At 37.3% G+C, this 144,179-nt stretch overlaps 5 protein-coding genes, 1 non-coding gene and 1 pseudogene across 7 annotated transcripts; 5 read left to right on the forward strand and 2 right to left on the reverse strand.

Moving 5' to 3' along the window:
• The first annotated feature begins 14,049 nt into the window (after window positions 1-14,049).
• LOC122725375 (C-reactive protein-like) lies at window positions 14,050-17,488 on the forward strand. Its single transcript, XM_043962465.1, has 2 exons — window positions 14,050-14,245; window positions 14,445-17,488. Exons 1-2 carry the CDS (start codon window positions 14,176-14,178, stop codon window positions 15,050-15,052), a joined length of 678 nt encoding a protein of 225 aa, XP_043818400.1. The 5' UTR covers window positions 14,050-14,175; the 3' UTR covers window positions 15,053-17,488.
• A 4,195-nt stretch (window positions 17,489-21,683) lies between these two features.
• LOC122726336 (C-reactive protein-like) lies at window positions 21,684-22,732 on the forward strand. The gene is given in 3 exon segments (XM_043964006.1): window positions 21,684-21,768; window positions 21,961-22,252; window positions 22,254-22,732. Coding segments are annotated over 3 exon segments (669 nt in total). The 5' UTR covers window positions 21,684-21,704; the 3' UTR covers window positions 22,567-22,732.
• Window positions 22,733-28,477: 5,745 nt separating this feature from the next.
• Window positions 28,478-30,681, forward strand: LOC122754721 (annotated as a pseudogene).
• A 13,352-nt stretch (window positions 30,682-44,033) lies between these two features.
• On the forward strand, window positions 44,034-117,683 carry LOC122756039 (serum amyloid P-component-like). Of its 2 annotated transcripts, none has more exons than XM_044005094.1 (4): window positions 44,034-44,112; window positions 45,937-45,997; window positions 107,215-107,400; window positions 116,968-117,683. In XM_044005094.1, the coding sequence occupies exons 3-4, from the start codon at window positions 107,226-107,228 to the stop codon at window positions 117,579-117,581; spliced, it is 789 nt and encodes a 262-aa protein (XP_043861029.1). In that variant the 5' UTR covers window positions 44,034-44,112; window positions 45,937-45,997; window positions 107,215-107,225; the 3' UTR covers window positions 117,582-117,683. The 2 variants fall into 2 exon arrangements, with proteins under 2 accessions (XP_043861029.1, XP_043861028.1); XM_044005093.1 differs by lacking the exon at window positions 44,034-44,112 and adding an exon at window positions 44,276-44,446.
• LOC122754722 (olfactory receptor 10J5-like) lies at window positions 45,567-83,082 on the reverse strand. The gene is made up of 3 exons (XM_044003196.1): window positions 82,578-83,082; window positions 53,606-53,613; window positions 45,567-46,484 (listed from the first exon to the last, which is right to left on the reverse strand). The coding sequence occupies exons 1-3, from the start codon at window positions 83,080-83,082 to the stop codon at window positions 45,567-45,569; spliced, it is 1,431 nt and encodes a 476-aa protein (XP_043859131.1).
• Window positions 63,008-63,114, reverse strand: LOC122726847. Its single transcript, XR_006352840.1, has one exon. It is a non-coding gene; the product is annotated as a U6 spliceosomal RNA (small nuclear RNA).
• Window positions 117,684-129,828: 12,145 nt separating the features above from the next.
• Window positions 129,829-130,176, forward strand: LOC122726293 (60S acidic ribosomal protein P1-like). Its single transcript, XM_043963942.1, has one exon. It carries the CDS (start codon window positions 129,829-129,831, stop codon window positions 130,174-130,176), a length of 348 nt encoding a protein of 115 aa, XP_043819877.1.
• The last annotated feature ends 14,003 nt before the right edge of the window (window positions 130,177-144,179 follow it).

Below are 144,179 nucleotides of genomic sequence, written 5' to 3' on the forward strand. Positions count from 1 at the left end.
AGAGACAAGAAGAGAAGGAGCCAAGTGATCCAATTCTAAGCTAATCCCTCCCCCGCCCCCATAATGTAACCCTGACTACCATGTCCCCTTTTGCCTGAAGGCCAAGCATGTTATATTTGGCCCCGCTAACCTTATCCCCCACAGTTGCCTGGTACCCTTTAAAGGAATTTTGTGGGGTCTAGGTTCTTTGTAAATGGCTCCAATTCTGCTAATGGTGTTCCCCTAAGTATAGGGGTATGTCTTGCACCCCATTTCCATTTAGTCAATAATAGATTTACTTTTACGAAGAAATATTTCTTTCAAAGGCATAATTACAAATGTACAAACTTGCTCTTCAACACATGGGACGTATAATTCCCATCACTCTATACAACTTCAGTTTCTAGAGAGAGGATTAGTTTTACAATTTAGCTCAGCTCCTATGGAGTGCATAGTTCCAGTTCCAAGTTCAAACTGTGCCTCTAGTCTCAGCCTCCCTGGCCTGTCTGGGCTTCCTTGGCTAACTGTCTTCAACAACCTGCTTACAATACTGGCTCCAAGATCATCCAGACTCCTGGGACCAGTGAGGATTACCTCAGGCACCTGGAACTGAGAAGGACAAATGGAATGGAAAAGAAACACTCTCAGGCCCATTTCTTGGTGCCAGGGTAAAAGAGAAGGCCTTCCTCTCTCATCTGTTCAATTCATGGCCCCCTCGATGTGGTTGAACTGTGAACTCTACTCTCTGGAAACAGCAAGAAAGTTCATGAAGGAAAAAGCTTGAGGAAGCAAGAGCAGGTGATCCAGAAAGAGATTGATAGTCTCAGTAGATTTTTTTTTTAATTAATGAAGTATTTTATTTTTTTCCATTACATGTAAAGATAGTTCTCAACTTTTGTTTATACAAGCTTTACAATTTCAGATTTTTCTCCCTCTCTCCCTTCCCTCCCCCCTCCCCTAGACAGCAGGTAATCTGATATAGGTTATATATATATATATACATAATAACATTAATCCTATTTCTGCATTAGTCATGTTATAAGAGAAAAAATCAGAGCAATGATGAAAAACCTCAAAATAGAAAAAAACAACAGCACCAAAACCAAAAGAAACAGTATGGTTCATTCAGCATCTATACTCCGCAGTTTTTTTTTTTTTCCTTGGATTTGGAGATCCTGTTCTATCATGAGTTCCCTGGAACTCTTCTGTACCATTGCATTGGTGAGAAGAATATAGTCCATCACAGTAGATCAGCACTCAATGTTGATGATACTGTGTACAATGTTCTTCTGGTTCTGCTCATCTCACTCATCATCAGCTCACACAAGTCTCAGTAGATTTAAAGAAGCAGTCTTTCTGGCCTGTCCAGGCTACACAGAATGAAGAGGACCTGCATGTTAGGCAAACTCCTTTAGGGGTACTTCTATGTTAGGTGATCTAGGCCTACTCCAGAGGCAAGCCCCGTTGTAATAATAAAGACAATCATGGTGTTTCCTTGTCCCTTGTTTCTGTCTCTACAGAAGTGGGGGAGAAAGGGCAGGGCAGGGCTGGGCTAGGTTTCTGAGATTCTCAACTGGGATGTGCTTTCAAAATTCTCTAAATTCAAAGTCCCTGGATAAAATTTGACTATTGCAGGCTGAGCTATAACAGTAGGTGATTATGAAAGCTCTGTCCTGGGCTCGCTAGGGCCCTCTATACTATTTCACTTGGTGATTTCTTCAGCTTCTGTGCATCCAATTATCATCTTTATGAAGATAATGTTCAGATCTATTTGTCCAGGACTAATCTCTTAATCTCTACTCTCCCATATCCAACTGCCTATTATAGGTTTAGAACTTGTTGTTTTATAGTCATCTTAAACTGAATATATCCAAGACTGAACTCATATTCTTTTCTCCCAAACCCTCCCTTCTTCTTAATTTTTCTATTACTGTCCAGAGTACCATCTATATCTTTTCAGTTACTCAGATTGGTAATCTAGTTGGCATCCTTGAATCCTCATTCTTTCTTATTACTTCCTTATTGTGCCATCCCCCTTTCAATCACTTGTCAAGTCATTTTGATTTTATCTTCATAACAATTCTCCTATGTGTCTCCTTTCTTTCTTCTGACACTGTCACCACCTTGGTGCAGGCCCTGATCACATCATACCTGGTCTATTGCAGCTTCAGGTTTCTCCCCACTTAATAATACTCATAAAGATGACTAGCATTTATGGGTTTCCTCCTATATGCCAGACATATATGTGCTGAACATTTTACAAATATTATCTCATTTGATCCTTACTGTAACCTTGGGAGATAGGTACTATTATTATCCCCATTTTTCAGTTGAGGAAACTGAGGCAAACAGAGGTTAAATGATTTGCCAGTAAGTGTCTGAGGTCGTAATTGAACTTAGGTTTTCCTATATCCATATCTAGAATTCCATACCCACTATGCTGTCCCTTGCTTAGAGGTCAAATTGATCTTCCTAAGGTACAAGTATTACCATGTCACCCCATTCTCTCTCATTCAATATACTCCAGTGGCACCTTATTACCTTTAGGATCAAATATAAAATCTTCTGTTTGTCTTTTAAAGCTGGCCTCATTACCCCTTATTCTCTTCCTTGTACTCTATGATCCAGTGACACTGGTCTCCTTGCTATTCCTTATACAAGTCACTCCATCTCCCACTTTGAAGTCTTTATTCTTTTCTTCATTAGTTTCCCTCATAATTTCCTCCCTCCTTATTTCATCTCCTGACTTCCCTGACTTCTTTTTTGTCTTAGCTAAAGTCTACTCCCAGTACTCCTTAATGTTAGTGCCTCCTGTCTGAGTTTATGTCCAATCTATCCTATATAAGTCTTTATTCATATAGCTGCTTTGATGGTATTTCCCTCATCAGACTCTGGGTTCCTTGACAGTAGGGACTGTTCTTTTTCTTTGTATCCCCAGCTCTTGGCATGCTGCCTGGCATGTAGTAGGTACTTGTCGCTTCAAAAATGCTTGACTTGGGACAGCTAGGTGGTGCAGTGGATAAAGCACTGGCCCTGGATTCAAGAGGACCTGAGTTCAAATCTGGCCTCAGACACTTGACACTAGCTTTGTGACCCTAGGCCAGTCACTTAACCCTCATTGCCCCACAAAAAAGCAAAAAAACCAAAAACCAAACCAAAACCAAAAAACCCCCTCAAAACCCAACCACAACAAACAAACCCCCAAAATGCTTGACTTGATTTGACTTACAGTGATTAGAGTGAATCAATGAGAATAAAGTTATATCCTGTTTGAGAAGTTAGGAAATTGTATACCACTCTTTAGAATGATTTCTATCCAAAGTGGTTAAAGTAAGAATAAAAAAGTTTTTCGTGCTTAAAGAAACAGTTAAGCTCATAAGGTGCTGGAGAGCCTAGGTTTATTTATTTTTTTTCTGAACCATCTTTCTGTGATAGATCACTTATCCCCATGTGCTAGTCCTAGTTTGGCTGCATCCCACATTGGCTCCTGCCCCAGTGCAGAAGTATATGAGTCTTACTGTTGGAGGTAGAAGCTACTTCACTTAATTTTTTCCCAAAATTTTGATATTTTTTCCAATTAATACACATTTGTCTTTTCTTCCTCCTATTCCCTGCTCACCCCCATTAAGCAAATAAGGAAAGAAAAAGAAAAGCCTCATAAAAATATGAATCTCTAAACCAAGTAAATTCTTTCATTGGCAATGTCCAAAGATGTATATTTTATTCTGTATTTTGAATCCTGCACTTCTGTCAGGAGGCTGGAGCAACTTTACTTTCAAGATTTCTTTATTTGTGCCTCGTTTTTATTGTCCTGGGTGTTTTTCTGGTCTTTTGATCCTGAGCTTTGTCTTTGCTTCAGTGGGATCCTGTTAGGTTTCTTAGAGCTGGGTCTTTTTTTACTTAAATTAAATTAGATTCTGGTACTTCCTTGGGTCTCGCTCTTATATTGGATCTCCCGGGCTGATTTTCCACTTTATCTCCATCCCCTATCATTGCTTATGGCCCTAGCATTAGAAAAGGAGGTGCTAAGAACTATGAGAACTCATTTCCTAGTGTGGAAACAAGTAAGTCTTGAAGTGTGAATCCTTGATGAAGTTCACAACCTCATACATGCAGCCAAAATCTGCGAAAATTTTGTGGTGTTTTTGGGGAATAGGGAGATTAACATGAATTTTTGTGACTTGTGGAGGATTGGCTCCAAAAATATTGATGGCAGGAAATGTTTTGCAATCAAAGGACAGTCGTGCTATTCTTTTCAATGACTGAGTTAGCTCTGGCTCTCCCAGTAATAATACCTGCTCTGTTATTATTCTGAATTCTTATGATGGCTCCTGAGATAGGGTTTGAACAACCTATATCCATAGCAGGCTGGATATATTCCATGGTATTGGTCACTCAGTTGGGTTTCTGGGCCTGGACCCTGCTACTGTGCCTTCTTTGAAAGTCAAAGAGGATAACTCCTGCCACAGACTTTTGGATAGGGGCTCAATGGATGATGAGTAGCCACTTGGGTTGGTATGGGCTTACAGAGAGGAGGAGCAACAAAATTCTCATATTGAAATATTATCAACCCATCCCAACATCATAGGATGACACAAATAGGAAATAAACTTTTGCATACATTTTAGAGCAAACATAACTTGATGTCCTAAACTGGGAAAAGTCCATTGTCTGATTACAGCAAAGTTCAATGACTTTGTCTTGTGGATAGATAGGGAATGTTGAAATATTAGGAGTTTCTAGTGGAAAATGAGCCTTTCAACTCTTACCATATCCCTTGTCCCTGGAAAAGTAGAGAAACATATGAATCACACCATTATTCAGGGCTCAGATATCAATCTTAGAATTTACATTGTCTGCACTTATTTCTAGAATTGAATCTGAAGATAAGGGAGATAAAGGGATGAGTCAAAGTCATCTCTTTGAAACTCATGATGAATTTTCATTATGAAGACCATCCTTACACTCTTCAGCATTTTTGCTTATGAGGATGTTTGCTTTTTCAATTTTATTATTTTAAAAAATAATAAACATTTTAGTTTAAGGTTTTGAGTTCCAAATTTTCTCTCTCCCCCCACCCTAGGAAGTAAGCAATCACATATAGGTTATACATATGCAATTATGAAAAATATTACGACATTAGTCATTTTGTATAAGAAAACTTGAATAAAAGAAAAAATGAATGAAAGTAAAATGTAGCATGCTTCAGTCTGTGTTCAATCAATATCAGTTCTTTCTTTGGAGGTGGATACAATACTTCATCATTAGTCCTTTGGGATTGTCTTGGATCATTGTATTGCTGAGAATAGTTAAGTTATTCATAGTTCTTCATCAAACAGTATTGCTATCACTGTGCACAATGTTCTCCTGGTTCTGCTTACTTCACTATACATCAGTTCATACAGTTCCAGGCCTTTCTGAAATCATCCTGCTTGTCATGTCTTATAGCACAATAATATTCCATCACCATCATATACCACAGCTTGTTTAGCTTTTCCCCAGTTGATAAGCATTCCTTTGATTTCCAGTTCTTAGCCACCACAAAAAGAGTTGCTATAAATACTTTTATACAAATTAGACTTTGTCTCTTTTTTTGGGATGTCTTTGGGATACAAAGCTGGAAGTGGTATTGCGGGATCAAAGGGTACACATAGGTTTATAGCCTCATGAGGATATATGAATCAAGATAATTCATACAATCATGGGATTGGGAGCTAGAAGGTATCTATAGATATGATTTTGTCCAGACCTTTTGTTTTACAGAAAAGGAGAACCGATGTGATGTGCCCAAAGTCACAAAGGTATTAAGTCACAGAATCAGGATTTGACCCTAGATCCTTTAACTCCAGATCCATCTTGCCTCTTGGGAAGCTGATACCTTGCCTATCTTCATCTCATGCCTGCCAAAATGTTTGGTGCTGTCTTTTGAGAACTAGAACTTGGTGGAGATAGAAGGAGATGGCCTGAAGAATGATTAGGGGCAGGGCTGTGTCATTGATGGGAAAATATGCTCTTTTCCAGTCATAGATTTGGTTTTTCCTTTATAAACACACACACAGACACAGACACAGACACACACAGACACAGACACAGAAACAGACACACACAGACACAGACACAGACACACACAGACACACAGACACACACACACACACACCTCATTCATGGGTTATGTTGAAATCCTGTGTTGTCCCTGGAATGTTTTGTAAAGCTTTTCTCTTCTTGTGTAATCCAACAGAGTCCAATAAACCAACATACTTTGTAGTCAATTCCCAGAAACTTGATGTTTGAAGGCTTATTTTGGGAACTTTATTTATGACAGAAAGTAAATGATGAAATTGCAGAATTAGTAACTCCAGTCTAAGCCCAAATAACAAGAGAATACAACTGGAAAAGAAGAGAAGTAGCAGAGATAAGTGAGGGGCAAATTGAATCAGTATGTGGTTACAACATGAAGGACAAACAAACAACATAACCAGTGTTGAGGAGACTGAGGTCACTTGATAAAACAGAGCAATAATTGAAAGTTTTTCAGTTGGATCCTCAGGTCTTGGAGATGGTGGAGACAACCATTATGGGGAATTTGTTTGAAGTGTTGGTTTGGGGGTGATAATTTTAAACCTACTCAGTGTGGTGGACGTCAGCAGGATCATCTCCTTGCTTCAAGTCTGGAATTATTTCCAAGTATCGATAAACAATATGTGAGGGGACAGTCAAGATGGCAGAGTATAGGCAGGAGTACCAATCATGATCTCAAACAAAGAAAAGACCTAATTAAAAGAGACAACCATGGAAACTATATTTACAAAAAGGGACCATAGACAATGAAGTAACATCAAACATTTTTACAGCAAGTTTCTTTGATAAAAGTCACATTTCTCAAATATATAGAGATCTGAGCCAAATTTATAAAAGTAAGGGTAATTCTCTAATTGATAAATTGTCAAGGGATAAGAACAGGCAGTTTTCAAAAGAAGAAATCAAAGTTATCTGTATTCATATGAAAAATGCTCTAAATCATTATTGATTAAATAAATGCAAATTAAAACAACTCTGAGATACCACCTTACAACTATCAGAAATGAGCAATATTTGGAGGGGATGAAGGAAAATAGGTACACTGATAAAGGGTTGGTAAAGTTGTGAACTCTTCCACCCATTTTGGAGAACAATTTAGAAATATATCAAAAGGGCTATATAAAATTGTGCATACTCTTTGATCCAGCAATACTACTGCTAGGTTTATATCCCAAACACATCAAAAAAAGAGAAAAGGACCTACTTGTACAAAAATATTTATAGCAGCTCTTTTTGTGGTGGCTGAGAATTGGAAATCAAAGGAATACTCATTAATTGGGGAACGGCTAAACAAGCTGTTGTATATGATCATAATGGAATATTATTGTGCTGTAAGAAATGACAAGTAGGATGATTTCAGAAAGGCCTGGAAAGACTTGTATGAACTTATGCACAGTGAAGTGAGCAGAACTAGGAGAACATTGTGCACAGTGATAGCAATATTGTTTGAAGAACTACGAATTACAACTATTCTCAGCAATACAATGATCCAAGACAATCCCAAAGAACTAATGATGAATCATAGTATCCACATCCAAACAGAGAACTGATATTGATTGAACACAGACTGAAACATACTATTTTTCACTTTCTTTCATTTTTTCTTTTATTCGAGTCTTCTTGTACAAAATGAATAATATGGAAATGCTTTTACATAATCACACATTTATAATCTATATCTGATTTCTTATTACCTGGTAGGGGGGTGAAGGGAGAGAGAGAGGGGGATAGAATTTGGAACTCCAAACTTTAAATAAAAATGTTTATTAAAATGATTTAAAAATTTTTTCATATGACTATAGATAGTTTCTTTTTCTGAAAATTTCTTTTTCTGAAAACTGCCTCTTCACATACTTTGACCATTTATCATCTAGGGAATGACATGTATTCTTATAAATTTGACACAGCTCCCTATATATTTAATAAATGAAGCCTTTATCAAAGAAATGTCATTTTTTTTCTCCCAGCTTACTGCTTTCCTTCTAATTTTGGCTGTATTTGTTTTGTTTATGCAAAAGCCTTTTAATTTCATGTAATCAAAATTATCCATTTTACTTCCTGTGATCTTCTCTATTTCTTAATTAGTTATAAACTCTTCTCTTATTCATAGATTGGACAGTGTAAACATTCCTGTTATTTTTCTATGACATTACCCTTTATGTCTAAATCATGTACCCCTGATTTTGGGTACATATTGACCCTGTCTTGTTATATAGTATGAGATATTGGTATATGTTTAGTTTCAGCCAAACCACTTTCCCATGTTCACAGCAATTTTTACCAAATGGTGAGTTCTTGCCCCCAAAGCTTGGATCTTTGGGTTTATCATACATTAGATTACTATAGTCATTTACTTCTGTATGTTGTGTACCTAATGTATTCCAATGATTTACCACTCATTTTCTTAGTCAGCACCAAATGATTAACACTTGGTAACAGTTTGGTACTGCTGGGCCTCCTTTCTCCTTTCACATTTTTTCCTCAAGTGATTCCCTTGATATTCTTCATCTTTTGTTCTTCCAGATGAATTTTATTATTCTTTCTAGCACTATAATTTTTTGTTTTTTGATTGGTATGGCTTTGAATAAGTACATTAATTTAGATAGATAGATTTGTCATTTTAATTATATTGGCTCAACTTACCCATGAGCAATTAATATTTCTCCAATTGTTTAGATCTGTCTTTATTTGTGTGAAAAGTATTTTGCAATTGTGGTCACATAGTTCCTGTGTTTGTCTTGGCAGGAAGACTCCCAAATGTTTTATATTGTCTTCAGTTATTTTAAATGGAACTTCTTTTTCTATCTCTGTACTGTGTTTTGTTGGTAATATATAGAAATGCTGATGACTTATGTGGGTCTTTTTTATGTCCTGTTAGTTTGTTAAAGTTTTTAATTGTTTCAGCTAATTTTTTAGTTGATTCTCTAGGGTTCTTTAAATATACTATTATATCATCTGCAGAGTGATAGTTTTGTTTCCTCATTGAATATTTCTCCAATTATTTAGATGTCTCTTTATTTGTGTGAAAAGTATTTTGTAATTGTGGTCATATAGTTCCTGTGTTTGTTTTGATAGGTAGACTCCCAAATGTTTTATATTTTCTGTTATTTTAAATGGAATTTCTCTTTCTATATCTTTGTACTGTATTGTTGGTAATATATAGAAAAATTGATGACTTATGTGTGTTTGTTTTATTTTATTGCTGGGTAGTTTATCCTTGATTAAAATCCTATTTCCTTTGCCTTCTGGAGTATCTAATGCCAAACCCTCCATTCATTTAAAGTAGAAGCTGCTAAGTCTTATGCAATCCTGATTATGTTACCACTATTTTTGAATATTTTCTTTTTGGTTGCTTGCAATATTTTCTCTTTGACCTGGGAGCTCTGGAATTTAGGTATAATATTCCTTTGATTTTTCATTTTGTCATCTCTTTTTAGGAGGTGATTGGTGGATTCTTTCCATTTTTATTTTATCCTCTAGCTCTAAAATACCAGGGCAGTTTTCCTTTATAATTTTTTTTTTTGGTGAGGCAATTGGGGTTAAGTGACTCACCCAGGGTCACACACCTAGTAAATGTCAAGTGTCTGAGGCCAGATTTGAACTCAGGTACTCCTGACTCCAGGGCCAGTGCTCTATCCACTGCACCACCTAGCTGCTCCCCTTTATAATTTTTTGAAATACAATGTCTAAGCTATTTTTTTGATTATAGATTTCAGGTAGTCCAATAATTCTTATATTCCTCACCTTGATTTATTTTCTAGGTCAGTTGTTTTTCAAATGAAATTTTTCACATTTTCTTTTACTTTGTCATTCTTTTGACTTTGTTTTATTGTTTCTTGATATCTCATGGAGTCATTAGCTTTCATTTGCCCATTCTAGTTTCTAAGGAATTATTTCCTTCAGTGAGCTTTTGTATCTCTTTTTTTTCCATTTGTCTAATTCTGTTTTTTAAGGAGTTCTTTTCTCCAGTGATGTTTTGTGCCTCTTTTACTTTTAGGTGAATTTTTTTTAAGGTGTTATTTTCTTCAGTATTTTTTTGTGTGTGCCTATTTTTACCATGCTGTTAATTCTCTTTTCATAATTTTCTTGCATCATTATTATTTTTCCCCTAAATTTTCCTCTATCACTCTTATTTTTTCTTTAACTCTTTCAGGAATTCTTGATGGGTTTGTGTCCAATTTGCATTTTTCTTTGAAGATTTGCTTTAGCTACTTTTAAGACTTTATCTTCTGATTGTGTATTGATCTTCCCTATCACCATAGTACAGGGTTGTATGATCAGTTTCTCTTTTTTTTGTTGTTTGTTTATTTTCTCAGCCTTTTTATTTATCTTGAACTTTATGTTAAAGTTGAGCTCTGCTCACCTGGGAGACACTGTCCCAAACTTCACAGTTTTTTCATGCTTTTGTTTTTTCAGCTAGTTCTGTAAGTTTTTGATACTTCCAAAGTGGTATGATCTTAGGAAAGGTGTGTTCCCTACTTTTGTGGTCTGTGTTTTGTTTTTTACCCAGGAAGGAACCCTTCTACCCTTCAGCCCTTAGCACTAGTATTCCTCTCTTCCTTAGAACTACAACCAGGATCTCTGCTTCCTTGCAGCCCATCCTCTTCTCTCTGCCCTGGAACTGTGAGTCAGAACTGCATATAAACAACAGATTTGCCAAACAGCACCCAGTTCCATACTCAGTGCCAGCTCCTGGTCCCTGATAATATCTTTCTGACCACAGTACAATCACCTAACCATCTTGGGACTGAAAATTTCTTAAGTTGTTGCTGTTGCTGTTGCTGTTGCAGCCATCTCCATGGTCCATTGCTGATGTTGCTGATGCATGTGTTCTGGGCTGGCCCCACCCCATTGTCATACATCTCTCCTTCTGACCTTTTAAGTTGTCTTGGGCTGAAAAATCCTTTTTCTGTAACCTTTTGTTTGCTATGCCACTCAAGAAATGCATTTGGCATGTTATTTTAAAGTTATTTGGAGGGGACTGTTGGGAAAGTTTGGCTGGGTTGCTGCCTCTACTTTACCATCTTGGCTCTGCCTCCAACTATGCCACTTATTGGAGAAGAAGATGACCACTGAGAAAATCATCTTGGAATCTTAAAGCTCAAGCCATGACCTAAAAGGCTAAATAAATTGGACCCTGATTGGCTGCTTGGATAGAGAAGACCAAGGTGAAAGTGAAATCTACTGAAGAGTACCACAAATCTCTCAGCAGTTTTTTCTTACTGGGTAAGCATAATAGCAGTGCTGGGTTTCTGTATTGGTATTCTGTATTTGAGAGACTCATACTTTTTTTCCTTCCTGGGTCCTTTGCTTCCTTGAATCCAATGAGTCTTTCCTATATCCTTAACAAATATTTTAGGATTAGTGGGTTACTATTTCATAGTTTCAGAATTTGTTAACTCTTGCTTATGATTCTTTTGGTTTTAAGCATTCCTTTTATGGTGAAGGAAATAAATAATTGTCCTATACTTGATTTCTACTATTTTATACTCTATTTTAACTCACTGATCCCTTTTAGAGGAGACCCTAAAGATGAACCAAACTGAAGCTAAATTTTAAGAGGTTTTCATGAGTCTTCTGGACTACATAATGAACCAGAGTATACCAGAAAAAGTCAGACTTTTCTCTTTGTGGTGAGGAGGGCTCCCCCAGGACTCAATCTAGTTTAGATGACCTTAGAATGTCCAGAGGAGGGCAAACATAATGGTGAATGTCCTAAACTTCATTATGATGATCCATTAAAGAAGTGACAATGTTGAGTCTGAAGAAGACTGGTTGGAGTAGGGGTAGGGAATAGCTGGGTTTAAGTATTTAAAGAGGGATAAAATGTCAAATGGATAAATTTGGTGGATGGATATCTGTTGGATAAATCAGATGTATAAATGAAGAGGGATCAGAGTTTTTTCTTTCATCTCCCAGAGGGGTAAACTAGAAACAATTGGTAAAAGTTACAAAGAAGCAAACTTGGGTGTGATGACTGGAAAGAGCTCCCACAAGCACAATAGGTTACTTTAGGATATGGTGGGATCTTTATCATGCCAGGGCCTTAGACAAAAGTTGGATAAGTACTTCTCATGTGTGTTATAGAAGAGATTCATTTGTGCTTCTGGGTTGGATTAGATGGCTAATGAAGTCTTTTCCCACTTTGACCTTCTACAATTCTGCAACAATAACTTAGGCTAGCCTAGGGTACCACATGAGAGGCTCTGACATCTCCCTCATCTTATTTTTTATCTCTCTCAGGGTAAAATAAATACAATCTCCACTTTAGGACTACTTGCCTAATTCACAATACTACTTCGGTGTCCTTAATATGGTAGCTCCTAGATAGAAGTGTGGTAAAATATGAAAGTTTTTAAAAGTCGGTTAGGATAACTGAAAGACGCCAGTTTTTCAAGGACCACCCTTTTGGGGAGGAGATGAACAGTCCACCTGCTGCGCATGTAAGACTGCCTGCCGGGTTTTTGACTTCCGGGGTGGAGAGAACGTGTGGCCTAGCACAATCACTGGCTGTCTCAGAACCATGAGATATGGTATGATAACCTTTCCATAACATTTTCAGGTGTCATGAACACATACTAAATTTGGCTTTGATCCAGACACATGGTGGTAAAAAGTGTTACACATTGCATAACTACCTCAACCCTCTATTACAAGTCTAACCATATAAAGGAGGGAATGTAATGGAATTTATTAATTTGATCATTGACAATGCTATGCTAAGGTTTTAAAAATACAGCAATTCAAACAGTTAAAGAAGATAATCCAGCTTTCCAGACCAGAGTCCAGAGTCCAGAATCCAGACCAGAGTCCAGAATCCAGTTATTCCAGACCAGAATCCAGTTTCCTCCTGATGACATCTTACCACTTCAAGAAGACAAGAGAACTCAGAGACTTTATATGAACTGTTTTGCTTTATTAGCTTTTACTATCTCCTTTCTGTTATATACTATCTGTAACATGTACTCTCTGCAGAGGCTCTCCCTTTGCAAGACTAATGTCAAAGCGTTGGTTCATGAGGAAAGAAAAAAAAAAATCGCCCCTCTGGACAAAACTTTCCTCTCTTCCTTTTCTGTATTGTTGTTCGCATATTATTAGTCAGCAAAAGTTATTATATTCTTTTTACTGTTCCATCAAGGAAACATTCCGTTTCTTGAGGAAGCAAAGGGGGGAAATGTGGTAAAATATGAAAGTTTTTAACAGTCGGTTAGGATAACTGAAAGACGCCAGTTTTTCAAGGACCACCCTTTTGGGGAGGAGATGAACAGTCTGCCTGCTGCGCATGTCAGACTGCCTGCCGGGTACAGTCCGCCTGCTGCGCATGTCAGACTGCCTGCCGGGTTTTTGACTTCCGGGGTGGAGAGAACGAGAGGAGGCCCTTTTGCCTGCTTGGCGGGACTCCTGATGGCGCGGCACAGACTCTCTCTCTCCAAAGGTGGCCTTTTCGGTTTAGTGAGTTTTTATAAGGAATATAGACTAAGCTTAGACTTAAGACGATTTGTATTGTGTTTCTACTTTCCTATCCTTCTAATCAACATCACCTTGTGACTATCATAACTATAAATAAAAAGGTCTATCTAGAAAACCAAAAGCTTCTTCCATTTACTAGTTTGGGAGATAAATTAAGGGAAAGGTTAAGTAGGGGAGATTTATGATCTAATATCCAATTTTAAATCTCACAGAAGCAATGCTTATACTTCTAGAGGAACTATGTACTTTATTGTTCCTTATGACCTGTGATAAGACCTGAGCAGCCTGGTTTTCCTGTCTATATGTCAAACATATGGCCCTGAGACTATTCCCATCAGGACCCAATGCTATATTTATCCCTACTACTTCTATTTGTGTCTCCACCAAAGCTAAATTTCAACCACCCTCTAATAAATAACTTACATCGATTTCTCAGCACAGGGATGAACCTGCCTCTATAGCCCCTGACTCCTGGACCTCAAAGGTAGTTTTGGAAAATCATTTACACATTTTTACTGACAGCTTGACTGGTGTAGATATAAACTCTCACCAAGTATATTCTTACAAAGGAGAGCTCACTGAGCTGGGTGGGGGTCTCAGCCACAGATATTCTCTCCTCCTCAAGGCTTCATCAAACAGAAGTAGAGAATGAATATGGAGAAGCTGCCCCTGTGCTTTCTCATCATCATGAGTCTCTCAAATGCTCTAGCCCAGACAGGTAGGGACTGTCTACAGCTGTATTTGAGATTTGATATGGGGGAGGAGGCTTTACAAAGACAACTTAGAGGAGTTCTTTATATGGGATATGGGGAAGATGTTTGATTTTCTATTGTTGATTTTATATGTAAGTGAGGGAAACAATTTATCAATTGTCTGGAGCTTGACTTTCCTCTTCTGCCCTTCTGTCTTTTCCACAGACCTGAGTGGGAAAGCCTTTGTGTTCCCAAGAGAATCCATGGATTCCTACGTGACCCTAATACCACACCTAGAGAAACCACTGAAGGCCTTCACAGTGTGCCTAAAAGTCTACACTGACCTGAACAGAAGCTATAACCTTTTTTCTTTTGCTACTCAGGCACATGATAATGAGATTCTCCTCTTTCATGAAGGGGACAACAACTTCAGCTTGTCTGTGGGCAATGTTAGGGTAGTGTTCTCGGTGCCTGTGACCACTCCTGCTCCAACACACTTCTGTGCCACCTGGGAGTCAGAGTCAGGCATTGCTGAACTCTGGGTAGATGGGAAGCCCATGGTAAGGAAGGCCCTAAAGCGGGGGTATGTTGTGGAGAAACAATCAAAGATTATCCTTGGGCAAGAGCAGGATTCCTTTGGAGGAGGGTTTGATGAAAAGCAATCCCTGGTGGGGGACATTGGAGATGTGTTCATGTGGGACTTTGTGTTATCACCAAGAGATATTAATACTCTATACCTTGGGGGGACCTTTAGTCCTAAAATCCTAGACTGGAGGGGGCTGAACTTTGAGACAAAGGGCTATGTGGTCATTAAGCATCACCTGTGGGCATGAGCCCCTGTTAGCCTCTGAGATTCAGGCCCTTATGATTGTTCCTTTCCCTCAAGGAAATTAAGCTTCATTTTCCTTATGTCTTAGTTCCTTCCGTCTTTGTATTTCCAAACATACATAGCCGTCTTGTGGGGGCAGAACAACTATGGGGATGAGTTCTGGGCTCTACACTTTGTCCTTATCACAGAAAAGAGGAGGGGACAAGCAACAACTTGAGAGGAAATGAATCACTTTGGGGAATTTTGTTAATTTTCAAAGTCATCAATCATAGAATATTAGATCTGGGATGGACATGAAAGATCAACTAATTAAAATCTCCCATTTAATAAGTGAAGACTCTAAGACTAAGAGAGGGGAAGTCACTATCCCATCATCACACAGATAGTTTGTGTCAGATTTGGCTTGTAGGGTCATGGGATAATGGATAAAGATGAAACATCAGGGGTCATCTGGTTCAATTCCTTATTTTACAAAAGAGGATACTAAGCTCCAGAATTTAGTGACTTGTTCACCTTACCCAGTTAGTAAGTGGTGAAGATAGGTTTTAATCTAGGTCCTTTGAATCCAGATTCATCCCTCTTTCTAATTTTGGGTAAAGGGGAGACAGTGTCTAAAACCCAAATACCTGTCTCTCCTATCCAGTGTTTTTTTTTGTGTGTGTGTGTACAATATCACTTTTTCTTTACAATTTAATGACATCTTTTCTCCTAGAATATAAAAATCTCAACAGATATACAGTAGAGCTATCCTAGAACTCTAGAATTAAATGGAAGCCTAAGGATATCTAATCAGTGTTGTCAGTAGCCAAGACAATCTAGAATTTGAGGCCCATTGTTGCAGAATCTCAAAAGAACCAAAAGGTTACAAAATTGGTAAAGACATTTAAATGTAAGCTTGTAGTTTCCTCACTTGGTTTCCACTTAGATGTGTGCCATGTGAACAATGGTTTGTTCTAGAGCAGGGCTTCTTAAACTTTTTCCACTCACAACCCCTTTTCACCTGAGAAATTTTTATGTGCCACCATGACTACTGCACATGTTATATGTTCAAAACCAAGGCTGCAGTGACCCCCACATCCAGTTATGAGACTCCACATGGGGTCACGACCCACAGTTTAAGAAGCTTGGTTCTAGAGGTTGTGAGCATTTAATAATTTGAACTTGAAATTTAGTAACTGAATTCAGCTAAGGGTGAGAGGGACCCAAGAAAGTGCCAAGAGAGAAGGCACATTTTCTATTGGTGAAACAAATGGTCACAAGAAATAGTATTCTAAGCTATCTTTGCTACCAACCCTCCAAAAATAGTCTATAATGAGCCCAGTGACCAAATCACTATTAGATAATCCATTTAATACCTGATCACTCTATAACCTGAAGAGCACATCTTAAGTCTGACAATTGATACTGGTGGTGGGAGTAAGTTTCCTTTTAATACAGGAAGGGGGTTGACCTTAGGAATTGTTTGGTAAGTAGAATTGGTAGATACATAAGACTTGAATTGTAGGTGGACCTTCTTTGCCACTGACTGCAATGGAAGACTCAGTGTAGCCTCTCTGGAGAATGTGAAGACAGAAAGAAGCAACATCTATTTTTAGAACATATCTTTTTGACCATTGTGAGTGCTGTAAATTGATTTTTGTTTTTTTGTTTGTTTTTGTAAATTGATTTTTATGGATTGTTATAATCCATGAGTGTTTTATTGCATTCCATCCTGAGCCCAATTCATTGGATTGGCCTAAGATAGATCTGGTCCAGAATAATATCGAAAGCCAGATGTATGAAGATAGGATAGCCCTCAGGGTGTGCTGCAGGGAGAGTTTGGAACAGGGTAGCTTGAGGGTCCTAGTGCATGGAGAATTTGTGATGAAACACACCCCATGCAGACAGGATGAAGCACACCCCATGCAGACAGAAGGCTGGCTGAATGCAGGACTATTTACTTGAATTTATCTTCCTTTGTTCTACTTCATCTTAATGAATACCAGCCCAAAGGCTTTTTGTTCAGACTCCAGGTGATACCACCTGTGTTTCTCTATGGTTTTCCTGTGTGCTCACCAACTAGGCACCTTACTCATTTCTCCTTAGTGTGCTGCTGTCAGGGCATCATGGATTTAGCATAAGCATGTTCAAGAGACTAGAATATGGTTTTGAAGGTGTAGTGGGTGGTATAATTGTTGATCATTGCAATGATGAACCATGACACTAGAAGTCTGAAGATGAAGCATGCTACAAGTCTCCTACTAGAGAAATGATGGACTTAATAAGGAAAATGGGACATACATTTCTGAATACGGACAACGTGGGAATTTGTTTTGTTTTTACTATTCATATTTGTTATGAGGGTTTTCTTTTGTTATTGTTCAGTGGAGGGGAAGGGCATGAGAAGGAGAGAAAAACAATTGCTTGTTAACAAGAAATAAAAGGACACAATTGTTGCTGATCTTTTGCTTTAAAGTATGGTGTGGTAGGGTGAGAACTGGAGGGAGAGGTGGGATATCTGGGTTCACATATGGGCTCTGATACTAGCTATGTAAGGGCCGAATCACTTAACTTTTCCTAGCCTGAGTCTTCATTTATAAAATAGATATAATAATATTTGCATGACCTACAGTGCCTTGAGAATCCTAAAGTGAGTTTATAATGATTTCTTCAGTCTGATCATCATGAATAATCCACAAAATTCCTGTTTTCTCTGGCAAAGACTTTAAGTAGTTCATAGAACTGAAAATTCACATATAAAAAAGTAGAGAAAAACACCCAGGATCACTAGACTCTTCAGAATAAGCAGGAATGGAGAAGGGCAAATGTCATAAAAATTAAGAAAGGGAAGTACTTAGAATGAGAAAGGTTTAGTCCTGTGAGCTAATTTTCCAAGGAAATTTAGAAGGGCTCTTTAAAGAGATGATAAGGACTATCTAAAAGTGGAAGTGGGCAGCTGGTTGGCACAGTGGATAAAGGATTTGCCCTGGAGTTAGGAGGACCTGAATTCAAGTGTGGCCTCAGATACTAGCTGTGTGACCCTGGGAAAGTCACTTCACCCTGTTTGCCTCAGTTTCCTCATATGTAAAATGAGCTGGAGAAGAAAATGGCAAATCACTCCAAGAAAGCCCCAAATGGAGCCTGGGAGAGTCAGATTTGAGTGAAAAGACCTAACAATTAGAATGGAAGTGATAGTCTCAAAGAACTATCATAAATTACGTTATGAATGGGTCTCATGTCCGAATAACCTTATATGCTTTTTTGGACAGGGTTACTAAACTGATAAATCTGGGAAATGCTGTTGATGTCATTTATCTAAATTCTGGTAAAGCATTCAATAAAGCATCTTATTCTATTATCATCACAAAGATAGAGACAGATAGGTGAGGGTGATAGTACAATTAGAAGGCTTTGGAACCAGTTGAATGTCTGGATTCAAAGAGTAGTATTCCTGACTTTATATGAGGTCTCTAGTAGCATGTTACTTTAATTTACCAACGACTTAGATAAGGGCATGGACTGCATCCTCATAAGATTAGAAGATGACACCAAACTGAGAAGGATATAAAACAAAATACTTGACAGAATCAGGATATTAAAAAGACCAATATATATTTGAACACTGGATTGAATTTATTAGTAAGCAATTTCCTATTAAAATAGGTCCGAATAAGTCCTTAGTTTATTTATTAGATGAAAATAGATGATGCCACAAAGGAAAGTCTTGTGATTGGCTGAAAGAATCAGACTACCTCTCCTTCTAGCAAATCACTATCAGATTGCAGATTTTAGCAGCAGGTGTGTATTGGAAGGTGTTGAATCCCTAGGTGAAGGACTTCTGAGAAAGAATTGGGAGGGGAAGGAGGGGGTTTAGTTCCTTCAGTTTCCCTCTCCTTCTCCACTGATCAGGTGAAGACCTTGTGAATGTCAAAAGAAAATTTGGAATGACTATTAGCATTGTCCCCCAGAGCCAGTAGTAGTGCCCTTGGAGCAGCAGACACTGACAGCAGTGTTTGCACTGAGATTTGAGAGACACAGGTTTCTACAAGGGCACTGGAATCCAGCAAAGAACTACACCTGAGGAGACTTCATAAGGATTCCACAAAGGGAGAAAAGTATTTGAATTAACCAGCAGCTGTGAATTTACCATTTGATCATGTGTGCTCTTTAGTTTTGATCCCATTATCCCCATGGACCTTTTGTGTGTAAGGGGAGTTAGAGCCCCTGGTTTGGGGCTATGTTTCCATAAGAATTGTACTTTCTATATCTGCCTAGTAAATACCCCAACTAAAGCTAATTAACTCTGGCTAATAATCACTGGACAGCACACCAGTGGAGACTTAAATCCCAGCTACTCAGGGTTTCCCCTAGAACTTTGAAGGAAGAGTAGTGGGCTGGGGACTCCATGTGCCAGGGTAAGTGGGAGGTTTGAGAGTGGCGATAGAGGGAATTATATATATATATATATATATATATATATATATATATATATATATATATATGCATGAAATGGAAGCCAAAAAGATAGTGTGATCTTGGGGTAAGCAAAAATTCTCGAGTTTCCCCCAAAAAGTATGTCATAGTCCCATTGTACTCTGCCCCAGTTAGACTACATCTGGAGTATTATGTTTGATTTGGGGCACCACCTATTAGGAGGGACAGTAGTAAGCTGGAGAGTGTCCAGAAAAGGTAACTAGGCTATTCAGGGGTCTCAAGTTCCTATCATATGAGGATCATTCGGAAGATGTTCAATATAGAGTAGAGAAGTCTCAGTAGAAACATAACTTCTTTAAATTTTTGAAGGACTGGACCATGTAAGAGATATTAGAATTCTTTTGCTTGTTCCCAGATAGTTCTTGAAGAGATTCTAGAGTACAAACTCTGGCGGGTTCTCTCATGCTGGGGTACAATTCCTGCAGTAGGCTTTATGGGTTTTCTTAGGATTCGTTTAGTTAACTTTGCAGAAGTTCATCACCAGTAGGCTAGATGCTTGATGAATTCTTTGATTATGGGAAAGTATAAAACAAAAGGAAATGTAAATTGACCTTCTGGCTTGTGCAGTCCTTTCTACTTTTCAAAGCAAAGGTGTTAGAAAAAGGGCAAAGGAAGCTAATGATTATACAGTGTTAAAACTCTCTATAAATATCACCTTAGATTTTTTGTTTTTTTGTTTTGTTTTTGGTAATTGCTATGTGAGATCCTTGATAAAGGACCAATTCTAGTAGACATACTACTCAAGAAACTGAATCATCTCAATATTGTTGTTATTGCCTTAAAAATTGAGAAGATATCTTTGGATAAAAGAATTTGATGCCTCAAAGAATATCACCAACATTCCGAACTACAGAAATGTGACTTAAGCTCCCTTAGGCATTTTTTATACTGTTAGTATTCAAGACAAGGAAGGAAGAACACAATACGCTAGGCAATGTGCTAAATACCCTACAAATATTATCTCATTTGATTCTCAGAACAACAATTTAAAAAAACCTTTAAAATGTATTTTCTTTGCTTGAGTTCTAGTGGGTGGGGGGTGGGAATGGAGGAGGAAGAGAAATTGGAACACAATTTAAAAAAAATTGATGTTAAAATTTGTTTTTACATATATTTTGGAAAATAAAATTCTATTCAATAAAAATAAATTGAAAGATAAAAATGTATTTTCTTAGATATTTCCCAATTACTCTCACAACATCTTTTTTAAAAAATATTTAGAATTTTATTTTCCCAAATTACATATGAAATACAAATTTTGACATAATTTTTTTCAAATTTTTCATTCCAAATTCTCTTCCTCCCCCCTTCCCCTGCCAAGAACTCAAGCAATTCAATATAAGCTATACATGAACAGTCATGCAAAACGTTTCCGCATTAGCCAAGCACAGCATCTCTTAAAGGTAGGAGCTATTACTATCACCATTTTATAATAGAGTAAACTGAGGCAAACAGGGGTTAAATGACTTACCCAGAGTCACACAGCTAGTAATTATCTGAGACAGGATTTGGACTCAGATTTTCTGACTCTAGGCCCAGTGCACTGTCTCCTATCATTATCATTATCATTATGGAAATCTGTCTTGTGTAAACATCTCCGAGAAGAACAGGGAACATTTATAAAAATAGGGAACTTTAACAGATTAGTAATCCTCAAGGTATGGGCATTCCTAGTCTCATATGCCTATAATTGAAAGTGGAGTAATTATGATTTATCATCTATAACAAAGCTTTTAATGAGAATGAGGAAACTAGCTCATCTGCTGAGCTCTGCAGGAGGTCAGCTTTGCAAAAATAGGGAAGTTGGCTAATAAATTAGCTAGAATCAATGTCCTGTCAGCCTGCACAGGTTCATATATGTACTTCTTGGCCTACTATAATTTATAAGAGCAAAATGACATATGTGATTAAAAGAAAGTAATTAAAAGTTATTAATAGTTACAATTTCACAATTCCCCCCTTTGATTCTTGGGAGACACATCTTCCATGAATCACGTGATGTACAAACTTAGAAAATCATTTACACATTTTTTTCTGATTTCCTGACTGATGTGGCAATAAATCCTCACCAAGTATATCCTTATATAAGGAGAACTCAGAGAGTCAGTTGAAGATCCCAGCCACAACTGTTATCTCCAGGGCAACTTCTCCAATGACTGATTGAACAGAGGTAGAGAATAAAGATGGAGAAGCTGCCCCTGTGCTTTCTGGTCATCACGAGTCTCTCAAATGCTCTTGCTCAAACAAGTAGGGGCTGTCTACAGCTGTATCTGAGATTTGATATGGGGGAGGAGGCTTTGCAAAGATAAGCATTCTTAATATGGGATGTGGGAAAGGGGTTGAATTTTCTATTGTTGAGTTTATATGTAAGCAAGGGAATCTATTTAGCATTTGTCTGGAGCTTGACTTTCCATTTCTACCCACCTGCCTTTCCCACAGACCTGAGTGGGAAAGCATTTGTATTCCCACTAGAATCTGAAGATTACCATGTGACCCTGACACCACTTCTGGAGGAGCCCCTGAAGGCCTTCACTGTGTGCCTGAAAGTCTGCATGGACCTGAGAAGAAGCTGTAGCCTTTTCTCCTATGCCACTGAGTCATATTATAATGAGATCCTCCTGTTTAAGAGGCAGATTGGGTCATATGCCTTTGGAGTGGGTAATAGTGAGGTGGTATTCCAGGTTCCTGAGACCACTCCTGCTCCAATGCATTTCTGTGCCAGCTGGGAGTCAGTCAGGCATTGCTAAACTCTGGGTAGATGGGAAGGCCATGGTGAGGAAGGCCCTCAAGCAAGGATACTCTCTGGGGATTAAGTTAAAGATTATCCTTGGACAAGAGCAGGATTCTTTTGGGGGAGGATTTGATCAATCTCAGTCTCTGGTGGGGGACATTGGAGATGTGTTCACGTGGGACTTTGTGTTGTCACCAGGAGATATTAATACTGTATTCCTTGGGGGGACCTTTAGTCCTAATATCCTAGACTGGAGGAGGCTGAACTTTGAGACAAAGGGCTACATGGTCATTAAACCTCACCTGTGGACTTGAGCTCTTGCTACCCTCTGAGATCCTGGGCTTTTCTTTCTTTTTTTAATGGGCTTTTCTGATGGCTACTTCTCACCTAAGAAACTAAACTTCATCTCCACATGTTTAGACTGTCCTATGTTCTTTTCTTGCTTGCATGGATACTTCCTAATGCTGTATCACTTATGCTCATTCATCTCTTATTGCAAAGGCAGAGAGCACAAGTAATACCCTAAGAGCAAGTGGAAACACATGGAAATTTTACCCATTAGGCATGAGGTTCATAAATATTAGAACTGGGAGGGACATTCAAGACCATCTAGTACAAATCCTCCCATTTTATAGATGAAGAATTTAGGCTATTGGAGGGGAAACTTCACTGTTTGAAGGTCACATAGCTACTTTTGGACAAAAACTACAGGGAAAACTGGAAAACGGTATGGCAGAAACTTGTTTGTCCTTTGTTCTAGAAGAGGACCATGATACATGGATGATGTCATGTCTTGTAGTGAATTGGATTTAAGTGGGGAGGGCTGCACAAGGTCACCAACCTCACTCTCTTCTCCAGAGCCATCTGGGTCCAGTGGAATCAGGGCAACTGGAGATGGCCCCAGATGTTGTAAGGCAATTGGGGTTAAGTGACTTGGCCTGGGTCACACAGCAACTAAGTGTCTGAGGTGAGACTTGGACTTAGGTCCTCTTAACTCCAGGTCTAGTGCTTTATCCACTAAGCTACCTAGCTGCTTCATGGCAGAAACTAGGTATAAACTAGGTATGCTAAAATAAGGTCAAAATGGACACGTGATACCATAAGCAAATTAAGAGAGCATGGAATAGTTTATCTGTCAGATTTAGAGACAGAAGAAAAATTTAGGACCAAAGAAGTCGGAGAGCAATACAAAATGTAAAATAGATAATTGTGATTTTATAAAATTAAAAAAGGATTACACAAACAAAACTAATGTAACCAAGATTATAAGGGAAACAGAAAACTGGGAAAGAATTTTTGAAGCAATTATCTCTGATTAAGGCCTCATATACATACATACATACATACATACATACATACATACATACATACATACATACATACATATATATACACACACACACACACACACACACACACATATATATATATATATATATATATATATATATATATATATAGAGAGAGAGAGAGAGAGAGAGAGAGAGAGAACTGAGTCAAATTTATAAAAATATAGTTATTCCTGAATTGATAAATAGTCAAAGGATCTGAACAGGCAGTTTTCAGACAAAGAAATCAAAGCTATCTATAGTTGTATGAAAAAAATGCTCTAGATCACTATTGATCAGAGAAATGTAAATTAAAACAACTCTGAGGTATCATCTCACATCTATTAGAGTAGCAAATATAACAAAAAAGGAAAATATTGAATGTAGGAGGGGATGTGGGAAAACTGGGATTCCAATTCACTATTGGTGGGTTTGTAACGGATCCAACCATTCTGGAGATCAATTTGGAATTATTCCCAAAGGACTGGAAAACCGTGCATAACCTTTGATCCAGCAATACCACTACTAGGTTTATATCCCAAAGACACCCCCCCCCCCCCAAAAAAAGAGAAAAAGACCTCTTTGTACAAAAATACTTATAGCAGCTCTTTTTGTGGTGGCTAAGAATTGGAAATCAAAGGAATGCTCATCATTTGGGAAATGGCTAAAGAAACTGTGGCATGTGATGGTGATAGAATATTTTTTGTCATTGTTCAAACATTTATTTTATTTTCCATTTACATGTAAGGGTAGTTTTCAACATTCATTTTCATAAGATTTAGAGTTCCAAATTTTTCTCCCTTCCTCCTTCCCTTTCCTCCCCCCCTCCACAAGATGGCAATCAGGTTATATATGTACAATCCACAAGTGTTCTTTTTATCAGTTCTTTCTATAGGGGTGCATAGTATGTTTCCTCATTAGTTCCTTGGGATTGTCTTGGATCATTGTACTGATGAGAGTAGTTAAACCATTCACAATTACTCATTGAACAATACTGCTGTCACTACGCACAATGTCCTCTCAGCTCTGCTCACTTCACTTCATCAATGTTCATTAGTCTTTCAAGGTTTTTTGGGGATCATCCTGTTTGTCATTTCCTGTAGCACAAGTCCATTCCACTACAATCATATAACACAGCTTTTCCCATCATTCCTCAATTGATGGACATTCCCTTGATTCTCAATTCTTAGCCTCCACCAAGAGTTGCTATAAATATTTTTTTGTACAATTTCCCCCCCTTTTCTCTTTTTCATGATTACTATTGTTAACTGTTTCCCTTCCATCCTATTCCCTTCCCTATGATATTTATTCTATTATCCATCTTTTTTCATCCTATCACTCTTCAATAGGGATTTGCTTCTGTCTGTCCCCTCCCCTACTCTGCCCTTCCTTCTTTTGCCCCTTTCTCTTTATCCCTTTCCCCTCCTTTTTTCCTGCAGGGTTAGAGAGATTACTCCACACAACTGAGTGTGCACATTATTCCCTCCTTGAGCCAATTCTAATGAGAGTGAGGTCTTTGAGCCAATTTCATCAAAATTACACTCATCAAGTGTTAGGCTCAATTACTGCCCAGATTAAATAGATTACTCCACCCAGTTGGGTATGTCTATTAGTCACTCTTTGAGGCAGCTCTGATGAGTTTAAGATCTTTGAGCCTTTTCTGATGAGTGTAAAATTCATTTATTGCACTGCTCCTCTCCCATCTCTTCCCCCACTCCATAAGCCTTTTCCTGTTACTTTCATGTAGGATTTTGCTTCTGCCCTTCCCCCTCTCCCAATGAATTCCCTTCACCCCTCAATTTAAGCCTAAAGTTGTTATCATCTAGCTAAGTGAGACAGTGGATAAATCATCACCCCTGGACCCAGGGGGATCCCAGCCAAAACCCAACCTCAGACACAAGACGGTCACCCACTGTACGACCCCAGGTATGTCCCCCAGCTCCAATTTTTTTTTTTAGGGTTCTCTAAGGTCTTGTATTTGAAAGTCAGATTTACCATTCAGTTCAGGTCTTTTCATCACAAATATCTGAAAGTCTTTTTCATTAAAGTCCCATTTTTTCTGCTGAAAGATAATGCTGAGTTTTGCTGGGTAGGTGATTCTTGGTTGTAATCTCATTTCCTTTGCCCTTTGGAATATCATATTCCATGCCTTCTGGTCCTTTAATGTAGAAGCTGCTAGATCTTGTGCTATTCTGACTGGAGCTCCACAGTACTTGAAATCTTTCTTCTTGGCAGCTTGCAATATTTTCTCCTTGACCAGAGAGCTCTGGAATTTGGCTATAATATTCCTAGGAGTTTTCTTTTTGGGTTCTCTTTCTGGAGGTGATTGGTGGATTCTTTCAATTTCTATTTTAGCTTCTTCTTCTAGAATTCCAGGGCAATTTTCCCTGAGAATATCTTGGAAGATGGTGTCTAAGCTCTTTCCTTGATCATGGTTTTCAGGTAGACCAATAATTTTCAAATGATCTCTCCTGGACCTATTTTCCAGGTCAGCAGTTTTCCCCAGAAGATATTTCACATTGCCCTCTATTTTTTTATTCATTTGGATTTGCTTTATTGTGTCTTGGTTTCTCATAAAGTCACTGGCTTCCATTTGTTCAATCCTAATTCTTAGGCAATTATTTTCATCAGAGAGCTTTTGTACCTCCTTTTCCATTTAACTTTTCAAGCTGTTGACTTTTTTCTCATGCTTTTCCTGCATCATCCTCATTTCTCTTTCCATTTTTTCCTCTACCTCTCTAATTTTATCTTCAAAGTCCTTTTTGAGCACCTCTATGGCCTGAGACCAATTTGTATTTTTCTTGGAAGCTTTAGATATAGGGGCCCTGATGTTGACATCTTCCTATGAGGGTGCCTCTTGGTCTTCCTTGTTACTGAAGAAACTTTCTATGGTCCTCACTTTTCTCTGTCTGCTCATCTTGCCTTTGTTTTACTAGACTTTTAGCTCCTTAAAGTGGGGTACTGTTTCCAGGCTGCAGTATCCCAAGCTTCAGAAGTCCCAGGTGGTATGATTTAAGGAGAATCAGGTTCTTCCCTCACCTGGCCTGTTTCCTGGTCCTAGATGACCCAAGACCAACTTGCCAATCAACCAGCTTTGTGTGTTGTGGTTGTTAGCTCTGACGAGCCTGTGCCCCTCCCCCACCTGGGCCACTTCTACTCGAGCCTACCACCTGGTTCTCAGTAGGGGTGTAAAATCCAAGTTCTGCCTTAGCACCAGCATAGACCCCTGTAGTCTCTCCCCTGCCCAGGGCTCATCCCACTCACCAGACTGTGAGCTTAGTTCTGGACGACACTGGTGCTTCAGCTGATTCAGAGGCTCTGGGGGTCTCCTTCTCTGGTGAGGACTTCCTGAGACTGGATCTGTGTCAGGGTGACAGTGGGGTTGGGCCCAACTCCTGTATCAGCACAGCATCTCCCTCCTTCTGACCTTCCAAGCCGTTCTTGGTTAGAAGATGATTTCAGCACATTCTTCTGTGAGTTTTGCTGTTCCGGGCATTTTCCTATGACCTTATTTGGATGTTTTTTTTGGAACCATTGTGTCATGAATTCAGGAACTCACTGCCTTTCCTCTGCCATCTTGGCTCTGTCCCTGTGATAGAATATTATTGTGCTATAAGAAATGACAAGCAGGATGATTTCAGAAAGGCTTGGAAACACATGTATGAACTGATATATAGTGAAGTGAGCAGAACCAGAAGAATGTTGTGCACAGCGACAGCAATATTGTTTGGAGAAGAAGTGTGAATGACTTTATTTTCAGCAATACAATGATCTAAGACAATCCTATAGGACTAATGATGAAGCATACTATCCACCTCCAAAAGAAAGAACTGATATTGATTGAACACAGACTGAAGCATGCTATTTTCACTTTCATTTTTTTGAGTTTTCCTATACAAAATGACTAATATGGTAATGTTTTACATAATTGTAAATGTATAACCTGTATTTGACTGCTTGCCATCTCAGGGAGGGGGTAAGGAAGGGAGGGAATGAGGGATAAAATTTGGAACTAAAAATTTTAAATAAAAGTATTTTTTAAGAAATAGAAGTAAATTTGAACTCATGTACTTGGGTTTCACATCTAGCACTCTTTCTATTTCTGGGTAAGGGGGAGGACCATATCTAGAAACCCAAATCTCCTGGCTCTTCCATCCAGTGCTTTTTCCACTTTATCATCTTCCCTTTCTTGTTATGTGACATTAAAGACTGTACTAGAATTCTGGGATTGTACTGGACCCCAAAAGTTATTTATTGAATCCTATAGCCAACACAGGTCCTGATTAATATGAATAATGAATCCCATGAAGTGGCTGCATTATTTGAATTTTCATTGCTTGCTTCTATTGGCCTAGAACTAATTATTAGGATACTCAGACTTTGATTCCAGTGAAAAATATAAAGTGGATCATTAAAAAGTTATTTAGGGAACATCTGGAAAAGGACTTGGTGATTACAAAAAAAAACTAGCTTGGTTTCATTAAGAACAAGCTATTCCAGTCTAACCTTATATAATCTTTTTTTTTTTTTGCATAAGGTAATGAAATCCGTGGATCAGAGGGATGCTATAGATATAGTTCACCCAGGTTTTAGCAAAGTAATTGATAAATCATCTCATGCTATTGTTCTGAGGATGAAGATTAGAATATGGTACTGTAAGATGGATTCAGGACGGTTTTTAAACTGAACTCAAGAACAATCAGTATCAACTTGTCAGGAGGGCTGCACCAGAGTACCCAAGGGAACTGTCCTTGGTCCTGTACTGCTTGATATTTTTTCAGTGACTTGGATCAGGACATCAGGGAGGGATGGATAGTATACTAGATGACAGAATCAGAAGCTAAAAAGATCTTGACAGCCTAGAATGCTGAACTAAAGCTACAAAATTAAATTTAATATGGCTAAATATGAAGTTTTCCATGTGAGTTATAAGAAATATTTCACAAGCACAAAAAGTAAGAGGCATAGTTAGGTAGCAGCTTGTATGCAAGGGGCCTTATATTAATAGATGATGGAAAGCTCAATATAAGTCAACAGTAGGAAATAGCAACTACAAAAGTAGTATGATTTTGAACTCTATTATAGTATATCTCTATTAAAGTATAGTATAGTATAGTATAGTGAGGAAGTGATAGTTCCAATGTACTCTACCCTTGATCAGACCACATCTAGATTATAGTGTTCAGTCCTGAAGATCAAATTTTAGAAAGGAAATCAGTCAGCTGGAAAGCAGCTAAATAAGGGTAACCAGAATGGTGAAATGTCAAGAGTTCATGTAATGTGAGGATCACTTGAAGGAAAAGGCTATGTTTAGAACAAAGAAGACTCAAAGGAGACATAATAATCATCTTCAGGTATTTAAAGAGCTGATCCATGTAAAGGAGATCACATTTGTTGAGTTTATTGACAGAAGGTTCTTGAAGGCTATTTCAGTGCAATGCAAACTATGTCAGGATCTACCAAATTGCAAATCCTTTGAGTGCAGTCCCAGAAATAGACTTCACACACTTTCTGAGGACAAGAATGCCTAAATATGAGAAGGTCATCAATAGCAAATGGGTTGTTTTCTTTGACCATGGAAACCTGTGAAATAAAGAAAAATGTAAAAATGTTCCTTTGTCCTGTGTGTCACCCTCTTCAACTTCTGATATAATGGTGTCAGAGTGGTGTAAAATGGAATAGAGTATGCTAAGGATTACATAGTTGTTAGATTGTTTATAAACATCAACCAACCTATTGGTCCTTTAAATGTGAGATCCTTGTCCAATGACCAATGAGTATATACCACTAGAAAAACTGAATCATATCAGAAAAGAAAGAAGAGAGAACACCATTGAAGCAAAATGGAATAATAGCACTCAGGTTCTTAGAGAAGTAAATAAAGGAGTTTGGAAATAAAAAGAAGCAAATTTAGGTATAGGGTTAGGAAAAAATCCTAACAATTTGAACTTTACAAAAGTGTAACAGGCCTCCTTGTGTCATAGTTTTTCTTCATTGAAGGGATTTTGGTAAAGGCTGTATAACTACTTGTAGGAAATATTGTAGCAGGGATTCATTGGTGGATATTGGGTTGGATGCAATTAGCACTGAGGTCCTTCCAACCCTGACATTCTGTTATACTATGATTCTACAACAACAGGATAATGGGCCTACCTATGATGCCAACTGATGGACTCTGGCTTGACATGCATTTATCTTATGCCTCAGGTAGTTCAGAGTGGGAATAAAACTGGTGCCTTCAACAGGACTATTGATCATAGCTTCTGCTTACCAAACTCACAGTAACACTTCTGGTATCATTGCTATTGCAAGAGACTGAAGCAGGTGCTCTAGCTACCAGGGAGCTATATTTCCTCCCTGCTTGGATAACCTTCACTGGGTTCTTTAGGAGCCTGAATTTTCTGTCTATTCCTCAAAGTCATGTTCTGGAGTGTTCTCATATCCTTTCTAATAGTCTTTGTATTCTTTGCTCTTATATTTATTGATACCAAGGGTTGCAACTACAGCCATCCCTCTAATAAATAACATATCAACTTAGCAGATCAGAAACAATCCTATATCCTTTAATGCTACTATAGTCCTGATTCCTTCACTATGTGTCTACACAGACCTGACAGGGAGTTGTAGCTTTTTCTCCTATGCCAGTGAATGAAATTGTAATGAGATCCTCCTATTTAAGAGAGAGATTGGGTTATATGCCTTTGGAGTGTGTGATAGTGAGGTAGTGTCCCACGTTCCCGAGACTACTCCTGCTCTAATGCATGTCTGTGACAGTTGGGAGTCAGAGTCAGGCACTGCTGAACTCTGGGTAGATGGGAAGCCCATGGTGAGGAAGGCCCTCAAGCAAGGATGCTCTTTGGGGATTGAGTTAAATATTATCCTTGGGCAAAAGCAGGATTCTTTTTTGGGGGAGAGTTTGGTAAACTGAATTCCCTGGTGGAAGACATTGGAAATGTGTTCATGTGGGACTTTGTGTTGTCACCAGGAAAGATTAACACTGTGTACTTTGGCAGAACCTTTAGTCCTAATGCCCTAGACTGGAGGGAGCAGAACTTTGACACAAAGGGCTATGTGGTCATTAAACTCCACCTATGGGCATGAGCTCTTGCTACTTTTTGGAATCCAGGCTTTTCAGTTCACTCCTTCTTGCCTAAGAAATTAAATTGGAATGTGTATGTGTGTGTATGTTTGCATACATGCAAACATATATGTATATGTATGCAAGACACAAAATAGATTTGTATACACACATACATACACATACACACATGTATATCCACACACATACACATAAATAAGAATATTTTAAGTTATGCATAGCCAGGCAAAGCTCAGCACCTCTTTAGTCATCATATAGAAGGACTTTTCAAAGCATGGGTGATACCTTATCATAGCCAAGGCAGAATGTTGAAGCTGTCATGTGAGGGGAAGTAGGCCACTTTTGGCAGCTTTATCCACTGGCATCAAATAATAAAATTGTTGGAACTTAGGGTGGGAATGTTCAATGTCATCTAGTTCAAATCTCCCTTTTTATGGATAAAAACTAAGGCTCAGAGTGGGAAAGTCATTGGCCTTAGATCACATAGATTATTTTTGGCAGTATCATGTTATAGGATCATTTGGAAAATAGATAAATGTGGGACACCAGGGACCATCTAGTCAAATCCTCTCATTTTACCAAGGAGGAAATTGAGGCCTAGATAAGTTAAATGATTTGCTAAATGTCACCCAGGTAATAATTGGTAGAGGCAAATATAAACCCAGTCCATTAATTCCAAATCTATGACTCTTTCTATTTCTGTGTGGGTCTAGAACCCAAGCCTCCTGACTCCCCATCTTACAGTTTTCCTATAATACTATAATATTTTTCATTATGTAACACCTTTTATCCTATGAATTCAAAACCCTAAAACACTAAAAGCTCTCCTAGAAACTTAGTGTTGGAAGGGACTTCTGAGATTAGCTAACACAATCCAAAATCCCCTCTACCCTAAGGCTTTTCATAATGGGTTATCAAGAGAGCTAAAAAGGAAGAGAATAAAGGAGGACATTCTAGCTCCTTTACTTGCCTTCTCACTTGTTCTGTAGTGTGTGAACACAGCCTATAAATAGCAGTAGCTAGGTGGCACAAGATTCATCTTCCTGAGTTCAAATCTGGCTTCAAACTCTTATTAGCTGAGAAACCCTGGGCAAGTCACTTAACCCTGTTTGCCTTAGATCATTTGTAAAATGAGCTGGGAAAGAAAATGACCAATCACTCTAGTATTTTTGCCAAGAAAACCCCAAATGGGGTCATGAAGAGTCAGACATAACAGCAGAGGCCAGCTGAGGGCTACATGATTGGCTACATGAGGGCTACAGAGCTGAGGCACAGCGAACAATATCACAGGCTGGAAGTTTGGTAATGAAGGGCTAGCAACAACTTCCTCCTCTCCTGAGACTATGAATTGCTTATTGTCTGAATCCAGGTGCAAGACGGTGGTCTGCACTTTTGGACAGTGAACCAGATATTCTTGAAGCATAGGTTGGTGGTGTAAAGATATTAGGCCCAACTCCCTTGTGTTCACACACATTCCCCAAGGGCAGCTAATTCCTTGGGGCAGGAATAGAACACTGATTAGCAAGAGAGCTAGATTTTTAAACTTAATTATTACAAACCAGCTGAATCTCTGAACTAAGTTCAGAGACAAAGAACCATGACTCAAACAGTTACAGGACAAAAGCAGTTACTGGACAAAATCAATTGATTGTAACTAGGATCGATTAAAAATAACACTATTAATTTCAATCCTCTCAGTGGGGAGTATAGGGGTGTAAGAAGACTGGAAGAGGGTAAGTGTGAAGGGCTTTAAAAAACCAAACAGATTTTCTCTTTGATCTTAGAGATGATAAGGAGCCATTGGAGGGGTGTGTGTGTGTGTGTGTTTGTGGGCTGACATGGTCAGACCTGCACTTTAGGAAGATCATTTTGGCAGAAGTCGTGATGAAACAGACCCCAGGTAAGATGGAGCCCAGGCTGATCCAGTCCATCTGGGTTTGTCTCCCTTTGTTCTATTCTGTCTTCCTGTCTATTAATCCAAAGACTTCTTATGACTTTTCCATTACTTCTTTCAGTGTTCTCCTTTATTCAGTGCCATTCCCCTTTTCAGTTTCCCCTTAGTGTGTAGTGAACTTTGGCATAAGCAGGCCCAAGACAAGAGGAAAGGGCTCCAGTGTAGTCAAGGACACAACTGTTGTTGACCTTGTTCCATAAAGCAGTATAGTGTAGTAGAATGAGGATGACGGTGACCATATGGGTTCATATTTGTAGATGTGAGACCAGGGCCAAGTTATTTAATCTCTCTAAGTTGCAGATTCATCTATTATAAAATGGATATAATAATACTGGCAAGACTTGAACACTTTATAATACTTAAAGTGCCATGGAAAGTGTGACCTAAATAATAATAGCTAGCATTTATATAGGGCTTTAAAGTTTACAAAGCACTTCACAAATAGTATCTTATTTGATCCTCACAACATCCCTAAGAGGTAGGTGCTATTATTATCTTCATTTTATAGATAAGGAACCTGAGGCAAGTAGAGATTAAATGATTTGTCCAGGGTCATACAGCTAGTAAATCTGATACTACATTTGAACTCAGGTCTTCCTGACTGCAGGTTTGGTATTCTAGCCACTGAGTCACCTAACGTCCTAATAGTAATAACATTTAAATTTTTAAAAAATTGTTTATTTTTATTTCCAAATTCTCTTCTTCCCTTTACTCCCTTTCTCACCGATTAAAAAAGCAAGAAATATAATATCCATTATATATTTGAAGTCGTGCAAAAATATTTCCATATTAGCCACATTGGGGAAAAAATCAAGAAAAATCTGCTTTAATCTGTCCTTAAAGTCCAATAGCAATAACTAATTGAATTTCTAATAATAATAACCCAATAGCAATTTTTTTGCATTACTATTGTGACCAATCACTAAGCTCTTTTGTTTTTCTAACCTCTCCTAGCCCCAGTCTTAAGAACTATAAAATGAATGTACTAATATTTACATAAGCTACTTCACAGTATTGCTTTGAGGAAAGCACTTTGGAAATCCCCCCAAATCATTTGACTTAATCAAAATATTAGCAGAAGCATCCTGACTATTCCCAGAATCCTTTAGTATTTTCTTTACCCCAAATCTCATGTAGCTTACAACACAATCAGATGTACAAGAGTCATCCAGGGACATTGGAACATAAAGAAAGATGCCGAGGGGCCCCAGACTCCCAGTTCCGCACTGTTGTGTTACGAAGGGGTCCCATCTGGTTCTATTTCTCTTTCTTTCCAGCATATACAGCTCCACATCTCTGGTATGACAAGCTACCCCAATACCAACACAGGACCCTGGGCTCTTCCATTCCCCCCCTATCTGTAGGTAACCTCAGGGTGGGAGAGAGGGTATACCTTCCCCAGTGGTATTTGGAAGAGCTATAGGCTTCCTGTTCCTAATACTCAACTGATCTATTTCTCCTACTTGACTCATAACCAGACAAAAGTTGGGTTTCCCACTTTGCTAGTGACTAAAGAAAATAAGGTAAATGAAGAGAAGCTTATAGCAAAAAATCGATAGCATGTACGTACATCCCAGGAATTTTATCATTAATTTTACTTTTAATCCTTTATGTCCAGCATATCTTCCTAGAACAATAAACCCTTCCTTACATCTGAACAGCTCCTCAGTAGGGGACTGCCTGGTGGTAGTTAGTCCTAATCTGTCTCTTCTACTGGACTAATAACTAGACAGAAAAATTAGATTTTCCACATAGGACTTTGCTAGTGACTAAAGAAGATAAGTTAAATGAAAAGAAATTCATAGGACACAACTGACAAAAGTGTAGATCCCAGGAATTAAAAAAAACCCCAAAAGACCAAACCAGTATTATATAGTTTTTGTAGTTCTGTTAATTTCATTCTGCACAGAGATATTTTAAGCTATGTGGAATCACGCATGCCCATAGCTTAGTGCCCTCATAATGATCATATATGAAGGTGAGCTTTTCGGAGTCAGGGTGTTTAGTGAAAATAGCCCTGGTTTCAGAGGCAGGATATTTAAATTCAAATGGAGAATTTTAAATTAAAGTAAAAATAATTTTTGTTGTAATTATAATAGCTGACCCATACATGCGAGATTTATGTGTGGATAGCTGGATATGAGGGCAGCCTTGATCAGATGTGGCATGGCTAGATATCTGATCTGCGATCTGGCCCACCTCTTTCTAAGAAAGTCTTCCATTTTCAGCATTGTGGAGAACAGGGGGAAGTCGATGGCTGCGTGTTTCCTTTCTTCCCCTGTCTCCAAAAGGAGTGCTGAATTGGAATTATATAATTTGTCAGTAGCAGATAAAGCTAAAAGAACACAATTTTGTCTCAGTTCAATGAGAGAGAGAGAGAGAGAGAGAGAGAGAGAGAGAGAGAGAGAGAGAGAGAGAGGAAGAGACAGAGACAGAGAGATAGAGATACAGAGAGACAGAGACAGAGACAGAGAGACAGAGAGAGAAAATGGTCTCACCTAAGGGAATCTGCTTTAAGGAGTCTCTAAGGTTGCAACAAATGTGGAATTGAGGGATGTATTGGGGGTCAGCTCTCCATGTATCTGTAGCTCATGTCTCCCACATAAACATCTAAGCTTTTCCCTCTCAACCGCCCCTCTTGAAATCCTCCAGTCATATGACAAAGTCCTTTTCTCCACATGTAAGTACACAGAATTATGACTCAGCATTCACTCACTCACCAAGACCCATGTCTACTTCTATCTATGCAGGAAAACCACCTAATCTGTGTGAATGAAGGTGGGCCATACTAGACTTTAAGGTTCACAAAGTGTTTTCAGATATTCTTTCTTTCTTTCTTTCTTTCTTTCTTTCTTTCTTTCTTTCTTTCTTTCTTTCTTTCTTTCTTTCTTTCTTTCTTTCTTTCTTTCTTTCTTTCTTCCTTTTTAAGGGGCAATGAGGGTTAAGTGACTTGCCCAGGGTCACACAGCCAGTAAGTATCGAGTGTCTGAGGTTGGATTTGAACTCAGGTCCTCCTGAATCCAGGGCCAGTGCTTCATCCACTGCACCACCTAGCTGCCCCTCACATTGGTCTCTTAAGACAGATCCATATCCCTTTCCTTATCTAAATGATCTCTCTCTCTCTCTCTCTCTCTCTCTCTCTCTCTCTCTCTCTCTCTCTCTCTCTCTCTCTCCCTCTCCCTCTCCCTTTCCCTCCCCCCCACTCCCAAGAGATTACCTTCTGTCCTGTGCTGTCTTTTAGAGAATTTAGTTCATAGGCCACCTAGCTGCCCTACTTAGATATTATTTATGAGCCTGGTACTTTAGATATTATTAACCTAATTTTAGAGGTGAGGAAATGGAAACTTAGGGAGGTTAAATGACTTGTCCATTGTGAGAGACAGGATTACAACACAGGTCTTGAATCAAAGAGCAGCCCAACACTCTGTTGCTTTGTGAACTTGCCTGAATACCAGAGTTGGAAGAGTCCTCAGAATCAATTTGTCTAATTTGAATCTGTACTGGAATTCTCTGCATAATATTACTAAGAAGCAATCATTGAACTTCCCCTTGAAGAACTCCACTACTAACCAATGCAGCTTATTGTTGGGAAGTATTTTTTCCTCCATTGAGTCTATATCTCCCTCTTTACAATTCTATCTATTCCATTTTGGGCCAAGTAGAACAATTCCAATAAAAGACATTGGAATGTGAGTCAGAGGGTGTAAACCTGGGTAAGTCCTCATTTTCTCTGAGTCTTTGTTTCTGCTTCTGTAAAATGAGAGGGTTAGACTAGACAATCTCTATGGTCTTTTCTATTGATATAACTTCAATTTATTATCTTAAATCTGACTTAAAATAATTAAAAACTGAAATGATGCTCTTCCCCAGATTCCAGTCTTTTCTTTTATAAGGCTAAAGATTCTCAACCCTTCAAGGGATCTACTACAATCTTCTCACCGTTCAAGATATCCCTTTTGAATATATGCTCTCTTTGCCAATATTTTTTCCTAAAATGATTGCCCCAAACGCAAAATATTTTTGATCTAGCCTGGCTGTGATTGAGACTAGTTGGAATATCACTTCCCTCCTTCGAGATGCTTTGGTTCTTATTTTGGCTCAAATTCACACTAACCTTTTTTGTTTGTGTAAGAAGGAAAGCAATCTGGGTTGCTTTGAACATTTCAGGGCAGAGGCTGCCACTCCTCCAAGATTGCTACGTGAAGGTCCAAGAGAATTCACCTGGGCTTGGTGCTAGTTGTCAGCACACAATGAGAACTGAAAAAAAAAATCATTCTAAAGTCAATATCAGTCAGTTCTGTGGTAATTTCTGTGATAGGAAAATGAAATTGACAAAAAGAAGTTCCTTTCCTTTGTGAGAATGGCTATGAGTATGACTAACAAAAGAACTTACATAGAACATATAAAGTCTTGTGAGGGGGAAAGGATTCCCTTTGAGGAAGAAGAAACTCCCTTTGAGAGGGCATCAGCTCAGAGGAGAATCAGTCAGGCAGTAAATGCTAGCAGCTTCTCAGTGGGGAAGAACTCTGGAAACAGGTGACAGCAGTAGCTCTATAGAGAAGCAGCAAGCATCAGATTCAGATGTGTAATAAGTAAGGTATGGCAGGATGCTGAAAAGTTAAGCTTGTAGAATCCTGGGATATGTTTCATTTGGTATAAACCCTAGGAATGTGATTCTGGCAACATGGGAATCTGAGTGTGGTTGTGCTACTTTGTGTATAGAGGATTAAAAAATGTTACCTGTTTTGCCATTCTATTCTGTTAAGTGTCTGAGGTCGGATTTGAACTCAGGTCCTCCTGACTCCAGGGCCAGTGTTCTATCCATTGCACCACCTAACTGCCCCCCTGTCATTCTATGCTAACAAAATGCCTCTTCCATTGAACTAAGGTGTTATTTGGTCTCGTCTAGACAGTGAGCCTTGCTAGGGAATCGTGGCTATAGGTCTGGATAGATGCTGACACAAACATTACCTGGAATCTAGGAAGTAATGAAAGATTCCAAAATCACTTCTAAGGTGTTGTGATTTGTGGGGTCTTTAAACAATTACTAATGGAATATCATTTTGAGTCGGATCAAACTATAAGGCTACATGCTTACTACAGGAATCTGTTGAAGATAATTTCCTTTTCTTTTTATTTTTTTTCAAAGTTACAAATTTAATAGTGAACTTTTAAAATGATATTCACTAGCTAGAACAATTGATTTATGATAACCATGATACTGTTGTGTGTCAAAATGTCAATGAAGTTTTGTTGTTTATTGCTGGAGTGATATTGTAAAACTTATGCATTTAGAAAACTTTCTTAGTCATTAGTCAATCTTTAATTTTATTGGTTTGGGAGTACCAGAATCAAATACAAAATCTTCTGTTTGGTGTACAAATAATGAAATAATGATGGGTTAGGGTACAGATTATATCTCAGGTCCTAAATATTTTAATATATGCCTCACCAACCTTTTTAGGTTCTTTCTCCCTGGAATAATGGTCAGCCAGTAAACGTTTATTGAACACTTGCTATGTGCCAGGCACGGTGATCAATACTGGTTATAAAAATGTAAAAAAAGAAAGATAATTCCTGCCCTCAAGGAGTTTATAATCTAATGGGGGATGATAGCCCCCCAAAGGAAGCTGAAAAACAGGAGTTGGGATCTAGGGAAGGTATCCAACACAGGACATGGTGGAAAAGACAGAGAAGTTCCCAAAGTAGTAAAGCCAGCTGAGAATTGAGATGTTCTGATCTGGGATCTCTCCTTAAATGAGGGTTCTGGAGTTCGTGGCTCATATAGCAGTGCTAGTGAGAATTAAAGATGAAGAATGCCCTGCTTTGTTTGGAAGTAGATATCAAATGACAACTGTATTATTTTACAATGGACACTTGTATTTTATAACCTTTACAGCAGAGGTTGAAGCCCAATACACCTGAGGCAACCAGATTAAAATGTAATTGGAAAATATTTGACAAAATTAGTAAAAATGCAACATAGACCCCCAAAAGAAGTCATGAAGAAGCAGACATGACTGAAAAATGATGAAAGGGAAAAAAGCTAATATGCTGCTAAAAGAGACTTGTTTCTATTTGATTTTGACATCACTGCTCATCAGCCTATTAGGGAATGGGTCCCCTCCAGACAAAATGAGAAAGCATACTCATATTTTCTTTGTGTCAGGGGAACTTAGAATTCTCTAGGGAATATCAAAATGTCAGCAGGGTGGTGGCCTCCTTGCCCCTGGTGATCTAGACCTGGCAAACATCTCAGGAGTGTCAGTGTTGCATGGGACCAACTTTATTTTATTCAAAATTCTGGAAGAACATCAAAAGCCATAAACTGGGGTATATTACCAGAATACCAAGGCAATCCAGAATTCCTGTCCTTGTACTTCCTCATAAGAAGACAGATGCCAGTGTTGTCAAAGGGCATAACAGAAGCAATGAACTCTTCATCCAAAGGTGAATTCAGAACAGATGATTCTTCAGTGCCTTAAGAATAGTTATATCATCTGAGGAAGAAATGGCACATCTGGGCTGCCCTGTTTTGACTGTATGAATGATATGGGAAGGAAGTGTTCCTGAGGAACAAAATACATAGTCCATCTCAACTACATCTCACCCTTTGTTGTTGTTGTTTTTGGTGAGGTAATTGGGGTTAAGTGACTTGCCCAGGGTCACACAGCTAGTAAGTGTTAAGTGTCAGAGGCCGGATTTGAACTCAGGTCCTCCTGACTCCAAGGCCGGTGCTCTATCCACTGTGCCACCTAGCTGCCCCCTCACCTCACCCTTTTGAGAGTGATCTCAGAAAATGTCCTTCTCTGAACCGTACAACCTCAGGGACCACCTGATAGAACTCTTAGTCAACTACTTCATTTCAAAGTCATATTTTTTAGGCATTATCCATAGTAGTGACACTGATGGACAAAGAAAGTATAGATTCATATGTGTGAGCCTTTTAAGACTTTGAATATGAGAGCTAAGGTGGATGAGGACAGCATAGCTCAAGATAAGATAAATGCTCAGGCTGCCAATCAATCTACTGGGAGGATTTGAGATATGTGGGCTGTGGAGAGATGGAGAAACAAGAGGATATGAGGAATGGAGATCCAGGCATTGGGATGGTGGAATTGAGCAGAACAAAGCTGGACAATATAGGTCTGCTTGGTCAGCATCTTTGCCACTCCCCCTGCCCTCTACTCTGTGGTATGTGTTTCAGAGCATTGGCTCTGAATCTATTGAGATTATAATCCTTGGGAAATTTGTGGAATTGTGTATCTTGATTCCTCTGCTAAGTGACAATTCAGTATGAAAGTTTGGCTTTAAAAATGTATTTTCTTGACTGGTCTGCTAGTAAAGATTCAAACTGAGTACAGCTGATTTATGTTTCCAGCTGAGTTGGGGAGTCAAGCCAAATGAGTTCTTTCAATATTTCCTTTAGGGAAGTTAATTGTTCATATGAGTTCAGAGTTGAGTAAACCACTTGGATTCAAAACAATTAACTTTACAAGTATAATGTGGGGGAGATGTGGCTGAGATAGCAATGCATCTGAAAAAAAAAAAGATCTAGTGGTTTTAGTGGACCATAAGCTCAACATGAGTTAACAGTAATGCATGGTAGCAAATAAAGCTAGTAGAATTTTAAGTAGTGTACAAGATTAGATGGATAATAGTTCTATTGTATCCTACTTTGACCATATATATATATATATATATATATATATTTTAGGTAGGACATTAATAAATTAGGCAGTATCCAGAGGAAGGCAATCAAGACAGTGAAAGGACTTGAGATCATGCCATTTGAGGGTTGATTGAAAAACCTGGAGATGTTTTCTGCTTATGGTAAGAGGACTCTTAAGGGGGGAAGGAATGTATTATTTTGGCCCCTGAAAGCAGATGTGGGAGCAATGATCAGACATTGAAAAGGGGAATTTATTTTTTTGAGGGGGAGGCAATTGGGGTTAAGTGACTTGTCAGCTTTTAAGTGTTAAGTGTCTGGGGCAGGATTTGAACTCAGGTCCTCCTGACTCCAGAGCTGGTACTCTATCCACTGTGCCACCTAGCTGCCCCCAGGCATTGCAAAGAGGAAAATTTAAGTTTGATGTAAGGAAAATTCAAGCTTTTAAAAAGTGGAATAGGCTGTTTAAGGAGGTAGTTTGCTTCTTAGTGGTTTTCTTTAAGCCAAGGTTGGATGATCATTTATAAGGTGTGATGTAAAGTTTAGTATTTTTGTTCAAGTAAGATTTGGACCTGATAATCTTAGAGGCCCTTTCAACTCTAAAGGTTCTGTGATTTTGTGAGTGATGATTCCGATCCTTGAATATTGAATTTTGGGTAACTTGGAAGATGGTTGATACCATTGACACAAGTAGTGAAATGGATAAATTAGGAAAAGGAGCAGGGTTTGGGGGAAGAGGATGGGCTTGGTCATAAGGGATCTTCTTCCTCATGCTTTTACTCCATATCCTCATTTTTTAGGCTGATTTTTGGAAACTTGAATTTTGGTGTATCCTTTTTCCTTTGAATTACTATCAGCTGCCAGGGCTGATGAGACAAAAGCCTGAGATAGTAGAAAGGCTTTCTGTTTTGGATGCAAAAGAATTACTATCAACTTGATGGTATAACTATACATGTTATAGGAATATTTACAATGGGAAAAGGCAGCAAAATAGACATTCTTGAATTAGTTTCTCAAAGAACAATTCAGAATCTTTGAGTTTCCCCAAATATCTCTCCAAACATACTTGAGAAAACCTCCTTTTTCTGAATTCCAAGACTTTCTAAAAATTGTTCTTTCTTCCTTGTTTGGGGACAATAAAAATAAGATTAGACATGGAAAAGTAAGAAAAATTTTGAATGAGTCAAGGGTGGAACAGGTGTTGCAATATGTTGTATGGAGACAATAAAATAATTTGATAATTTCTTGGTAGGCAGCAAATGTATTTTGAGCAAAGGGTTATCAACATTAGTTCCTGTCTGACACATACTGGTTGTGTGATCCTGGACAAGTCATTTAATCTTTCAGTGCTCTTGGCAACACTTTAAAACCATGAGTTAGAAAGAAGGTGCCAACCTGCTATGGTATGAAGAGTTTCCTCATCCAGAAATTTCTTAGAGCAGTGAAATTATTATTCTAGTCCTGATCCCTATAGCAAGATCACTTCAGTGCATAAAAATTATTTTGATACTCCACAATCCTAACTCTATTTCTGCCACTAAATTGCTGTATGGCTTTGGGTAAATCACTTAAAACCTCTAGTTTTCTCATCAATATTATTTTACATTCTATGATATGTTATCTTCTATACTGTATCAAATTATATATAATTTATTGCAATTAGGTCCTCTCTTAATCCATTTATGGGCATGTTAGAAATCCTATACTGTGCAGAAATATTGAAGCTGAATGAATATGGTGCTTGTAGTAACTTCTATTAAAAGTGGCACATGAAATCATGGGTCAAGAATGCAGGTACCTGAAAAAGAGAAAAAGACCTATGTGTACAAAAATATTTATAACAGCTCTTTTTTTTGTAGTGGCTAAGAATTGGAAATCAAAGTAATGCTCATCAATTGGGGAATGGCTAAACAGGCTGTACTATATGATGCTGATGGAATATTATTTTGCTATAAGAAATGACAAGCTGGATGATTTCAGAAGGGCCTGGAAAGACTTGTATGAACTGATGTATAATGATTTGAACAGAATCAAGAGAACATTGTGCACAGTGACAGCAATATTGTTTGATGAAGAACTGTGAATGACTTAACTATTCTCAGTAGTACAATGATCCAAGACAATCCCAAAGGATTAATGATGAAGCATAGTATCCACCTCCAAAGAAAGAACTGATATTTATGGAACACAGATTGAAGCAAGCTATTTTTCACTTTCTTTCCTTGTTTCCTTTTATTTGAGTTTTCTTATACAAAATGACTGATATGGAAATGTTTTTCATAATTGCATATGTATAACCTATATCTGATTGCTTACTGCCTCAGGGAGGGGGTCCAGGAGGGAGGAAAGGAGGGATAAAATTTGGAATTGAAAACTTTAAATAAAAATGTTTATTATTTTTAAAAAAAGAATGAGGGCACCTGTTATATTAACTCCATATTGGTCAGATTCAGTTTACAACATTTTAAATTTTAGTGCCTTCCTTAGGAATTCCAGTTCCCCCATTTCAGCCAGTGAGTTGAGAGGAATGAATGAAAGAGCAGCCTTGATAGCTTCCAGGGCTAACTAGATTCAGTTCCTTAGGAGAGTAGAAGCATGGCTAGAGGCAGCTGGCCTATGGAGTAAGGTCAGTACTCTGGGAGTGAGCCTATGTACACTCATCAAGGATGAGAAGATGTCAAGACAGATTCTCCCTTATGGGAGCCTGATGCCTTTTCCTCTGGACACAGAAAAGTCTTTTAATATTTAATTTATCTTTGTAAACCATATGTCTGGGTTTACTTTTTGGGAATCTAGTTGAGAAGAGTCAGCTGAAGAGGGAGCATCTCTGGAGAAGACAGATAGATTTTACACTGATGTGTTTTGCCAGAACATTATCCCTAGTGGAAGGGAGGAAGTAAAGGTATATTAAAACTCTTTTTAGTTCAACTGAAAATATTAAGAAAGAATATTTTTTCCAGATCAAAAATATTTTTAGACTTTTCCCTTTAGGAAACTGGATAGAAAAAAAGTTAAGGCCTTTCCTCAGGAAAATGGACTTTAAAGATGATAACAAAACTTATTTTTTTGTCCTCTTTAGATATGTCTTTCCCATCCCCTGAACCTATAGGCCTGTTGTTACCAATTTCAGAGAAGGGTAATCTTCTCTAATTCAGAAAGAATTGTGAAATATTTTTAAATTGAGTAGCCTAATTTGGGGGGCTAATCTGACTGGGGTGACTAATCTGGTATTTTTGACTAACTGGCTGACTGCTATTAATTTAATGTGGGTCGTTTATGAAGTTCCACCACACTGTTCCACTCCCAAATTGATAAGCAAAATATTAAGAAGCCTCTTAACTAAATAATCAAAGCAGAGTTTATTTATGAAATACTATTTAAAATTAGGAATACAGGGAAATAAAATGTACAACCTGACTGCATTGCAGCGCTTCTCTTTCCACTGCCTCTCTTTGGAACTTCTTGAATACAATAAGGGCCTTAGCCGCTGCTTGCTTTAGGGCACTCAGGTACTTTATTTTAACTCTGAGCCCCTTTCACTTTGTAAATGCCCCTGCTTCTAACTTTCTTCTCCTTACTGCCACCGCTGAATCCTTGTGTTTCTCTCTCACCGACCTTCTGTCTGTCTGTCCCATCAGTCTGCCCTTCGGCCTCTCTTTTCCCTGCTCCTAGTCCTTCTCGTCTTCTCCTGTGTCCTTGTAGCCCCGTCTCTAGTCTGCCGCGGTCCAACCTTTCTAAACTCGTCAGCCGCTGCTTGACCTCTTCTCCGCCTCGACTCGTTCCCCGAACCCCTTGATGTCTAACTCCCAGGTCTATATATACCTTTTCTTCTCTCCACTCAAATCTAGGGACTTCCTGTGCCCCCACAGACCAAGCTAATCCTCCAGCCAGGGCTGCGGCTGGTGGTGGTGGGGGCGGTGCACTCCAGCCTTACATGCCTCAGCACAGGCTATCCGGATCTTTCGGATAGCTCCACTCAGGTCAGAGGGAGCTGGGGGCTTTTTTTTCCCCCAGCTGTCTGACCTGGCATCTTGTACAGCCCATGGGGCTTTTTGGCTCAGCTGAAGCAGAGGGGGCAGGACACCAGCACCTCCCACGCTGAGGAGACCCTGAGAGCCTAAGGCTTTCTGATCTCAGCCTAAAGGTAGGGTCCCCAAATCAAAATAAATTTCCACAGAATTATGATATTGATTGCCAGAAGGAGGCCTTTTCATTTCTTGAGGGGAGTGGCCAAGGAATAAATTAAGTAGTGATAATTTTTTTGAAATGTTAATCTCAAACTCTATTTTAATAATGTACTCTATCTTTTTATATAACATGATCTTTTCCTTGTTCAAGCTTATAAACATTACAAATGTTACTTCAATTTGTCTTAGGGTAGAAAGACATGTCTGAGCACATGGAATGAAATGGAATGAGATTAGGCCAGTTTGGACATTCTCTCTGTCTGTCTCTGTCTCTCTGTCTCTGCTTCCCTCCTTCCCTCCTTCCTTCCCTCCCTCCTACCAGTGCTTGAATATTCAATTAGTGTTATATTTAACAAACTTATTTCTGGAAGACTTTTGCCAAAAAACAAAAAGGATAACATATTTTTTCTTTGACAAGGACTTGGAGAGGATAAGAGAGACGGACAGACAATCAGAGACAGAATGACAGAGATTTGAACAGAAAAAAAACAGAAAGAAAAAGAGAGAAAAGAGAGACAATTATGAATCCTTTTGTTACAACTTCCTAGCTTAAAGAAAGAACATTTAGATTAGACTTATATAGGCAATGAGTCAGTAGTAGGGTGAGGGGAGCAAATAGGAGTAGTTGAACAATTCACCTCACCATTCCATCTCAACACTGGTTATACTTTCATATAATTGTTCAAGTAATATTTGATGGTTGATTCATATTTGCTTATCCATTGGAGAAAACCCACCCTCTATCTCCAGGTGAACTAGGGAGGGAGAATGGGCATTTCTGCTTAAGTCAAATGAATCTGTGTGGGAATTAATTAACCATTCAATTCAATCAATAAAACCCACAGATCCCCAGAGAGCAGGCAAGTAGAGACACAGTACCCACTTCATCTTTCATTCTTGTTTGCCCTGCTCAGTCTCTAGTTTCTCAATCCCATACTACTTATAGGTAGTAGAGAAGTATGAGGTTTGCTTCAAATTCAGGAACAATTATACTAGTACACTTGATCTGTTTGTAATATGTATGGTCAGCACATAAGCTTTATGGGCTCAAAGACTGCTTGAGAAACACACAATTGCTTAGGGCAGCTTTTTGCCTGTGGCTCGCCTTAAGGCATCCTTGACTTCCTTATTTCTCAGGCTGTACACAACAGGGTTCAAGAGTGGTGTGATAAGAGTGTAAGTAATGGAGAGTAATCTGTCCTGTTCTATTGAATTCTCTGATTTAGGCTTGAGATAGGCAATGGAGGCACAGCCATAGTGGACAATGACCACTGTGAGGTGGGAAGCACAAGTGGCAAAGGTCTTTTTCCGTCCCTCAGCGGAGGCGATTTTGAGGATGGCAGAGATAATCAGGATGTAGGAGATACAGACTAAGCCCATAGGCACCAGGATCACTACTGTGCTGATGACAAAGCTGACAATCTCATTGACTGTTGTATCTGTACAGGCAAGTTTCATCATGGGGCGTATGTCACAGTAGAAATGGGCCACCTCTGTACCACAGAAAGGTAAGTTGAATATAGATATCACAAGAATAAATGCCATAATCAGACCAATGGCACATGCCCCACTAACTAAGTAGGCACATACCTTTTTATTCATGACAATCATATATCTCAGGGGGTTGCAAATGGCTACATAGCGGTCATATCCCATGGCTGTGAGCAGGAAGCAGTTGTTGATGGCCAAAGTGACAAAGAAGAACATTTGAGTGGCACAGCCTTCCAGTGAGATGGGCTGGTTCCATCCTATAAGGCTGCACAACATTCGTGGGATGATGACCAGTGTGTACAAGGTTTCAGAAGTGGACAAGATGCTCAGGAAGAAGTACATGGGGGTGTGGAGATGGCGGTCAATGCAGATGATGGTCACAATGATGATGTTGCTGGCCAAGGTTAAGATGTATACAGTGAGGAACACTGCAAAGAGTGTGATCTGGTGCTCATGGAAGCTGGAGAATCCCTGGAAGGTGAACATGGTCACCACAGTGTAGTTCTGTTTCTGCATTGGGTAGTCCTAGGATCTGAAAGCAATGAAGGGAGTCGGCATGGGGAAGTTTTCATTCTTTTTTTTTTTTTTTTTGGATGAGGCAATTGGGGTTAAGTGACTTGCCCAGGGTCACACAGCTAGTACATGTCAAGTGTCTGAGGCTGGATTTGAACTCAGGTCCTCCTGAATCCAGGGCCAGTGCTCTATCCACTGCACCATCTAGCTGCCCTGGAAGTTTTCATTCTTAAGTGAACTTTAGCATATGGAGAAAAAATAAGGACAGTGTCATCCAAAATATACTCAGTCATCTTCTTATGACCAGGAAATTTCTTGCAAAGTGAATGAGATCATTCACCTAATCTCTGCCTATTCTTCTTATTGGCCTCTGATTTAAGAATGAGCCGCATCAGAGATGCAGCAAATTCCTTTTAAAAGTTAATCATGGGGGCAGCTAGGTGGCGCAGTGGATAGAGAACTGGCCTTGGAGTCAGGAGGACCTGAGTTCAAATCTGGCCTCAGACACTTAACACTTACTAGCTGTGTGACCCTGGGCAAGTCACTTACCCCCAATTGCCTCACCAAAAAAAAAAAAAAAAGTTAATCATGGGGGCAGCTAGGTGGTGCAGTGGATAGAGCACTGGCCCTGGATTCAAGAGGACCTGAGTTCAAATGTGGCCTCAGACACTTGATACTTACTTAGCTGTGTGACCCTGGGCAAGTCACTTAACCCCAATTGCCTCACCAAAAAAAAAAAAAAGTTAATCATGGATAGCAACAACAATAACAATTCCTCCATCTGATTGTAAGCTCCTTGAAGGCCCAAACTATCTTTTGCTTCTTTTTGTATCTCCAGTGCTTAGCACAGTGTGTGCCGTACAGTAGGAATTTAATAAAGGTTTATTGATTGATCAATATTGAATAATAATAGCTATCATTCATATACTGCTTTAAGGTTTGCAAAGCATCTTATACAAGTTATCTCATTTGATCTTCACAACCTTTTAAGGTAGGTGTTATTACATTCATTTTATGGATAAAGTAACTGAGTCCCAGAGAGGACAAGTGGTCACACAACCAGTAAGTATCTGAGGCAAGATTTTAACCCAGGTCTTTCTGATTCCAAGTCTAGCGCTCTCTCCACTGTACTGCTGAGCTGCTTGGATGAAGTATTACTATTTTGTTGGCATATTCTCTGAGCATTTCTGGGAATGCCCTTCTTCTTGCCACTCATCCCATTTATATTAAGGGTAGTCCTGAAGAGAGGTAATCAGATTAGATGTGTTTCAACACAATAATTTAATCTCTCACTTAAGAAAAAATTATTTAATTTGTAAAGTTTAAATCTACAAACATAATACTTTAAAGAACTGTAGCATTTTATTCACTGTCTTGTTCTTGTTATTTCATCTTGTCTGAGGGAGAGATCCAGTACCTTAAACTCGACATCCCACAGTGATTGGCCATTTTCCAGGCTCAGAAAATGCCATTTCCATGCCCCCTCTCCACCAAACAGTTTCAATGTAGGTTATCAATCAATCAACCAAACATTTATCAAGTAACTATTTGCACATTTTTTTGTTCTATGCTAAGTGTTGTGTATTGGGGATACAAAGAAAAGAAAAACCTATATGATTCCCAGCATCAAGGAACTTGTAATTCTATTGGGGTTGGGGGTTGGGGTGGGAAAGATATGTAAATTTAAAAGTGTAGATAAAATCTACACCAAAACATCTGAAGATGACTCCTGGAGGTGTACTATCAGTTTAGGCATTAGCAGGCTTGCTGTTTATGGATTGACTTATAGAGAGGAGAAATAATTAATGCATTGGAGTAGCCTTCCAGAGCTTGTTGTACAAATGGACACTGCCTCTTCAACTCAAGCCTTCCCCCATTATTCCAACACACCTTGATTATTTTTCTCTGGTGTAGGCTCCTATAAGACTTGGACTCAAGGCCAGCCACAGGCTTGGCATTAATTCTATTCTGTATTGTGTTAGTTCTCTTTGTCGCATGCATACATCTTGTCATTGCAAGCAGATTCTAAGTGCCTTCAGGGTCAAGATTGTATCTTAGATTTTACATATATTTTCTATAGTGGCTAGAACAGTTCTGGGCACATAGTATTTTGATTGATGAACAAATCATGCATATGATAAACAGATGCTGCTGCAAATCTTTCCCAGCTGGACCCATAAACAACAAAACATGCTGAAGACAGAGTAGCAACTTCAATGTGAGATTTATTTATTTCTTTAGTGTTTTTTTATTAAAAAAACATTATGGGGATTTTTGCACATTTGTTTTATATCATGGTGGCTATTTGCTGTTCTTTGAGTGTAGCAGGAAGAGTTAGAGCTTTATCTCATGGAGCTTTTGTAGCTAATGAGATGGATTCTCACAACAGGCAGCTTCGGGGGGGGGGGCACTCCAGGCTTTCCCTATATGGCTCATATTCATAGCAATCAGACATGAGTGATTTTTCCTTTGCATTATCTTTTGACAGGAGATCAAAGCAAGGTAACAACTTATTTTTATTTTCCTAAGTTTTTGTAATACCTTCAAGGAATATGCCTTTTTTTTTTCTTTCCTGTAGGCATGAACATAATGGGAAAATCCTAGGTACTTTGGCTAATAATAGTAACTGTTAACTGTATACACTGACATATATGATTCCCCAAGCTTCTCACAGTACAAACCTAGGCCTAGCACTGGGGAGTTAAGCAGCTCAAACACTTGATCCACACAAGTTTTTGTGTAAATCTGCTGTATCTAAATGTTATTGGCATTCTCTGAAATCGTGATTGGCTTATCTACTGTTGCTAGAGGCTATCATCACCAGCCTGCCAAGAAAATGTCCTGCACTCATTGAGTTTGGCACAAAATAGGTGCCTAATCAATAATTGTAGATTGGTTGGATAGCTCACACTGTAATATGCCTTATTCTTGTAGTAATATCTGGGGAAAGGGGCAAAATCATAGGATCTTAGATTTACAGTGGAAAGGGATTTAAGAGATCACTCACTCATTATATACCTGAGGAAACTGAGACTTAGGTTGTGACTTGCCCAAGGTCACATAGCTACTACCATAGGTGAGATTATATTGCAAGATCCTATAATTACAAGTCCAACACTCCTTCCACTATGAATTAGGTTTAAATATGAATGCTCATTCCATAGTGGATAGTGACCAGAAAGGGTCTCTTCACATGATGGGCAGAAAAGTACTAATGATGATAAAGATGTTGATAACTGTTGTCATTTAGATAGTGATTTAGATTTTACAAAGACCTTTGTTTATATTATCATATTTGAGATCTACAATGATCCTATGAGGTTAGGATTATAATCATTTTTATCCCCATTTCATAGCTGAGGAAATTGAAACTCAGAATAGACAGGAAGTATAGATGCTTCATCTTCATCTGGGTAGATTTAAACCAAATATTAGGCCATAGGAGATCTTTTAGCTCTGTAGCTAGAAGAATGTTTCTTTCTGGAATTTGTGAAGCAGCAAGATGATAAGGGATTTCATGAAAGGAGACTCTCATCTGGGAATCTGTAGTACAAAAAAAATATCTGAGAGCCATATTGTCTTTCTAATTTAGGGAAATAAAGACCCTGTAAGCTACAGAGTGAATTTATTAGAAGTATGGTGCTTATATGGCAATGTTCTGATTAGAAGCCAGGATTCTGTTAATAATAGAGTAATTTTGAGAATAACCTTAAGGTAAATCACAACTTGAGACCATTTACATGTGACAGTCATGGTGGGGGATGAGAACTGTGGTTAAGAGATTTTGTATTGTATAAATGAGCTCAGGTAACAAAACTGTGCCAAGCAATTTTGTCAACTGGATCAAGCCACAGAATAAGACACTTTTGTAGGATCAAAGAGTTAGGGTTGGAAGGGATTTTAGAGGTCATTTAGTCCAACATCTGGTTTTACAGATAAGAAAACTGAGTCCCCCAAAATGAAGTGACTTACTTATTGTCACATAGTTAGTGGCAAAGCCATATTAAAATCCATGGCTTCTGACTCCAACATTTAGTATAGTGTTTGGCAAATAGTAGGTGCTTAATAAGTGTTTACTGACTGACTGAAACAAACCATGATGGCTCCCTAGACAAAGGCAGGGAAATTGGTTCATGGTGTTTCTATTTATCTATCTATCTATTTGTTTGTTTGTTTATTTATTTATGTATTTATTTATTCATTCATTTACTTATTAATCTATCTATTTATTTATATATTAATTCATTTATTTGTTTATTCATTCATTCATTCACCTATTTATTCATTTATTTATTGATTTATCGATTTTCAGGGCAGTGAGGGTTAAGTGACTTGCCCAGGGTCACACAGTGAGTGTCAAGTGTCTGAGGCCAGATTTGAACTCAGGTACTCCTGAATCCAGGGCCTGTCTTTTATCCACTACACCACCTAGCTTGTCCCTGTTCTTTTATTTTTAATTTATGGAATTAAATAAGCATTTTTATAACAGTAGAATAAAAAAGATGATTTCACATGAAACTACAAATCTGCTTTTCCTTTTAAATATATAATAAAGCCATCATGTAAATTTCTTTGTTTTTCCTTTTTTTCTTCCCTTCCTCCCTTCCCCTGCCCTACCCTAGAGATGGCTACCATTAGGTGGTGACTATAGGCACCCTGAGCCCATTGTTGGAAATACTAATGTTGGAGTTAGGAACAGGGTAGGGCCAGACTAGACAAGAGCTTGGGCTACAGCATCTAATGGGATGAAGTCAACAATCTACTATTTTCCTATTTTTACTAATTATTCTCACAAACTAGCTCTTAACTGAGAGGTACTGTGGTGTCAGACTCAAATAGAAACAGATCCCTTTTTGCCACATATTCACCTAGAAGATCACAAATTAACATTATCTATGTTGTGTTGTATTTTAAAATTTTTGTTAAGAATTTCCCAATTACATTTTAATCTAGTTTGGTCCCCACTCAGGAGTTTTGCACCCAAGTTTGATACTTCAGTTGTAATGGTTGACTCGAGTCAGAAAGACCTCTGTTCAAGTATTACCTCTGATTGTGTGACCATGGGAAAGTCACTTAACTTCTCATTTCTCCCCAACAACTCTCTAAGACTGTAAGTTGTAGATGAATTGATATTATACATTAGTGGAAAGAAATTCTGGGAAAGGAGTTTATTGACACTGATGAAATCATAGGACCAGACATAGAAAATCAATGCCTCCCTCCTCTAGAGGTATAAAACAGTCTTGAGTAGCAGAAAAACCCCCATGTTTGTTCTATGAAAGAGCAAGTCATCAATTGGGGAATGGCTGGACAAGTTGTGGTATATGAATACAATGGAATACTATTGTGCTGTAAGAAATGATGAGCAGGAAGAGTTCAGAGAAACCTGGAGGGTCTTATGTGAGCTGATGATGAGTGAGATGAGCAGAACCAGAAGAACATTGTACACAGTATCATCAACATTGAGTGTTGACCTACTGTGATGGACTATATTCTTCTCACCAATGCAATGGTACAGAAGAGTTCCAGGGAACTCGTGATAGAAGAGGATCTCCAAATCCAAGAAAAAAAAAAAGAACTGTGGAGTATAGATGCTGAATTAACCATACTATTTCTTTTGTTTTTGGTGCTGTTGGTTTTTTTTTTTCTATTTTGAGGTTTTGCATCATTGCTCTGATTCTTTCTCTTGTAACAGGACTAATGCAGAAATAGGATTAATGTTATGTGTATATATATGTGTGTGTATAGATATATGTATATGTATATGTATATGTATATGTATATGTATATGTATATGTATATGTATATAGATATATAGATATAACCTATATCAGATTACCTGCTGTCTAGGGGAGGGGGGAGGGAGGGAAGGGAGGGAGAAAAATCTGAAATTGTAAAGCTTGTATAAACAAAAGTTGAGAATTATCTTTATATGTAACGGAAAAAATAAAATACCTTGTATGTAAAAAAAAAAAGAAAAGAGCAAGTCAGAGTAAAGAGGGAGTGAAGCCTATGGAACTCAGATTTTAGGTGAAGTAAGAATTCTATACAGAACTAGTCTCTACTTGATTGGGCAGTAACCCTTAAGAATATCTCAAAGGAGAGGGGAGGCAGAAAAGAGGTTTGTAGGTGGCACAGTGGATAGAGCATTAGGCTTGGAGTCAGGAAGACTCATCTTTATGAGTGCAAATCTGGCCACAGACACTAATTAGCTGTGTGACCCTGGGCAAGTCACTTAATCCTGTTTGCCTCAGTTCCTGGAAAATGAGTTGGAGAAGGAAATGGTAAAAACCACTCTGGTATTTCTGCCAAGAAAACCCCAAATAGGGTCACAAAGAGTTGGATATGACTGAAAATGACTGAACAACAGCAACAAATAATCACAATGATAACAATAACATGTTAAAGGTTTCAAAGGGCTTTATAAATATTATTTCATTTGATCCTACCTATTAAAATAATAATAGCTAGCATTTATGGAGTGCTTTAAGGTTTGTAAGGAAATTTTCAAATATTACCTTATTTGATCCCCACAACATCCCCATTTTACAGATGAGGAAATAGAGTCTGAGAAAGGTGATATTGTCCAGGGCCACACAGTTAGCAAGTATCTAAACAGGATTTGATCTCAGTTCTTCCTGAGTCCAGTATTCTACCCATTGTTTGTAAGGAGTGGAGGAAGAAGGAAGTGAGGAAAATTTCAGCTATAGTGGGCAAAGATGAGAAAAGCAGAGTAAAAGATGGAAATGTCCTAAAGATGGTTCCAAATGCAGTTCTGGAATTCAGAAGAGCAGTCAGTACTAGAGAAAGAGATTTGGGAATTCTATACGCAAGGGACGATAGTCCACATCATGAGATTAAATATACTTTCCCACTTTGGATTTTAATTTCTTCATCTGCATAATGAAGGAATTACACTAGCTCATCTCAAAATATATGGGAGGTTAATAAATGCTTATGGTAGGCATCGCAACAGGTCATAGAGTTTAGGGCTTGGCAACAGGAAGACAAGTTCAAACTGAGCCTCAGGCACTTACTAGGTATGTGACCCTGGGAAAGTCACTTAACCTCTGTTTACCTCAGTTTCCTCATCTGTAAGTAAGAGCACCTACTTTCCTGTCTTTTTGTGAGGATCAAATGAAATAATAATTGTAAAGCTCTTAGCACAGTGCCTAGCATATAATAGATACTATATAAATATTATCTATTATAGTGATGAGATGGAGGGTCCAAGACTGTCTCTGTTATGTTATTTTATCTTATTTAGGGTTATGTATTTATCAGTCTCGATGTCGTACTTTTCATTCATATGCCTTAAAGAAAACATCTGCTTTTCCTTATAGACTGACATTTTCCTTTCACAGGCAGAACTGGGCAACTAGAGCTCTTCTCACATGGCACACTGCCAGCCAGCATATATAGTTCAGGCCATTTTATCTTCTGGCCTCTTCTCTGTCTAAGCTATGCTTCTGCTGAGACTGAGATAAACCCTTGCCAAGACATCCTCCATCTCAGGGCTGCCTATGGAAGCTCATGTTCCTGGTGTTTGTCACTCACTTCCTTCAGTCAAGATTCTTTTCTAAGCTGGTACACTGAAGCAGCCATAGAACTGCTTGTGAGCTTTTAGATGGTGTTTGGAAACAAAAAACCCCACAGTTGTCTCTGAAATAGCCCATGGGAGGTGTTGGCATCTATCTCTTTTGCATTTCTAGTCAAAGACTGGACAATGTGTAAGAGGTAGCTTTGGCTAATTTTGGGGTAGATGTATTCTCCTAGTTTGGCTTGATTAGTGACATTGAGGCAAGGCCAGTGTCTGAGCAGAACTAGAGAAGGGCTCACCAAGCTAGTTTGAAGGATTATAGAGGGTCAGCATTTTCAATGGATTTTTAAGAAATTGGTATAGTGAGTGTAGTGCTGGACTTAGAGTCAGGAATGTCTGAGTTAAAATTCTACTTCATACATTTACTAGCTGTGTGATCCTGGGCAGGCCACTTACCTCTGACTACCTCAGTTTCTTCATCTGTAAAATGAAGAAAATATTAGCAACCTGGGGCTGTTGTGATAATAAAATTACTTAATCTGTACAAAGCACTTCGCAAATCTTGAAGTACTGTATAAATATCAGCTACTATTATTAAATGATTTGCCCTAAAGTTATGGGTATATGCACTTATTTTTTAGGAAATTAAGAAACAATAGATATCTAACAAAAACTAAAGAAAATGAGAGTGGGATGGTACAACTGATGATATTTCCATACTTTTAAAAGAATTCAGGGGGGCAGCTAGGTGGCGCAGAGGATAAAGCACCGGCCCTGGATTCAGGAGTTCCTGAGTTCAAATCCGGCCTCAGACACTTGACACTTACTAGTTGTGTGACCCTGGGCAAGTCACTTAACCCCCATTGCCCCGCAAAAAAAAAAAAAAAGAATTCAGGAGGTAGCTAGGTGGCACAGTGGATAAAACACTGGCCCTGGATTTAGGAGGGCGCGAGTTCAAAACCAGCCTCAGACACTTGACATTTACTAGCTGTGTGACCCTGGGCAAGTCACTTTACCCTCATTGCCCCACAAAAAAGAGTTTAAAACTGAAATAGGAGTAGTACGTGGAAGGCAAATATATTTTGCCTACAGCAGGATGATAAGAACCCAATGGGGATGATAAGCAGTTGAAATAACACCTTACTCTTCAGGATCTGTGGAAGATATGCACATAATATGAAAAGAACAAAAAGGACCCTGGACCATTGGAAGGATCCCCTTTGTATGATTTGTGAGAGGACATGGAAAAGAGGGGCAAAGTAAGCATAGGTGTATTACCATCTGCATTGTGGAAAGTGTGGTCACATCAATGAGGTTGTGCATCTAATGAAATACCAAACCAAGGAAGGATCAGCCAAGGTTTTTAACCTGTGGTCCAAGAATTGCCAAAGGCTCTGGGGATAGATTTCTGGGGATCTTGATCTTGAAAGGGGAGGAAAATTACATCTTGATTTTCACTGACTTCTAACTAAAATCTAGCTTCTCCGATTATTTAAATTAAATTATTGTGAAAAGCAGATTCTTGGGCTCCACCAGCCTGCTAAAGGGATGTATGATACAAAACAAGTTAAAGAACCCTCCCTGTAAAGGAATGATTGCTTGTGTGAAGAATGAGCTATTGATTTTTCATTAGAGAACTACACAGATCAGGGAGTCCAAGGAAAGATTACTAAGACAAAAGCACAGACAAAGAAAGGCATATAGAAGACTGGTATTGAGTCACTGAAGAGGAGAGAATACAGACCCTGCAAATGATTATCCCTGTTTTTCCCCCTCCTTCCAGTTACTAATGACCTCTCTAAACCAGTATTTCACCTAATATTTTGTTTACTTTCTTCATGCATTTTAGTGTATTTTGTATTATTGCTTTCTGCTTACCTGTGGTATTCCCTAAGCATACTTTAGGCTTTATGAGAGAAGTATCATGTCTTATCTGAACTTGGTGTCTCCCTTGGCACCTTACATAGTGTTCTGAGATACTTAAGGAAGGCTAATTGAATTGGGTTTCAGGGCAATTAGGGAACCAGTCAGGCAAAAGCATAGGGATAAAGATGAACTGTTTAGGGGATGAGAAATATAAGAAAAGATCTCATACAAAGTTTCTAAAATGATAGGGGGGAGAAAGGCATTTTTCTATAAATATTTATATGAAAATAGCTTAGAGTAAACCTGTGGCACATTTACATGAGGCATGTAAAAAACAAGACCATGTCATTATGCCAAGGATAGATACAATGGTCCCCTGAGGAGTCTGTGATTACCTAAAACTGCTGAAGGGGCAAAGAGAGGAAATACTAGCAGTATTGGACTTGGAATCAGGAAGACTCACTTTCAAATCTGAACTCTGCCATTTAGTAGCTATGTTTTTGTCCACAACCAAGTTACAACCTCTCTATTTTCTCATTTTCAAAGTGGGGAGCAGTTGTACTATATCTCTAAGGTCTCTAAGATCCTTCCTAGCTCTAGGTCTATGATCTTATGGACTCTGGATGTTGAAAAAGAAATCTATAAACAGATTGGCATTTGAAAGTTTCACATTTCACAAAAGGTTCTTGAGCTGCTTTCATCCTCTCCATCTCTAGCTCCTGAGCAGGGATAGAGCAACAGCTTATGAGGATGGATCAATTAGTAGTGATGCCAATCATGACTGAACACGAGCGATATACAGAAGTGTTTGCAGGTGTTCAATGGGGCCCCATCTATTGAGAGAACATGGTTCTGAGAACTACTGCTATAAATTAGAAACTTAGTTTCCTTCCAGTCTTGTTATGAATGATTATGTTTTGAAGATCACTTACATCTCACTTTGAAGAACTGGATCTGACACTGTGAGAGATTCGCACCAAGCTCCTCTGAGCCCAGAATATCCACCTGTTGAAAGAGATGATCATTTTAGTCCCTAGGAAAAGGAAGTGTGGCAGTGATGGCCCTGAAAGGTAGAGCCATCTTGTCTGGCCCTGGTCTCCTGGGTTCTTCACTTGAAGACTTACTGGAGGCTCAGAGGAGTTAGAATATAAACAGCAAGTTCCTTGGGGACCTTGTTATAGATGGGGCTCATTTCTGGGGAATTCAAGGAGTATAACAAAAAAAATTAGAACTTTGTGGCAAAAAGCTGTGTTTCTTTAGAAACAAAGGTAATTGAGCTTGTATTCACTTTCACTGAGGGTACTTCATACAACACTTTGTGAAGTTGGCATAAAGGGTCACATATGGGGTTCACAATCATGAAAAGAATAACTTGAAAAAGTTGGAGCTCAGTATAAAAACTATGTGAAAATTACCAGTCAATTAAAGGTTAAAGATGTTTCAGATTTGGAGCCATTTCTTTTCTTCCTATACTGAAACCTGAGTACCAATAAGATGTTCATTTACTCCCAATATATGTATACATACATAAGAAGCAGCAATGGGTAATGGACAGTATATATGGAAAGACCTTGGTTCAAGTCCTGCCTTTGACACATACTAGCTGTGTGACCTTGGACAAGTCACTTAGCCTCTTAGTGTCCTAGGTAATGCTCTAAGATGATTAATTTCAGAGAAGGTGATGATTTGTATTAAGAGAAGTATCTCACTGGAAACATCTGATAGAAATGAAATCACAAGACTGTCAAGAAAGAACAAACAACCATCATCCTTTCCTAATTAAAAGCTTTGCTAATTTGATGCATGGGTCCTCATCTGTTGGTAGAAAATGCATTGGATAAGGACTTCAGCTATATTCATATAATTATACTTAAATGTGCCATCCTGACCCTGCTTGTGAGATGTTTCAGAGTTGTGGAACCTGTGCTACATTCATACTACATTTGTGCTATGTTTGTTAGAGGTGGTGGTGGTGTTGGGTACTCAGAGTTTAGGACACCTCATGCACATAAGGGTGTGTCTTGGCTGGCACAACTCTCATGGCTTCATCTCTTAATATCTGGCTATGTCTTTCACTTGCTTCATGCTACCTCAGTTGTGTCTGTCTCAAAATCTGTCATTTGCAATTTGTCAGCTGCTGGATTTGTTCTCTGATGAGCTGGCTTCTTCTGGTTGTGTTATCATGCTTGTGTGAGGTTGCCCAGCCAAAATGTGCCTATGATTCTTCGATGATCTTTCAGCCCACAATTAAGCAGACTGCAAGGAACCCCAAAGTCAAGAGCATTTTAATTTTTTAAAAAATTCTTTTATTTATTCTATTAAGTATTTCCCAACTACATTTTTCTTTTTTGACTTTTCTCAATTGCATGTAATTAAATAACTTAAAACTTTTTCGGGGAAAATTTTGAGTTCCAAATTCTCTTCCTCCCTCATGCCCCACCCCTTCTTGAGAAGACAAGTGAATTGATATACATTATACATGTGAGATCATGCAAAACATATTTCCATATTAGTCATGTTGCAAAAGAAAAGACAAGCAAAAAAACCCCAAGAAGGATAAATAAAGTTTATAAAGTATGCTTTGATCTGAATTCAGACTTCATTAGTTCTTTCTCTGGAAGTGTTTAGCAGTTTTTATCATAAGTCTTTTGGAATTACCTTAGATCATTGTATTAATGAGAATAATAAAATCATTCACAGTTTATCCTCATACAATATGACTGTTACTGTGTACAAGGTTCTCCTGGCTCTGCTTAATTCATTTTGCATCAGTTCATACAAGTGTTCCTAGGTTTTTCTCAAAGCATCCTGCTCATAATTTTTATAGCACAATAGTATTCTATCACAATCCTACATTGAAACTTCTTCAGCCATTCCCTAATTGATGGGTGTCCCTTCAATTTCCAATTTGTTATTACCACAAAATGAGCTGCTATAAATATTTTTGTTCACATAGGTTCTTTTCCTTTTTCTTTTATCTCTTTGGTATACAAACTTAGTATTGGATAAAGGATATGAACAGTTTTATAACCCTTTGGGCATAGTTCCAAATTATTCTCCAGAAGATTTTACCAGTTAATGGCTCTACCAAGAGTTCATTACTGTCCCATTTCCCCCCACATTCCTTCCAACATTTGTAATTTTCCTTTTCTGTTATATTAATCAATTTCATGAATGTAAGGTGGTACCTCAGAGTTGTTGTGATATGAATTTTTCCAATCAGTAGTAATGTAGGGCTTTTTCACATGACTATCTATAAGTTTGATTTCTTCATCTGAAAACAGCTTATTTCTACCATTTGACCATTTATCAATTGGGGAATGACTCATATTCTTATAAATTCGACTCAGTCCCCTATATGTTTGAGAAATGAAGCCTTTCTCAGAGGAACTTGCTGAAAAATTCCCTCCTTCACTCCAGTTTCCTGCTTTGTTTATGCAAAGCCTTTTAAATTTAATATAATCAAAATTATCCATTTTACATCCCATTATACTCTCTATTTCTTCTTTGGTCAAAATATTTCTCTTATCCATAATGCCAGGTAAAATTTTCTATACCACCCATAATTTCTGTGCTCCTCTTTATGACTAAATTAAGTATTCATTTGACTTTATATTGGTACGTGGTGTGAGATGTTGGTCTATGCCTAGTTTCTGCCAGACTGCTTTGCAGTTTTCTAAACAATTTTTGTATAATAGTGTGTTCTTGTCCCAAAAGTTTGGATCTTTGGGTTTATCAAAGACTAGATTACTGGATAACATTTACTACAATGTATTGTGTACCTAATGTAGTCCACTAATCCACCACATCATTTCTTGGACAGTACCAGATTGTTTTGATGATTACCTTTTTGTAATACAGTTTGAGATTTGGTACTGCTAGGCCACCTTCCTTTATTTTTAATGGATTCCCTTGATATTCTTCACTTTTTGTTCTTCCAGAAGAAATTTGTTATTTTTATCTAGCTTTATAAAATAATTTTTGGTAGTTTGATTGGTATGATACTGAATAATGAATTAATTTAGATAGAATTGTCATTTTTATGATATTGGCTCAACTTACCCATAAGCAGTTAATATTTCTCCAGTTGTTTGATTCTGACTATTTGTGTGGAAAGCGTTTTGTAATTGTGTCTATATAGGTCCTGGTTTTGTCTTGGCAAGTAGACACTCAAATATTCAATATTGTCTTCACTTATTTTAAATGGAATTTCTTTTTCTATTGCTTCCTGCTGGACTTTGTTGATAATATATAGAAATGCTAATGGTTTATGTGTGTTTACTTTAGATCCTGAAACTTTGCTGAAGTTGTTAATTATTATTTATCATTTATTTATTTATTCATTCATCCATTTATTTATTTTTTGTTTATTTATTTATACTTAGCTTTTTATTGACAAACCTAGAGGGAGAGGTGAGAGGCAGTAAAAGCAAACAAGGCCACTTCTCAGATGAATGGACACTACCTTCCACCTGAGTAGATGATGTCCTCTTCTCAAATTTCAGCTCCCCTGAGTACATCATGGCTCTGACTTCTATTAGACTCTTGGCACCAATATCTTGTCAGGAGTGCTGGATGCCAGCAATCAAGTAGGGAACAAATTTGTGGATGGACCCTTTGTCCTGCATGGCCCAGGACACCCCTTGAGCCACCTTGATTTTGTCTGCTTCACTGAAGTAACAGTTCTGGCTGCCAAGGTTCTCGTCCATGGCATCAAGGGAGCTCATCCCCCAGTATTTCTTTAGTTGTATCCCATCAGAGAAGTACTCACCTGGGGCCTCTGTGGTGGCTTCCAACAGAGAGCCCATCATCACTGTGGAAGCTCCAAGGGCAAGTGCTTTGGCAATGTGGCCTACCTTTTGGATGCCACCATCAGCAATGATGGGGACACCAAAGCGCCATGCATATTCTGAAACCTTGTAGACAGCTGTCACCTGAGGCAGCCCACAGTTGTTAATTATTTTAAATAGTTTTTATTTGATTCTCTAGGATATTCTAAGTATACAATCATATTATCTGCAAAGTGATAATTTTATTTCTACTTTGCTATTCTAATTACTTCAATTTCCTTTTTCTCTTATTGCTATAGCTAGTATTTTAGTACAATATTGAATAATAGTGGTGATAATGAGTATACTTGCTGCACTCCTAATATTATTGAGATTTCCATCTTATCCCCATTATGAAGAATAATTGCTGATGTTTTTAGAAAGATACTACTTATCAATTTAAAGAAAGCTCCACTTATTCCTATCCTTTCTAGCATTTAAAAAAATAGGAATGGGCATTTTCTTTTGTCAAAAGTTTTTTTCTGCATTTATTGAGATAACCATATGATTTTTTTTTGTTTTTGTTATTGATATGGTCAACGATGCTGATAGTTTTCTTAAAATTGAACAAGCCCTGCATTCCTGGTATAACTCCCACCTGGTCATATTGTATGATCCTGGTGATATATTGCTATAATCTTTTTGTTAGTGTATATTTACTATATAACTATTTCCCCAAATAGTTTATATAGTATTGGAATTAATTGTTCTTTAAATGTTTGGTAGAACCCACTTGTGAATCCATCTGGTCCTGAGGATTTTTTCTTAGGGAGATCATTGAAGTTTTGTTCAATTTCTTTTTCTAACATAGGGTTATTTAAGTATTCAATTTCCTCTTCTGTTAATATTGACAATTTATATTTTCATCCATTTCACTTAGATTATCAGATTTATTGGTATATAATTGGGTAAAAATCACTCTTAATAATTGCTTTAATTTCATCTTCTTTGGTGGTTAATTTAGCCTTTTCATTTTTGATACTTGTAATTTGGTTTTCTTTTCATTTTTTTGGTAAAAACATCAAACCAGATTGTGAAGAAAATTCTTTCTCAGGTATAAGGTACTATATAGATGTTATCTATTACTGGTGTTGCAATAATCAACCTCATGGGTCTATTGTAAGGAAATCTCTCTTTAAATTACTATATAAATGTAGTTTACTAAAAAAATGAAATAAACCAATGGTTTCTATTTTATTGTTTTTTCCCCATAAAACCAGCTTCAAGTTTTATTTATTGGTTCAATGGTTTTCTTACTTTAAATTTTTTTTTGTGGGGCAATGGGGGTTAAGTGACTTGCCCAGGGTCACACAGCTAGTAAGTGTCAAGTGTCTGAGGCCAGATTTGAACTCAGGTACTCCTGAATCCAGGGCTGGTGCTTTATCCACTGCACCACCTAGCCGTCCCCTTACTTTAAATTTTATTAATCTCTTCTTTGTTTTCAGAATTTCCAATTTGAACCATTTTGTTCTTTTCTATTTTTTAAAAAAATGCATTCCCAATTAATTGATATGCTTCTTCTCTATTTCAATGATATAAGCCTGTAAAGATATAAAATTCTCCTTAAGTACTGCCTTGGCTGCATCCCATAAATTCTGATTTGTTGTCTCATAGTTGTCTTTCTATTTAATGAAATTATTGTTTGTTTCTATGATTTATTCTTTGACCCACTCATTCTTTGGGATTAAATTATTTAGTTCCAAATAATTTTAAATTTATGTTTCCAGGGCCCTTTATTGAATGTAGTTTTTATTGCATTATGTCCTGAAAAGGATACATTTACAATTTCTGCTTTTTATATTTAGTTGTGAGATTTTTATGCCCTGATACATGGTCAATTTTTGTGAAGGTACCATGTATAGCTGACAAAAAGGCATAGTCTTTCATATTCCCAATTAGTTTTCTCCAGATGTCTAACTGACATTTTCAAAACTCTATTCTTCTTCTTACATTCTTTCTTGTTTATTTTCTGGTTAGATTTAACAAGCTTCAAGAGAGAAAAGTAGACGTCCCACACCAGTACAGTTTTATTGTCTATTTCCTCCTGTAACTCATTTAACTTTTCCCTCAAGAATTTAGATGCTATGCCATTTGGGGATTATATGTTTAGAATATATGTCTATAGTACTTCTTAGCAAAATGTTGTTTTCCTGCTTATTTCTTTTAATTAGGTCCATTTTTGCTTTTCCTTCATCTGACATTATCATTGCTACACCTGCTTTTTTTTTTAGCCCCTTATATTTACTCTGCGTATGTATCTCTCTCTTTTTTTTTAATTTAAAAATATGGAATGCTTCACGAATTTGCGTGTCATCCTTGCGCAGGGGCCATGCTAATCTTCTCTGTATCGTTCCAATTTTAGTATATGTGCTGCCGAAGTGAGCACCGTATGTATCTCTCTTTCAAGTGTGTTTCGTGGAAACAACATGTTGTTATATTCTTGTTTTTAATCCATTCTGCTATCTGCTTCTGTTTTATGAGTGAGTTCATCCCATTCACATTCACAGTTATGATTACTGTGTATTTTCTCCATTCTATTTTTTCCCTGTTTATCCTCCTCTTTTTTTACCCTGCCCTTTTTCAAAAGTCTGTTTTCCTTCTAACCACTGCCTCACTTAATTTTCTCTCTACCTTACCATTCTCCCCTTCTCTTATCCCCCTTTCTTTTTATTTCCCTGTAGGGTTAGATTTCTATATCCAACTGAGTGTGTATGTTATTCCTTTTTTGAGACAATTCTGATGATACTAAGATTCCCACTCCCCATCTTCGCCTCCCTTGAGTCCCTTTATATGAGATAATTATTTATATTATTTTTTCTTTCTCCTTCCCTCTTTTCCTAGTGAATCCTTCTTTTTCACCTCTCAGGTTTTTTTTTAAATCATCCCATCATTGTCAACTCATATTCATGCCCTCTATCTATGTATAGGAATACAAAAAGTTTGACCTAATTGAAAACCTTATGATTTCCCTTTCTTGTTTACCTTATTATGCTTCTCTTGTATTTTGGAAGTCTTGTATTTGGAAGTCAAATTTTCTATTCATCTCTGGTTTGATAAAAACATAAGGAATGCTTGAAAGTCTTTTTATTTCATTAGATGCCCATTCCCCCTCCCCCTAAGGATTATAGTCAGTTTTGTTAGGTAGTTTATTCTTGGTTGTAATCCTGGCTTGTTGCCTTCCAGAATATCATATTTCAAGTCTTCTGATCATTTAAGGTGGAAGCTGTTAAATCTTGTGTGATCTTGACTGTGGTTCCACAATATTTAAATTGATTCTTTCTGGATGCTTGCAATATATTTTACTTAATCTGGGAACTCTGGAATTTGGCTATAATATTCTGGGAACTTTTCATTTTGGGATCTCTTCCAGGAAGTGATCAGTGGATTCTTTCAATTTCTATTTTACCCTATGGTTCTAGATTATCAGGATAGTTTTCCTTGATAATTTCTTGAAAGATGATGTCTAGGCTCTTTTCTTGATCATGACTTTCTGGTAGTCCAATAATATTTAAATTATCTCTCTGTATCTATTTTCCAGGTCAGTTTTTCAAATGAGATATTTCACATCTTTAAAACATTTTATCATCCTTTTGACTTTATTTTATTGTTTCTTGATGTTCCATGGAGTCATTAGTTTCTACTTGCCCAATTCTAATTTTTAAGGAATTATTTCCTTTAGTGACCTTTAGTACTGTTATATTTTAAAAATTTGACCTTTTCTGCTTTTTAAAGGGTTATTTTATTCAGTAAATATTCACTTCAAAATGAAGAAATTTACATTAAAATTGGGATCTGCTTGGGGTGGAAGGGGCACTGTCCAAAGCTTCAGGGGTTTTTGGGGGACATGGGGGTGGGGGTGGGAAGGAGAGTGTGTGCTGCTATTTTCAGAACTAGTTCTAGGGGTCTGTAAGTATTTGGTGCTTCCAAGGTGGTATGATCTAAGGATAGTTGTGTTTATTGCTCTTCTGGCCTATTCTCTGATCTTTACCCAGCAAGAGACCTTGATCCTTCTTTTGCACCCTGTATCAGATGTGTAGATAGTTAAATTCATCCATTAGTTCCTCTGCCCTAGGTATTTCTTAAACTTCTTATCTAATTCTTCTTTTATTTCAATTATTCTCTAAGATATTTTCATATTAATATTGCTTTTGTTTCTCCATTGATTTGCATCCCAGTGCTATCCACTATATTTCTTCATTAAGTTACTGGGATTCTTTGTGTTCTTAAAATAAAATGTTATTCTGCTGCACTTAAAAACTTTTATTTATTTATTTATTTTTTGCGGGGCAATGAGGGTTAAGTGACTTGCCCTGGGTCACACAGAAAACTTTTCATTTTTTAAAAAAATGTATATCTTTTCAAAGTCAGGTTCTAGTCAAGAGTGACTTTCTACCAAGTGTTAGCAATACATAAGATAAAATTTGTCTCCTTGTGTTAGGCTCTCTGTCCAGTTCACTCTGTTTATTACTTATGCTTTGTGTAGTTGTATAATGACATCTGGACTTATCTCATTTTTGGTGTCTTGAATATTGTCTCCTCTGAATTACTTGCTTTCCCCACTGTTATTCCTTTTTTTATGCTTGCTAATCTTTGTTGTGCCAGGCTTGGCAGATATATGTGGATAATTTTCTCTTTTGCCCTCTCTTTTTGCAATATAATGCCTTTTTAGACGATTCAAAAGACTTTAGGCTTTTTAAAATTGCCTTTCTTTAGCTGTACTCAACTTTTGAGCATGAGTCTATTATCCTTATATTTTAAGCTATTGGATAGAAATCCAAATGTTTCTCATTCTTAGACACCATTTTCTTAGTCAACAGTTTACTTCTCAGATCTGCTTTTCTCTTCTCAATCCCCTCCTTTCAATCAGTAGCAATAACAAAAACACTGCCTATGCTCCAAAGATCTGCAGTGTTTCAAATAACCATTCCATCTACAAGCTTATTAAGTGATCGCCATGTACCAGACACTGTGTTAAGCAAAGAAACAGTCTCTGCTATCAAGATGCTTATAATATATAGTAGAAGACAACATGTCTACATAAAAGTATATATAAAATTAATACAAAGCAAATTTTGGAGTAGGGGTACCAGGAACTCTCTCTCTCTCTCTCTCTCTCTCTCTCTCTCTCTCTCTCTCTCTCTCTCTCTCTCTCTCTCTCTCTCTCTCTCTGTGTGAAACAGGAAAGGTCTCATGTAGGGGTATTTGATCTGAGTCTTGAAGGAAAATAGGAATTCTAAGGGGGCAGAAGTGAGGAGTGCTTTTCAAGAAGGAGTAGACTTTTCTAAGGTGTGGAGATGGTAGGAATGGTATGTGTGGAATAGTTACAAGGCCAGTCTGGGTGAACCATAGAGAGCCTGAAGTGAGGTAATTGGATAATAAGCCTGCTAAGGTAGGCTGAAGGCAGGTTGTAAAGAGTTTTTCAGTGCTTTTTTTTGTTTGTTTGTTTTGGTTTCTTCTGTACCAGTAGTTCTTAAAAGAACCTAAACCAGGTGTTGCCAATTTATTTTCTACCCATATGCACTGGAACTTGTATAACAGTGACAATGAAGAGTGAAGATGCAGAATGTTTTCCTGATTTGGAGAGAGGATCCCAAGTAAAAACTGTACTTTAGGGGCAGCTAGGTGGCGCAGTGGATAGAGCACCGGCCCTGGATTCAGGAGTACCTGAGTTCAAATCTGGCCTCAGACACTTAACACTTACTAGCTGTGTGACCCTGGGCAAGTCACTTAACCCCAATTGCCTCACTAAAAAAAACAAAACAAAACAACAAACAAACAAACAAAAAAAACTGTACTTTAGTTTTCTTATGAAAGAGTTTTGCAAAAACAATCTTTATATCTTATTGTTGTTATTTAATTATTTTTCAGTTAAAAAGCATTTTCTTTCTTTGTGAGGCAATTGGGGTTAAGTGACTTGCCCAGGGTCACACAGCTAGTAAGTGTTAAGTGTCTGAGGCCAGATTTGAACTCAGGTCTTCCTGACTCCAGGGCTGGTGCTCTATCCACTGCACCACCTACCTGTCGCCCAAAAGCATTTATTTTCTCTCCTTAATTCCTCAACCCCCCCAAAGGAAGCACCCCTCTTTTTAAACAAATATACATAGTCAAACAAAATAAAATCCAAAAATGTATAGTTTGCTTCTTGAATCCATCACTTCTCTGTCAGAAGGATTGTAGATACTTTCTCTTTGATCATCTGTAATTGTAGTTATTGAATTTATCAGATCTTTTTTTCTTTCCTAATTTTATCTTTATAATTTTGTCATTTTATATATTGTTTTTTTCTGCTTCTGCTCACTAAATTCAGCATCAGTTCATACATATCTTCCCAGTTTCCCTTAAAACTCTCCCATTTTGTCATCTTTTATGGTACAATAATATTCTATTACATTCATATATCCTAACTTGTTCTGTTAATTAGGGCATTTTACTCGTATAAAAATATTAATCTATGTACTCTGAATTATGATTACTATTAGCATATAATTGAACAAAAAACTTTATTTTATGTAGTTTTATTTATTTATCTATTTCATATAATTGTATTTATTTATTTAGTTTTTATGAATTTCTCTTTTTAATTCAACGATTTGATTCAATAATCTTTTAAAAAACAAATTAGCTGTTTATTTCTTTTACTAGCTAAAAAAGGCATAGATACTAGTTTTGTTTATTAATTTAATGGGGTTATATTTTGCTTTCATTTTTATTATTCCCTTTTGATTTTCAACACTTTTACTTTGGTATTTAATTGTATGTTTTTGAATTGTTGTTTTTTCCTAGTTTTTAAAAGTTAAATGACAAATGAATTTATTTGTACTTTCTATTTTTTTTTATCAAAGCATTTAGAGATATAAAATTTCCCCACAGGACTACTTTATCTACATTTCTTAAATCTTGGTATGTTGTCTTATTGTCATTTTCTTTGATGAAATTTTCTGTAGTTTTTATTATCTCTTCTTAGATCTACCAATTCTTTAGTATGAAATAATTTAATATTTAATTATATCTTCAAAGAATATTTATTGAATATATGTTAATATATACACACATAAGTATTATGTTTTAATCAGTAAATAATGTGTTTAATATTTCTATATTTTTTGATTTTTCTGGTTAGGTTTTATGCTTTAATACTTGTTCAAATTTTCTACAGGCACTATACATAACTGACAAATATGTAGACTCCCTTTCCATTAAATAATCACCAGAGCTCTATCATCTCTAATTTTCTTAAAGTTATATTATGGTCCTTTAATTTCTTTTTTGTTTATCTTTTTTGTTAGAGTTGCTTAGATACTTCCATTATAGTTTTACTATTTCTCCTTGCAATTAAATTAACTTTTCCTTTAAGTATTTAGGCACTATGCTTTTTGGTTCATATATTAAGTATTAATATTGAATCATTTAAGTGTAATTTAGTTTCCCTGCTTATTTCTTTTTATTGTATCTATATTTATTGTAACCTTATCTGTAATCATTATTGATACCTATGTTTTTTTAGTTCATATGAAGTATAATAGATTCTGCTCTAGTCCCTCATTTTAAGTGTATATGAATCTTTACATTTCAAGTGTGCTTCTTTTTCTTTAATTTATAGTTTTGGGTTCCAATTTTTATCCCTCTTTCTCTCCCTCCCCTCCCTCCTGCTGAGGTGGCAAACAATCAGGTATGGGTTATACATGTATGATTATGCAAAACATTACCATATTTGTCATTTTGTACAGAAAACTTGATTAAAAGAAAAATGAAAGAAAGTGAAAAATAGCATGCTTTAGTCTGTTCTATTGATATTAGTTCTTTCCTTGAAGGTGGATAGTATGCTTCACCAATAGTCCTTTGGGATTGTCTTGGATCATTGTATTATTGAGAATAGTCAAGTCATTCACAGTTCTTCATCAAACAATATTACTGTCTCTGTGCACAATGTTCTCTTGGTTCTGCTCACTTCATAATACATCATTTCATACATGTCTTTCCAAGCCTTTCTGAAGTCATCCGGCTTGTCATTTCTTATAGCACAATAATACGCCATTACCATCATGTACTACAGTTTGTTTAGCCATTCCCCAATTGATGGGCATTCATTTGATTTCCAGTTCTCAGCCACCATAAAAATATCTGCTATCAATATTTTTGTACAAATAGATCTTTTTCTCTTTTGGGGGATGTTCAAGTGTGCTTCTTATAAAAAGCATATTGTTGAGTTGTGGTATATGAATACAATGGAATACTATTGTGCTGTAAGAAATGATGAGCAGGAAGAGTTCAGAGAAACCTGGAGGGTCTTACATGAGCTGATGATGAGTGAGATGAGCAGAACCAGAAGAACATTGTACACAGTATCATCAACATTGAGGGTTGACCTACTGTGATGGACTATATTCTTCTCACCAATGCAATGGTACAGAAGGGTTCCAGGGAACTCATGATAGAAGAGGATCTCCAAATCCAAGAAAAAAAAGAAAGAAAGAACTGTGGAGTATAGATGCTGATTGAACCATATTATTTCTTTTGTTTTGGGTGCTGTTGTTTTTTTTTCTATTTTGAGGTTTTGCATCATTGCTCTGATTTTTTCTCTTGTAACAGGATTAATGCAGAAATAGGATTAATGTTATTATGTGTATATATATATATGTATATGTATAGAGATATATAGATATAACCTATATCAGATTACCTGCTGTCTAGGGGAGGGGGGGAGGGAGGGGAGGGAGGGAGAAAAATCTGAAATTGTAAAGCATGTATAAACAAAAGTTGAGAACTATCTTTACATGTAACGGAAAAAATAAAATATCTCATAATAAAAAAAAAAAGCATATTGTTGGATTCTGTCACTTAATTGATTTTTCTATTCTCTTTCATTTTATGGGTGAGTTGCTTACATTCATGTTTACAGTTAGGATTTTACTTATATATTTCTTTCTATTTTGTCCTCATAGTTTGTACTATCTTCTTCCCAATTTCCCCCTTTTTGCATATAAAAAGTGATTAAGAAACTCAGAAATTCACAAATAGTTATTATAACTTTAAATGTGAATGGGACATTTATAACAACTCTCTTTGTGGTGGCAAAGAATTGGAAATTGCAGGGATCCCCATCAATTTGGGAAAGGCTGAACAAGTTATGACATGTAGTTGTGATAGAATACCACTGTGCTAAAAGAAATGATGACCTCAATGATCTTAGAAAGGCATGGAAGTTTTTGAATGAAATGATGAAGAGTCGAGTAAGCAGAACCAAGAGAACATTGTATAGAGTAACAGAAATAATTGAGTGATGAAGTCATTTTGACTATTATAATAAAAATAAAGGACATATGAAGAAAGACACTATCTGTTTCCAGAGAGAGAACTGATAAATAGAAGTATGTATAGAATAATTTTACATGTAGATAACAATTTGTGTCTAATGGTAGCCATCTCTAGAATGGGGAGGGCACAGGAGGGAAGAAACAAAAGAAAAAATACATGATAACTTTGTTATATATTTACAAGGAATATCAAATTGTACATGGTAGATTTGCAACTTTATATGCAATCATCTTTTAAAAAAATAATAAACATTTTTATTTATAGTTCTGGGTTCCAGTTTTATTCCTCTTTCCCTCCCTCCTCTCCCTCCTCCCTGAGGTGGCAATCAGATATGAGTTATACATGTATGATTATGTAAAACATTACCATATTTGTCATTTTATGCAAGAAAACTTGATTAAAAGAAAAAAATGAAAGTGAAAAATAGCATGCTTCAGTCTGTGTTCCATCAATATCAGTTCTTTCTTTGGAGGTGGATAGTATGTTTCATCAAAAGCCCTTTGGGATTGTCTTTGATCATTGTGTTAAGAATAGTCAAGTTAGTCACAGTTCTTCATCAAACAATATTGCTGTCTCTGTGTACAATGCTCTCTTGATTCTGCTCACTTCACATCATTTCATACATGTCTTTCCAGGTGTAATGATTAGAGTGATGCCACCTGCTGGAGAGTTACTATAGGAAAGCTCCGCCATGAGGAGAAGACTTCTGAGGACAAGCTATGCTGCTTTTCCTTGGCGTCAGGAAGTGATGTTTGCTTGTGGGTACTGTCTATCAAAGCCACCAGCCAATTAGCTTGGAACTGTGTGTGCATGTGGATGGGACGTTCCCAGTTTCACAGGAGGCTTCTGGGAGGAAGAAGAAAGTGCTGGTCCTTTTTTGCTCCTGACCTCACCATGGCAGGTTGGATGATGGGGTCTCTTAGAAATAGTTAGATTTTTGCCTTTCTCTATGATCCTAATGCTCTTTAATAAATACTTAAACACCTAAATACTCTTGCTAAAGCTTATAATTTATTGGCGACAACTCATTAAATATTTTTGACAGACTAGCTAGAATTTTAGCCCCTTACACAGGCCTTTCTGAAGTCATCCTGCTTGTCATTTCTTATAGCACAATAATGCAATCATCTTTTAAAAAATGTATTATCTTATAGAAATGCTTGTTTTGTTCTGTGAATTGAAAATAAATTTAATTTGTAGTACAAAAAAGGAAAAACAAATTCTATAGGTGGCAGTTGGTCAGTAGTTTGTGTTGATAGTGTCAGAAATGGTGAGTCCCTTCTCCCCCAGGGTTGCATCACTGAATATTGACTGTGGGTACTGAACTGGAATCAAAGCAGATGGTCTGGGAGGTGCTGCTATTCTTGGGGCTTTTGGGCTGTGTCCTGGCCTATTTTCACTGGGGTGTTATAAGATTATAACAATTTATATGATGGCAGTGGTTTGATTTACCATGCACATGCAACCTATGATTTCACCCAGGATGTCTTGCTGTTTCATCTAGATTGGCTTGCCTGTCCCAACAATGACAACTGGTATTCTTACTACTTTACCAGGCCACTGGGAATTGTCTTATAAACTGGGAATAGGTATCTATGTGGATTTCTTGCTATTAACCTATTATTTAACTTTCACAAACAGACTCTGTGTAATGAGGAAGCAAGTAGATCATATTCTCACCTACTTTTTCATTTATTTTCATATATGTTAGCAAAAAAACCATTCAAACAAGTAAAGAAAATGAAAACATTGAATTATAAATGAAACCACAGGCCCAAACTAGTTGAAAAAAATGAATGGATATATTGATTTTAACCAAATAATAATAATGCCATCTCATTCTCATTTGCTTCTTTTGAAAGCTCCCTTTGGATCACTTCTTTTCTACAGACATTATCAGATTAAGTTGCTATTACTTTTTATAGTCAGAGTTAGTGTGCATAATGTTTGGATTTTCTTATCTTTATGTGGTGCCTGCTCCCCTTCCCAGGAGTACCCCTAGAAAAGCTACCCAGTTTTGAGTCATTTCTTGGGTTAAGGATCTATTTAAAACCATAGCTTATTTGTCCCTTTTGAAGAGTTTACCTTTTATCTTTTAAAGTTTTATTGCAACACTTTTGTGTAAGGAAAAAATAATAAAATTAACTTAGAAACATAAACTTCTCAGCTAAAATGTTGAAGAGAGACACAGGGAGTTTGGATAGATAATTGCCCCAAAGGGGAAGATGCCCAGAGAGCCAGTTTGAGGGCTGAGAAACAACTGAAGTAATGATGACTTCAGGGCATTATGATCCATTAGCTCATTTGCATATGATTGTTTTTAGAGTTTTAAAATTATAGTTAAAAAGTTGTAAAGCAATTAACTCTTTGGAGACTGTTGGAAGATTAAATAAGGACTATTTGGTTCCGAAAACAACAGAGAGGTATATCTCTTGAATTTTATCTTATAACTACTAGTAGGCTTTGATCTGAGGTACTGAGAGTGGACTAAAAAATATCTGTGAAGAAAATGAGTGTGAAGAAGATAGCAGGATAATAAGATAACAGGAAGGCTTCTATTACTCTGCTGAGAGCCTGCTGATTCTACAATCATTGCTTTGCTGATTGGCTGGAGAAAGACTAGAGCATCCTACTGGGAAGCTCATTAGAAAACAGTAGAATCCTAATGCCCTTTGAATTTATGGTCCTCCAGACAATCTAGAGCTTGAGAGAGGGAACACCTCTCTGAGGTGCTTGGTTGCTCTCTACTCTCTGGTTAGAGAGTTAAAAAGAAAGGGGAAAGGACAATCATTGCATATGTTTTACTATGAGCAGAGGTTTTATTGGCTGAAAACTGATTCTACTGGGCTTATCTTAACTTCTAGGAGAACCTAACTGGGGTGTTTGGATGTGAGCTCTGCTTTGCTGTAAGAAAAGGGAAGGGAGGGAACAAATATTTATTAAGCTCCTCTTATGTGATAGGTACTGTGCTAAGCACTTTACAAATATCTCATTTGATCCTTTTTTTGTAATTGTAATTTAAAAAATACTTATAAAATCACCTACACTCTCACCTCAGTTGGGATTGAGCCAGCAGCTTGCCTTCAGGATCTTTCAGCTGTGGTCAGAGAGATGGCTTCCAAAGAAACTTGGCCCTATGTGGTATGGACTGGCACAAGGGCCTCCCTGGGATATAGCTTCTTACAGAGAGTGAGTCAGAGTCAGGCTGTTGGGTCCTATAGAACACCACACTGCAGTGGAAGTATACTTTTTGAAATAAGTCGTTTTCCCTCTTTTCCAATTGAGGAAACTGAGGCAGACAGAAGGTTAAGTGACTTGCCTAGGGCTATTTGTCAGACTGTGCCAATTGATAATAGAAACCTCACAGGTGTTTATTTTTCTTTCAGGTGACTATTAACAGCATGTGTTTCTTTGAAAACTGCCCATTCACAACTTTTTACTACTTATCACAGTGGATACTGGGAAAAATATTTTTTCTTGTTTGATCATTGTGTCAGTGTGAGTTTATTTCCTCTGGCTTTCTAGGATTTACTGGAGATTTTTTCCAGTTTTTTCTACTTCTCTATTCTCTAATTGACAGTTCAAGGTTATTATTTCCCACAGAAAGCTTTCGTGAATAGAACAGCTATTGTTTCATTATATCTCTTATGTTATGCTCTGTCAAGTATCAATTTGGTGTTGGAGGTTTCTGATGTGCTCTTATAATATCTTTATTGTTGATCACTGACACATTGCTGAAGTATATTTTGATAGAGGCTGGGCTAAAACATTACCACTGGTATTTGTGCACTAGTGAGAATGAAACCTGTGCAAAGACTGTGCTGTGCTATTTGTGTTCTCTATCAAGTGTCTATGACCTCTGATGTTGTATTGTTATTTTGTTCTTCTAGGAAAAAAATTTCCCTTTCTTTCATTTCTCAGGAAATGTATAATGAAGTTAGTACTTATATAGCACTTTAAGTTTTGCAAAATGCTTCACATGTCATTATTATTATTATTATGGGGCAACGAGGGTTAAGTGACTTACTTGCCCAGGGTCACACAGCTAGTAAGTATCAAGTGTCTGAGGTCACATTTGAACTCAGGTTCTCCTGAATCCAGGGCTGGTGCTTTATGTACTGTGCTACCCAGCTGCCCCTTGTCTTATATTATTTGATCCTCACAAGAACCCCACAAAGTAGGCACTATTATTTCCCGTCTTTTACAGAAGATATGTAGGCAGAAAGAGGTTAAATGACTTGCTCAGGGTCACATAGCTAGTAAGTGCTTGAGGCTGGACTCACGCCTTCATGACTATGAACTCTAGCACTCCCCACCTGCCCACCTAACCTGCCCTGATCTCCTGACTTTGGATCTTTGTGATCAGGATCTTTGTGGTCTTCTCCTTTGCTTTTATGTCTCATACACACGGAGGTGCTTGAGGTAGTTTTCATTAGGCTTTCTATTTAATAAGTTGATTTTTGCTGAGAAAAAACAAAACCAAACCCTATTAGATGAGTTAAGATAAACACCTGAAACCTAGGCACTAAACCTCTTATTTTTTTTGTTTTTGTTTTTGAGTGAGGCAATTGGGGTTAAGTGACTTGCCCAGGGTCACACAGCTAGTAAGTGTTAAGTGTCTGAGGCCGGATTTGAACTCAGGTACTCCTGATTCCAGGGCCGGTGCTCTATCCACTGCACCACAAAGCTGCCCCAAGGTATTCACTTTCAATCCAGTGTGTTGTCTGAAGTCTAAAAAGCCTTATGGCACAGTATTGACATATTTGCAAGGGCTAGGGCATGCAATTTGGCATTGCAGAGAATCTATAAGCAATTTTATATGAACATTTTCAACACACATTAGTATGAAAGGGAAGGTGCCTCCAAGTTCAAACTACCCTTGGAGAGACTGCTTCAGAAATTTGTAGTCAGAAGAACAGTGGAACCAGGAGGTATAGACAATGTTTGATTGTCTTAAAGGAAACAAATGAACTTACAGGTATCAGACAGATGCTGTTATGAGAGCACCTGATTAGACTTAAAATGATGAAAAAGCAGTTTGGGCAAAATGCGCTGATGGACATGATATTTGAGCAAAAAGCTGACTCACTGGGGAGTCTCATGCACACCTTGATAGTTTGTGCAGGCCCAGCTAGAGTGGAGATGCTGAGTAAGTGCCTTGTTCTTTGTGGTTGCCAGAGAATCAATGACCTTCTAATCTAAAGTCTGTCTCACTCTATGGGGTGAGGCGAGCCATTGCCAAGAATCTGAGAATTCATTGATCTACCCAATTATAACTTAGCTCTGAGCCCCCTCCCATTAGCAAAGTGACACGTCTTTTAAAAAATTTTTGTTATATTTTCAGTGAGGGCTAATAATGTTATATTTTTACAATGGAATTGGATTTCCATGGAAGAGGAGTTTAGGATATGTGAAGTGTCAAGTGATTATTTCCCAACTGCTACTTCTCTTGAGAATACACTTTATACTTAACTCTAGACAAAGAAACAAAAACTCAGGAAGAAATTTTGGACTTAAGGAAAGGGGAATGGATTCAAGATCCAAGTAGACCCAGTATCTCAATCACCTTGGGATGTATAATTTGACCATGGTCATCTTATCACGGTTAGGGACCTCAAGCTTCTCTTGATCACAGCTAGCCCATAATGGAGCATGGTGAATGGACTCAACAGCTGGCCAGAACAGGGAGAAGTTTGCTGATGCCATTGTCCCTTCCCATTTTGAGTACTTCTTTCAGCTAATATTGCATCACATCACTTCCTCTCTTGCTTCCACAGCTATGGGGAGAGGCAGCTATAGGATTCAGGGAGCACAATACCCAAGTTCTGTTTTTTAGTGTGGACACTGTTATGCTCTCTGGAGATAAAAAGACAAATGCAAAACAATCCCTGAATTATTATAAACAATTGGATTATTTTTCTATGCTGTTTTTAACTTAGAAAAACCATAACATTTTATTTTTTTAGTTAATTTTTTTTGTAGGAAGAAATGTAATGAAAATAATGGAGAAACCCTAGGTCACTTAGGTCAATGGTATCAAACAGAAATAGAAATGGGGGCCACTAAACCCTACAAATGTATCTCATATTGCCTTAGAAAACCATACATTAACATTATCTACATCTATTGTAATTTTCATTTATTTTGTTAAATATTTTCTAATTACATTTTAATCTGGTTCAGCAGTACTCTGGAGTGTTGTGGGACACAATGCAACATGCTTTATGTCTCTGCCTTGGATGATTATAAAGCTGAAGTCTATATATGTTTATATAGAAGATCTTCTGTGATCCTTTGAACACAACCCTGGTCTAGTCACTTGGGAGGTAAAAGCTGAAACATTTGACCCAGAGCAGTTTCAGTATAATCCGGTTTCATTTAAATGGTTATTAGGGTCCTCTGAAATTCTGATGAATTTATCCACTGTGGCTGGGGGCTACCACCACCAGGTTGCCAAGAGGACCTTCTGCTCATATAAGACTCAAATTCTGTTAGCTCACACCATAACACCCCCATTCTTTCCTTTCAATAAGATATTTTGGGGAATGGTAGAAAATGATGAATAATTATTCAGCATGAATGATAATTCCAAAGAGGACAGTGACCCAAAGTGATCTTTGGGAGAGAATGATAATGATGCTGCTATTGATAATTGTTGATATTTAGCTAGCAATTTAAAGCTTATGAAATTTTTGTATGTGTGTTCTCAGATTTGCGTCTTATTCTAGTCTTATGAAATTAGTAGTAAAAGTACTTTTATTTCTTTTTTCTTTTTTTTTACAGATCAGGAAGCTGAAGTTAAGAGATACAAGAAGGAGTAAGGTTTCAATTGCAGCTAGGTAGATGTAGGGCAAATATTGTAGTCCAAAGGGAGCCTTAGCAAAAGGAGATTATTACTCTTTTGTCCCTTCTAGCTCTGATATTGTATTAGAACTTTTTCAAAGGAAGCTTCTCTTTGGGATTTGTGATATGGTGAGATAAGCAGCTGCCCAACAAGTCACTGTGCTGGAAAATTGCTATTATGAATGAATCTGAGATACATCTTTGCAGTCCTATTAACCTGGGGAAACAAACACCATGTAAGATACAGAGTGACTTATGATAAGTATAGTACTTATCCTGTGGCAAGATCTGGTTAAAAGGGCATGATTCTGTTAGCAGAATAATAATGGGAATAACCTTAAGTCAGGGTAGGACCAGATATTACAGGTGTGTTAGTTGTGACAGCTACAATAAGGGATAAGAATTATGGCTATGAGACATTGTAATGATGCCACAGAGCATCTACCATTATTGCCACCTTGGTGAAGCACTACATAGTGAGACAATTTTGTAATATTGTAATAAAATTCTATAATAATATAATATAATATTATAATATTTAGTTTCAGAAGGGATCTTACAGGTCATCTAGTTCAAACTCTTCATTTTACAGATAATGAAAATGAGTTTCAGAAACCTGGAATGATGAGTCTAAGGTAGCAATTCATAAGTAGCAAACCTAAGGTTTAAACTTGTCATGAGGAGAATGGGGTATGGGGTTTGGGATAGGGAATAGGGGTAGGGGTAGGGGTTTGCAGTCATTAGGAATTCCTCTTTAAAGAATTACACCCTCTTGCACACAAAAGCAGTTAGAATAAGATGGTAGTTTATTTAGGGGCAAGGGAAGGGAGGGGAAGGGAAAACATGAAAGAAATCCTTAGACTTTTCATGGGGAGAAAGGCATGGCACAGAGAGAGTGGCTATTAGATACCAATCTCCTCAAGCAGGAGACAGTCAGGTACTTTTATAGAGGACTGATGGGGGTGACCATCTGACTGTGGAAAGTTCCTTTAGTGAGGGAAGACTATCCCCCACTGGTGGTGGCTGGAGGAATTGGGTGAGGGGTGGCTGCAGATCTCTCAAGCCATCTCCTCAGGACACAAAGGAAGCAGTCACACCTAATCTTATCTCCCCAGGGTTGAGGGAGGCTAGAATGAAGGGTGGGGGTCCCGGAAATAGCTCAGTCCAATCTGGTTCCACTTATCTCTTTAGGTGTGTCTGTCCTCTGGTTTAGTTTCTCAAGGAGAAGGTTCTTTGATGTGCCCCAGAGAACTGGGGTGCTATGGGCCCATAACAAACTCATGTCCTATTATTTGAAATTCAGTGTGCTTTCCACTAAACCAGTGGCTTAACAGGAATAGGGAAGGGCTCACTGGACTAACTTGCAGGATTATTGAGGGGCAGCATTCCAAACGATTTGCATCAAGTTATGAGCATATGTTATCTAATTATGTATATAGTTTTTAGAAAGTAAGAAACAGTGACTATGTGACACATGCTACACAAAATGGGAGCAGATTAATAAAACTTATATTTAGTACTTTAAAAAGTACTAAACTGAAGTTGTCAATGTAGGGTGAGAATAGAATGGCAGACAAACAAATTCTGCTTGAAGTAGGATGGTGGGCAGGTAGGCATCACAGTGGAGAGAGTATTGACCTTGAGTCACAAAGATCTGAATTTAAATCCAGCTTCAGATGCTGACTAGCTATATACCATTGGGTAGTCATTTAACTTCTATTTGCCCCATTTTCCTCAACTGTAAAATGGGGATTATCCACTTTATCTACCTCACAGAGTTGTTGTGAGGATCAAATGAGTTAATATTTGCAAGAAGTGCTTGGCCCAGTGCAAGGACAAAGAAGATATGATATCAATGCTTATTCTCTTTCTTACCCTTTCATGGACAAATCACTTAATGTCTCTCTACCTTAGTGTCCTCATCCATAAAATGGGGATAATAATAGCTCCTACCTCCCAGTGTTATTGTGAAGATCAAATGAGAGAATATGTGTTAGTGCTTTGCAAATCTTAAAGCTCTATACAAATGCTAGCTAAAATAAATAGCTAAAAACAATAGGATGGGAAACATTTGAAACACCTTACTTTTCAGGTTTTCAGGAGAAAGGAGGGATTTGTTTTTAATTTCATACTTTTATGCAAGGTATACAGACAATAGTAAAAAGCTCTCCCAGTGAGGCATATTCCCACCTCCTTCCATCACTCCAATGGTGTTTATGAGATGGGACAAAGTGCTTGAAATCCAGTGCTCTTTGTAGTTGTGACACCCTATTTTTTGAGGTCATGACATTTTACTCCCTACCCACAAGGACAATATGTAAATTTATAATATGCCTTCCGGGAAACCTCTTCATATTTCATTGTGTCATAGAGGTAACCATGAATTATCAAAAGCTATGTCAACAGAAAATGATGGATTGTATTTCTGACATCTAAGGACCAGACAAATGAAATTCAGAAAGGCTCCTTTTGAGTTTGGACACCAGATGGTGATTTAAAAAAAATAGACTTTGATTGATATCTTTGTTTTTAAATCATTTATATTTCCCCTTATTTCCTTTACTTTTCCCTCTCCCAGAAAGCCATCCTTTATAACAAAAAATGTTTTTTTTTTCTGAATAGAGAAAAGAAGGAAGAAAGAAAAATGAAAAAAAAATCAGCAAAACCAATCAACATCAATAATGAGGAGGTTTTCTGTGGAGGGAGGGAAGGGGCATATTAACTGTGAAAGATTATCTCTGAAGTTAATATGGTGTAGTGGAAAGAGGCTTTGGAGAGAGAGGACCTGAGTTCTTGCTTCTGTCACTTCCTATGAGATCTTGGGTAAATCACTTTAATCTCTATGCACCTCAATTCTTCCATCTTAAGAGGATGGGTTTGGACTAAATGTTGCTAAGTTCCTTCCATCTCTCAGTCTATGATCTTGAGTGATAGAGGAGCTGCAGCATATAGAGGAAAAGTAACCATATGGGTACAGTAATGGATTCTTGAAGTATTGAATTATTTAAGATATATACATTAGTCCTCCATTGTAACACTCACTGGTGCTAGAGGACAAACACCCACAATATGAAATTTCCTTAGTCCTTTGTAAGGGAGGTGATAGCAAGAGGAAATTATAGACAAGCAGTTTTAGCTTATTGCAAAGAAAAGCTTTCTAACAATTACAGCTATTTGCTAAGTCATTTTTATATAGGGAATTCCTTGTCAGTGTAAATCTTCAAATAGAAGCTGGCTGACCATTTGTCATGGATTCATTCTTTATCAAAAAGTTTAGTCTGGGGGCAGGTAGGTGGTGCAGTGGATAAAGCACTGGCCCTGGATTCAGGAGTACCTGAGTTCAAATCCGGCCTCAGACACTTTATACTTTACTAGCTGTGTGACCCTGGGCAAGTCACTTAACCCCCATGGTCCAGAAAAAAAAAAGACGTTTAGTCTGGATGATTTTCCAGGCTCCTTTCAGTGATAGGTTTCTGTGATTTAATAATTCAAGTATGAAAAGTTCTGTTCACCTTAGGGTTTGTTCTTATACTACAAAGGCAAGTATGTCTTACATTTGAAGTTGCTGGTGCTGATGTTATGGTAGCTCAAAAAATAGAAAACAATTCTCTTTTGGTGGTAGGAGAATGACTAGCAACCTGCTGCTTATGCTTACTTCAGGGATATTTACAATGGGGAAAAAGAAAGAAGCAAAACATTCATTCCTGGATCAACTTAAAAAAAAAAAAGCTATCAATCAAATGCACTTGAATCTCCCCAAATGTCTTCTCAAACATACCTATGAAAATATCCCCAGCGAAACTTTTCAGAACCTTAAAGAATTGTTCCTTCACTTTGTGCTTTGTCCATAAAAATATGGTAGTAATTGTGGGAAAAATAAGAACCTTTTTTCCCTGGGGGCAGCATGCTACAGTGAGAAAAGCACTGGCTTCCTAAGAAGGAAGGAGACTTTTGACAGTTATTGAGCATCTACTATATGGAGTATATTATCTTTCTTAGACAGCAAAGGAGGACCAAGATAAATAAGATTTGAATTCTGTCATTGTGCTTATAAGTCTAATAGGAGGGTATACCACTCATAGATAATTGATACGCAAAGATAAGGGGACAGTGCTTCTTTAGTTCCACGGGCTGAAGAATTTATGATTCACTTGGGGGATCAGGAAAGCCTTCACAGAGAAGGAGGAATTTAAGTTGGTCTTTTGAGGATGGGGAGGAATTCCATAGAGGGACTTGAGGGGCTTGGAGGTGGGGAGGAGATGATTCCAGGAATAAGGAATAGCACGAGCAATGTCATGGAGGTGGTTCATTGATGGGAATTATGGGGGAAAGTAAGTTTTCCAATCTGACTGGAGTATTGAAAAGTATGAAACAAAAATGGAAAGTCAGTGTAGTGCTGTGTTGTGGAGAACCTTGAATGCTAGGTAAAGGAAAGTTAAGGTTATTTAATGGGAGGTTTCTAAAAGGTTTTGAATAGACCAGTAAGTACAGAACATCATTCTGACAGCAATATAGCCTAACAAATAAAATTTATTATTATTTAGTGTGATTAGTTTCTGGGTCTCCCCTTCAAATCAATTTGAATACACTTTAGAAATCATCATGTGGTACAAATATATTGTTCTTTTTTGGGGGAGGGGGGGCAATGAGGGTTAAGTGACTTGCCCAGGTTCACACAGCTAGTCAGTGTCAAGTGTCTGAGGCTGGATTTGAACTCAGGTCCTCCTGAATCCAGGGATGGTGCTTTATCTACTGTGCCACCTAGCTGCCTCCAAATATATTGTTCTTTTTTTTTTTTTGTGAGCCAATTGGGGTTAAGTGACTTGCCCAGAGTCACACAGCTAGTAAGTGTTAAGTGTCTGAGGCCAGATTTGAACTCAGGTCCTCCTGAATCCAGGGCTGGTGCTCTACCCACTGCGCCACCTAGCTGCCCCCAAATATATTGTTCTTGAATAAATAAGGTGCTTATGATCATTAGTATAAAATTAGGTGTCCTCACCTAAACCTTTGAATATACAAGGGAATTTAGGATTACCAGGAACCAGTCAAGGAGGTCCAGAAGCAGTTAGAGAGCAGTGCCCAATTCCTCTTTAAGCAGTAGACACCCAATTCAGATTTCTCACTTGTTTACGATTTCTTTAATGAATTGAGACTATACAAATTTAGGAATAAAAGTGATATTTAATATACTTGGACTGTTTACAATATTTGTGGTCAGGACATCAGCTTTATGGGCCCAAAGACTGCTTGAGAAACACACAGTTGCTTAGGGTATTTTTTTGGCCATGGCTCGCCTTAAGGCATCCTTGACTTCCTTATTTCTCAGGCTGTACACAACAGGGTTCAACAATGGTGTGATAAGAGTGTAAGTAATGGAGAGTAATCTGTCTTGTTCCATTGAATTTTCTGACTTGGGCTTGAGATAGGCAATAGATGCACAGCCATAGTGAACAATGACCACTGTGAGATGGGAAGCACAAGTGGCAAAGGTCTTTTTCCGTCCCTCAGCGGAGGCGATTTTGAGGATGGCAGAGATAATCAGGATGTAGGAGATAAAGACTAAGCCCATAGGCACCAAGATCACTACTGAGCTGATGACAAAGCTGATGATCTCATTGATTGTTGTATCTATACAGGCAAGTTTCATCATGGGGCGTATGTCACAGTAGAAATGGGCCACCTCTGTGCCACAGAAAGGCAAGTTAAATATAGACGTCACATGGATAGATGCCATGATCAGACCAATGGCATATGCCCCACCAACCAACTGGACACATATTTTTTTATTCATGATCACCATATATCTCAAAGGGTTGCAAATGGCTACATAGCGGTCATATCCCATGGCTGTGAGCAGGAAGCAGTTGTTGATGGCCAAAGTGACAAAGAAGAACATTTGAGTGGCACAGCCTTCCAGTGAGATGGGCTGGTTCCATCCTATAAGGCTGCACAACATTCGTGGGATGATGACCAGTGTGTACAAGGTCTCAGAAGTGGACAAGATGCTCAGGAAGAAGTACATAGGGGTGTGGAGATGGCGGTCAATGCAGATGATGGTCACAATGATGATGTTGCTGGCCAAGGTTAAGATGTACACAGTGAGGAACACTGCAAAGAGTGTGATCTGGTGCTCATGGAAGCTGGAGAATCCCTGGAAGGTAAACATGGTCACCACAGTGTGGTTCTTTCTCTGCATTGAGTAATCCTAGAGTCTGAAAGCAATAAAGGGAGTTAGTGTGTGTGTGTGTGTCTGTGGTTTCCAGGGCTATATCTCAGATTTTTGCATAAATTCTCTTTAGTGCCTAGCTGTGCAGTGCTAGGTATGGCACTGACTGATACACAGATTGTATAATATGACAAATAGACTTTATTTCAAATATTTCCTAGATGGATCCATCAGCAGCAACAACAACAACAACAAAAGTAAAAGCAAAGCAAAACAAAACCCTAGACATTGACATGTCTCCTTATAAGGGTGTGTTTATCAGGGGGCAATTGTCCAGAATGGGACTTCCTGGAGGGTTTGTAGGAAGCAAAGCCAGACAGAAGAGAAGAGAATTTTAGCTGTTAGTGGGTGAAGAAGGGAAAAGAAGAACAAAAAATGCAGAAAAGTATAAAGTTAGAGATTCATATCTGGAACTCAAAAGAGAGTTTAGAAATAGAGATTGTGGGAATCACACATAGAGATGATAGCTGAACCATGAGAGCGAATACACTTTTCTTTCCCCAGGCTTCAATTTCCTCATCAGGACGGTGAAGGGGCTTCACTAACTGATCTCTAAAATTTACACTATGATTATAAATATTCATCTTGGACAATATGATGGTCCATAAGCGAGGTAAAGTATATTTGAGTGCCTACAAAGTCAGGTACTTTAGGGGCTACAAAGGAGTTTAAGATAATTCCTGCCCTGAAGGATGCTATGGTCAGGTTGGAAATAAGAAGATACCACATGATAAATACCAGCTTTTTACGCAGTATGAAGGAACACAGAGATGTCACAAGACATTATGTAATTAATTGCCAAACGAATGGTGCAAATCTATGCTTTAAGAGGGTAAAGAAGTAAGAGGTTGCTTCTGGCTAGTAGGAATTATAAGGCTTCCTGTGGCAAATGACATTTGAATTAAATGTAGAAAGATGAATAGGATTTGAAGAAAATAAGGTAGGTTTAAGAATTTAAGTACTGATTAAATGCCAACTATGTGCAAGGCCTACAAAGATAGGGGATTCCTGTGGGGAGCCTACCACCTAACTAGCAATAATAATAAATAGGATTGTCTCCTCTTTATCTTCCCCTTTTAACTTTTCTTTTCCCACTTAGCTTCTCCCCAACCTTGTTTTAGTCACGTCTGACTCTTTGTTACCCCATTTGGGGTTTTCTTGGTAAGGATACTGTGGTGGTTTGCAACTTCCTTCTCTAGCTCATTTTACAGATGAGAAACTGAGGCAAACAGGATTAAATGACTTACCCAAGGTCACACAGTAAGTGTCTGAAGCTGGATTTGAACTCAGGAAGGTGAGTCTTCCTGATTCCAAGTTTGATGCCCTAGAGCAGCCCAGACTCACCTTCCTGAATTCAAATTCAGCCTCAGACACTATCTGTGTGACCCTGGGCAAGTCATTTAACTGTTTGCCTCTGTTCCTCATGTGTAAAATGAGCTGGAAAAGGAAGTGGCAAACTACTTCAGTATCCTTGCCAAGGAAATCCCAAGTGGGTCACAAAGAGTTAGACATGACTGAAAACAATTGAAAAATTCCCCAACCTGGTTTTCTTCTAGTCCTCATTCCATGACCCCATTTTTAGTAGAGGCCTTACTGAGATCTCTTCCCATAAAGGCTAAAGTCCAGGGGGTCTTCTCTCTTTCCCTCACCTCAACTAAATTTTCCTAAAAAAAAATTGACTTGATTGCAAATTTTGTGCAACTTGTCTTGGCTATATTTAAACTGATCCTAAAGCTTTTTTCAGGGGTGAGGGGAAGGTAGGGTAGGTCTGGACCTGTGGTTTTATTGGTAGAACTAAAATCCCTAAGAGAAAATTTCTATACCAATCATTTGATCAGCAATTTATGATTTTAGAGAATTGACTAGATTGAACACAGAGAGGTTAAGTGAGTTTCCCAGAACCACAGTCAGTACATGTCAGGAGTAGTACTTGAGCCCAGGTATTTCTGACTCCGAAACTGGCTTTGTGTATTACCTTGTACTTATGCAATTAGGACTTTAAGGTTTACAAAAAGCTTTTCTCTCAACAATCCTTTGAGTTAGGCACTGCCAATATTGTCATCCCTATTTTAAGGATACTAAGTCAAGATGACCTTTAGTGTATGATGGGAGTGGCCATGGATCTCCATCTATTTTTCACTTGAGCAGATTACTCATACAACAGTTTGTTTTGATTTAATATTCATTATGTGAAAGATGAATGGGATAGGAGATGAGGGTGGAATGACAGGGGTCATGGGAATAACAGCAAAAATGATTAAGTTCGTTAATGTTCATTTCCCCCCACATAACAAAAGGACTTTATAAACAGTTGTCCCTTTTTCTATATTAACTAACATCCACAGCTGTCCTCAAGCTCTGGTGACTAGGCTTTGGAGCACCCCAAAATCTGTTGATACAAATGATTGATTTGGGGATAGGGAGAGAGAGAGAGCAGGATGACATTCTGAAAGCTCATGACAAAGGCCAACCAAGACCCTTTCCCCATAAAACAACAATAATAACCATATTTATATAACTGTTCCTCAAAACCTGAAACTCATTTATATAATTACCCCGTAGAATCCTTCATTTCCTAAGGCAGACAAAACAATAAGACTATCTCTTACAGCCTGTGACATTGCCTTTCAAGACTGTCTATTATCATTTTTTTTCCAGTGAGGCAATTGGGGTTAAGTGACTTGCCCAGGGTCACATAGCTAGTGTCAAGTGTCTGAGGACAGATTTGAACTCAGGTCCTCCTGAATCCAGGGCCAGTGCTCTATCCACTGTGCCACCTAGTTGCCACTGTTATCACTTTTAACTTGATTCCATTAAAATAAAAATGCTTTTGGATGGATGGATGTGGGAGTAGTGTGACCCCCTCCAGGGTAAGAACAGATGATAGGTAATAAAGATAAATTGAGGCAGAATGGAACAGTGAAAAATAAAACACTGACTACTCCGGAGTCAAAGGAATCAAGTTCAAATATCCTTTTTGATGTTTACTACCGATGTGGCCTTGGTAAAGTCACTTAACCTTCTTAGGTCTTAGCTTCCTTATCTGTAAAATGAGGGGTTTTGAACTAGATATCCCCTGAGGTCCCGTCTATTGAGATTCACCTCTCAAAATTGAAAGTCACGTATTTGGACACAGAAGCTAGCATTTTGGCTATACATCTGTTTATGTATTCTACATACCACAGAGGATGAACTCTAATGTGAACATAGAGTGTAACTAGAATGTATAGTGAGTGATGTATTCTTCACAGATTCTATTGGGTTCCAATCCATCATCACCTTTTGTGATGAATACTGATCCATTGAATAGCAAACTGGATCATCTTTTGTTTGTTATTTCCATTTCTGTCCAAATCCTTGTATTACTGGCTTACCTCACCAAGATTTCAACCTCCTGGTCAGCTGTTTGTGGTCCTGTGTGATCTCTTCTCTAAGCTTGGTCACTCACCTTCTGTTTATCATTCTCACATGATACACCCAGGGACTTTTAAGGATAAACTTTCTCTGGTATATCTGCTACCATTGGCCTTATCATAAGGTCATAAGAACATAGAGCTGGATGGAACATTAGAGGTCACTGAATCCAATTCGGCTCCCTCATTTTACAGATTAAGAAACTGAGGCTCAGAGTGATACAATGACTTGCCCAAGTTACAGAGTCAGAGTTGCAATGAAAAACCAGGTCTACTGATACCCTGATCCACTCCTGTTTCTACTATACCACCTTCTTTATTTGTCATTCTACACATTTATCATCTGTTATGGACCCAGTGACAATGAGCCTCTCTTTCTCACAGACCAGCATCCTTATGCTTAAGCAGTCCTGGGCAGCTGAAGCTTATGGCTCAGTCTTTTTTCAGGCACCTCATTATTGCTCTGCATTGTGTAGATATGACTGAAACTGAGCCGGGCTGCCTTATCTTTTAGTCCATTTTCTGTCCAAGCTGTGTGCTTGCCAAAGTTGGTGACTGAAGTAAACTCTTGCCAAAGCATTTTACATCTTGGGGCTACCTCTCTGCATATTGTGCCCTATGGGCAATGTTCCTTGTGCCCTTGGCAACCAGCTCACTTTATCAAGGTTCCTTTCTAAGCTGAGATGCCTCAGCAGCCAGAGAACTGCTTGAGATCTTTTGGATGGTGTTTGGAAACAAAATACAGGCATTTCCAAAAAAGCAAATGGGAGGTATTGGCATATATCTCCTTTTCTGTCTTTTTAAGCCAACGTCTGAACAATACACCAGAGATATCTACAAATAGTAGGGAGTTGGATGTGTTCTCTTTCTGGTATGGCTGGATCAGCAACTTAGAAATCATATTATTTATTCTCCCTGCTTTGGTCCAACAAGGCAAGTAGGTGAGCTAGGCCAAGGAAGAGGACACACTAAACCAACAGAACAGACCACTGAGGAGGCACTCTGAACAATTTGCTATGAATGATTAGCTGTTTCTCCAACACTACAATGAATCTGTGATCTCATAGAGGTGAATGCACACTGCAGTGGGAACATGTTTGGACCCCTCCATTCCTGCCCATGACCGTGTGACTGCAGTTCATGACCACATATACATTTACCACAGTGGGTCCATCTTTCCTTTAATATAGCTCCAATTGGATAAAGTAATTGTTTTAGTCAAGATATGATAAACATGTAACAGGATTTTTTCCTCTCCCTCTCATCAATTTGATGAGTTTACTTCTTTTCCTATATAGCAGTATTTCTTAACTTGCAATCCATGGACCCATTAGGGGTTCTTGGATATATTTAAGGGACCCTGTGAACTTGGATTACAAAAAATATATCCTTATGTACACTAACTTCTAACTAAAATTTATAATATTTTTTCAATTATCAATGTAGACAACAAACCAAAATATTAGTAATACCAATAGAAATGAGATATTTATATTACATTAGAATTGAACATTGATGTCCAATATGACATTCATGTTGCCTTGTCAAAATACCATCACACAATTTAATATTCTTATTCAAGCTAACAGACAATAGCCTTCACACAGTCTTTCAAAACATTTTCCCCCCTTTGGAGGCAATTGGGGTTAAATGACTTGCCCAAGGTCACACAGCTAGTAAGTGTCTGAGTCTTGGATTTGAACTCAGGTTGTCCTCATGCCAGGACCAGTGCTCTATTTACTGTGCCACCTAGCTCCCCCTTGAAAAATAAATTTAACTTTAACTTGACTGTTTTTAAATGTATTGTCTTGTTATTAAATGTGCTAATAAAGAAGCACCTATATTGCTACATCCCAGTTTAAAAAAATTATTTTGACAACTGTATTTCAATATAATTGGTTTCTTTTGTAATCCTTTGTATTTTATCTTATGCATTTAGAAACATCATTTTAAGGAATTCATAGGCTTCACCAGACTACCAAAGACCAAACAAACAAACAAACAAACAACAACAACAAAATAACATTAAGAACCTTTACTATAGAGTTTGGACACACTCACTGTCCTCCTTAAGAAGATAAAAACAATTCCTAATTAGGTTGAAGAGGCTAAGGTTACACAGAGATGAATTGAGTTGGAGAACTTTGTTCCCTCCTAAGGAATAGGTTTCTGTGGCCCTCGTTGTGTAACTGGGAATCTTGCCCAAGAAGACACCCTTCAGAGATAGCTTATTAAAGTGTGCTGACATACCTGCTCTGAAATTCTTTACCTCACTCCCCACCCCTCCCCAACATCTACCTTTTCCCTTGTACCTTTCTCCTGGGATAGAGGAGGAACAGGGAAGGAAGATTTCTCTCCAGTCTCTCCAGGCCCAATTCAGTAACTATTGTCTTTGGGCAGAAACATAGAAAGTGTTTGATTGTTAGTAAATTTAATAGATTAGAGAATTACTTAATATAGCAGAAAAAGGATAGAATTTTCTATGTAATAAATTGGTATGTGTCTTTCATCACTGCTAGTTTCTGGGACAGTATCAAAAAGCAGAAGTCTTAGATGTTATTGTTAAACAGCTAAAACTATTTAACATTAAGATACATTTCCTACTTATAAGCCTTTAAGGACTTTTTTCTTTAATGACATTTTAACAGTGTCAACAATGCTGTCTTTCTCCACCTGGCAAACTCAGATGAAGTCAATGACTGAAAATCTTTAACTTTAACATTTTTGGTTTATGTACTGAATTTTAAAATCTCATGTCTCAGAGAAAATAATGAAATTCACTACTTGGGGACGGTGGTAGTGATGTCATGCATTCACTTTTAAGTTCTTAAAAATATGTGCAATGCTTCCCTAAATATTTTTAACAAGAACCAAGAATTAGACATGTGTTGCCTATCTATGGCTTTCTAACCTGCTTATTCAAGAAGAGCATTCTTGATAGTGAACTTTCTAAGGTCAAGATATGGTAGCAAAAGAGGTAGTGGTGGAGTACCCAAATTTCCTTCCTAAACCCCAACCTCTTGTGTAGAAGAAAGATCTTGATTTCTGAGGAAGTGTAATACAAGAATCTACATACCTAGACAGAGGCGGGGTGTGTGTGTGGAGTCTTTAGCAGCACTAGTCTAGAGGTTGCTCTACAAGTAAACCCCAAAGTGAGAATTTCTAATAATGCATTATAATTATAATAGTTAACATTGAAAGAACCTATTTAGGTTTGCAAATGGATATATATTCATTAAATAATTTGATCTGGTTCCTGAGCAGTGTACTTCTCAGAGAAAGAAGAGTATTGCCCACAGGACCCATGCAATTAGTAAAAGACTAAAGCCAGGATATGAGGTGCCAAGATATTGGCACCATGATATCTTGGTATTACCATGATTGATTTGGACATTGTAGACAAAATGGGAAGATAGTTTCCTGTCTAGAACCTTCAAAGTATCTTTACCCTCTTGAAGTGGGAAGGTCTAAGCCACAAGGTGGTGATTCTTCTAAGAACTCTATGGGAATGATCTCATTTGAATGTATCACTCCATTCACAGCCTAAGTTCTATTTCTTTTTGAGGAGAGCTTATAAATTACTGTGAATTCTTTATGCATTTTTATTTCAGTTTATGTGTTCCTGTGAGTTTTTCTTCTTTCTACATTTTTATTTTTTGTGGCGGAAATAAATATTGTTCACTAACCAATATGTATTTATTACCTTGAGTGCTTGTATAGGAGATAGGGACCGTGATATTCATATTCATGAAAACCCAGACTTAAGTAAGCAGAATTGGAAATTTAGACAAGTAAACTCTGGGTGACAGCAGGATGAGTTAAAGAGAATACTTTTGGTCTACCCATGGGGTCAGACACAATCCATGTGAGCTTAGAGCTTCTGGAACTCTGGGCCATGGGTTCCTTACTCAGGAGTTAACTATGATTCCTTGATTTTTATGGCAATATCTAATCTAACCTAATCAATCAAATCAAATCAAATCAAATCAAATCAAATCTAAATGTCTAATCTCCTTTGGGGAGCTCCACACACATTGAAGTCTCATTTGCATTACAAATATATGACACCCACCCACACAAAAAAGTTGCAAGAGAACTGATCATGTTTTTGTTTTTCAAGAAGTCCCAAACTGACCATTTGCCTTTCAAGAGTAAGAGTCATGTACTAGGCAAGTAAATTCTGCTCAAAGCAGGATCATAGGATTTAATAAGGATGGTTAAAGTTCAAAAGTACCTCATTTTTCAGAGTCCCAGGGAAGTGAGAAATATACTTAAAGAGTTTAATATATGTGGAAGATAAGCTGGCAATATTAAAAAAGCCTATAGCAAATCCTCCACATCATTGCGTAGATTTCTTCTGTGGATGTGGAGAGAATGTGGACAAGAGCTGCCCAGATTGAGAAGGTGTTCTACATTTTAGGAAAGAGTAATCAGATTGATGCAATCAAAAATCTACTGACACATTGAACTATGAAAAGATTAAAATAAGATGTTTTAAGGTAAATAATTGGTTTTCTTTCAAAAATATTTTATTTCCAACTTTTTTGGCAGAAGGTTGTAGAAGAAGCAGAAGAGAGAAGACCCTCCTAGCAAGAAAGAGAAGCCAAACCATGTAGGTGATTTGCAGGGATTTAGATTTATGAAGAAGGCCAGAGATTGAATTTGGAGGGGAGAAATTTGGGAGAAATTGAGGAAAACTTACTGGAGAACTATCTCCAGATCTAGATTCTACTTCTTTCTGTGAGATAAGATTATAGGAGGAGCAAGATTAAATAACATTAGGAAGCAAGAACCCGAAGTGATGTAAAGAAGTTAAAGGACAAGGTAGTTGGCAAAGAAAAGGTAAGCAGATCCAAGGAGAAACCATGTGGCATAGTGGAAAGAGACCTAAGTTCAAATTCCATCTATTGTTTACTATCTGTATCACCTTGGGTAAATCATTTGATCTCTCTGGGCCTCTGTATACTCATTTGTAAAATGAAGGATTTGAACCAAAAAATCCCTGAGGTCTCTTCCTCCTCTAGACCTATAATTAAATTGGTGGGCATAGCAAATTGGCACATAGTAAGCACCTAAATGCTTAAGCCACCTGAGGGCAGGTCCCATGTCATCCCTAAACTTTGAACCTCTCCCAGCACTGAACAGAGAGTACTATCTGCAGATTAACTACTTCACGAATGTTTGTTTAACTGAATCACAGAATTACAGAACCAATAATGATGAAATAATCAGGGAATGACACAAATAATAAAAAAAGAGTTCATATGAAGTGGCTTCCAAATTGATCTGTCTCTTTCTCTTCCATATAGCTGATAAAATGGTATTCCTAAAGCGAGGCACTGATCATGTCATGTCACTCATCTGTTCAATATACTCCAGTAGTTCCTGATGACTTTTAGGATCAAATACAAATCCTTTTGTTTGCAGGTTAAAATCCTTCATAGCTTGGCTTCAACCTTATCTCCCATTTTACTTTACATTATTTTCCATCTTGTATTCATGTCCAGCCCCCTCCCTAGCCCCACTCCCTGCCAAAAAAAGAAAAAAAAAGGCCTCTTTGCTGTTCCTAGCACAGGACATTTTCATTTCCCCTCGCAGTTTGCACAGTCTGCCTCCATCCATGCAATGCACATTCTTCTCCTCTCTGCCTCTTCAGAGCTCTCTTATATGAAATCTCTCCTGCTCTCCTTGCTGACAGTGCCTCCTTTCCAGTATATTGCCTTGGACTTATTTATTTTACTTAGATGGTATAGTGAATACAGTGGTGATTGGAGTGAATATAGTCAATAGCTCTATAGTGAACTGAACTCAGGAAGAACTGAGTTTGAATTCCACTGCTTACTACTAGCTGTATGATCCTAGGAAAAGCATTTGATCTTTCCTACCTTCAGTTTCCCTATCTGAAAATGACTGTCATAGTGTGCCTACCTCTCAGGGTTGTTGTGAGGGTCAAATGAACTAAAATATAAAAGTGCTTTGTCAATGTAGAGGTACTATATAAATGCTAGTTATTTTAGTAAAAATGTTTTGCAAACCTCAAGGAGTTATATGTGCTTCCTATTTTTATTGTTATAATATATTTATAGGTCTACAGATTGTCCTCCCCTTATAGGATGGCATAAAGCAAGCGTAAAATAAATGTTAGCTATTACTAATTTTTTTTAGTCTCTAAAATGTGCATAGTGGAGGGAGGTGATATAGGTCATAAATATCTTGTGGAGTGGGACAGGAATATATATATATATATATATATATATTTTGGTGAGGCAATTGGAGTTAAGTGACTTACCCAGGGTCACACAGCTAGTAAGTGTTTAGTGTCTGAGACCAGATTTGAACGCAGGTCCTCCTGACTCCAGGGCCGGTGCTCTATTCACTGCGCCATCTAGCTGCCCCTAGGAAAAAATATATATATATATTAAAGCATGAAAGAATCTACTCAGGGAATGACAACAATGAGATCAATGGAGAGTGAAAAAGGTAGGCGGAAGAATGAAAATATGTAAACATAGCCAGGTAAGAAAAACTGGCAAAGAATGGGAATGCTTTAAAATGCTGAGCATCTCTTAAAGCCTAAATATTTGTCACATGTTTATAAAGGTCTATGGCATTTGACTAATATCTGAACCAAAGGAAAGGAAAAGGCATTAAGCGTTGTATGGTATCTGTTATGTGCCCGGCAGTGTGAGTGCTTTACGTATCTCATTTGATCCTCACAACAGCCTTGGGAGGTAGGTGCTGTCATTTTCCCCTTCCCAGTCTAGGAAATGGAGGAAGACAGAGCTTAAGTTACATATCCTGGGTCACACAGCAGTGTCTGAGGCCAAATTTATACTTTGGTCTTTCAGACCCCAGGCTCTGCGCACTATGGCGCCACCCAGCTGTCCCAACCAGAAAATGATCTTTATTTTCTTTTTGGATATACTAGACTCATTCCTCAGTAAGTTATTTACATATAAGTAAGGTAGAGAAATGGATTATTATTAATTATTCAAGATAATTATTCAAATTATTATCCAATTATTGTTGTTGAGTTGTTTTAGTTGTGTCTGACTCTTCTTGACTCTATTTTGTTTTTTTTTGTTTTTGTTTTTGTTTTTTTTTTAGTGAGGCAATTGGGGTTAAGTGACTTGCCCAGGGTCACACAGCTAGTTAAGTATTAAGTGTCTGAGGCCGGATTTGAACTCAGGAACTCCTGACTCCAGGGCCGGTGCTCTATCCACTGCGCCATCTAGCTGCCCCTATTTTGGGGTTTTAATGGCAAAGATAATGGAGTGGTTTGCCATTTCCTTCTCCAGCTCATTTTACAGATGAGGAAATTGAAGCAAATAGGATTAAGTGAGTTGCCCAGGGCCACAGAGCTATTAAGTGTGTGAGGCCAGATTTGAACACAGAAAGATGAGCCTTCTTGACTTTAGGCCTGGTATTTAATCTACTGTGCAACCTAGCTGAGAAGACTTTGGTTAAAATCTTGCCCATGATGTGTACTAGCTGCGTGACTTTGGGCAAATCATTTAACCTCTATCTGCCTCAGGAAAATCCCTAAGTTTTATCTGCTCAGAAACTGAGGGGTTTCAATCTGTTGTTCCTTCCTCACACTGATAGAGAACAGATGCCTCAGTTATATGCACATATAAAATGCTTAACCTGAGGCATATTTTGGGTTGTTTTTAAAACAAAATCATTTCTCATGATCAGGATGAATATGATGACCTCATGAGGAATGTATGATTTGCTGAAATATTTGAGAGGGCAAGGAAAGAGAAAAAAAGATTTGGTTAGAGGATAGTCATAATCCAGGATAGTAAAAAAAATCTATGAAAACAGTAGGTTTTGAAAGTTTTCAAAGTACCAAAGATATTTGCCTTGCTTTTATGCCCCAGGTCTCCCTCCATCTCCTTACAAAGACTAGACCAGCAGCCAATAGGGATGGAAGTTAGCAGTGATGCCCCCCCTACCCCAACCTTCCTACCCCTACTAAATGTGACCTGGGTACAAGGGTGCTTATGGCTTTTCTATGCAATCCTGTCATATAGTATAAGAGACCTATAGCTATAAAATAACAAGTCTTGGTATTCACATCATCTTGGTATTAGTTATTAATATTACTATTTTTGAGATTCACTTACATATTAATAGGCAACACTGGCTCAAACACGATGTCTAAGTAGAAGCCTTCCAGCAGATCTGCCCATTAAAAAGAAATCTACCTTTTAGACTTTGAGAGCTGAAGGTGTGGCCGAGGGCTCTTTGAGATGGAGTCGTCTCATCTAAACCTTGTCTCCTGGGTCCTTCTGAAACTTGCTGGAAGCCCAGAGGAGCAGAATCCAAATAGGCAGATTCCTGGGGATCTTGGTACAGATGGGATTTAATCCTGGGGGAGCTTCCAGGCAAATTTGATTTTCTGATTAGGACAAAAAGCAGGGTTTGCTTTTGAAACAAAGAGGTAACTAAAGCCATCTGTGGTTTTGCTCATGGTGTACCTCACTGAATCAGTTCTGTGGGTCTCACAGTCTTGGAAATATGAAATGAAATGTTGGATATACCTTAAATAAACACTACCTGTCAGGTAAAGGGTTAAGGTAATATGAGTCACTGATCCTTTTCCCATGGTAAACCTGGGGCACGATTTAGATGCCCCATTGTCCTCCAATGTCCATTTTGTTGCTAAAACAGCCCCCATTGTGAGTCATCCCAGATCCTGATGTGGAGAAATGCTACTTTACATATAGTAATTCGATCAATCAACAAACATTAATTAAACACCTAAAATGTGCCAGGATGTTAAGAGCTGCATCTAATAGCTGGAAAATTTTATAAGCTGTCTTCTCTCTACTATACTTCCTAGTTTCTGAACTTCACAACCATGCCTTAGTTGCCTTCCTATCCTTTGGTCTTTCTTCTCCTATTGGTGAACTCTTCCCTAAACCTTCAACTTGTGGAAGGGCCCAAGTCAGGCAGTCTTCATTTCCTTTCCTGGCTCTGCTTCTGACTTCCGAGACATGTATGTATTGTCTTCCCCCTTTAGAATGTAAGTTCCTTGAGGGCAAGGACTATTTTCTTGCTTGAATTTGTATCCTCAGCACTTAGCACAGTGCCTGACATTAAGCATTAATAAGTGCCTGACAGTAAGCATTAATAAGTGATTGTTGACTGACTGACAGACTGGGTGCTAGGGATACATAGATGATGAGAATGAAATAGGCTTTGCTCTTGAGGACTTTATTGGGGAAGATAATATGTGCACCAGGTACTCTATGGGAGCTGAGGCAAAGACTGTCCCGGGACAAGAACAAAATTCTTTGGGAGGGGGGATTTTAGTAAGAAGCAATCTTGTAGGAGAAATTGGGGATTTGAATGTGTAGGATTTTGTCTTATTACCTGAAGAATTACAACTTTTGCACAGATGTGAGAAGTTCATTTCTAATGTTCTCTCCTGAAAGACTCTCAATTGAGATGAATGGTTTTGTGGTCTCCAAGTCCCAGCTTTCGATATAGTCTATATCCTTGGAGGATGTTTATTCTGAGAATACCAAGGAATCAAAGGTTGTATGATTTTTTTTTCTTGGCACATTAAACTCTATGTCCTTGTGTCTTAGATTCTGCCATACTTGTGTTTCTTTTGTTCTCAGCTTTGGACAAGGGAAAATAATGAAAAAGAATGGATGAGCACAGAGCCCAGTATTCACTGTTGTTGTGGAGTTGTTTCAGTTTTGTCTGATTCTTCATGACCTCATTTTGGGATTTTCTTGGTAGAAATACTGGAGTGGTTTGTCATTTCCTTCTTCATGTAGTCATTGAGCTCCTTTCATATTAAATATGTATGTGTGTATGTATACATATATATTTGTATACATTTACATGAATGTGTATATATCTATATGCCTGTCTGTATGCCTATCTAATCTTAAAGATATTCTTGGAGGTATTAAAAAGATAAATGATTTGTACAGGGTCACAACTAGTGTGTGCTAGAAGCAGAACTTGAACTCAGATCTGATATCATCTCTCTAAATACTATGCCTTGCTACCTCCCTACATCAATTTCTCATGTTACTTCATGTTAGGTATTTGTGTCATGGCAAGACCATTGATTTTAGAGGCAAAGAGACCTTCTTGATACTTCCAACTCTGATATTCACTACTTTTTGTGATTCTGGGCAAGTCACTCTCCAAGCCCCAGTTTTCTCATCTGTAAGACAGGAATAATAGCAATTGGATGAGCTACTTTCATAAAATTATGGAGAAAGTGGAATAAACCTTAAAACGCTATATAGATATGACCTATTACTTTAATCTTTCTTCTTTTTTTCCCTTTCCTGCTTCCTCCTTCTCTTCCCCCTTCTTCTCTTCCTCTTCTTTCCCCCCTTCCTTCTCCTCCTCCTTCTTCTTTTCTCATAGGTTCAAACCTACCTCTGGTCTTCATGGAAACTTTGACTCACTCAGTTTCTGACCTGGTTTATCTCACCCTCCTTCAACAGCTTGATCTCTGTTCTCAAGGGCATATGATATTGGTGTTGGATTTACTGAAGATATCTGATCAGCTTTAGTCCTACTGCAACTCAGAACTCCTGAACTCAATCTATCCAATAGCCTCAGAGCCCCCCAATAGCAGGGATGACAGGTATATACCAACATGCCTCGATTTTTTTAGAAGCTATTAATCTTTATAACCATTTTTAGCCTTTAATCTTCATAACAATCTGTGAGGTAGGGAAGCAATCAGTTGATCTGGTCTCCAAATTATAGTGAGAAAGTTTATGTCCTTGCTCAATATGTTTTTCTTTTTCTTTTTTAAAGTTTTGAGTACAACATTCTATCCCTCTCTCATTCCCTCCCTCCCTCCCTTCCCCCCTTTCCTGAGGTGGTAAGCAATCAGATATAGGTTATACATGTGCAATTATGTAAAACATTACCATCTTAGTAATTTTATATAAAAAGACTCAAGTAAAAAAAAAGAAGAAAATGCAAAATAGCATGCTTCAGTCTGTGTTCATTCAATATCAGTTCTTTCTCTGGAGGTGGATAGTATGCTTTATTTTTAGTGCTTTGGGATTGTCTTGGATCATTATATTGCTGAGAATAGTTAAGTCATTCACAATTGCTCATAGAACACTAATTCTGTCACTGTGCACAATGTTCTCCTGGTTCTGCTCACTTCACTATACATTAGTTCATATAAGTCTTTCCAGGTTTTTCCAAAATCATCCTACTCATTATATTCCACCACAACCACACACCACAGCTTTTTCAGTCATTCCCCAACTAATGAGAATTCCCCTGATCTCCAATTCTTAGCCACCACAAAGAGTTGCCATAAACATTTTTTGTACATTTTTTTCTCTTTTTCAGTTATTATTGTTAACTATTTCCCTTCATCCTATTCCCTTTCCCATGATATTTACTCTATTATCTATCTTCTTTCACCCTATCCCTCCTGAAAAGGGATTTGCTTTTGACTTCCCCCTCCCCCACTCTGTCCTCCCTTCTTCCACCCCTCCCTCCTTATCCCCTTCCCCTCCTACTTTTCTGCAGGGTTAGATAGATTACTCCACCCAATTGAATATGTATGTTAACCCCTCCATAAGCACAATGAGATTAAGGTCTTTGAGCCAATTGTGATCAGTGCGAGGTTCATTCACTGCCCCTATCCTCCCCCATCTCTCCCCCCACTGAATAAACACTTTCCTGTTTTTTTATGTGGGATTTCACCCCATTTTACCTCTCCCTTTCCCCCTTCCCCAGTGCAGTCCTCTCACCCCTTAATTTTACCCTAAAGATGTCATCATGGGGCATCTAGGTTACACAATGGACAAAGCATCCACCCTGTACCCAGGAGTACCTGAGCCCAAATCCAGCCCCAGTCACAAGACACTTAACCAGTGCTCAACCCTGGGCATGTCACCCAATTCCAACCAGCCCCCCCCAAAAGATAAACAAAAAATAAATACTTTAAAGATATCCCTTCATAATCAATTCCCACCTGTGCCCTCTGTCTAAATTTATTTCTATCATCTGTCCTAATACTGAGAAAGTTCTTTTGAGTTAGACATATCTTCCAATATAGGAATCTAAGCAGTTTAACCTTTTAACATGCTTCTTAATTTCTCTTTCCTGTTTACTTTTTTATGCTTCTCTAGGGTCTTATATTTGAAAGTCAAATTTTCTATTCAGTTCAGGTCTTTTCATCACAAATATCTGAAAGTCCTCTTTTTCATTGAAGTTCCATTTCCCCCCTGAAAGATTATACTCAGTTTTGCTGGGTAGGTGATTCTTGGCTGTAGTCCCAGTTCCTTTGCCCTCTGGAATATCATATTCCATGTCCTCTGGTCCTTTAATGTAGATTCTGCTAGGTTCTGTTTTAGCTTTATTGGAGCTCCACAGTACTTGAATTGTTCCTTTCTGGCCATGATATTGGGAGTTTTCATTTTGGGATCTCTTTCAAGAAGTGATCTGTGAATTCTTTCAATTGCCATTTTACCTTTTGCTTCTAGAATATTAGGGCAATTTTCCTTGACAATTTCCTGGAAGATGATATCTAAGCTCTTTCCTTGACCATGGTTTTCAGGTAGTCCAATAATTTTTAAATTATCTCTCCTGTATCTTTTTTCTAGGTCAGCTATTTTTCCAAGGAAATATTTCACATTGCCCTCTATTTTTTTTTCTTTCTTTTTTTTTTTTTTCAGTGAGGCAATTGGGGTTAAGTGACTTGCTCAGGGTCACACAGCTAGTAAGTATTAAGTGTCTGAGGCCGGATTTGAACTCAGGTACTCCTGACTCCAGGGCCGGTGCTCTATCCACTGCGCCACCTAGCTGCCCTGCCCTCTATTACTTTTTAATTAATTTGGATTTGCTTTATTGTGTCTTGATTTCTCATAAAGTCATTTGCTTCTATTTGCTCAATACTCATTTTTAAGCAATGATTTTCTTCAGAAAACTTTTGTACCACCTTTTCCATTTGGCCAATTTGGCTTTTCAAGCTGTTGGCTTTTTTTTTCCATGATCTTCTTTCATCACTCTCATTTCTCTTTCCATTTTTTCCTCTACCTCTCTTACTTTATCTTCAAAGTCTTTTTTGAATGCTTCTATGACCTGAGATCAATTCATATTTTTCTTGGAAGCTTTGCAAGTAGGAACCCTGATGTTGCTATCCTCTTCTGAGGGTGTACCTAGATGTTCTTTGTCACTAAGGAAATTTTCTATGGTTCTCATCTTTCTCTGTCTGCTCATCTTGACAGTCTTTTACTTGACTTTTAACTCTTTCTTAAAGTGGGGCACTACTTCCAGGATGTACTGTCCCAAGCTTTAGGGGGTCTAAGGTGGTGTTTAAGGAAGGGCAGGTTCTTCACTGTTCTGGCCTGTTCTCTGGTCCATAGATAACCCCAGGCTAACTTGCTAATTAATCATACAGCAAAATGTTGTGTGCTATAGTTGTTAGCTCTGATGAGCCTGCTCCCCTCCTTGACTTGGGCAGGAGAGAAACACCCAAGTTCTGCCTCAGTGTCAGCAGATACCCCTGTAATCTCCCCCTGGCCAACTGCTCAGCCCTCTCACCAGACAGTGAGCTTAGTTCCAGATGACACTGGCACTGCAACTGATTTAGAGGCTCTGGGAGTCTCTTTGTCTGGTGAGGCCTGACTGGGACTCGATCTGTGTCAGCATGACCTTGGGGTTGGCCTCAACTCCTGGCCCAGAACAGCAGCCCACTCCTGCTGACCTTCTAAGCCATCTTTGGCTGGAAAATAATGTCAGCCCATTCTTTTGTGGGTTCTTCTATTCCAGGAATTGTCCTATGGCATTATTTGGAGGTTTTTTGGAGTGATCCTGTAGTGAGTTCCAAGAGCATACTTGCTCAATATGTTTTCTCTCAATCTTTTTTTTTTTTTTGAGGCAATTGGGGTTAAGTGACTTGCTGAAGGTCACATAGCTAGTAAGTGTCTGAGGCTGAATTTGAACTCAGGTCCTCCTGACTCCAGGGCCAGTGCTCTATCCACTGCACCACCTAGCTGCCCCTGTTCAATATATTTTCAAGAAGAAATTGAAATAAACCACTTTTGGAGATGTTGTAGAAAGCAATCATTCTTTGGATAGTGATTAATTTAGATGTCCTCTGATCCCCTCTAGCTCTGAGGTTTAATGATTCTTGTCACAAAAAATCCAAAATCAAATCAATATATTTAATAGAACTCTTAGGTGCAAAGACCATAGGAAAACAATGGGATCAGGAAGAGTCTGAATGAAAGTGAAACATTCAAGTTGAAAAAATGGATATAACATCTCATTTCTTAACTAGTTATAATTTAATGATGATAAAATAAAGACTATGGTAAGCACTCATGATTGTCTATAACATTTTCACTGGGGTTTTTGTTGTGATTCAGGTCATGCCATAGTACATTTGATGTTTCTCAGCTTTTCTAGGAGTGCAGACCAATCTGAGTGGCTCTGTATCATTGTGGTTTATATAACTGTAGGACCTGTAATTTTGTTGTTGAAGGGAACCTCTCTATCAATGTAGGTCAGCGTTATAGAGTGCAGTTTGGAGTAATAAGGGGGTTGGGGGGGTTAAGTGACTTGCCCAAGATCACACAGCCAGTATGGGTCAGAAGCAGGACTAGAACCCAGATTTGACTGACTGAGTCCAACTCTCTCTAACCACTACTTCATGTTACATCCTACTCAGTTGTAAAGGAGAGATATAGTCCTAATGCACAGATAAAGGCTAAACAGATTTGAGGTACTTTTGCATCTACTAATTAAACATCAAAAACTCCCAGTTGAAAAGGACCTTAGTGGTTATCTAGCCCAACCTTCTCATTTTGTAGATCAGAAAACTCAGGTCCAGAGAAGTTAAATGATTTGCTCAGGGTCATAAAATTAATAAGTGTCTGATGTAGGATTCAAACCTGGGTCTTTCTGACTATCTAGCACTCAATCCATTCATTATACAAGTGGTTCTCAAAGTTTCATCCACTGACCTCTGGGGGTCCTCAAAGTCAAAACTATCTTCATAATAAGACTAAGATGTTGCTTCCCCATTAAAATACTCCTCACTTTTTAAACCACATTTGTGTGAAACTGGATTTTCCCCCCACATACTTCAACCAAAACAAGATATTTCAAGAAGTTGAAAGCAGAAGCAGATAGGAGAATCCAGTTATCTTCTATTAAGCCAGATGTTAAATGGACATCTTGTGTTTGGCATTCAAAGCCCTTCACTACCTAGTCTCTTCCTACTTTTCCAGTCTTCTTACACCTTACTCACTGCCATTTTTCTTCCATCCACTGACAATGATCTCCCTGCTGTTCTGCAAGCAAAACACTCTATGTCTTGGCTCTACCTATTTGGCTGTTTCCTATGCCTGGAATGCTCTTTCCCTTTATCTCTACCTACTTTCCAGGCTTTCCAGGTTTCCTTCAAGCCCTATATAAAATCCCATCTTCTACTGGAAGCCTTTTCTAACTTCTCTTAATTCTAGTACTTTCCCTCTCTTATTTGTTTCCTATTTATTCTGTGTATGGCTTGTTTGTACTTATTTATTTCCTTGCTGTCTCTTCCATTAGATTTTTTTTTTGCATGGCAATGAGGGTTAAATGACTTGCCCAGGGTCACACAGCCAGAAAGTGTCAAATGTCTGAGGCTGGATTTGAACTCAGGTCCTCCTGAATCCAGGGCCAGTGCATAATCCACTGTGCCACTTAGCTGCCCCCTTCAATCATTTTTTTTTAAGTGAGGCAATTGGGGTTAAGTGACTTGCCCAGGGTCACACAGCTAGTAAGTGTTAAGTGTCTGAGGCCGGATTTGAACTCAGGTACTCCTGACTCCAGGGCTGGTGCTCTATCCACTGCCCTTCAATAATTTTTAAGAGTGTAAAGGGATCTTTCTGGAAAAAAACTGAATGGGAATTGAAAGAAATATTCCTTTTTCTCAGCTGTACATGGCCTATGCCAGTAAAAAAAATTAACCTGACCATTGTTAGGGAATCAAAACCTCAAAAGCAAATTCAGAGAAGCAGAAATATTAAATCCATCCTTTCCAGACCATAATGCAATAAAATTAGATTTTAAAAGAGCCTTGGAAATATAGATTAAAATTAATTATAAACTAAATAATCTAACCCTAAAGAGTTAGTGAGTCAAAGAACAAGTCATAGAAATAATCAATAATTTCTTTAAATAGAATGAAAACAATGAGACAACATAACATGCAGTCAGAGTAATACTTAGGGGAAAATTTATACCTCTGAACATTTACATTAATAAAATAAAGAGTAAAGCAATGACTTGGGCATACAGTGAAAAATAAACTAGAAAAAATTTACGATCTCCAGCTAAACATCAAAATGGAAATCCTGAAAATTAAAGGAAAGATTGATAAAATTGAAATGAGAAACCACATTGAATAAATAAATAAAACTAGGATCTATTTTATTTTAAAAACCAAGAAAATAGATAAACCATTGGTTAATTTGATTAGAAAAAGAAAGAAAAGCAAATTACAGTATCAAAAATGAAAAGGGTAAATTCACTACCAATGAAGAGGAAATGAAAGCAATTAGTAGTAGCTATTTTGCCTAATTATATGCCAATAAATCTGAGTGAAATGGGTGAGTATTTACAAAAATATTAATTGATCAGATTAACAGAAGAAATAGAATACTTAACCCTATCTTAGAAAAAGAAATTGAACAAGCCATCAATAAACTCTTTAAGAAAAAATCCTTGGGGGGCAGCTAGGTGGCGCAGTGGATAAAGCACTGGCCTTGGATTCAGGAGGACCTGAGTTCAAATCCAGCCTCAGACACTTGACACTTATCTAGCTGTGTGACCCTGGGCAAGTCACTTAACCCTCATTGCCCTGCAAAAAAAAAAAAAAAAAAAAGAAGAAATCCTTAAAACCAGATAAATTCACAAGTGTAACAATTGGAAAGACACCACCTGCTGGAGACTTACTGTAGAAGAGCTCCACCCATGAAGTGAAGGTCTTTGAGGGCAAGACCATGTGTCTTTTCTTTGGCATCAGGAAGTGACGTTTGCTTGTGGGAGGAAGAAGGGGGAGCCTGGAGCTCTGACTCGGGCTTTTTCCTGTGGACACTGGCAGAGAGCAAAGCTAGAAATGTGCTCTCCCTTTAATAGATAGATGAATGTAGGCCTTTCTCTCTCTCTTTACCAAATTCTTATTCTCCTTAATAAATGCTTAAAAGTCTAACTCTTGCTAAAGCTTATAATTTATTGGCGACCACTCATTAGATATTTTAGACAGACTAGCTAGAATTTTAGCCTTTAACACAAGTGAATTCTACCAATCATTCAAAGAACAATTAATTTCAAAACTAAGTAAACTATTTGGAAAAATAAGCAAAGAAGGATTCTTTTTATAATACAAATATGGTATTGATACCTAAACCAGGAAAAACAAAAACAGAAGAAGAAAACTACATATTAATTTCTCTAATGAATATTGATGCAAAAATTGTAAATAGAATACTAGCAAGGAGATTATAGCAATATATCACAAAGATAATTTATACCAAGAATGCAAAGTTGGTTCAATATTAGGAAAACCACCAGTATAATTGACCATATCAATAACAAAAATGATAAAATATCATAATTATCTCAATAGGTACAGAAAAAGCTTTTCACAAAATACAACACTTATTCTGATTTACACAAATGGAATTTTCCTTAAAATCCTAAGTAGGACCTCTCTAAAACCACAGCAAGCATTATTTGTAATGGGAAATTAGAAAATTTGTAACTCAAAATATATAAAAAAATATAAAAACATTTTGCAACTCAAAATAATAAAAAATTTAAAAATATGTTTTTAAAAAGAGTATAAAATGGTCTTGAGAACAAAAAGTTTGAGATCTATTGTGCTACCACATGTTAACTATAAATCCAGTAGATAAAAGAGGGTTGATGAAATTCCTTTGGTGTTTAGTGATTTGTCTATATTAGTTACTCTAGCTGTTTCTGTCTATTCCCTGCCTCTGCACCTCTACACTGCAGCAACCCCACCGCCTGCACTTTTCCCCTGTAGGAAAGGCCCTACTCTGACCAGACTGTGTCAGTTGATTTCATAAAGAAGTTGGCCTTTTCCTAATCCTTTTAATTCTATGTATATTAAAGCTTTGATATCTCATGGACGATTGATGACATGTAGAATGTCACCAAAATATAACATATTTATAGTCAAAATATCATACACATAACCAGAAATTAAATTGTATGCATGCCACTAGTAGAACTGGATGAAGAGAGTTTTCTTTGATGTGATACTGCTTTATCTTCTGGGTAGGATCTATTGAAATGATGCCTGGGCATGCTCTGACATTTGAGAGAGCTATTTCTAGTCCTGGACTATGTTTCATAGTTGCCTTTCACTGTAGGAACAAAAAATATCGCAGTCCACCACAGTCACTACACAGAGTTCTTCACAATCCTCTCAGGACTTGTATAATCACTTTCTAGTTTATAGTCACTGAAAAGTAAACATGTTTTGGATTTTATAGAGTGAGCAAACCCTGTCTCAGGCTTACCCTGCCTGAGTAACTCTTTGGCTTCAGTCTACTGGTAAAACACAGCAGACGACCCATTGCACTTGGTTCTGTACAACAAGGCAATACCCAGACCTGATATTGCCTAGGAAACCTCCTTTTTCTGCTAGACTTTGGAATTTGTTTTTGGAATCATGTTGCCTAAGGAATGAAAAATTATCTGTCCTCCATGTAGAGTAGCAGGGTTTGTTGTCCTTGAACTACCCTCTCAGGTCACAAGCACAGACTTTCCATTTCCATGTGATTCTATTGCTTCTTCTCATATAAGGGGGAGGGAGGACAAGGAAGCCAACAAATCCTTTTTCATAATTTTTCTTTCTAGGAATCCTTGTATTTTCTCTACACACTTTATTTTGTTTCTCTTGTCTTTTGATTTTGTTCCATTCATTTTCCTTCCTTTTATTCATTTTGTATTCTAATTTTATTCTTTTTTTTTAAAAAAGAAAATATGCTATTTTGAAAAGCATTCAATTATTTATTCTAAATTTTCTTCTCTCTTCATTTTTCCTCAGTTTTTATCTGTCTTTTCTGTCAATGCTGATTTTTCTGCGGTGCTGTTACAATAAATATGTTTGCCTAACCTTCAGTCCTTTCCCTTCATGGGCCCAGTGGTGAATAAGCTCCTGCTGCTTATTGTCAGTTCTCAGACTGTTAGGGTTGAATAAGATTTCTGGTCCTCAAAGAGTAGGGTGTGTGTATGGGAGGGGTGATCAATGGGATACTGACACAGGGAGGCTTGGAAAGAACACTCTTCCTAGATCTACTATTCTGGGCTCCACTTGCCTTTCAGTAACTTTCTTCTGTTCTTATGCTGACTACAGAGGCTACTCCTATTCCAGGGCCCCAATCTATAAAGTGACTGGAGAAAGGCCCCTTGGGACACTTATGAAAATGAAGTCTATCTGTCTGCTTCCTCCTGTGAAGTATTAAATAGTCCTAAACAGCACAGTACTTTTGGGTCTCCTCCCTCCCTTCATCTCTTCACTCCTCTAGAGTTAGACCTTTTCCTACTTTAATGTCTCAGGGCTATAGGGTCCCCCATGGAATTCTTCAGAGGGATTACTTCCAAATATTAATATCTATAATTGAAGCTGCCACAAGAGATTCATGACTGCTATGGTCTAGCTCTATGTGTGGAGGGCAGGGGAAGGCATTGGAGTGCCAAGGGTTTTTTCTTTCCTTTCCTTCCCATCCCTAATTTCCTGCCCCCCCTCTCCCACCCCATTATTGAGCAATTTCTTTCTGTTTTGTTTATCTGAGATAGTAAGGTGGTAATTGAGCCCTAGGCTACCTTGAACATATTCTCAGGATTCCCTCTTACCTCATTCTTTTTTTTAAAATATTTTTTCCCCTTACCTCATTCTTTATGAACCTGGTATATATGGAAAGGGATACTTTCCCCCACCTGCTCAAGATATCAATCAGAGAAAAGGAAAAAAAGGAAGAAATACTCAGTATTTTGGATATATAATATATTATAATTTCAGTTTCCCTATCCATAAAATGGGGATAATAATAGTACCTACCTCTGAGGATTATAAAAATGAAATGTTTTTGAAGTTCTTTGAAAACCTTAAAGCTTTGTATAAGTACTAGCTATTATTATTTCTTTTACTAGTTAATTTAATCTTATGTATATACAATTTGTAGTGATTTATATATTGATGGGTAGAGAGGGGAAAAAACACAGAGTGTATTCTCACTTTGGTTGGGGGCCAGAGCTAGATGATTACAGTAATTGTGATTTTTTAAAAGTGTTTATGTTTAAACTCCTACACTAGGACTTGGGAAATGGTAACACTGTTGTAAAGGTGTGAGGCTACCTCTGGGACTAAGCAAAAGAAAAATCAGCCTGCTTCGTTGTGGGGAGCACCTTGGCTTTTTGAGGTTGGGGGAGCTCTGTGTTGTGGCCAGATGTGATATTGCAATCTACTGAAAGTTTGACAGTACCTTATAGGTGTAGCGCCCACCAAGCTTAACAGCTCCTTGAGGACAAAGCAACTCAAGTAGAATTCCACCTGGTGGCTAACTCACATACAACATTCTGAGTAAATTCAGACCCTTGACTGGGTCTTAGTATACGTGGTAGTACCAATAGTAAAATATAGATTGAAATGCTTTTACAGGATACCATTGGATGCTGAGGTCATTAACTGTGAAGGCTTCTGGATTTGTTCTTGAAGAGTTCTTGGAGGGAAGAAGAAGAAGAAGGAGGAGGAGGAGGAGGAGAAGAAGAAGGAGAAGAAGAAGAAAGAGGAGGAGGAGGAGGAAGAGAAGCAGCAACAGCAGCACCTATGATATAGGAATGAAAGGTCAGGTTACCACCATCTTCAGGTTTCATTGGCATTTTGCAGAGTCAGGAACTTTGCATCAAAGTTATTATTACCAACCCTCCCCTTCAAAGACCTTGAAAGAAGTGACAGCACAGAAGCAGTTGCTGGGTGAATTGTGCAGCTTAGGTGGGGGAAGAATGACTGTGACTAGTGAGGGTTGAGCCTAGTGAACCAGGTCAGTTAAGCTGACCCCTGCTTTCTTTAAAGACAATTTCTTCCTCCCTTGGTTTTAGAGCAAGAAGAAGTATACTCTTCTCATTTGGTGCTTTTATTGTATATCTTATTATCCTCATATTTCAGATGAGGAAACTGAGGCTCACATTCCAATATAGAAGACAATATGTAAACAACTATGAGTATACAAGATATATGCAGAACAAATGGAAGGTATTCTCTAGAGGGAAATGCCACCAATAGAGAAATAGAGTGTGGGGGAAAAATCTCTTGCAGTCTCTGGGATTTCAGTTGAGTCTTGAGGGAGACTGGGAGAATCAGGAGGAAAAAGTGAAGAGGGAAAACATTCCAATGTTAGAGAATTGATTAATAGAAATGTGTAGGCTTGAGAGATGGGGTACAGTGTGCAAGAAACATCAAGAAAGCCACTGTTGCTATATCTTAAAGAAGAGGGGTATGGTGTGTAAGAAGACTGGAAAAGTAGGAAGATACTAGATTATAAAGTTTTTTCTTTTTTTAATTTTTAATTTTTCTCAATTACATGTAAAGACATTTTTTGAGTTCCAAATTTTTCTCCCACCTTCCCTTCCTTCCCCCTTCCAAGGCCAGCAAGCAATTTGATATAGGTTACACATTAAAATCATGTTAAACATATTTCCACATTAATAAAAACAAAAGGAAAAAGTGCAAAAAAGAATAAACAAGAACAATAACAATAAAGCAACAACAAAAGTGAAAATAGTATGCTTCAGTCTACATTCAGACTCCATAGTTATTTTTCTGAATGTGGAGAACATTTGCCACCATAAGTCTTTTGGCATTATCTTGGATCATTGTATTGCTGAGAAGAATTAAGTCTATCACGGTTGGTCATCACAAAATATTGTTGATACTTTGTACAATGTTCTCTTGCTTCTACTTATTTGGCTCAGCATCAATTCATGTAAGTCTTTCCAGGTATAAAGAGTTTTAAGGATTTTCTATTTGTTATTGCAGGTAATAAAGAGCTACTGGAGCTTATTGAATGTGTGTGGTGGTGGTGGTGGTGGTGTTACATGGTTAGACTTGAGGTTTAGGAAAATAATTTTGACAGCTGATGGGAAATGGATTTGAGTGAGGAGAGACTTGAGTCAAGGAGACTAACCAGAAAAGAAGCAATGCACAAACTCCAGAGGAATGTTGCAATTAATGGCAGCTGCCGTTTCTCCAGCTCAGAGACACGGGAGGAGGAAATTATCTGTTGGGGCAACAGGGTTCATCTCATTCAACCTGGTATCCTAGGCCCAGTGCTCATTCATCACAATAATTCTCTATCCTTCCTTAGCTGCACTGTTAACTGGAACAGTTGCTGTGCTAGCAACAGCTGCTTTTTCAGACTCTTTGAAGGGAAGAACAACAACAAAAAAGTACAAATCCAATACTAAGTGGTTGACTCTGCAAAAACTCTGAATGACTTTAAGATGGAGGCAATTCTGCCTTCTGTTTCTAGGTTGTGGCTTCTGCCTATGACCCCTCTGTCAATAAACCCAAAAGACTTAACTCAGTTTATGCCCTCAGTGGTCAATTGAATCTATATGAATATCCTGACATAAGACCAATTCCAATACAGAATAACATTTATATTTGGTCAGGGACAAGAAAAGTAGGAAGAGAAGAGCTAATGCTAACTCCCCTTCCCTGCTCACCCCTACTGAATAGGATTTTCACTGACCATGACATCTATTTTCTTTTATTTTTTTAATGTACTTTTATTTATTTCATCAAGTATTTCCTAATTACATTTAACATTTTAAAAATATTCATTTAAAATTTTTTGAATTTCAAATTCTTTCCGTCCCTCCTATCTCTTGTAACGATTGGAATAACGCCACCTGCTGGATACTAACTGTAGAAGAGTTCTGCCCATGAAGCGAAGGTCTTTGAGGGCAAGACCAGGAGTCTTGTCTTTGGTATCAGGAAGTGACGCGGACTAGTGGGAGGAGGAAGGAAGAGACTGGCGCGGAGTCTCGGGCTCTTTCCTCTGGACTCTGGCGGAGAAGGGAGCTAGAAATGTGCTCTCCCTTTAATAGATAGGAATCTAGGCCTTTTTCTCTCTCTTTACCAAATTCTTATTCTCCTTAATAAATGCTTAAAAGTCTAACTCTTGCTAAAGCTTATAATTTATTGGCGACCACTCATTAGATATTTTAGACAGTTTAGCTAGAATTTTAGCCCTTAACACTCTCTAGCACACCTTGAGAAGGCAAGCAATATGAAAATGGTAATACACACAAAGTAACACAAAACATTTCCGTATTAGTCATGTTGCAAAGGAAAACACAAGAATAAGAAAAAGAGAGTGAAAAAACTATGCTTCAGTCTTCATTTAGAGTTTATCAGTTCTCTCTCTGGAGATGGATAAAATTTCATCATGGGTCCTTTGGGATTGATGACATACATTTTCTTTCTTTCTGTCTTTTTTTTTTTTTTTTTTTTGCGGGGCAATGAGGGTTAAGTGACTTGCCCAGGGTCACACAGCTAGTAAGAGTCAAGTGTCTGAGGCTGCATTTTAACTTAGGTCCTCCTGAATCCAGGGCCAGTGCTTTATCCATTGTGCCACCTAGCTGCCCCCAACAAACATTTTCACAACAGAAAATATGGAGTACCACTATTAGTTTATAACAATGGTACATATGAAGTGGCTTTCCCCACGCTTGTGTCCTCATACAATACATTGAGGGAAGGTTACAGGTGGGGTGGACTATTTTTTGTTTGCATGAGCTTTTTTGCTACCTAGAAAGAATTTGTAAAAATGGAATTAATGGGACAATTCTCTTAAATACATGTGTCAGCAAGTTATTTATGGGTTAAATGGTCCCTAAAACTTACTCAGAATTTCAAGCATAATCTTTCTAACTAGCTATAGTTATTAGTGTCCTTTGAAATTCTGCTTAGCCAAGTTTTTATAACCATGCTAACTGCCACAAAAATAAATTACACTTCCACAACTGTAGGCTGTCAGATTACTGAATTATCTCTTTCCCCTATCTTTACTGCCTTAAAACATATGTGAAGACAAATGAAGGGAAGTGAAAATGTGGTATTCCATAGAGCACAATGATCAGAATTTCTCTCTTTCCACTGAGGTTAGAATAGGAAGGAAATAAACTTCATAAACAGATTTAAGTTAAATATGAGAAGACTTTTCTGGCAGAGAGAAAGTTTATAAAGATTTAGCATTAGGTGACCTGGAGAATTCTGTAGTATAGAAAGGGCATTTGATTTGGAGTCAGAGAATCTGGATTTGAGTCTTTGCTCTGCTACCCATATGTCTGAGCAAATCAATGTGTCCCTCTGGGCCTTTGTTTCCTTATCTAGAAAATGAATGTGGTTAGAATAGGTCAGCTCTTATGTCCCCTTTCAGCCCTAATTCAAAAGTGAACTTACATGCTCTCCTGTTGAGTGTGGGGACAAAGGATGAGGGAAAGGAAGGCTCTTGAAGATTCATAGTTAATAAGGAAGGTGGCAAGGGGAAGGTGACATTCACAACATTGAATGGTTAAGAGCTGTGGTGACTGGGAGGAGAAAAAAAAGGGACATCTCACAGGCAACTGAATTTTAAGACTCAGAGAAACCTAGGTTAGAATGACCCCAGTTTCTGTATCTATCACAAGAAGGGTGTCTTATTGGACAGTGATAGCAGGAGAGAACTCAGAACTTGGAAATTGATGATGATGATAATTAATTGAAAAGCATTTTTAAAGTTCCTTCTATATGTTGGGCATTGTGCTATATACTGGAGATACAAAGATATAAATGAAATAGCCCCTTCTCACCATGAGCTTTACATTTTGCAGGACAAGAAAAATATATAACCAGGTATTTGCCCAAGATTTTCCTCCTTGGAATTTAAGTATTTGTATAGATATCATCTAGGTACACTGTTGATTAGAGAAATGCAAATTAAAACAACTATGAGGTACCACCTCACACCTATCAGATTGGCTAATATGACAAAAAAGGAAAATACTAAATGTTGGAGAAGCTGTGGAAAAATTGGAACACTGATGCATTGTTGGCGGAGTTGTTAGCTTATCTGGAGAGCAATTTGGAACTATGCTCAAAGGGCTATGGGGCTGTGAATACTCTTTGATCCAGTAATACCATTACTAGGTCTGTATCCCAAAGAGATCATAAAAATGTGTGTGTATGTATATATATATATATATACACACACACAAACACATATGTATATATGTTTATATGTATGGGTATATATGAAAGTATATATATGTTTATATGTATATGTATGTATATATCTATATCTATATATGTTTCAGAGGAGGTAGCAATCTGCATTGCCAAAAGAGTTTCCTGACTGGAAATTTTTGATATTAATACAATCACAAGTCCAGTCCAAAAGAGAAAGGTATTGAGGAGGAAGCATTAAATGTTAGGCTACAGAAATTTTACTTTATCCTGAAAACTATAGGAAGTCACTGATAATTTTGGAGCAATGATATAACATTATCAGACTTCTGTCTAAGGAAGATTAGTTTGGTAGCTGTATGAAGGGTTGTTTGGAAATGTGAGAGAATAGAGGCAGGAAATTCAATTAAAAATCTTTGTGGTGGCTAAGAATTGGAAATCAAATGAATGTCCATCAACTGGGGATTGATTGAACAAGCCGTGATATGTAATTGTAATGGAATATTATTGTGCTATAAGAAATGACAAGGAGGATGATTTCAGAGAAAACCTGGGCTCATATGAACTGACCAGGAGGACATTGTGCACAGTGACAGCAGTATTGTTCTAAGAACAATTGTGAATGACTTTACTCTCAGCAATATAATGATCCAAGACAATCCCAAAGGGCTAATGATGAAGCATACTATCCACCTCCAGAGAAAGAACTGATATTGATTGAACACAGACTAAAAAAAAAGAGTACTTGTGGATTGTACATATATAACCTATATCAGATTGGTTGCTGTCTTGTGGAGGGGGGAGGAAAGGGAGGGAGAGAGAAAAATTTGGAACTATAAATCTTATAAAAATGAATGTTGAAAACTACCTTTACATGTAACTGGAAAAAAAATTTAAAAAAGGTTATTTGAGTAATCCAGGCAAGAGGTGATGACAGCCAGAGCTAGGGTGGTAGCAGTGTGTATTGGAAGATAAAGATAGACATGAGACTTGTTGTGTAAGTAGAATTGAGAAAACTTTGCAACATATTGGCTAATAGCTAGCTAGCATTTTTACTTCAAGATGGGCAAAGTACTTTATACATGGTAAGTCATCGAAACTCACAAAACCCCATTTTATATATGAGAAAACTCAGGCTAAGAGAGATTAAGTGATTTGCCCAGAGTCATAGGCTAGTAAGTATTTGAGACACTGAACTTAGATCTTCCTGACTTCAAATTGGACATTCTATTCACTGTATCTCCTAGGTTAGGGGGTGAGTTAAGTTTTGGACATGTTGTGTTTGAGGTGTCAGTGGAACAATTAAGTGGAGATGTCCTATAGGTAGTTGAAGATGTAGAACTCTGGAAAGAGATAAGGGATAAATATATAGATTGTGAGGTAATCATTGAACCTCTTTAAGAAGATAAATTATCAAGAGAAAAAGCAAAGACAGGTTCTAGGCTAGAGCTTTGATGGATATTCACACAAGGTGGGGGAGTGGTCAGACAGATGGGAGGAGACACAGAAGAGAGCAGTATCACAGAAGGTTAGGGAGGAGAGGGTATCTTGGAGGAGGGGATAGTCAATAATGTTGAATGTTGCAGAAATATCGAGGAAAATAATGACTGAGAAAAAGCTATTGGAGTAATTAGAAAATCATTATTGACCTTTGAGAAATAAGTTTCATCAAACTAGGGTAATTAGAAACTGAATTGTGATAGGTTGAGGAATAAATAAATGAGTGCTGCACAAATGGACAGTGAATATTGACTATTATTTCTAAGTAATAAATAGACTTATTTCTAAATAATAAATAGACTATTATTTCTAAATGTTTTAGCAGTGGAAGAGAAAAAAATAAATAATGATAGCTTGAGAGGATTATAGAATCAAGGAAAGGTTTCTCAGGATAGGGAAGTACTGAGTAAGTTTGTAGTTAGTAGGTTAAGTGGAGGAACAGTTGAGAGAGGAAGCTCATGGCTAATGAACCAAAGTCATAGAGGATAGAAGTCCTAGATAGCAAAGTCCTAGTTTGAAGGGAAAACCACAAGTGGAGGGATTAGCATTGGAAAATTAAGGATCAATTTATCTGAGACTGGAGTTAGGCAGAATGGGAGGGTGGAGATTTAGAGAGGTTTTAGGGCATCAAGTAGGGGAGATGAGGGATATTGTGATGGATACTTTTGGTTGTTTCAACAAAGTAAAAGGGTATGGGCATAGATAGAGTGATTAAAGAGAGAGGAAAAGATTTGTGACAGTCATTATTGGAAGCATGAGAGAGAGTCCATCAGAGTTGAAAAATAGACCCTGTAGCAGTAGAGTCCCAGTTGAGATCAAATAACATAAATTCGGAGTGGACAAAGTCTACATAGTTTCATGACTTCCTGCAACATTCAATGACTTGAGAATAAATTGGAACATGGGCAGCAGCTGTTCATTGTGACCAAGGACTGAGGATTGATAGAATATAAATGGTTCAAAGTCAAGTGGGCAAAAAATTCAAGGTAGAGGACAAAGCTTTGTAGAACCAGTTTTATTTTAGGGACAGTCAGTCAACAAGCGTTTATTAGTCATTTACTATATGCATGATACATGTTAAATACTGGGTTTACAAAGAAAGGAAAGAAAAAGCCTACTGCCTCTTCCCTTAAGCACCCATATTCTAAAGGGGAAACTATGCAAATAACCATGCACATACAAAATGCATGTATGCATACAAAGATACATGCCAACATGTACCCATACATTTGCATGCATGTTTGTATGTATCTTTGTATATAACATGTGTGCTATGCATGTGCGTGTTTGTGTGTATATAAAGTAATCTCAAAAGGGAAGCTCTAGGGGAAAGTAGGGAGACAGAAAACCCTCTTACAGAACATGGTACCTGAGTTGCATTTGAAAGGAATAGAAGGAATCTATTAGGTAGAGGTGAGGAATAAGAACATTCTAGGAGTGGAATTGGGAGATAATAGGAAGGTATATCAGAATAGAATCACAATATGGGTAAAATCCTGTATTCTGAAAAATTAAAGAAAGGGCCTACTTCTAATTCTCTTTCTCTGTTGCAGACATGAGATGGAATAGAATTGTCTAGTAAACCAGAAATGTAGAAAGGGGCCAGGTTGGGAATGGCTTTAAATGAAAAACAGAACTTTCTCTCTGATCCTAAAGGTTATGGGAACCACTAGAGTTTACAGTGCGTGTGTGTGTGTGTGTGTGTGTGTGTGTGTGCGTGTGTGTGTGCGTGTGTGTGTGCGTGCGTGTGTGTGTGTGTGTGTGTGTGTGTGTGTGTGTGTGTGTGTGTAGGGTGGGTAGTAGCATAGTCAGGCCTCTGTTTTAGAAAATCACCTTTGCAATTGAGTAAAGGATAGATTTTAAGAGTGAGAGACTTAAAGTGGGAAGAGCACTTAATAAACTATTGAAATAGTCCAGGTGAGAGATGATGAGGGTAGCTATGCCAATGAAAAAAGATGGACATATATGAAAAATATTATGAAGGCAAAAAGGACATATTTGGCAATGGATTGGATTTTGGGGGAAAGTTTGAAGAGAAGTAAAGGATCATACTGAGGTGGTAAATATGCATGATTAGGAGCATGATGGTGCCAATAGTAAAAGAAAGTTTGGAAGAAAAGAGTGTTTTGGGGAAAAGCTAATGAGATTTTTTTGGCCAGTTTGAGACATCCAAAAGGAATAGAATCAATATTTTGAAGTCACGAAAGTAAAGCCAGAGTGGTTGGAAGGACAGGGAGGGATTGAGGCAAAGGAGTTTACAATGATGATAAACTGTAAGTTTTGGAGGTGGGAGTTAGTGAGAGGGAAAAGAAGACAGAAATCATGGATTAGAGAGGAAGAATTTCAAAGTTCAAAATTTGGTAGAATAATTTTGAATGGTGGAGAAGTCTCGAGGGGAAAGGTTGTAACAATGGGTGGAATATAAAAGAAGACTGATTTTTAACCTTACATAAGGAAAAACTTCCTAATACTGGGAGTTCCCAAGAGTAAGGTGGTTGTCTTTGGGAGTCTAAGTACCCCATCATCACTGGTGATATTTAAGCACAGATGGAATGACTACTTTGTCTGGATGTTGTAGATAAATTTTGTGATTTGGATAGAGAGTGGAGTAGATAAAACCTAACATTACACATGAATGAAATAACGATCTAGTCATGAAAATTATGTTGAAATATGGTTGATCTGGGCCCCAGAAAGAGCTATATGAGTTCAGTTAGAAGATATAGTGAAGATCAAGAGAACCCTGAAGTAGTCACAGAAACACTGGGCAGATGGAAACTTTGAAACGGAGCAATAAGAAGGAGCATTGAATGGGAACCCATTTGTTATTACTTATCTCTCACTGTTATCCACTGATGATGCTCTTGGATTCCCTGAACTACTTGTCTTCCCAGACCCTGAATAGGTGCCACACATAGTTGGAGTTCAGGGAGTCACTGGAGTTTCTAATAAATAACTTCCATCAATTTCCCACCACAGTCCCCTCATGGAACTTACTAGATCAGCATCTTTGACTGCAGGAGAGATGGGAAATATCTTACACAACATTTTCCCCTCCCCCATCATGTGCATAAAATCCCTGAAGGCATTGAGGCCAGAGATGGGTAAATCATCACCTCGGCAAGTGAGGAATAGTGGAGCCCCAGTTTCTGATCTTTCTATAAACATTCCTCCCAGAACTACTGTTACAGCCACAGACACTTCTGAATGGGGAAGATGGAGAGAATCTTGTCTGGGGCTTTGGTCTTTTATTGTCTCTTAGGAGTTATTGCTGAGACAGGTAGGAAGTTTTTGGATTGGTTCTGGGGCTGGGTTTACAGCAAAGACATTGAACTTAAATAGAAAGCGGGATCGCTAATCAATTCCTATGGAGCCCTGTGGACTGCCTATTGATAGATTTTTAAAAATGTAATATCATCTATGATTTATTGTATTTTTATTTATTTTAGCAAACATTTCCCATTTTTTTCTGGTTCAGGCAGCATGCAAGAGTGGCTGTGTGTTTGACACCTCTAGTCTAGAGCATGGAGCTAGGGGTAGGTTGAGATGGTGAAAGAATAGAAGAAAGTGTTCACTAGGAAGGATGTTTTCATTCCCAATATTTAGAGTCACAGAGCAGGTGATATCCTGTATTCTGAAAAGTTAAAGGCAGGTCCTATTTCTAATGTTCTTTTTCTGTTGCAGACATGAGGGGGAAGGTGTTGGTGTTCCCTAATGAATCATCTGATGCCCATGTCCTCCTGATCCCTCAGATTGAGAAGTCACTGCAGAATTTTACTGTGTGCCTTCGTGCCTACACTGACCTCACCCATCCATACAGTCTCTTCTCATATGCTACAAGAACCAAAGACAATGAACTCTTCCTATTTAAGTCCAAAGATAGGGAATACTCTCTTTTTATTGGGAATGAAAAGGTTGCTTTTAGAGTCACTGATGATCTTTCTTCCCCAGTACATATTTGTGTAAACTGGGAGTTAGACTCAGGCATAGCTGAACTGTGGATGAACGATAGGCTCCTAGTAAGAAAGGGCTTGAAGAAGGAATATTCACTGGGAAAAAAGGCAAAGATTGTCCTGGGACAAGAGCAAGATTCATTTGGGGGAAGTTTTGATAATAGCCAGTCCTTTGTGGGAGAAATTGGAGAAGTGCACATGTGGGATTATGTACGCTCCCCACAGCAGGTTCATTCTTTTTACCACAGTGGGACCTTAAGTGGCAATATCCTAGACTGGGGAGCATGGAATGGTGAGATAAAAGGTTATGTGGTCACAAAACCCCAGGTGTGGTCCTGGTCCTAAGTCTCTGGGCCATTAACATACTAGTAAACATAACTGATCAGCAAGTTGATGGTTCTTTCCCTAGGAGATTAGATCTCATATACCTAGATCTGAGGGTCTTTGTGCTACCCAGTTGAATAATAAATAATTAAAATACCCTTAATTTGTATGCTATAGTATGATAGTAGCAATTCAGTTATTCACAAATTATTTACATCAAATCTAAATTATCTGCAGCCCATCCAGAAATTAGATATACATAAAGAACTCCAATTAATATGAGTTCCCACTGCATTGATGTACATTTCTAAAAAGGATCTGTGATTTATTTTTGGGTGGGGGGTAGACATCTACTTTACTGATATTGATCACAACTTCTCTATAACATAGTAAATCATCTACAAGAATTTTAGTTCCCTTCCTCCCACTCCAAATCACCACTTGAACCAATTAGATTATGAGTCTCTTTAAAGAGACTTGCTGTAAGGGGAAAAATTCTGAATAATTAGAGCTATCCCAACGTGATATGCATTGCTAGTGGGTTTCCCCTCACAAGAGGATTTTTTTTTTTTTGCAGGGCAATTGGGGTTAGATGACTTGCCCAGGATCACTCAGCTAGTAAGTGTTAAGTGTCTGAAGCTGGATTTGAATTTAGGTCCTCCTGAATCCAGGGCTGGTGCTCTATCCACTGCGCCACCTAGCTGCCCCCACAAGAGGATTTTGAACAAAGGTTGACTATTCCCTGCTCCTGTGTATTGTACAGGAGTTTCTTTTTTCAGTCATGGGTGAGTTGAAGTCCCTTCCAACACCAAGGTGCTATCATTCTGAATTTAACAAAACTTATAGGGGAGATAGGGTAAATCATAGATAAATAGAGTGCCTAAGGAGGGGCAGATCTAAAACTATCATTGAACTCATTGTAGAAGCCTTTCCTTCTTGTTAGTTCTTGTTTTCTGCTGGCATAGCTTTTGACAACCAGAGTTACTTCTTCACCCTGATGAGAAATCAGGGTAAGACTTCAGTGGACATTTGGTAGGGTTATGTGGTATTGTATAATATTAGTAGTATTCAAAATGTACATGACAAGTCAGATCAATCATACATTGTTATGTTCTATTTCATTTTATCACTGCAGCAAACTTAGGAAAGTTCCATTCTTATAGAGTTTCAAGTTTTACAAAATGCTTTGTATTATTTGATCCTCACACAAAAACCCTGTGAGGTAACTAATCCAAACATACTTATTCTACTGATGAAGAAACTAAGGCACAGAGAAGTTAAGTGGCTTGTCCTAAATCCACAAAGATGTTAAATGGTAGACTTGGAGATTTGTAGGAATATTTGAGCTCGAGATGGAAGAGAACTCAGGCATTACCCTGAAACTGAGATTTAGAAAAGTTTAAATAACTTGCCTAAAGTCATAGAAATTTAACAGATCAGAAACCAGGATTAAGGGGCAAAATCCAGTTTACTCTCTGATTCCAAACCCAGTGGTCTTTCCTCTCTAGCTCTAAACCCTGGACTTTTGATTTCAGATTCAGTGTACTTTCTGTTTTGTTTTGTTTTGTTTTTTTAGTGAGGCAATTGGTGTTAAGTGACTTGCCCAGGGTCACACAGCTAGTAAGTGTTAAGTGTCTGAGGCCGGATTTGAACTCAGGTACTCCTGACTCCAGGGCTGGTGCTCTATCCACTGTGCCATATAGCTGCCCCAGATTCAGTGTACTTTCCATTACACATTGCTGTCTCTCCAGGTGAGCTGGAATGATTTCCCATTTGTAAAGAGTTATGTCTCTACTGCCTCACTACTTATTGTCTGCTTTATCCTTGGTAAATAGGCTTCCACTTGAAGTACTCCAATGAAGATGCTTTCTCTAAGGTTGCCAATCATCTTCTAGATATCAAATCTAATGGTCTTCTTTCAGTCTTTTTTCTAGACTTCTTTGCAGCTTTTGCTACTTTTGATTATAGCTCTCTATTGAAAACTCAGGAGAGGAGCTTTGCAAATCTTAAAATTTTATATATACTTCGGTATTATTTTTATTCTTCAGCTTCAGAGACACCATACTGTTCTGTGTCTCACTGTACTTCCCAAATTATTTGTTTTCTGTCCCTTTTGTTGCTTTCTCACTCTCCTCCAAACACCTTAATGTAAATGTTTCCCCATGAGATCTTTGAATCATTTATCTTCTATCTCTATACTCTTTCCCTTGATAATTTCAATTACACTATAGCAGTAACCATGTCAATGGTTCCCAAGTCAATATTCTCAGTCTTCATATCTCTCCAGAGCTCCAGACCTATACCTCTGACTCCAGGACTTCTTCACCTGTATATTTCACCAGAAGCTCAAATTCACCAAGATATAGAATGTTATTATTCCCCCTAAGTTTGTTTTGTGTTCTGACTTCATTCATTATACTAATCTGTGGCACTCTCATAAAAACTGCCTTTCACATTTACAACCTTGGAGTTCAAATTCTTTCCTATTCTTCATCTCCATATCTAATCATTTGCTACAACATCACACAAATTAATTTCCTCCTATCAATTTCCACTACCATTACCTTAATGTAAATCCTCTTTAGCATCCTTTTGGACTATTTAAAAAACTTCCTTTTAGTATTTCTGGTCTTCATTTCTTCCTCACCTCAATTCATCTTTAATTCCATTGTTAAAATAATCCTTCTTAGATGTTAATTTGGTCATATTTGTCCTCCACTCAAAGATCATAGGTGACTTTCAGCTTTAGATCATGTCTGTAGACTCTTCCATATATTTCATATTACAGTCAAGTAGACAAATGTTTTATCCCTGAACATTCTCTGTGTTCTCATATTTTATTAACTTATTTTATTCTGTTCCTCATGTCTGCAACACGCTCTTTCCATGTTTCCAATTGTTGACTTAATCAGATTTTAAAACAGGGGTTCTTAACCTAAGGTCCATGAAGTTTTAAAAAAAAACCTTTAAAAACATGCATCAATTGGCTTTATTTGTAATTCCATGTGGGTGTTTTTTGTATTTAAAAATATTATTCCAAGAAGGAGTCCATAAGTTTCATCAGATTTTCAAAGAGATTCACGATACAAAAAAATGGTTAAGAACCTTTGATTTCAAGCCTCAGTCAAATACTATCTCCTCAGGAGAACTTCCCTAATTCCACTTTTTGATAAAAAAAATTTCCCTCTTAGAACTCAGATGGCACTTAAAAAAATTCTCTAATATAGTAGTGTAGAAGCAATTTGAGTGTGGGGACTACTTAGTTTTTGTCTTTGTATCATGAATGTCTAGCACAGTGAATATTTAATAAGTGCTTATTTGAATTATTGTGTAATATCGTATATGATAGCTATGTTGTTATCTTATCCATTCTAGACTATAAGCTCCTAGAAAAATGAGGTCTCCTATCCAAACTTATATCTACCTAGTGGTTATAACTTTAATTTTCTCATAGTTGAAAAAGATGAGAACTGAACATAAAATTTGTTCTCCAAATACAAGACTCTAGAGAAATCTAAAGAGGTAAACAAGGTGGTGTAAAAAGGTTGTTCAATGATGTTAAATTGCTTCCATCCCTATGAGGGAGGATAATACTTTTAAGTCTTGGGATCTGTATCTCTGTTAAGGTATTGTTATTAAATTGACTTTGATGTGATGATATAAAGAAACTTGAGAGGTGGAATGGGGTTAATTATATCATATGAAGAGGCACAAAAGGAACCCATTACAATAGAGGGAAAGAAGGAAGGGGTGAGCATTGTTGCAACCTTACTCTTCTCAGATTTGGTTCAGGTCAGGAATAAAATATACTCCCATTTGTATAAAGGCACTTATCTTACTCTTTGAGGAAACAAAAGGGGAAGGTGAAAAGGATAGTATTGATAGAAGTGAGGGCAGAAGCAGGGGAAAAAAAGGGGGAAAGAAAAAGAAAGGCAGCTGATAAAAGGGAGGGCAGATTGAGGGAGGCAGTGGTTAGAAGCAAAATACTGGGCAAGAGGAATAGGGTGAAAAAAGGGAAAAAAGAATACAAACAAAGGGGAAAAGAGGATGTAAGGAAATAAACAATTAATAATCTTAACTGTGAATGTGAATGGAATGAACTCTCCCATAAAACTGAAGCAAATAGCAGAGTAGATTAAAAATCAGAATCCTACAATATGTTGTTTACAAGAAACACATTTGAAGCAGAGAGATACACACAGAGTAAAAGTAAAAGGTTGGAGCAAAATATACTATGCTTCAGCTGATGTCAAAAAAGCAGGGGTAGCTATTCTTATCTCAGACAAAGCAAAAGCAAAAATAGATCTAATTAAAAGAGATAAGGAAGGAAATTACATCTTGCTAAAAGGTACTATAGATAATGAAGTTATATCAATACTAAACATGTATGCACCAAGTGTTATAGCATCCACATTCTTAGGGGAGAAGTTAAATGTGTTACAAGAGGAAATAGACAGCAAAACTATACTAGTGGGGGGTCTGAACCTTCCCCTCTCAGAATGAGATAAATCTAACCACAAAATAAATGAGAAAGAAGTTAAAGAGGTGACTAGAATATTAGAAAAGTTAAATATGATAGATATCTGGAGAAAACTGAATGGGGATAGAAAGAAATATACCTTTTTCTCAGCAGTACATGGCACATACTCAAAAATTGTCTTAGGGCAAAAAAACCTCATAGTCAAGTGTAGAAAGGCAGAAATAGTAAATGCTTCCTTCTCAGATCATGACACAATAAAAATTACAGATAATAAAGGGCCATGGAAAGGTTGACTGAAAATTAATTGGAAATTAAACAATCTCATCCTAAAGAATGAGTGGGTCAAAGAACAAATCATAGAAACAATCAATAACTTCATCCAATAGAATGACAATAATGAGACAACATACCAAAACCTATGGGATGCAACCAAAGCAGTGTTTAGGGGAAATTTTATATCTCTAAATTCTTAGATGAATAAAAAAGAGAAAGAGGAGATCAACGAATTGGGCATGCAACTAAAAAAGCTAGAAAAAGAACAAATTAAAACCCCCAACTAAATACTAAATTAGAAATCCTGAAAATCAAAGGAGATATTAAAAAAATTGAAAGCAAGAAAACAATAGAACTAATCAATAAAACTAAGAGCTGATATTATGAAAAAACCAGTAAAACAGATAAGCCTTTGGTTAATTTGATTAAAAAAAGAAAGAAAAAAATCAAATTACCAGTATCAAAAATGAAAGGGGTGATTTCACCACCAATGAAATCAAAATTAAAGCAATGATCAGGAGCTATTTTGCCCAACTGTATGCCAATAAATTTGACAATCTAAATGTAATGGATGAATATTTACAAATATAAAAATTGCCCAGCTTAACTGAAGAGGAAATAAAATCCTTAAATAGGCTAATTTTAGAAAAAGAAATTGAACAATTCATCAATGAACTCCTTAAGAAAAAATTTCCAGGGCCAGATGGGTTTACAAGTAAATTCTATCAAACGTTTGAAGAACAATTAATTCCAATACTATACAAACTATTTGGAAAAATATGTGAAGGAGGAGTGCTACCAAATTCCTTTTATGACACAAATATTGTGTTGATACCTAAACCAGGCAGAGCCAAAACAGAGAAAGTAAATTATAGACCCATTTCCCTAATGAATATTGATGCAAAAATATTAGCAAGGAGATTACAGCAACTGATCACCAGGATAATACGCTATGACTAGGTGGGATTTATACCAGGAATGCAAGGCTGGTTCAACATTAGAAAAACTATTAATATAACCAACCACATCAATAACAAAACTAAGCAAAATCATATGATTATTTCAATAGATGCAGGGAAAGCTTTTGACAAAATACAACACTAATTCCTATTAAAAACACTAGAGAGCATAGGAAAAGGTTGAACTTTCCTTAAAATATTAAGCAGTATCTACCTAAAACCATCAACAAACATTATATGTAATGGGGCTAACTTTAGAGGCATTCCCAATAAGATCAGAGGTGAAACAGAGATGTCCATTATTACCTCTATTTAATATTGTATTTGAAATGTTAGCTTTAGAAATCAGAGAAGAAAAAAGAATTAAAGGAATTAGAATAGGCAAGGAGGAAACAAAACTAATAACTCTTTGCAGATGATATGATGGAATACTTACAGAATCCTAAAGAATCAAGTAAAAAACCTGCTCAAAACAACAACTTTAGCAAAGTTGGAGGATATAAAATAAAACCACATAAATCATCAGCATTTCTATACATGACCAACAAAGCTCAGCAGCAAGAGATAGAAAGAGAAATTCCATTTAAAGCAATGGTAGATAATATAAAATACTTGGGGGTCTACCTGCCAAGACATTCCCAGGAACTCTATGAACACAATTACAAAACAGTTTTCACACAAATAAAATCAGACCTATGTAATTGGAAAAATATCAATTGCTCATGGTTTGGCCAAACTAATATAATAAAAATGACAATTCTACCTAAATTAATTTACCTATTCAGTGCCATACCAATCAGACTTCCAAAAATTATTTTATAGATTTAGAATAAATAATAACAAAATTAATCTGGAAAAACAAAAAGTCAAAAATATCAAGGGAACTAATAAAAAAAATGCACAGGAATGTGGGCTAGCTGTACCAAATTTGAAGCTATACTGTAAAGTGGCAGTCATCAAAACTCTTTGGTACTGGCTAAGAAACAGAGTGGTGGATCAATAGAATAGGTTAGGCACAGGAGACACAGTAGTAAATGACTATAGTAATGTACTGTTTGACAAACCCAAGACTCCAGCTTCTGGTATAGGAACTCAGTATTTGACAAAAACTGCTGGGAAAACTGGAAGACAGTATTGTAGAAACTAGGCGTAGACCAACATCTTACACCTTATAGCAAAATGTCAAAATGGGTACAAGATTTGGACATAAAGGGTGATACCATAGATAAATTAGGAGAGGTACCTCTCAGATCTATGGAGAGGAAAACAATTTATGTCCAAACAAGAGATAGAGAATATGCAAGATGGTAGACTTTGATTATATTAAATTAAAAAGTTTTTGTGCAAACAGAAGCAATGCATCCAAAATTAGAAGGGAGGCAGAAAACTGGGAAACAATTTTTACAGCCAACATTTCTGACAAAGGCCTCACTTCTAAAATATATAAGGAACTAAATCAAATTTATAAGAATCCAAATTATTTCTCAATTGAGAAATGGTCAAGGGATATGAACAGGCAGTTTTATGATGAAGTCAAAGCCATCTATTGCCATATGAAAAAATGCTCTAAATCACTATTGATCAGAGAAATTCAAATTAAAACAACTCTGAGATACCACCTCATACCTATCAGATTGGCTAATATGACAAAAAAGGAAAATAATAAATGATGGAGAAGCTGTGGAAAAATTGGAACACTAATGCCTTGTTGGTGGAGCTGTGAACTGATCCAACCATTCTGGAGAACAATTTGGAACTATGCCCAAAGGGCTATGGGACTGTTCATACACTTTGACCCAGTGGTACCACTGCTAGGTCTGTATCCCAAAGAGACCATAAAAAAGGGAAAAGGACCCCCATGTACAAAAATATTTATAGCAGTTCTCGTTGTGGTGGCAAAGAATTGGAAATCAAAGGAATGACCATCAATTGGGGAATGGCTAAACAAGTTGTGTTATATGAATGTAATGGAATACTATTGTGCTGTAAGAAATGATGAGCAGGAGGAGCTCAGAGAAACCTGGAAGGACATACATGAACTGATGTTGACTGAGAGGAGCAGAACCAGGAGAACATTATACACAGTAACAGCATTGTGTGATGAAAAATGGGGATGGACTTGGCTCTTCTCAGCAGTGCAATGATCCAAAACACTTTCAAAGAACTCATGATAGAAAATGTTCTCAATATCCAGAAAAAAAGAACTGTGAATTGTGAATGCAGATTGAACCATACTGTTTCTACTTTTGAACTATTTTTTTCCTTCTTTTTTGAGTTTTTCCCTTGTGCTCTGATTCTTCTTTCACAAGATGACTAATGTAGAAATATATTTAATGTTATTGTACTTATACAACCTATATCAGATTGCTTACCATCTTGGGGAGGAGGTAGGGAAGGAAGGGTGGGAGAAAAAAGAATTTGGAACTAAAAATCCTGTGAAAACAAATGTTGAAAACTATCCTTATATGTAATTGGAAAATAATAAAATACTTAAATTTTTTTCCTCATAGTTATTGCTTAGGAACTTTTTGATTTTTTTGTCTTATTTTTTGAAACTAGCAGCCAGAGCAATCTTTTTCTCTTGAAGGCACTCATGGTTCCTTGTTTGTCCCCCTATTTTGTACTCACTGTATTTTATTTTGTATGATGTCATTTGTGTATCCTGATAGACTGATTTATCATTCAAGAGGAAATAACTTGCCTTATTTAACTATATACCTTAGTCCCCATTCACTTCTTACCATAAATGTTATGATGGATCTGAGATCTCATCAACATGGATAATCTATTCACAGGTGCAGACTCCTACACACACATGCTTCTTCATCTTGTGCTATTTTTTGTCTATGTTCTTTCATATATCTTCAAGATTTTTCCTGTGTTATGGAAATGTTTCTCTAGTTCTGTTACTCTCCCCCACCCCAGAATTTCTTTCCTTCTTTATTTTAAACATTCATTTAAAATAATATTTTTTGATTTCCAAATTCTCTCCTCTCTTTCTTCTCTCCTCCCCTTGAAAAGGCAAACAATGTGATGCCCATTATACATGTGAAGTCCTGCAAAATATATTTTCACATTAGCCATGTTTCAAAAAAAGCAAGAAAAACAAAGTGAAAAAGTATAAAGTATTCAGGCTGCACTCAGAGTTCATCAGTTCTCTCTGGAGGTGGATAGCATTTTTTTTTTAAATCATGAGTCCTTTGGAATCATCTTGGATCATCGTATCGATCAGAGTACCTAAGTCTATCACAGTTGATCATCATTAGAATGTTACTGTTATTGTGTATAATGTACTGGTTCTGTTCACTTCATTTTATATCAGTTCATATAAATCTCAGGTTTTTCTGAAATCATCCCCTTCATTAGTTCTAATAGCACAATAGGTTTGTTTTTGCCATGTAGACTCCTATATAGTTTGTATTGTCTGCATGTATTTTAAGTGGAAATTCTCTATCCTCTCCTGCTGGGTTTTCTTGGTAATATGTAGAAATGCTAGTGATTTCTATGGCTTTATTTTATAACTTGCAACTCTTAAAACTTTTAATTGTTTCAACTAGTTTTGTTAGTTGATTCTCTAGGGGTCTCTAAGTATACCATCATATCATTTGTGAAAAGTGATAGTTTTGTTTCCTCATTACCTATTCTTATTCCTTCAATGTATTTTTCTTGTCTTCTTGCTGTAGTTAGCATTTCTAATATAGTATTGAATAGTAGTGGTCAAATTGGAATCTTTCCTATACTCTTGATTTTATTGAGAAGGCTTCTACTTTAACCTCATTATAGATAGTACTTGCTGTAGCTTTTAGATAATACTACTTATCATAAAAACTTCTACTTAATCCTTTGCTTTTTAGTGTTTTTTAAAATAGGAATGGGTGTTAAATTTTGTTAAAGAGCTTTTTATGCATCTATTAATATAATCATTATTTTTGTTGATTTTATTATTGATATGGTCAATTATACCTATAGTTTTCCTAATATTAAACCAGCCTTGCATTCGTAATATCAATCCCATCTGGTCAGAGTATAAAATCTTTGTGATATATTGCTGTTGTTTCCTTGCCAATATTTTATTTAAAAATTTTACATCAATATTCATTAGGGAAATTGTCCTATAGTTTTCTTTCTTTGTTTTTGATCTCTCTGGTTTATGTACCAGCACCATATTTGTATTGGGGAAAGAATTTGGTAAGACTCCTATTTAACCAATTTTTTCAAATAGTTTATATAGTATAGGAATTAATTGTTTTAAAATGTTTGGTAGAATTCACCTATAAATCAATTTGTTCCTGGGAAATTTTTCTTAGAGAGCTCATTTATGGCTTGTTCAATTTCTTTTTCTAATATAAGATTGTTTAAATATTTATTTCCTCTTCTGTTAGTCTGATAAATGTATATTTTCATAAATATTCCTCTATTTCACTTAGATTGTCTGTTTTGTTGGCATGTAAGTAAGCAAAATAATTCCAAATAATTGCTTTATCTTACTTTCATTAGTGCTGCATTCACCCTTTTCATTTTTGATACTAGTAATTTTGTTTTCTTTTTTTAAAACAAATTAACCAACAGATTTTATTTTATTGTTTTTCCCCCATAAAGTCAATTTCCAGTTTTTGCTTTGAAATTTATTATTCTCCCATTTGATTTTCAGGATTTCTATTTTTGTATGTAACTGAGGATTTTCAATTTGTTCTTTTCCTAGTTCTTTAGTTGCCTCACCAAGTCATTGATCTGTTCTTTTCCTCTTTTATTGATATAAGTATTTAAAGATATAAAATTTTCCCAACGAACTCTTTTGACTTCATTCCACAAATTTTGGTATGTTGTCTCATTGTTGTTAGTATCTTTAATGAAATTATTGTTTCTATGATTTGTTCTTTGATCCACTCATTCATTAGGATTAGATCATTTAGTTTCCAATTAATTTTTTCTTTTCTTTTCTTTTTTGTGGGACAATGAGGTTTAAGTGACTTGCCCAGGGTCACACAGCTAGTAAGTATCAAGTGTCTGAGGCCGGATTTGAATTCAGGTCCTCCTGAATCCAGGACCAGTGCATAATCCACTGTGACACCTAGCTGCCCACTCCAAATAATTTTTAATCTATGCTTCAAAGGTCTGCTTTTCTGCATCTGTTTGCAGTTTTTATGCCCCATACATGGTCATTTTTTTGTGAAGGTGCCCCGTACATCTGAGAAAATTTTTTTCTTTTGCCATTAGATTTTCTGCAAAGGTCTATCATATTCAAATTTTAAAATAATCTTAATCTTCTTAACTTCTTTATTATTTATTTTATTGTTAAATTTATCTTTTTCTGAGAGAAATAAGTTGAGGACTCTCAGTACAGATTTATCATCTAGTTCTTCCTGTAACTCATTTACCTTTTCCCTTAAGAATTTAGATACTAAACCATTTGGTGCATGTATGTTTAATATTAAAATTACTTCATTGTCTATGGTACCTTTTAGCAAAATGCATTTTCCCTGATTATCTCTTTTAATTAGGTCTATTTTTACTTTTGCTTCATCAAAAATGATGATGGCTGCCCTGACTTCTTTACTTCAGTGGAAGCATAACAGATTCTGCTTGTGCCTTGTATTTTAACTCTGTGAATATCTGTTTCAACTATGTCTCTTGTATACAATATATTATTGGATTTTGTTTCTAATCCATTCTGCTACCCACTTCTGGTTTATTGGTGAGTTCCATTCAAGTCGACAATTATGTTTGCTAACTGCATTTCCCTGTATCCTATTTTCTTCTATTTATCTGTTGTTGTTGTTGTTCTTCTTCTTCTTTCTCTCCCTCTTCAAAAGTCTGTTTTGCTTCTGACCATTGGCTCCCTTAATCTGCTGTGCCTCTTATCACTCCCTCTTTGCTTATCCCTTTTCCCTCCAACTTCCTTATTGGGTAAGATAGATTTCTACACCCGACTCTGTGTGTGTGTGTGTGTGTGTGTGTGTGTGTGTGTGTGTGTTCTCTCTTTGATCTAGTTCAGATGAGAGTAAAGTTCAAACATTGTCTACCACCCTCCATTCTACCCCCCTACTATAAGAACTCTTCTTTGCACATCTCTTCTGTGAGATAATTTTCCCCATTCTTCCTTTCCCTTCCCTTTCTTCCAGTACATCTTTCTTTCTCATCCTTTCATTTTTTAAAAGATCATCCCAACATAATATCCACACCATCTCTCTTTGTAGATTCCTACTAACTGCTGCAGTAATGATAAAGTTATTAGCAGTTACATGTATCATCTTTGCATAAAATAATGTAAAGAGTTTAAACTTATTAAGTTCTTATGATATATCTTTCATGTTTTACATTGTGCTTCTCTTGAATCTTGGGTTTGAAAAACAAATTTTCTATTCAGCTCTGATTTTTTCATCAGGAATATTTGAAAATCCTCTATTTCATTAAATTTCCAAGTTCAGATTTCTCTTCAGTTGTCTGGAAGGTGCTCGGTTCTTCTTCAGAAGCTAAGGCCACATTGGGGTGAACCCTCACTTCAGCCAGCGGCTAGCACCACTACAAACAAGTCTCTCCTCATCCATCTCCCGAAATGGCCGTCTCTGAGCTTGCTTGCATCTACTCTGCTCTCATCCTTCACGATGATGAGGTTCCGGTCACGGAGGATAAAATTAATGCCCTTATTAAAGCAGCAGGTGTAAATGTTGAACCATTCTGGCCTGGATTATTTGCAAAGGCCCTGAACAATGTAAACATTGCAAGTCTCATCTGCACTGTAGGAGTTGGTGGACCTGCCCCAGCAGCTGGTGGTGCTGCCCCTACTGGAGGTGCTGCTCCTACTAGCACAGCTGCCCCAGCTGAGGAGAAGAAGAAAGAGGAAGCAAAAAAAGAAGAGTCCGAGGAGTCTGATGATGACATGGGCTTTGGTCTGTTTGACTAAATATATTTTTTGAAACATCAAATAAAAAGCTTAACTAAAAAAAAAATTCCAAGTTCCCTCCTGAAGGATTATATTCAGTTTTGCTGGGTGGTTTATTCTTGGTTATAGTTCTAGCTATTTTTTGCCTTCCCGAATATAATATTCAGAGCTCTTTACCCCTTTAATTGGTAGATGCTCAATCTTGAATGATCCTGATTGTGGCTACATGGTATTTGGACCTTTTCTTTCTGACTTCTTTCAATATTTTCTCCTGGACCTGGAAATTATAAGATTTGGCTACATTATTCCTGAGAGTTTTTGTTTTGGGATCTTTTGAGGAGATGAATGGTGGATTCTTTTGATTTCTATTTTGCTCTCTGATTCTAAGATATCAGAGCAGTTTTCTTTGATATTTTCCTGAAAAATGTTGTCCAGGCTTTCTAAAAAAAATGTGGTTTTCAGGTAGTCTAATAATTCTTAATATTCTTTTTTTTTTTTTGGCAGGGCAATGAGGGTTAAGTGACTTGCCCAGGGTCACACAGCTGGTAAGTGTCAAGTGTCTGAGGCTGGATTTGAACTCAGGTCCTCCTGAATCCAGGGCCAGTACTTTATCCACTGCACCACCTAGTTGCCCCCAGGTAGTCTGATAATTTTTAATTTGTTTCTCTTTGATTTATTTTCTAGGTGAGCTTTCTTTAATCCAACAAAATATTCACATTTCCTTATCTTCTTTCTTTGACTTTCTTTTATTGTTTCTTCATGACTCATGGAGTCATTAGCTTCCATTTGCCCAATTTCCAATTTTAAGGAGTTCTTTTTTTCAGTGAGATTTTGTACCTCTTTTGCTATCTGGGGAATTTTGTTTTTTAAAATGTTTTCTTCTTTGTTGTTTTTAATGCCTCTTTTTACCAAGCTGTCAATTCTTTTTGGTTAATTATCTTTCATGGTTCTCATTTCTTTTCCCAATTTTCCCTCTACCATTCTTATTAAAAATATTTTTTTGCTCTTTAGCTTTTCCAAGCATTCTTGCTGGGTTTGTGAACAATCTGCATTTTTATTTGAGGCTTTGCTTGAAACTACTTTCACATTGTGGTTTTCTTCTGAGTTTGTGTCTTGATTTTCCCTGTCACCACATTGGATTTTTATCATCAAGTTCTTTTTTTGTTGTTATTCATTTTTTTCTAACCTATTTCTTGACTTTGAACTTTATGTTAGAATTGGGCTCTGCCCAACTCTAAATGTGGGGGTGAAGTTCACTGTCTTTAATTTGAAAGGTTTGTTGTTGCTTGTTTGTTTGTTTTTTTGCACTGCTGTTTTCATAGCTAGTTCTGGGGGTCTAAATGTTTTCTGTACTTATTCCTCTGCTTTCTGGCCTTTATCTAGGAAGGGCCCTCATTCTCATCAATCAGAAATTATTAGTGCTCCTCTCCACCATTTTCACAATAATATTAAGATGTTACATACCTATTAAAATACTCCTTCCTTTTTCAACTACATACCTGTGTGAGGACAGATTTTCTTCACATACTTCAAAACAACATATCATAACAAATTTAATCTGGAAGCTGATAGGAGAATCTAGCTGTCCCTTAATAGGTCAGACATTAAAGAGATTTGTGAAAAAAATGAAATGGTGCCATTCTCATTTTTTTTGAAAATAGATTTATTTTTTCATAAAAATGTAATTATGTTAACACATGTTTATTGTTGAATGGGTGGATAATTATTTTAAAATTTAAATTTCTAATGCACATCTAATGCATAACATTTTTGGATATTTACCAATATCTCTTGGTAAATTGATAGGACTAATATAAACAAAAGGTCTTTGGGATCTTTAATAATTTTTAAGAATGCAAAGGGATTTATGTAATGGAGTTTTAGCAAAAAGAGCAAAATGTTTAAGACCTGCTGCCTTCTACTCTGGTTTTCTGAGCCTGAGGCAACTTGTCTTGAAGCTTTGATAAGCCTCAAGGAAGCTACAAAATATTTTTGGAAGAGAGGTACAAGGAGTGAGTTCTCTGCTATTATGTCTGCCTTTGAAGAAAAGCCCTTTTCCTACTTACATAGGCATATAACAACAATGGCCAAATATTGGTCTTGAAGAGATGGGCTTTGAGGGTAAGGAGGGATTTGGGGAAATTGAATGAGAGACATAATTACAAAATCCCCAAATTTTATATTTGGAAAGGACTCAGTAGCTATCTAATCCACTTGATAACTCATTCTCCACTATAACATACCTGGTGGGGCAGCTAGATGGCACAGTGGTTAAAGCACCGGCCCTGGAGTCAGGAGTACCTGAGTTCAAATCTGGCCTCAGACACTTAACACTTACTAGCTGTGTGACCCTGGGCAAATCACTTAACCCCCATTGCCTCGCAAAAAAAAAAAAACCCACAAAAAAACAAATAACATACCTGGCAAGTGGTCACTGAGCCTCTGCTGGAAGACCTTTACTGAAGGGAAGCTCAGTAATATTGGTTTTACTTTTTGACAGTTCTAATTGTAGGGAAGTTTTTCCTGCCATTAAATCTATTTTTTTTACTGCTTATAACCATTACTTCTACTTCTTCCATGTGAGATTTAAAATTGGATATTAGATCATAAATCTCCCCTCTTTAACCTTTCCCTTAATTTATCTTCCAGGCTAGTAAATGGAAGAAGCTTCTCGTTTTCTAGTTAGAGCTTTTATTATGTGGTAGTTACCAGGTGATGTTGATTAGAGGGATAGGAAAGTAGAAACACAAAACAAATAGTCTTAAGTCTAAGCTTAGTCTATATTCCGTATAAAACTCACCAAAAGCCCAAGGCCACCTTTGGGGAGAGAGAGAGACCAAGTCAAGCGAGTGCTGCTAACTGCAAGCCGGGCCGAGTCGAACTCCAGTCAGCAACTGTCTGTGCAGTGCAGCCAGGGGACCAGCAGAGTAGGAAAGAGCTCCCACTTCCGTTCTCTCCTTGCCTTTTAAGCTCACACCCCGGAAGTGGAGTTCTTAGCAGGCGGACTGGCGTGCGTAGCTCATGCCGTTGGTCTCCTCCCTGAAAGGGTGGTCCTTAAAAAAAACCTGGCGTCTCTCCATTATCGCTAACCGACTGTTAAAACTTTTTACCACATCCATTTAGGCCCAGAAAAACAGGTGTAATTCCTTGTCCAAATGCCATCTCTTCAAACACTTGAATACAGCTATCATCCTGCCCTCCCCTCCCCCACATCCCCCAGAGACTCTTTTTCTCCAAGATGAATATCCTCAGTACCTTCATTAAATCCTTAAACAACATGGATTCAAAGTCCTTTACTATTTTCTTTATTCTTTTCTACATGCTCTTCAGCTTATTCACATCTTTCCTAAACTATGTTGCTCAGAACAAAAAGATCCAAATATCACCTGACCAAGGCTAAGGCCAACAATATGATTGATTCCTTATTTCTGGAAGCCACAATTCACTTCAATGAATCAATAAACATTTATGAAGTACCTACTATGTTCCAGGCACTGTGTTAAGTAAGCACTGAGGATACAAAGAGACAAAAGGCAGTCCCTGCCATCAAGAAGCTTACAAGAGAGCTGAGGTTGCATAAACTTTTAGACTGTTATTTCACATTGATTAGATCTTGAGATTGTGGTACACTCAATTCCCAGATCTCTTGTAGAGCAAAAGTGCAGCTTGACCATATTTTCCCCATTTTGTTCTTATGTATTTGATTTTTTAAACCTAAATATAAGACTGTATATTTATCACTATTGCTTTACATGTAGTTAAGTTGAACAGTAGATAAAGTGCTAGACCTGGAATCAGGAAAACTTGAGTTAAAATCCAACTTCAGCCATTGAATTAAAATCCAACTTCACCTGTGTGACTCTAGGCAAGTCATTCTACCTTAGTCTGCCTCAGTTTCCTTATCTGTAAAATGGAGATAATAATAACACCTACTTCACAGGGTTGTTGTGAGGATCAAATGAGATAGTATCTGTTAAGCTCTTTGCAAATATTAAAGTGCTATATAAATGATAGGTAATATTATTAGTAAAAAGTGACAGAGTTGGCATTTGAAACCAGGCCTTCTGAATTTATAACCTGCATTTTTTTCATTGTTCTACACTGTAGAAGCCTTGATGGCTCTTTTGATCACCACTTTGTTTTTTAGATAATTACTAATGTTATAGAATCTCACCCATTCTCCACAGTTCATAAAAGACCCCTGGAAGTTCTTCAACATCACATCTTCCAATTCTTTCATTACTAAGGATATAGCTGATCAGACCAGTGGCTTGTATTTGTAAAGGGCAACAAGATGTTCTCTTACTTTTACCCTACTTGGCACTAGCTATTGTTTCCCTATTATCTTTTTTAATCTTTTTTGCTCAAAGATAATTTGCTTTGGTAAAACCATAATTCAGAAGGAAAATTGGAGCTAAACACCCTAATCTTACTTTTTCACTCACTATGGGCATACCACTCGCCCCATGCAGCTGTCCTATCATTTCTTTAATTCTGTTCTTACTTTCAGAATAACAAAAACAACAGAACCACCCCTTTTTGATATCCTAAATTGTCCTTGCTAGTCTAGGCTCATTCTATGCTTTAATACTTCTGATCTAATTCTTATGGTATCATGACACACCTTTGTATTCATCCTTTAGTATATCCTCTTTCTTGCAATGCTTTTTTTTTGGTGAGGCAATTGGGATTAAGTGACATGCCCAGGGTCATGCACCTAGTAAGTATCAAGTGTCTGAGGCTGGATTTGAACTCAGGTCCTCCTGACTCCAGGGCCAGTGCTCTATCCACTGTGCCATCTAGCTGCCCCTTCTATGTCTTCTTGAAATTTAATTTGGTTTATGAGTACCTTTCTATCCAGATTTGTCTCTTTTAATAATCCCTTCATTTTTTTTTATCATCATCTATATTTTTTCTCATTATTGAGAGATTCCTATCCCTCCTGGACTAACTTCTCTATAAACTAGCTAATGGGATCTCAAGTATTCTTTCTTAAATATCTTTGAAAATTACTTTCCCAAACTCTACGATGCAAACCACAAATCTCAAATGTTCATTCTTGTCTTATAATCTCTAAACAAACCTTATTCATTACACATCCTTTGTGAATTTTTGTAAAGCTATCTGATGTTATAGTTTCTATTGTTGGTCCTTTACTTAGATTTTGCATTCTGTTCTCCCTTACATTGTAACTATTCTCTAAATGTGTCTAGCTTGCTGAATATATGTTAACAACCCCTTCTTTCTCCTTCTTTTCAGCTTAAAAGCAGTTTTGATCAGCTTAGCAAGACTAGAATAAAGACTTCTTATTCCACTTCCTGTCCCAGTTGAGGTTCTACATCTAGTACAATGGATCACTCAGAGTCAGAGGGATCAAATAAATTCTACCTTTAATAAAAATATGTTCAAATAATACCCTCAGGTAAAAGTAGCTCCAAAGTCATTAAAATCACTTCACAGGAAGATAAAAGGAGGGAAAAACCACTAGCAAGGTGGTTAAAACCAGAATATGGGAAGTTTCTGGGTCTCAAGAGCTCACCAACAGAATCGCAAAGGTAGCTTTATATCTTTCTTTCCCAGAGGTCCCACATATGGATTCTGAATGCATCAATTTGGGGAAAAACTAATCCAAAGTACCCTATAACTTCTTCAATCCAAGCAATTCTAGCTGGTGGTATGGAAGTTTGAGGAGTTAACAAAAGCCTCAGTAGTTCCACGTGTCTGGCCCATGACATTCTCCTATCTAGATAATAGGGTTTCATTTGTGTATTTTAATCTACTTTCCAAAAATTCAAATCCCATGTTAAGACAGCTCCATATCCCTTTCCTTATATATATTCTCTCTCTCTCTCTCTCTCTCTCTCTCTCTCTCTCTCTCTCTCTCTCTCTCTCTCTCTCTCTCCAAAGAGATTACCTTCTGCCTTCTGTCCTGTGCTGTCTTTTAGAGAATTTAGTTCATAGGATTCTCCATTTTCTTCCTTTTGAAACATCAAAATCTGTTTTCCAAAATTCTAGGATATGTGTTAGATGTTTCCTGGCTTTTTTCTTCTATAAAAACTGTAGTAAAGTATGGTTACTTCTCTCCAAGATTCTGGTCATTTACACCCTAGCAAATAGCTCCTCCCTGTTGATGAAAATCCAATATAGATAGAATTTCCCCCTGTTGGATCCTCTACATTTTGAATGATGATATAATTACTAAGACTAGTCAAGAAGTTATTAGCGGCTTTTTATTTGTCTGATAACCCTAGCAGATGTCTGAGTAATTCAACTCTTCCATAACTTGTATATTCTGCATCTGTGCCAGCTTGAGATTTGTCTTCTGAGCCCCTTATTTATATCTTCTTTTTGTCCAGATGGTCTGTAACAAACTCTTATAACAATAACATTTTTATCTATCCTTTCATTAATTTTAAGTAAAAAGAATATTTTGAACTTTATAAACATCAAAGGAAATTAATATTTCCATATACATAGTTGAACAGAAAAAGAGTGGTACATGAAACTATAGATTTCTTTCATATGTAGCTTTCTTTTGAAGTACTGTATTTAACAAATTTAACCTGTAACTTTCAAAGAAGTCCTGCTTGTCTCTGTTTTCTTTATATTCTCTTCTCTGCATTTTAAAGAATGTAAACATTTTAAAGGATGTTTTGATTTTTTTCAATTACATGTAAAAGCAAATTTTAATATTAAGTTTTTAAATAATTTTTGAGTTCCAAATTTCCTCCCTTTTCCTTCTTCTTTCCCTTCCCCAAGAAGGCAAGCACATTGATAAAGATTATATCTGTGCAGTCATGAAAAATATATTTCCATATTGCTCATGTTACAAAAGCAAAAAACAAAAGTAAAATTTTTTTTTAAAATATGCTTTTGGGGTGGCTAGGTGGTGCAGTGGATAGAGCACCAGTCCTGGAGTCAGGAGTAACTGAGTTCAAATCCGGCCTCAGACACTTAACACTTACTAGCTGTGTGACCCTGAGCAAGTCCCTTAACCCCAATTGCCTCACTTAAAAAAAAAGAAAAAAATATGCTTTGATCTGCATGTAGACTCCATCAGTTCTTTTTTCTGGAATTGTCTCCTATTATTATATAGTTGAGAATAGCTATATAATTTACACTGATCATTGTATAATATTGCTGTTACTATGTACAATGTTCTGATTCTGCTCACTTCACTTTGCATCAGTTCACATAAGTTTTCTCAGGTTTTTCTGAAAGAATCTTGGTTGTCATTTTTTATAGCATGATAGTACTCCATCACAATCATATACCACAGTTTTGTTACACTTTTTAAAAGAGATCCCTCTTTCAATCCTCTTTTTTCCTTTCCTTTCCTTTCCTTTCCTTTCCTTTCCTTTCCTTTCCTTTCCTTTCCTTTCCTTTCCTTTCCTTTCCTTTCCTTTCCTTTCCTTTCCTTTCCTTTCCTTTCCTTTCCTTTCCTTTCCTTTCCTTTCCTTTCCTTTCCTTTCCTTTCCTTTCCTTTCCTTTCCTTTCCTTTTGCTTTCCTCTTTTCTTTCTATATTTATTACCCTCTTGGTTCCCCTTCCCCTCCCATTGCAAAAAAAAGGTCTTTGTAACAAATATGCATAGCAAAACAAGTTACCACAGTGGCTGTCTGAAAAGGAATGTCTTATTTTTCATCTTGAGTCTATCACTTCTCTAACCAGAGTCCAAGTAATATGTTTCATTATTGCTGCTCTTGAATTATGGTTGGCCATTGAAATGATCAGAATTCTTAAATCTTTCAAAATATTTTTTCTTAATAATATTGTTTTTATTGTATATATTATTCTCTTAGTTTTGCTTATTTACTCTGCATCAGTTCATCCAGATCTTCACAGGTTTTTCTGAAATTAATGCTTTTATGATTTATTATGGAATATTATTTTATCTTATTCACAATTTGTAAATTGTTTAACCATTTCCATGTGTAATTTGTAAAATTCAGTCTTATTCATAATTTATAATTTGCTTAACTATTTCCTAATAGATACAACAAATAGATATAATAGAAATATTTTTGTACATATGAGTCTCATTTCTCTTTCTTTGCTCTCTTTCGGGTATAGACCTAATAGTTGCATCATGGGCTAAAGAGTATGCACAGTTTAATGATTTTTTTTGCGTGTGTGCATGGTTCCAAAATGTTCTTCAGAATAGCTCTACCATTTCATAGCTCCACCAAAAGTATATTAATGTACCTTTTTTTAATAGCCCCCCAACATTTGTGATTATACTTTTTGTCAACTTTGACAACTTGAGGGATGAGAGGGAACCTCAGAGTTGCTTTAATTTGCATTTCTCTAATTATTAACTATTTTGAGCATTTCTATATGAGTATTGACAGCCAGGATATATTTCTTTGAAAACCATATGTTCATATCCATTGAACATATTTGGGAATAGCTTCTAGTCTTATACATTTGAATTAATTCCTTATATATCTTGAATATGTGAAACTTATAAGAGAACCTTGCTGCAAAATTCCCCCTCCCCCAGTTAACTATTTGCCTTTCATTTTTACCAACCTATATTTGTTTGTCCAAAGCCTTTTAAATTTTTTGCAAGTCAAAGTTGTCCATTTTATCCTATATGATTTTTATCACTTGTTTATTCACAATTTTTATAAATAGATCCAAAATATAATTTCTTCTTTGCTCTTCTAATTTATGATGTGAACTTTTATATCCATCCATTTTAAGTTTATCTTAGTATGTGGTGTAAAATATTGGCCTAAACCTATTTCTTTCAGACTGCTATACAGCTTTCCTATGAATTTTTGCCAGATAATGTCCTTTTCCCAGTCACTGGGAGGTACTTGAGTTTATCAAATACTGTCACTATATTTGTTTGCTTCCATGTGTTGTGCACCTAATATGTTCCATTTATTGACCTCTTTCAAAAAGAAAAACCTGGTTCAAAATCAACTCTTTATTTCTCTAAAGTATATTTACTGAAGAAATACATAACAAGAACCAAAATACGTATCTTGTATATGATTTGGTAGATCCCCAAGTATTTTATACACATAGTAATTATTTTGAATGGAATTTTTCTTTTCATCTATTTCTACTTGTACTTGTTGGTAATATACAGAAATGGTTCTATCCTATAATTTTTTTTTGTGAGGCAATTGGGGTTAAGTAACTTGCCTAGGGTCACACAGCTAGTAAGTATCAAGTGTTTGAGGCTGGATTTGAATGCAGGTCCTCCTGACTCCAGGGCCGGTGCTTTATCCACTGTGCCACCTAGCTGCCCCTCTATCCTATAATTTTGCTAAATTTATTGATTAAATTTTAGTTGACCCTTTGGGGTTCTTTAGATAGACTATCATACTATCTGTGAAAGTGATTTTTGGATTCATCTTTACTTATATTTATTCTCTCAACTTCCAACTTCTTTTTCTTGTCTTTTAAAATTTTTTTTGCTAGAGTTTGAGATTCTATTTATTTATTTAGAGCTTGAGATTTTAGCACTATGTTAAATAATAGTAGTGATAAAGGTTGGAAAGGCTTTTAACTTTTCCTTAGTATATATAATGTTTGCTCTGAGTTTTAAATAAATACTACTTACCATGTTAAAGAAAAGTCCATTTGTTCCTGTCTTTTGTAGTGTTTTTTTAAGCACTGATAGGTGTTGCATTTGTCAGTTTTTTAGCATCTATTGATAAAATCACATTTTAAAAAATGTTTGCAATGAATATTGTCTATTATATTTATAATTTTCCTTATATTAGAAAGTCCTTACATTCTTGATTTAAATTTAATCTGGTTATAGTAAATAATGTTACTGTACTGTAACCTTTTTGCTAATATTTTATATAGTATTTTTGCAGCAGTGTTCATCAGGTATATTGATCTAATTTTCATTCTCTGATCCCCCCTGCCACATGGCTCAGATATCAAGACCATATTTGTATCATAGAAAGAAATTGGAGGGGTCCCTTCTTTTCTTAGTTTCACAAATAGTTTATGTAATGCCAGAATTAAATTTCTTTAGATGTTTGATTTAATTCACTTGTAAATCTCTCTGGCTCTTTCATTTACCTTTACCCAAGTGTTCTCCAGAAGCTGCTTCCTGGAGATACTCACATAAGTATACTTTTAAAATATTCAATGCTGCCCTACCTTTTGCTTTTTATCTTCTCAGTAGTGCATACACATCCAAAGCCAGGTTGAGCTCCAAGCAACAACTCTGAGTTCAAATTTGTCCTTGTTTTCAAAAGTTTATGGTGCTGACTCATTTCTAGTTTTCATCTCCTTAGTATTTCTTAGCAAGTTGACTGCTATTTCCCCCCCTTCATTTTCACTACTCTCTGGGACTAAGCTTGGAAGTGGAGATAGTCTGGTGTGGTAGAACATGAAATGGTTCTGTAGTCAAAGGCCTTGGGTTTAAATCCTACAAATGATCAGTACCTTTATGATTTGGTGGAAGTTATTTGACCTCCCTCAACTTTAATTTCCCAGTTTGTAAAATGGCTTGGTAGTGGTGGTAGTGAACTAATTGGCCATTGGGGTCTTTTCTATCTCTAAATCTATTGTTCAATGATAGCAGTTTTCTTCCTCTCTTCCTTTTTCTTTCTCTTTCTTTTCTATGTGACATTTTCCACCTTCCAATCTCTAGACACAGACCTGGATTTCCCTTTGTGTTTTTAAAGGATTTCCCATTTTTCTTTCCACCTAAAATCCCATCTATTGTTTATATATTTAAAAGAAAACTCCATTCTTCATGATAACCTAGAGGGTGGGGAGGTGTTCTACAAATCCCTCTATGTCTTCTAGGAAAGAAACCAGATTGTACTTTGAGAATAGATAATTGACACTTGTGCATATAAATATTGCAAAATTCTGCATTTTTCATAGTTATTGAAAGTAAGGGAAATCTCTTTATCTCTGTCTTTCTCATTTCCACATACCCACTCCAAGAAGCTTTTCTGTTACTCTTCTCCACTTATCAGGATATTCTTAGTTTATTAGGACTTTAACATTTTGTTAATACCCTAATAAACTTTGAATAATTTATTATGACATATTTTTGTGATTTTTAAAAATTGTTTTTCTGGGATTTCATCAAAATCTGTCTGTCTGTCTGTCTATCTATCTATCTATCTATCTATCTATCTATCTATCTATCTATCTATCTATCCATCCAAGAATCCGTCCTTCTATCCATCTATATTTCTGACATGGGTTTAGCATGTCAGAAGAAGTTTCTCCTTTAAGAAGAAAAACCAAAGGTGATCAGATAACAGGACAGACATATCAAGGAATTAAGGGACTATTAAAGTTTAGCTTGGTCAACTACATATCAGGATGGACACACCTAAGAAGTAAGGGGGAGATAAAATTCTATAGCAGGAAAGTCAATTAGGCATGACTACTGCCTGAGCTAGGAGACTGAGATAACTCCAGAGGTCAGGACTATCATTCCAAAAAAAAAATCTTCTTGATTCTCAGGAATCTTTCCCCACCTCACCCCCAAAAGGAACTTTCCATTTTCAGGTGGTCACCCAATCTATCCTCTATAAAAGCTTTGGTGTTCCTTCTGTTCTGGGAGGAAGATGTTTCCAAGCCATCTTCTCCCCCTTGAGGCTAAGTCTTTGACTTCACTCTTGACCAGTTTCTCCAGTGTCCAATAAAGGACCATTTTAATTCTAATTGGACTATGTGTGAGAGTATAATTCTTTACAGAGGAATACCTAAAGACTTCTACCACCATTTCCCCTGTAACATATCTATCTACTCTTTGGGTGCAGGGGACTGTGTTTTGCCTTTTTCTGTATCCCCAATGTAACGATTGGAATAACACCACCTGCTGGATACTAACTGTAGAAGAGTTCTGCCCATGAAGCGAAGGTCTTTGAGGGCAAGACCAGGAGTCTTGTCTTTGGTATCAGGAAGTGACGCGGACTAGTGGGAGGAGGAAGGAAGAGACTGGCGCGGAGTCTCGGGCTCTTTCCTTTGGACTCTGGTGGAGAGCGGAGCTAGAAATGTGCTCTCCCTTTAATAGATAGGAATCTAGGCCTTTCTCTCTCTTTACCAAATTCTTATTCTCCTTAATAAATGCTTAAAAGTCTAACTCTTGCTAAAGCTTGTAATTGATTGGCGACCACTCATTAGATATTTTAGACAGTTTAGCTAGAATTTTAGCCCTTAACAGATGGCTGACCACGAAGAGGAAAGCTAACCCTCAGTCTTCTTCTGATCTGCTGGTTGGGTAAGAAATTTCCCCTCCCTCTCCCTTTAACTGCTAAGTACTGGCATACTGGCTGTGTTTTTCCTTTGAATTTTTTCGAATGGACCTTTTAAACTCCCTAATTACCCTATTTTTGATTTTAGTCTGTTTAACCAGACAAATGGGAGATAAGATCATGTTAATGCTTTGTTTTTGTGGATTTTCTATTTTTCTTTTTATTTTTGTTAAAAGAGCCAGCAACTTACTCACACAAGGAAATATCTCTCCCTCTCCCAACCATGCTTTTTCAGAGAAACCTGAAGAGATTCCCGCAGCTTTTCCCAGTTCTAACAGTAATTGTTGCTTTAATTTTGCATGCCTGGAGGCAATGACCCACCCTCTTGAAGCTTTTAATTCCCTAGCACCTGGAGGCAAAGTGGGGGAAGAGGAATCCAGGCCTGAGTTCAAAATCAAGTCTGATTCAAATTGCTCTGGTCCCTCCCCTCCTCTCCAGACCCCACCCTCTACTCCTCCTATGGCCAAGCCCATTGCTTCCCCTGCCTGGGAAGTCCAGAGATCTGATGCGCATGCTCAACTTTTTCTACCTGCATTTGCAGCTTCAGGCTCAGCCCTTCCCTGGCCTGGCTGTGCTTTTGAGACAATCTTAGAAAACTCTTTAAATTCCAGATATGCTCGTTTTGTTCATAATTTTGCTAACCTGCTTTTGTCTTTCATTAGTAATCTTATAAAGCATTTGTATGGTGAAAAGCCTGACAGACAATGTAGAGGGGTTAAAGAAGAAAAACTTAAGCTGAATAAGAATGACAATCATCAACATAGTTCAAGACTCTGCTTCTTTTGCCATGGAAGGGTATATATTGTACAGAAATGTAGAAGTAAGCAGCAAGGTATTGATATGAGTATTGGGGATTTTAGATATCGGAATCAAGAGTGTTCTGAATTCACTCAGATTATTAATGTCAGTTCAGAGGTTACATAGGATTTCTATGCTATTACATATACATTTTGGAATTAATGGTATAGGTTTATTTTCATAGAGATTTTAATGCTTTTGAGATTGTGTCTTATACTTAGTTTCTAAAACAAGGAGAATATTTGTAAAAGCTTTTTATAGTCATGCGATCAAGTTTATATTTTGTAATACTCTTATTAATATTAAGTTCATATTCATTTAGATTTCCTTAGTTTGAATTTCACTGTATTTTATTGTTCCATGTGTATTTTCTTCTATTCATTTGTCTATCTAATTTTGAAACATTGCAAGATGGTTTTGATTTTATTATACAATGTTAATTCTAGGAGTATTGTGCTCCCATATTCTGAGTTGTTTGTTTTTGTTATTTTTTCTCAACTGATTATTTGATCAAACTCTTTAAAGCATTTCCCTGGCAAATTGTTTGCCATGGCAAGTGTAAATTGATTCTAGAAGTATTATTTTTGATAAGCATATTCCGAAAAAAAAAAAAAGAGGGGAACATTTGTAAAAGTTTTCTATTTTCAAAAAAAAAAAAGTTCTTTGAGATTCTGTTATGCTTTAACTTGTATTTAAATATATTCAGATTTTTCACAAAAGTAATTGTATACTAAGTTTTTAAAAAAGGGGTATTATTTGAAATTGTTGCATAATTATATATTGTGTTCTGAGTCAAGATGTATTCACATTTTTTGCAATCATTTATTATCCTCAATTTTTAAATACATATGAGACTTGGATTATGGGAACTTATCATTTAAGACATTAATTGCCTTTATTCTGAGTTATCAGATGCCAGTTGGCCAAGATGCCATCCAATCACAAGAGGAATACACATGAGGGGAGACATGCA

The sequence above is a fragment of the Dromiciops gliroides genome, chromosome 4 (genome assembly GCF_019393635.1).
Source record: "Dromiciops gliroides isolate mDroGli1 chromosome 4, mDroGli1.pri, whole genome shotgun sequence".
NCBI classification, from domain to species: Eukaryota; Metazoa; Chordata; class Mammalia; order Microbiotheria; family Microbiotheriidae; genus Dromiciops; species Dromiciops gliroides.

Coding starts and splice junctions, on each gene's coding strand:
- LOC122725375 (XM_043962465.1), top strand. CDS start 14,176: ATGAATATGGAGAAGCTGCCCCTGTGCTTTCTCATCATCATGAGTCTC. Junction 14,246..14,444: donor AAATGCTCTAGCCCAGACAG/GTAGGGACTGTC, acceptor TCTTTTCCACAG/ACCTGAGTGGGAAAGCCTTT.
- LOC122754722 (XM_044003196.1), bottom strand. CDS start 83,082: ATGCAGAGAAAGAACCACACTGTGGTGACCATGTTTACCTTCCAGGGA.
- LOC122756039 (XM_044005094.1), top strand. CDS start 107,226: ATGCTGAGGTCATTAACTGTGAAGGCTTCTGGATTTGTTCTTGAAGAG. Junction 107,401..116,967: donor CTATGATATAGGAATGAAAG/GTCAGGTTACCA, acceptor TTTCTGTTGCAG/ACATGAGGGGGAAGGTGTTG.
- LOC122726293 (XM_043963942.1), top strand. CDS start 129,829: ATGGCCGTCTCTGAGCTTGCTTGCATCTACTCTGCTCTCATCCTTCAC.